This window comes from Salmo salar, chromosome ssa11 (assembly GCF_905237065.1).
Source record: "Salmo salar chromosome ssa11, Ssal_v3.1, whole genome shotgun sequence".
Taxonomy (NCBI): Eukaryota; Metazoa; Chordata; class Actinopteri; order Salmoniformes; family Salmonidae; genus Salmo; species Salmo salar.
The window spans coordinates 83,552,832-83,695,449 of NC_059452.1; the positions used below are offsets into that span (position 1 = coordinate 83,552,832).

General features: G+C 43.0%; 4 protein-coding genes across 13 annotated transcripts; 3 read left to right on the plus strand and 1 right to left on the minus strand.

Moving 5' to 3' along the window:
• The first annotated feature begins 2,659 nt into the window (after nucleotides 1-2,659).
• LOC106563257 (protein PRRC2B) lies at nucleotides 2,660-45,605 on the plus strand. Of its 7 annotated transcripts, none has more exons than XM_014128677.2 (30): nucleotides 2,660-2,850; nucleotides 12,302-12,478; nucleotides 17,263-17,440; nucleotides 25,838-25,940; nucleotides 26,050-26,113; nucleotides 26,308-26,451; nucleotides 26,682-27,001; nucleotides 27,100-27,236; nucleotides 27,407-27,576; nucleotides 27,711-27,798; nucleotides 27,931-28,090; nucleotides 29,570-29,915; nucleotides 30,131-30,276; nucleotides 30,672-30,876; nucleotides 31,256-33,608; nucleotides 33,798-33,961; nucleotides 34,151-34,263; nucleotides 34,722-34,926; nucleotides 35,044-35,399; nucleotides 35,591-35,677; nucleotides 35,873-36,056; nucleotides 36,189-36,286; nucleotides 36,457-36,822; nucleotides 36,952-37,119; nucleotides 37,316-37,354; nucleotides 37,493-37,572; nucleotides 37,877-37,940; nucleotides 38,210-38,341; nucleotides 38,684-38,914; nucleotides 43,906-45,605. In XM_014128677.2, the coding sequence occupies exons 2-29, from the start codon at nucleotides 12,364-12,366 to the stop codon at nucleotides 38,906-38,908; spliced, it is 6,810 nt and encodes a 2,269-aa protein (XP_013984152.2). In that variant the 5' UTR covers nucleotides 2,660-2,850; nucleotides 12,302-12,363; the 3' UTR covers nucleotides 38,909-38,914; nucleotides 43,906-45,605. The 7 variants fall into 7 exon arrangements, with proteins under 7 accessions (XP_013984152.2, XP_013984149.2, XP_013984153.2 ...); XM_014128674.2 differs by having other exon boundaries at nucleotides 38,684-38,890; XM_014128678.2 differs by having other exon boundaries at nucleotides 34,722-34,863; nucleotides 38,684-38,890.
• A 17,730-nt stretch (nucleotides 45,606-63,335) lies between these two features.
• LOC106563255 (endothelial differentiation-related factor 1 homolog) lies at nucleotides 63,336-67,153 on the plus strand. Its single transcript, XM_014128673.2, has 5 exons — nucleotides 63,336-63,640; nucleotides 64,090-64,141; nucleotides 64,283-64,443; nucleotides 66,305-66,398; nucleotides 66,554-67,153. The coding sequence occupies exons 1-5, from the start codon at nucleotides 63,563-63,565 to the stop codon at nucleotides 66,613-66,615; spliced, it is 447 nt and encodes a 148-aa protein (XP_013984148.1). The 5' UTR covers nucleotides 63,336-63,562; the 3' UTR covers nucleotides 66,616-67,153.
• A 2,738-nt stretch (nucleotides 67,154-69,891) lies between these two features.
• LOC106563254 (ATP-dependent RNA helicase DQX1) lies at nucleotides 69,892-104,144 on the minus strand. Of its 3 annotated transcripts, none has more exons than XM_014128670.2 (13): nucleotides 103,637-104,144; nucleotides 98,904-99,014; nucleotides 88,535-88,921; nucleotides 87,992-88,185; nucleotides 87,224-87,665; nucleotides 83,904-84,212; nucleotides 78,177-78,276; nucleotides 77,894-78,052; nucleotides 74,070-74,261; nucleotides 73,768-73,893; nucleotides 73,452-73,642; nucleotides 72,958-73,148; nucleotides 69,892-70,969 (listed from the first exon to the last, which is right to left on the minus strand). In XM_014128670.2, the coding sequence occupies exons 2-13, from the start codon at nucleotides 98,988-98,990 to the stop codon at nucleotides 70,753-70,755; spliced, it is 2,595 nt and encodes an 864-aa protein (XP_013984145.1). In that variant the 5' UTR covers nucleotides 98,991-99,014; nucleotides 103,637-104,144; the 3' UTR covers nucleotides 69,892-70,752. The 3 variants fall into 3 exon arrangements, with proteins under 3 accessions (XP_013984145.1, XP_013984146.1, XP_013984147.1); XM_014128671.2 differs by having other exon boundaries at nucleotides 98,955-99,014; nucleotides 103,637-104,143; XM_014128672.2 differs by lacking the exon at nucleotides 98,904-99,014 and having other exon boundaries at nucleotides 103,637-104,138.
• Nucleotides 104,145-107,799: 3,655 nt separating this feature from the next.
• neu1 (neuraminidase 1) lies at nucleotides 107,800-116,171 on the plus strand. Of its 2 annotated transcripts, XR_001319190.2 has the most exons (7): nucleotides 107,800-108,181; nucleotides 108,403-108,530; nucleotides 111,437-111,641; nucleotides 112,025-112,184; nucleotides 115,569-115,607; nucleotides 115,699-115,742; nucleotides 115,956-116,171. XR_001319190.2 is itself a non-coding variant. In NM_001123652.1 (4 exons), coding segments are annotated over exons 1-4 (480 nt in total). In that variant the 5' UTR covers nucleotides 108,161-108,180; the 3' UTR covers nucleotides 112,171-112,180. The 2 variants fall into 2 exon arrangements, 1 of the variants encoding a protein (NP_001117124.1); NM_001123652.1 differs by lacking the exons at nucleotides 115,569-115,607; nucleotides 115,699-115,742; nucleotides 115,956-116,171 and having other exon boundaries at nucleotides 108,161-108,181; nucleotides 112,025-112,180.
• The last annotated feature ends 26,447 nt before the right edge of the window (nucleotides 116,172-142,618 follow it).

Below are 142,618 nucleotides of genomic sequence, written 5' to 3' on the forward strand. Positions count from 1 at the left end.
ATGTGTAAGTAGTGTGTACCTTTATGTCTCAGTATAGGTATTCATCGATAGTTAGTTTCAGTATGCGGTCAAAATAAAGGCCATGTGAGACTGTGGTCATGATACATGCCATACACTGATAGTAGTATGCCCAAGGTTTCTTTCTACTCAACCAGACGCTTCTATGGATGAGTCATAAAGGTCAGTCTTCATAATGACATTGTAAACAACAGTCGCCGTCCTCATCGCACACCCTAACACAGACATACTCATGGACGCACTCAAAGACACACACACGCAGACGCATACACACACCACAAAAAAATATGCAGACACAGATGTGGGCACACAGATACACACAAACAAATAAACACACCTCTTCACTGGTTTGAGTGACCTAAAATCTCATCAACCTGTATTCCAAAAAATAACTGCATTCATTAGTTCCACACTCACAATCACAAGGCTTCAAAAGCTGTCCAAGTGAGATTAGTAGACAATGACTGGATTCTGCTCTAAATCATAATCTGAAAGAACAACATCACAAGACAAATAAGAGAATTCACACACACAAACACAGAGAGAGTGAGACAGACAGAGAGAGAGAGAGAGAGAGAGAGAGAGAGAGAGAGAGAGAGAGAGAGAGAGAGACAGAGACAGAGAGAGGGAGAAGAAGTGAACCCAGCCATGTTAGTAGATACCTTTAGCACATTCACCTATCCCAGCTGCCTTTGGGAAGTAGTGGAGATTCTTTAGCACCCTCAGGTTAATGGGATTACTCTGGTCATTGTCTACCTCACTCTTCTTACCCTCCAGTCACTCAATGCCTCCATTGTAAATACATGTATTCTGCTCACTGGAGATGGATTGTTGGCATCAGGTTTGGCATTATTTACCAATATAGTTATTAAAATTAATGTGATACAGTGCTGCTGGCTGCAGTTTGTCTTGTCCACCACTGAACTTGATATTGGAGCCACAGCAGTTAAGGGTAAGATTTCTGTCATTGGTCGAGTAGACTGAGCAAAGCGTTGGTACTGACTCATTGATCTTTATGAAAACAGTGTTTTTGCCCATGAATCAAGGCATCGTTTTTTAAAAGTAGAGGATAGACAGGTTTTCCACAAGAAACATGACATGTTTTAATGCAAGAAACTATCCTCCTTTTCAACACCAAATTATTAAAAAGAAATACAACCTAGAGAAGAACCTAAGGGAAAACCAATCACAAAAGTGATATTACTGTAGCCTACGTTGCTTGCAACCAAATTACAGTTCATACAGTTTACTGTAACTCAAATGAAATGTTCTAAAACGGACACCAGCAGAGCCATATATTTAGCAGTGTTGGAAAAAGTACCCAATTGTCATACTTAAGTAAAAGAAATATACCTTAAAAGTGAAAGTCACCCAGTAAAATACTACTTGGGTAAAAGTCTAAAAGTATTTGGTTTTAAATGTGCTTAAGTGTCAAAAGTAAATGTAATCGCTAAAATATACTTAAGTATCAAAAGTAAAAATAAAAGTATAAATCATTTCTTATATCAAGCAAACCAAACGGCAAGGTTTTCTTGATTTTTTTTTAAATGAACGGATTGCCAGGGGCACACTTCAACACTCACGACATAATTTACAAACGAAGCATTTGTGTTTCCTGAGTCTGCCAGATACGAGGCAGAGGATGACCGGGGATGTTCTCTTGATGAGTGCGTGAATTAGACAATTTTCCTTTCCTACTAAGCATTCAAAATGTAACTTGTACTTTTGAGAGTCAGGGAAAATGTAAGGAGTATAAAGTACATTATTTTGTTTAGGAATGCAGTGGAGTAAAAGTAGAAGTTGTCAAAAATATAAATAGTAAAGTAAAGCAGAGATACACCCCCAAAAACGACTTAAGTAGTACTTTCTAGTATTTTTACTTAAATACTTTACGCCACTGGTATTTAGAGAGTTGGACCAATGTGGTTACTGCATTATGATGCATTTACATGACACTCCAATATTGTATGGCAGCCATGATAGCTCCCTATTAATATTACATGGGGAATATTTAAACAATATTACTGTATGTACTGTAAGTGAATGTCTAGAATTCTCGAAGTCGGTCTAACGCTGTTAAATATATGGCTCTGGACACCAGGTGTCGCTGTTACATTCGGTACGTCATATCCGTATACAGCCACAACAGAGTCGAAGAGAGCAAAGACAAAGATATTTATAACTAACGCAAGATAGTTCATCTGTGTCGTTTATAGCGGGAGCAAATGAAGCATAGTGGGTTGAACAAGCAAGGAGGTGGCCAAAGTCATGCACAAGCTAGTTAGATCCTATTGGCGCGTTGTAGGATATATTTGCATATTTTGGTTAGGGAACACCTACTCTGTGAAGTGCGCGTGTGCACAAACTCAATTCGACCTTGCACTCCTTCTGAACAACTGATTTTTTAAAGTGTGAAGTCTATACCTAGTGCCCTCTATTCATAACACATTCTAGTTTTTAGAACAGAAAATCTATTGAGAGCAAATGTTTAATCGATGAGAAAATTAGCAGAATGTCGGTCCAGTTTCAACTAGTTCCGTCCTCTCCCACTACCCGCGATTGCACTTCCTCTCACTACCATATTTGGTGGTGAGAAAACGTTCTAACGGATGCTTCAGTTTTATAGCCCCTGTGGCGTGTCTGGGTTACCCCTTCTGTCTGTGGCAAGGAATTTCATTTTCAGGCCGGGTAGGTTGCCCACCAACAACATAAGTAAACGGGAAAATATAATAAGAATAGGCAGCACAATCGCCAGCCATCCTTTGAAGCAACGTAATCTTTCGGAAATAAATCGCCATTATTGAGTACAATAAATAATAACAAGTAAAATCGGTGAGTTATGAATGTGTTTTGAAGGTATGTGTGAACTGTTTTGCAGGGACTTCACCAACTGCCCAGTTTTATTGTTGCTTTGTTCTGTGCAGCAGCCATTTTTAATCGCCTTGTCCTATAGTCATCGCTGCCTTCCGTGGTCTTGAAATTTGGCAAACTGCTAAAATAGTGTTTCGTTTGTGCACTACTGTCACCTGAAAGTGAAGGGTTTCATGTGTTCTCTAAAACGCCAAATTGCTGCTTTTTCTGGGGATTTGTTTTTGGAATTCCAGACAGGAACTTAAGTTGCTTGGCCGTCTCAATCTTAGCTAGCTAACTTGACATCTAGCTAAACCAGTTTGGTGTTAATGTTATTATTTTAACTAAAATGTGAGTTATTATATCAATACTTAATCATGGTGGTTTTGATTAAGAACTAATGGCTATTTCAATTTGTTTTCCCACGAACTCGCAGACAAAATACGCAATCAATGTTTACATACTCAGTGATACTGGGCAGACTACCAAGCGCGTACTACTAGCTAGCTAATTCAGCAGAGATAGCTACTGTCAAATTTGACTTGTCCGTGGTTTAAAACCCTCTGAACTAATATTGCGTAGGTAACGAGTATCAACAATGTTTTGCAATAGCTAGTTAGAATACGCAGAAAATGGTTAGCTAGCAAACGAATAATGGTTAGCCAGCTAGCACAGCAAACAGGCCTTTGTGGTTAGGTAGTTGTGTTCCTACGTTTCATTCTTAAATTCTGTTGCGATTAACCCGTTTGTTTCAGATTTTTTTTTATTCCCTTTGAAAATATTTGTGACCGCTAACTATTCTTGCACAAACAACAGCTAGCTAGCAGCTTGGCTATAGAAATGTCCGTCTGTAGGGGTTCTCAGGGGTTCTCCAATTTTCTGGGATCGGGTCCCCTTTTGTGATAACAAATTCATCAAATACCCCCTCATAATCAAGTTGATAGAAAAATAGCATACAAGAAGGAACATTTTTAAGGCCAGCCACTTGAGTCTTGGCATCAGAGAATGTTGCTGTTTTCAAGCGAAGTTCCTGCAATTAAAAAAATACAATTGTTATTGTTGCCGTTTCTAAGTTAATATCCGGCAATACTACACATTTTGTCATGGGGCAGAGAGATTCTTTGTTGTTGCAGCTTTAAAGCTAATATCCTGCAATACTACACATTTTGCTACGAGGTAGAGCACTTTTAACTTAAATTACACTGCATTTATGTGAAGGGGGGGGAAGTATTGAGTTGAAAAACTGATAATTGGTGGAGTACTGTGGATACCAATATCCCTGTAATCCTACCAAGCCCATGTTGTCCAGGGTTAAGAAATTGGAGATTAAAATTAGGGTCGTTTCACCAATTCTGTGCCTTTTTCAGAAGTGTAACTTGCTCTAAAAAAAGTAACTGCATTTCTCTTAATTTTAACATTCTTTCATGAAGCGCTTGTTTAACTTAATAAATGTGTTCCTACCTAGAGGTTAATTCAAATAAAAAACACTATAGTAAGTGCCAAATAAAATAACAGGGTTAATTTCTTAAAACAGCCATAGATCCTCTTGTGACAGGGGGAATGGACGTTTTTGTGCAACAGGGAGTGACAATTGAATGGGAGCTACACAAAAAAGTGAAATTAAAACATTTCTAGTCTGTCTATGGGTAACAGGGTTGACTTATGCTCGACCTGCTATTTCTTTTTTTTTTTTTACAAAGTTCGGCTGACCCGACTAAAAATCTTCGTCCACCATGTCTGTTCTTTTGACCAATCTAGCACCCGTTGTCTCTCTCTCCTCCCTGCTGCAGAGATGACCACAGAACATCAGTGTTTATCGTCCTGACTATGTTGCTAAAGCTGCAACATAATTACAGACATTTCTGACTGAAAAGTCTTGCTACTGAAATCCCTAATTTGTTTCTGAAAAACTTCCCCTATTCCCTCAACACTTGCTCTCATCGCATGCACGTAACCAAAGACCTATTCGCACGGGACTAGAGAATGCTGGTTATGTAATTATTACTCAAATGTCCATTATTCCAGAAGACGTTTCGGACGGGATTAGGTTTTTCCAAACTGCCCGCTGTAATTCTTATTTTTGTTCAATAAATTGACAGTTATGACAGAAGCCTGGAGGTTTTTATTCTAGGTGTGAAGATGCAGTATTTCAACATGTCCAGGTGATATGGTCACTAACTCGAGCTTGGTTTCTAAACCATAGCAAACCAAGTTTCATATAGCGTCGCCATTATATTTTAATTGAAGTAGTGTGATCCGCAGTATGTCTTAAATGCCCCCCAGCCTTCAAATGTGAGCTAAACAGTGCAATTGTGCTTGAGATGCGTTTTAAGGCTATGATGATTAAAGCTATGGTTAAGAAAGTGAACTTATAATGCCAAAAGTTTAGGTCAGTTGTATGCTGCTTTGCGATCTATTAACAGCAAGGGTTGCATTAAATAGGCTCAATATTTTTACTGATTGTATTTGGCAATATTTAGTTCATACGCACAAAACATGTAAACAAAAGCATTCACTGAAAGTTAATAAGCTGCATGTAGGCCATTCATATAGCTTATGTACAGCATTTAGTTCAATTTATCAAATCAGTTACTCTTGCGCAAACCACAAGCAACACCTGTCAAATGTATAAATAATCTCTTAAAACAAAGGGATGTCGATTTAGCAAAGGACTCGTTTTATCAGAGGACCTTGGAGTTCACCAAAAAACAGGTTATTCTGTCTGGAATTGTAACTCTCCTGCCATGTAAATATTACAGATGTGGTGTTTTGTGCTTGTGCACAGAATTACATTACTCGACCTCCCCCAGTAAAACTAATCCTGTCCGAATAGGGCCTGACCTATAGCATTTCATAATCACATCGACAAACTCTGAACACCGTGACAGCAAAATGGATGCAGAGAATGTGACAAATAAACCCGAAACGTGGGACTGTTTACTGGCTGCTCAGGAGGTAAAGGGAAATTCAGATGAGTGGAATAAATGTGATTAGTTGTGGGAAATACTAGGGATCAAGAAAAGGAATGTAAGGTGCAAGCGCTGTGTGCATATTATGTCTGCCAAACAGGTGCTGAAAAGATTACAATAACATTTTTCTGACCGTTTGGAACAATGTAAAAAACACAATGAATTATGAGCGTACCAGAGAGTCTTGTAAAGCCTTTGTTACAGCAAGAACTAAAAACAGTCACTTTCATTCGGGAATACAATTTCTGTAATGGAATGGTTTATTTGTTTCAGCAAATTATTGAAGTCTCGCTTCACTTTTATTTAAAAACTAAAACGCTTGATTGCATTTCAAATAATGAGTGACTCGTATGCTGTGTGATGACATGAACGAATGAATGATTGATGCAGTAGCCTATATAAGTATTGAAATATAGGCCTGATTAAGTTACGGTATTAAGACTAAAAAGGTCTTACGCGCTCTTATGCCTACAGCTCAATGGTGGTTATACAAGGCTGCTATACTAAGCCTACTAATGATAATGACACTACTTGTGATCATAACAGTAAAACAACAATGAGATCAAGAAAAAGGAGCATTATTAAAAATAGTTTTCTGAAAATTTGGTAGTGTAAACAGCACACAAAAAATGTATAACACCAGAGAGGCAGTTCCAATGAAAAAAGTCTAAAGCCTTTATTACAGCAAAGCAAAGATGTTTTACTTGGTATGTTGCATCAGGCTTGGTGCTCACGGAATCAGTAGGCCATTAAACAAAACTCAAACAGGCAACAGAAACATGATCTGTTTTATTTCTGTAAATACAATGCCTTCAGAAAGTATTCAGACCCCTTGACTTTTTCAGATATATATATATTTTTTACGTTACAGCCTAATTCTAAAATGGATTAAATAAAAACAATTTGACAGGAATCTATGCACTACCCCATAATGACAAAATGAAAAACATAATAGTAAGTATAATAAGTATTCAGACCCTTTGCTATGAGACTCGAAATTGAGTTCCTGTGCATCCTGTTTCCATTGATCATCCTTGATGTTTCTACAACTTGATTGGAGTCCACTTGTGGTAAATTCAATTGATTGGACATTATTTCGAAAGGCACACGCCTGTCTATATAAGGTTACTTACGAGCCCCTAACCGACAGTGCAGTTTCAAAAAATACGGATAAGAATAAAAGTAACCAGTAATTAAAGAGCAGCAGTAAAAAATAACTATATATACAGGGGGATGCCGCTACAGAGTCAATGTGCGGGGGCACCCGTTAGTTGAGGTAGTATGTACATGTAGGTAGAGTTAAAGTGACTATGCATAGATGACAACAGAGAGTGGCAGTGGCAGTGGGGTGGGGGGGGCAGGCAGGCAATGCGAGTAGTCTGGGTAGCCATTTGACTAGATGTTCAGGAGTCCTATTTAGAGGTCGACCGATTATGATTTTTCAACGCCGATACCGATTATTGGGGGACCAAAAAAAGCCGATGCCGATTTGTACATTTTTTGTAATAATGACAATTACAATAATACTGAATGAACACTTATTTTAACTTAATATAATACATCAATAAAATCTATTTAGCCTCAAATAAATAATGAAACATGTTCAATTTGGTTTAAATAATGTAAAAACAAAGTGTTGGAGAAGAAAGTAAAAGTGCAATATGTGCCATGTAAGAAAGCTAACGTTTAAGTGCCTTGCTCAGAACATGGGAACATATGAAAGCTGGTGGTTCCTTTTAACATGAGTCTTCAATATTCCCAGGTAAGAAGTTTTAGGTTGTAGTTATTATAGGAATTATAGGACTATTTCTCTCTATACGATTTGTATTTCATATACCTTTGACTAGTGGATGTTCTTATAGGCACTTTAGTATTGCCAGTGTAACAGTGTAGCTTCCGTCCCTCTCCTCGCTCCTACCTGGGCTCGAACCAGGAACACATCGACAACAGCCACCCTCGAAGCAGCGTTACCCATGCAGAGCAAGGGGAACAACTACTCCAAGTCTCAGAGCGAGTGATGTTTGAAACGCTATTAGCGCGCACCCGCTAACTAGCTAGCCATTTCACATCGGTTACACCAGCCTAATCTTGGGAGTTGATAGGCTTGAAGTCATAAACAGCGCAATGCATTGCGAAGAGCTGCTGGCAAAATGTATGAAAGTGCTGTTTGAATGAATGCTTACAAGCCTGCTGGTGCCTACCACCGCTCAGTCAGACTGCTCTATCAAATCATAGATTTAATTATAATATAATAAACACACAGAAATACAAGCCTTAGGTCATTAATATGGTAGAATCCGGAAACTATCATCTCAAAAAAAACGTTTTTTCTTTCAGTGAAATATGGAACCGGTCCGTATTTTATCTAACGGGTGGCATCCCCTAAGTCTAAATATTCCTGTTACATTGCACAACCTTCAATGGTATGTCATAATTACGTAATATTCTGGCAAATTAGTTCGCAACGAGCCAGGCAATGAACGCAAGAGCAGTGACACAATTTCATGTTAGCAGGCAATAGTAACTAAATATGCAGGTTTAAAAATATATACTTGTGTATTGATTTTAAAGAAAGGCATTGATGTTTATGGTTAGGTACATTGGTGCAACGACAGTGCTTTTTTCGCAAATACGCTTGTTAAATCATCACCCGTTTGTCGAAGTAGGCTGTGATTCGATGAGAAATTAACAGGCACCGCATCGATTATATGCAAAGCAGGACACGTTAGATAAACTAGTAATATCATCAACCATGTGTAGTTAACTAGTGATTATGTTAAGATTGGTAGTTTTTTTTACAAGATAAGTTTAATGCTAGCTAGCAACTTACCTTGGCTTCTTGCTGCCCTCGCGTAACAGGTAGTCAGCCAGCCATGCAGGCTCCTCGTGGAGTGCAATGTAAGGCAGGTGGTTAGAGCGTTGGACTAGTAACCAGAAGGTTGCAAAAACAAATCCCCCCCCCTGAACAAGGCAGTTAACCACCGTTCCTAGGCCGGCATTGAAAATAAGAATGTGTTCTTAATCTGACTTGCCTAGTTAAATAAAGGTGTAAAAAAAAAAAAAAAAAAAAAAGGCAAATCGGTGGCCAAAAATACCGATTTGTTATGAAAACTTGAAATCGGCCCTAATTATTCAGCCATTCCGATTAATCGGTCGACCTCTAGTCCTATTGGTTGGGGGTAGAAGCTGTTTAGAAGTCTCTTGGACCTAGACTTAGCGCCCCAGTACCGCTTGCTGTGTGGTAGCAAAGAGAATGGTCTATGACTAGGGTGGCTGGAGTCTTTGACAGTTTTTAGGGCCTTCCTCTGAGAAGGTTGTCTTTCTGGAAGGTTCTCCCATCTCCACAGAGGAACTCCAGAGCTCTACCAGAGTGACCATCGGGTTCTTGGTCACCTCCCTGACCAAGGCCCTTCTCCCCCCGATTGCTCAGTTTGGCCGGGCAGCCAGCTCAAAGAAGAGTCTTGGTAGTTCCAAACTTCTTCTATTTAAGAATGATGGAGGCCACTAAGTTCTTGGGGACCTTCAATGCTGCATAAATGTTCAAATGTGCAACCAGAGGGAAAAGAACTCTGGACCACCTATACTCCACACACAGAGATGCATTCAAACCTCTCCCTTGCCCTCCACTTGGCAAATCTGACCATAATTCCATCCTCCTGATTCCTGCTTACAAGCAAAAATTAAAGCAGGAAGCACCAGTGACCAGATCAATAAAAATAAAAAAAATGGTCAGATGAAGCAGATGCTAAGCTACAGGACTGTTTTGCTAGCACAGACTGGAATGTGTTCCGGGATTCCTCCAATGGCATTGAGTACACCGCATCCGTCATTGGCTTCAACAATATGTGCATCGACATACCCCAACCAGAAGCTATGGATTATAGGTAGCATTTGCAATAAGCTAAAAGCTAGAGCTGGCGCTTTCAAGGAGCAGGGCTCTGACCCGGAAGCTTATAAGAAATCCCGCTATGCCCTCCGAAGAACCGTCAAACAGGCAAAACATCAATACAAGACTAAGATCGAGTTGTACTACACCGGCTCCAACACTTGTCGGATGTGGCAGGGCCTGCAAACCATTACAGACTACAAAGGGAAACACAGCCGAGAGCTGCCCAGTGACACGAGCCGACCAGACGAGCTAAACTACTTCTATGCTCGCTTTGAGGCAAATAACACAAAAAAATGCATTAGAGCACCAGCTGTACCAGAAAACCGTGGTCACGTTCTCCGCAGCCAATGTGAATAAGATCTTTAGAAAGGTCAACATTCAAAAGGACGCAGGGCCAGACAGATTACCAGGACGTGTACTGCAAGCATGCGCTGACCAACTAGCAAGTGTCTTCACTGACATTTTCAACCTTTCCCTGTCCGAGTCTGTAATACCAACATGTTTTAAGCACACCACCATCGTGCCTGACCACAAGGCACTACAGAGGGTAGTGTGAACGACCCAGTACATCACTGGGGCCAAGCTTCCTGCCATCCAGGACCTCTATACCAGGCAGTGTCAGTAAAAGGCACAAGAAAGCCCGCTTGGAGTTTGCCAAAAGGCACCTAAAGACTCTCAGACAATGAGAAACAATATTATCAGGTCTGATGAAACCAAGATTGAACTCTTTGGCCTGGATGCCAAGTGTCACGTCTGGAGGAAACCTGGCACCATCCCTATAGTGAAGCATGGTGGTGGCAGGCAGCATCATGCTGTGGTGATGTTTTTTAGCAGCAGGGACTATTCCGGATCGAGGAAAACATTAATAGACAAAGTTCAGAGATCCTTGATGAAAACCTGTTGCAAAGAGCTCGGGACCTCAGACTGGGGGGGGAAGGTTCACTTTCCAACAGGACAACGACCCTAAGCACACGGACAAGTCTCTGAATGTCCTTGAGTGGCCCAGCCAGAGCCCGGACTTGAATCCGATCAAACATCTCTGAAAATAGCTGTGCAAAATTGCTCCCCACCCACCTGACAGAACTTGGGAAGAATGGGAGAAACTCCCCAAATACAGGTGTAACAAGCTTGTAGTGTCATACCCAAGAAGACTGAGGCTTTAATCGCTCCCAAAGGTGCTTCAACAAAGTACTGAGTAAAGGGTCTGAATACTTATGTAAATGTAATGTTCCAGTTTTTTGTATTTTTTATAAATTAGCGAAAATGTTTAAACCTGTTTTTGCTTTGTCTTTATTGGGTAATCAATTTTGGAACAAGGCTTTAATCTAACAAAATGTGGAAAAAGTGAAGGTGGTCTGAATACTTTGATTTATAAAGCCAGGCACATTTTACAGTTAGGCTATTGATTATAGACCTAATTAGGTTGGTTTCCTCTCTCCTTGCTTTTCTTAGACAATAGGGCAAGGGCTGTTTTCATTCTGCTGCTGCCTCGGCGCATTAACTTTGTTTCTGAACAGCACACAGTGACCACAATCCAACACGGGAGAAACGCACTTGTTCTAAAAAATATTTGTTTATTAGTGTTGCTCCATTGTTCTTATGTAATATATTCATATACAATTTCAGTAGCATATGTCTTAGACTGATGGATTGTGCCTCCACAATGGATCAGTCAACTCAGACCAAAGCCAATCAGACGGTGTCTTGTGCACCATGATACTTTTTCCTATAGAATAATATATATATATTTTTAGCTAGTCCTCGGCTAAAGAAATCTTGGTCGACCAAACAATCGACCAGTCGACTAATGGGTCAGCCCTAATAGGAAGGAATGTGGTAGATCAGACACATTTCTCAAATGTTCAAAAAATATGTTAGCCATGTCCGCTCATGGCAAAAATATCACTGTAAATGCAGTGCACTTGTTGAGCACTGTATTGAGATGATGCGATGTCAGTGTTTTCCCTATATTAATTTAGCAGCTACAAAAAAATATGTATATGAACACCCTAGTAGCAATGATGAATCCTGAAATGGGTTTAATGTAATGTTAAGCCTACTAAGTTACTTTTATAAGAGGTAGTAGCATCAATGTCTGGTTCATCAGTCAGACCACTCAGCAGGCCTACCGGTATCTATTTTTGTAGATTTATGTTCTTTCACATCGGGTAACACCGTTTCCAGATCACAATTTACAATAGGCCTCATCACAGTTGGGGCCAGCGATACTCGTTAGTATTGTGTCAAGGAAACAACAAGGGGATTTAGCTTCTTTCTGGGGAAGAAAGCCAGAAGACTGCTGAACAACTAAACTGATCAAATTTCCACCCTACTATTTGCATTGAACCCCCCCCCTTTGTTTTTATACAGCTCCTACTCGCTGTTTATATATGCATAGATAATTTAAAAAATTACCTCGATTAACCTAAACATTGCATTTGGGAAATTGAATTAAGATTGGTATGTTGACTTTTTTTGTCACACTTTAGAATAGATTGAATAGTAATATTACGTTCTTTCCAATTCTAAGCTGGTGTGGCTTGTGCGCTAACAGTTTCCTCTTTTCTCTCTTCAGTAAAAGAAGGCACAGCAAGAGGCGCATAGAAACATTTCCATACTCGATGACATTACATCGCAATGTCCGATCGTTTGGGGCAAATAACCAAGTCCAAGGATGGGAAAAGCAAGTATTCCTCACTCAGCCTATTTGATAAGTACAAGGGAAAGTCTATAGAAACTCAGAAAACCGCAGGTAAGTCATTGTCCATTCTTCTTCAAGTACTACTGTGCAGACCTGGGTTTAAATACATGTGTATTTGTTACTTAAAGGCCCCCATCAGAGGGCAATGCCTCCTCTATTTCAACTTAATTTCTGTCCTATAGCGGAAATTCTCGTTTAAAACCTCTTAGTGATCCCTTCATGCGCCAATCCCGTTAGCGGGATAGATTTTGACAACATCCAGTGAAATTGCAGAGCGCCAAATTCAAACTACATAAATATCAATATTCAACATTCACGAAAATATAAGTGTAATACATCAAAATAAAGCTTAACTTCTTGTTAATCCAGCCGCTGTGTCAGATTTCATAAAGGCTTTACGACGAAAGCAGACCATGCGATTATCTGAGGACAGCGCCCCGCATACAAACACATGAAAATCATTATTCATCCAGGCAGGTGCGACACAATAGTCAGAAATAACGATATAATAAATGCCTTACCTTTGAAGATCTTCTTTTTGCAATCCCAAATGTCTGTGACACAATGAATGGTCGTTTTGTTCGATAAATTCCTTCTTTATATCCCCAAAATGTCAATTTATTTGGCGCGTTTGATTCAGAAATACACCGGTTCCAACTCGCCCAACCTGACTACAAAGTATCTAATAAGTTACTTGTAAACTTGGTCCAAACATTTCAAACAACGTTCCTAATCCAACCTCAGGTATCCTAAAATGTGAATAATCAATATAATTTAAGACGGGATAATCTGTTTCCAATACCGAAGAAAAATAACACAGGGCGCGCTCCTGTTCACACGCCCCAAAATAGTAGGGACCTTCAGAGTGACACGTGGAATGAATAGCACTACTTAATTTCTCAAAAGAAAAACATCGACCAATTTCTAAAGACTTGACATCTAGTGGAAGCCATAGGAACTGCAACCAGGTTCCTAATAATAAGGGTATCCCATAGAAAACCATTGGAAAATCCTATGATCTAAATTTTCTTTTCTCCCATGGATGGTTTGTCCTCGGGGTTTCGCCTGCCAAATCAGTTCTGTTATGCTCACAGGCATTATTTTAACAGTTTTAGAAACTTGAGTGTTTTCTATCCAAATCTACCAATTATATGCATATCCTAGCTTCTGGGCCTGAGTAACAGGCAGTTTACTTTGGGCACGCTTTTCATCCGGATGTCAAAATACTGTCCCGAAGTTTTAAGTTCCGCCTCCCAAGAAGGATGCAGGCTGCTAAAACATATATTCATGAATTGGGGGTGGGAACGTTGTGATTTCCACATGGTGTGGAGAAATAACAACAAATAGAGCACTGACTTATGTCAGTTTAGCTAGCTAGCATGCTAACCTTATCTAGCAAGCAAGTATATTTTGTTACTACACCCTATTCAAAGAATTAGCTGGCTAGGCTGTGGCTGATCCTGGAGCTGGATTTGTCATAAGCGTTTAGGGAAAACTTAGCCACAGATGGCTAGGGGAAACCAGTATCCTTGACTTTGCAATCTAAGTTTTGGCATCTTCCATAAGTTGTGGACGCGAAACCGCCATAGAAATAGAAAGAATAAGATGACGCTCCGGTAATATGGATAGCCGAACTGTTGAATGGATTGGACTACACACGTTTTCTACATTGTAATGGACACGGTGCAACCTTGGCTGCTGGCAGGCTTTCCGGCTGCGCTACAGCAGTGCCAAGTCAGCCCTGGCTCTTGCCATGGTTCTCACAGTTAGGGGGAAGTGAAATTATGGGCTACAATGGCTTTGCTCATGATGCATGCCGCAAATTATATGTAATAACACCCTGAGCACATCAGACGCGAAAAGAAACACCAATACAAATGTTACAACAGCTCAAAATAGAAACACATTTGTGGAATTTTCGTTATGAGATAGACACTTGTGTTTTCTAGCTGCACCATCCAGTGGACTGTGGTCAAATCCATTCATCTATGGGGAGTGGGGTTCCAAAATGCAATCATTGCACATGCAATTTTACAATGTTAAAATGGTTATTTTTTTTCCATACAGACTATCTTAAAAGTAAGTGAAGCTTGACTCATTATCCAATGCCTTATGATAATTTGATGGTTAAAAGTGGAGGTTCAGCAAGATTCACGGCTATGAGACAGATGATACTTTTACATACAAGAACTAAATACACTGCTCAAAAAAATAAAGGGAACACTTAAACAACACATCCTAGATCTGAATGAAAGAAATAATCTTATTAAATACTTTTTTCTTTACATAGTTGAATGTGCTTACAAAATCACACTAAAATAATCAATGGAAATCCAATTTATCAACCCATGGAGGTCTGGATTTGGAGTCACACTCAAAATTAAAGTGGGAAACCACACTACAGGCTGATCCAACTTTGATGTAATGTCCTTAAAACAAGTCAAAATGAGGCTCAGTAGTGTGTGTGGCCTCCACGTGCCTGTATGACCTCCCTACAACGCCTGGGCATGCTCCTGATGAGGTGGCGGATGGTCTCCTGAGGGATCTCCTCCCAGACCTGGACTAAAGCATCCGCCAACTCCTGGACAGTCTGGTGCAACGTGGCGTTGGTGGATGGAGCGAGACATGATGTCCCAGATGTGCTCAATTGGATTCAGGTCTGGTGAACGGGCGGGCCAGTCCATAGCATCAATGCCTTCCTCTTGCAGGAACTGCTGACACACTCCAGCCACATGAGGTCTAGCATTGTCTCGCATTAGGAGGAACCCAGGGCCAACCGCACCAGCATATGGTCTCACAAGGGGTCTGGGAATCTCATCTCGGTACCTAATTGCAGTCAGGCTACCTCTGGCGAGCACATGGAGGGCTGTGCGGCCCCCCCAAAGAAATGCCACCCCACACCATGACTGACCCACCGCCAAACCGGTCATGCTGGAGGATGTTGCAGGCAGCAGAACGTTCTCCACAGCGTCTCCAGACTCTGTCACGTCTGTCACATGTGCTCAGTGTGAACCTGCTTCCATCTGTGAAGAGCACAAGGCGCCAGTGGCGAATTTGCCAATCTTGGTGTTCTCTGGCAAATGCCAAACGTCCTGCACGGTGTTGGGCTGTAAGCACAACCCCCACCTGTGGACGTCGGGCCCTCATACCACCCTCATGGAGTTTGTTTCTGACCGTTTGAGCAGACACATGCACATTTGTGGCCTGCTGGAGGTCATTTTGCAGGGCTCTGGCAGTGCTTCTCCTGCTCCTCCTTGCACAAAGGCGGAGGTAGCGGTCCTGCTGCTGGGTTGTTGCCCTCCTACGGCCTCCTCCACGTCTCCTGATGTACTGGCCTGTCTCCTGGTAGCGCCTCCATGCTCTGGACACTACGCTGACAGACACAGCAAACCTTCTTGCCACAGCTCGCATTGATGTGCCATCCTGGATGAGCTGCACTACCTGAGCCACTTGTGTGGGTTGTAGACTCCGTCTCATGCTACCACTAGAGTGAAAGCACCGCCAGCATTCAAAAGTAATCAAAACATCAGCCAGGAAGCATAGGAACTGAGAAGTGGTCTGTGGTCTCCACCTGCAGAACCACTCCTTTATTGGGGGTGTCTTGTTTATTGCCTATAATTTCCACCTGTTGTCTACAACAGCATGTGAAATTTATTGTCAATCAGTGTTGCTTCCTAAGTGGACAGTTTGATTTCACAGAAGTGTGATTGACTTGGAGTTACATTGTGTTAAGTGTTCTCTTTATTTTTTTGAGCAGTATATTTAATTTGACATTAAAGACAGTAGGTCAACACTTCGATTAGTTTATGGTCATTATTTAGTTTCTTTGTATTAATGACATGCCCCTAAATGTAATGCAAATAGTTTTGTATTAGCCTTAACTGAGATTGGCAGTTCTCACACTTCGTTGACGCGATCCTGTATCAGGACTGACTGACCCTGCCAAATATCATCACTGATACTGTCTGCACCAGGTCATTGAACATAGGAAATGACTTGCATCACTTTGTATGTTATGTCTAGTTTTGTATATGTTCATAAAATGAAATGTATAGCTTTCTGCTATAAACAAAAAAAGTGGAGGTGCAAAAACATACATTTGCCCCCCCATTTCTTTAATTAGCTCCATGGCTCGGGTGGCCAAGTGGATGCTACTGCGATAAGCTGTTTGGCTCAGCCAAAGATTATCTATTATATTGCTCAGTTGTGACTCACAAAGACTAACTTTGCAGGTGTTTCTGATTTTAATAAACAATGCCATGCTGGTGGGTGGTAACGTTCAATTAAAACCCAGCCCTGAAAAGAAACGCAGACTGGAAAGTATTAACACGTGATATCATCGGTGAGAAACGCTGCATTGGCATGGAAAATATCTGAAGGTACCACTTCGGATTTTCCAGTTCAACCCCAAATATATCATACTTTGACTAAAATGATGACTTATTGACTTAAATTGTTGGGTAAGCTATGGGCGTAGTCTTTCACCGAGAGAGGGAAATGTGTGTTTGCGTACTTTCAAATGTCCCGAATCAACTACTAACATAGGAGTGTATTTCCAAATGCATTCCAATATTCAACTACTTGTCTTTTTTAAATAAAATATGTTTTAATACTTTGGAATGTATGTTCAAGTAATTAAGATATTTGAACCCAGGTCTGCTTCTGTGTTTAAACTCATGTGCAAGGATTTGATTTGGCTTGGCTCATGAAGGTTGACCAATAAAAAATTTGCAAAGAGCTTTATTCCCACCTCTATCCTTCCCTCTCTCTGTGTCCACTCTTACTCCCACTCTTCATCTTTCTCTCACCTCTTTCTCCTCCCCTCTTCCTCTCAGCAGTTCCGCGACATGGCTTACAGAGTCTTGGCAAAGTGGCCGCAGCCCGGCGCATGCCCCCACCTGCTCACCTGCCGAGCCTGAAGTCCGAGAACAAAGGAAACGACCCCAACGTGATTATCGTGCCCAAAGACGGAACAGGATGGGCAAACAAGCAGGAACAACCCGATCAAAAGAGGTGGGTGTGAGAGCCAGGGATGGACACTGGGAAAGGTGGTCTGAATAACAGATTAATGCAGTTACATCCAACTGTTTCTTGGAGATTGAACATCTGTAGACACAGCAATTTTGCTATTTCAATCAGCAACTGATGTACACTGAACAAAAATATAAACGCAACAATTTCTTACATTTTACTCAGTTACAGTTCATATAAGCAAACCAGTCAATTGAAATAAATTCAATAGGCCCAAATCTATAGATTTTACATTGCTGGGAATACAGATATGCATCTGTTGGTCACCGATACCTTTTTATAAAAAAGGTAGTGGCCTGGATCAGGAAACCAGTCAGTATCTGGTTTGACGACAGTTTGCCTCATGTAGCGTAGCACATCTCCTTCACATAGAGTTGATCAGGCTGATGACTGTGGCCCGTGGAATGTTGTCCGACTATTCAATGGCTGTACGAAGTTGCTGGATATTAGCGGGAAGTGGAACACGTTGTTGTACACCATTGATCCAGAGCATCCAATACATGCTCATTGGGTGACATGTCTGGTGAGTATGCAGGCCATGGAAGAACTAGGACATTTTCAGCTTCCAGGAATTGGCTGTCGAAGATGAGCATTTGCCCACTGAAGTCAGTTACGACGCCGAACTGCAATCAGGTTAAGACCCTAGTGTGGATGATGAGCACTCAGATGAGCTTCCCTGAGACTGTTTCTGACAGAAATTCTTTGGTTGTGAAAAACCAGAGTTTCATCAGCTGTCCGAGTGGCTGGTCTCAGATGATCCTGCAGGTGAAGAAGCCGGATGTGGAGGTCTTGGGTTGGCATGGATACACGTGGTGTGCGGTTGTGACACCGGTTGACGTACTGCCAAATTCTCTAAAATAACGGAGGCGGTTTATGGTAAAGAAATTAAAATCAATTATCTGGTAAAATCTCTGGTGGACATTGTCAGCATGCCAATTGCATGCTCCCTAAACTTGAGACGTGTGACAAATGCACATTTTTAGAGTGGCCTTTTATTATTCCCAGCACACAGTGCACTTATGTAATGATCATGCTGTTAAATCGGCTTCTTGATGTGCCACACCAGTCAGGTGGATGGATTATCTTGCCAAAGGAGAAATGCTCACTAAATTTGTGTACAAATTTTCAGCACAATGTTTTTGTGCGTATGGATAATTTCTGGGATGTCAGATTATGAAACATGGGACCAACACTATTCATGTTGTGTTTTTATATTTTTGTTCAGTATAGATTGAAGAAACCAAAACAATATGAAAGTGATGCATCTCTTTCAAGGTGGGAAATTACATTTTTGGTACACCAGCCACTGTTGCAGGTAGATGAAATAAAAATCTAACAGCCACTCAAATGTTCTCCCTTTATTACACCAAAAATCACGAACGTATGAGCACGCTTTGTTTCTAAAACAAATGTATTACTAGTAAGAAGTAATGTGGTGTATATTGCTCAATTTCAGTTTTTGTGACTAGTCTTTTTAACCAATGTATGCAAAATATTTTTTAGATACAATAGTAAAAAGTTCAAGTTCTGCCACTGAACATCAAGAATTAACAAATTGGCTTCCCTGTCACACAATGCTGAGTGATGAGGCTTATTTATTATCATTATTATTAGTTCAGGAGGGCTCAAATACTGCATTTTTTTGCAAGTACAAAAGTTGATATTTAGGAGCGCAATGAAATTAATTATTTTTTTTTTGGATGTGATTTGGAAAGGCACACACCTGTAAGGTCCTACAGAGCAAAAAACAAGCAATGAGGTTGAAGGAATTGTCCGTAGAGCACCAAGACAGGATTGTGTCGAGGCACATATCTGGGGAAAGGTACCAAAAAAATGTCTGCGGCATTGAAGGTCGATAAGAACACAGTGGCCTCCATCATTCTTAAATGGAGGAAGTTTGGAACCACCAAGACTCTTCCTAGAGCTGGCAGCCCGGCCAAACTGAGCAATCGGGGGAGAAGGTTTTTGGTCAGGGAGGTGACCAAGAACCCGATGGTCACTGTGGCAGAGCTCTGGAGTTCCTCTGTGGACATGGGAGAACCTTCCAGAAGGACACCTATCTCTGCAGCACTCCACCAATTAGGACTTTATGGTAAATTGGCCAGACGGAGGCCATTCCTCAGTAAAAGGCACATGACAGCCCCCTTGCCAAAAGACACCAAAAGGACTCTGACCATCAGAAACAAGATTATCTGATCTGATGAAACCAAGATTGAACTCTTTGGCCTGAATGCCAAGCGTCACGTCGGAAGGAAACCTGGCACCGTCCCTACAGTGAAGCATTGTGGTGGCAGCATCATGCTGTGGGGATGTTTTTTTTAGCAGCAGGGACTATTCCGGATCTAGGAAAAAATTTACGGAGCAAAGTACAGAGATCCTTGATGAAAACCTGCTGCAAACAGCTCGGGACCTCAGACTGGGGTGAAGGTTCACTTTCCAACAGGACAATGACCGTAAGCACACAGACAAGTCTCTGAATGTCCTTGAGTGGCTTAGCCAGAGCCCGGACTTGAATCCGATCAAACATCTCTGGAAAGACCTGAAAATAGCTGTGCGAAGTTGCTCCCCACCCACCTGACAGAACTTGGGAAGAATGAGAGAAACTCCCCAAATACAGGTGTGCAAAGCTTGTAGCGTCATACCAAAGAAGATTTGAGGCTGTAATCGCTGGCAAAGGTGCATCAACAAAGGACTGATTTAATGGGTCTGAATAGTTATGTAAATATGATACTAAAAATGTATTTCTTTCCATCAATTTGCAAAAATGTCTAAACCTGTTTTGTCATTATGGGGCATTGTGTGTAGATTGAGGGGGGAACAATTTAATCAATTTTAGAGTATGGCTGTAATGTAACAAAGTGGAAAGTGAAGGGGTCTGAATACTTTCTGAATGCGCTGTATGTCTATCTTTCGAATACGCAGGTCTACAAAAAAATCTATATTTTAAATTTTCAAAAAGTATTGGCTGGCAACGTTCAGTTAACAAAAAAAAAAAACCACCGTAATCTATTATAAGACACACAAAACGGCCTGTAACTAACAGGTTCTTACCGTCCTGTAGGTCCTCAGCTCGAGCAGGCATGCTAACAACGCTGCAGGAAATGTATTTAAATTAGGCTTTTCTAATTAGACTTGCTTCTTGAGCATCAAATATTTAGATGAAAAGCATCGGGTAAATCAATATAATAATGTTATATACAGTACCAGTCAACTTTGGACACACCTACTCATTCAAGGGTTTTTATAGATTTTTATTATTTTTCTACATTGTACAATGATGAAGACAAACTATGAAATAACACATGTAAGCAAAAAAGTGTTAAACAAATCTAAATATATTTGAGATTCTTCAAAGTGGCCCTTTGCCTTGATGACAGCTTTGCACACTCTTGGCATGATCTCAACCAGCTTCATGAGGTAGTCAACTGGAATGCATTTAAATTAACAGGTGTGCTTTGTTAAAAGTACATTTGTGGAATTTCTTTCCTTAATGTGTTTGAGACAATCCATTGTGTTGTGACAAGGTAGGGGTGGTATACAGAAGATGGCACTATTTGGTAAAAGACTAAGTCCATATTATGGCATGTATAGCTCAAATAAGCAAAGAGAAATGACAGTTCATTACTTTAAGACATGAAGGTCAGTCAATAAGGAACATTTCAATAAATAGTTTCTTTAAGTGCCGTCGCAAAAACCATTGAGCTATTATGAAACTGGCTCTCATGAGGACCGCCACAGGAAAGGAAGACCCAGAGTTACCTCTGCTGCAGAGGATACGTTCATTAGAGTTACCAGCCTCAGAAATAGCAGCCCAAATAAATGCTTCACAGAGTTCAAGTAACAGACACATCTCAACATCAACTGTTCAGAGGAGACTGCATGAATCAGGCTTTCGTGGAGGAATTGCTGCAAAGAAACCACTACTAAAGGACACCAATAAGAAGAAGAGACTTGCTTGGGCCAAGAAACATGAGCAATGGACATTAGACCGGTGGAAATCTGTCCTTTTGGTCTGGTGAGTCCAAATGAGTTTTTTTGTTGTTCCAACTGCCGTGTGAGTAAGTGAACGGATAATCTCTGCATGTGTGGTTCTCACCATGAAGCATGGAGGTGGGGTTGCTTCGCTGGTGACACTGTCTGATTTTATTTAGAATTCAAGGCACTCTTAACCAGCATAGCTACCACAGGATTCTGCAGCGATACGCCATCCCATCTGGTTTGCGCTTAGTGCGACTATCATTTGTTTTTCAACAGGACAATGACCCAACACACCTCCAGGCTGTGTAAGAGCTATTTGACCAAGGAGAGTGATAGAGTATTGCATCAGATGACCTGGCCTCCACAATCACCTGACCTCAACCCAATTGAGATGGTTTGGGATGAGTTGGATTGCAGTGTGAAGGAAAAGCAGCCAACAAGTGCTCAGCATATGTGCGAACTCCTTCCAGACTGTTGGAAAACCATTCCAGGTGAAGCTTGTTGAGAATGCCAAGAGTGCAGAGCTGTCAAGGCAAAGGGTGGCTACTTTGAATTATTTAAAATATATTTTGATATAACTTTTTTGCTTACTACATGATTCCATATGTGTTATTTCATGGTTTTGATGTCTTCACTATTCTACATTGTGTAAAATAAAGAGAAATCCTTGAATGAGTAGGTGTCCAAACTTTTGACTGGTACTGTATCTTAAATTACATTTTTACATTTTCATATATTTGGTGCTGTAATCTTGAAGCCCATTCAAAAGACCTGGGACATGACCCCGGAAGTATGACGTGGGAGGATGTCACTTGCACATCGTATTGCGTGAACACTGGTCAATCAGTGTTATTTATTAAATTAAGTTCCAGGGAGAAGAGGAAATCGGCAAACGGCGGCCAAAGGATTTAGGACACCATCACCATAATGTGAAGTGGCTGATCTTGTGTCATCGCCTTCATCCTCAGTAACCAGGTTTCCATCCAACCTTTTTATGCGAGTATATGTCGGATACAAAATGTCACGACAGGCCTAATGGAAACATCAAATTTAGCTTTCCCAAATGTCGACAAAAGAAAATTACAGTAGACAAGATGGGATCTTTTTGTCTGTAAAATGTATTATGCGATAAACGGAGGTGGAAATGACTTTCTGCACAAATGTATATAATAACCATATCGAAGTGAACTTGGAGTCATTTGATGATATGTTGTGGTCCTACCTCTACGACTCGGGAAAGCATGCGCTTTGTTAAGCTACAGAGGAAATAAGTTAGGGTTGTGAAAGTGCATGGTGATGAGCTTGATGCTCCTTTCTAATAAATATTAAGGGTCTAATGCCGTGTGCACAGGTTTATGCTGTACGGTACATTTGTAGTCTTCACAATCCATGCTCTGCATCACAACAAAAAGAATTGCGCTACAAATTAGGAACTACTTCTGTGGTTTACTACTGGTACCACATGGCAAGAAATACAACGCATGCGACACACTGCATGCAGTGCAACGCAAGCTAGTCCGGAAGGATGAGTCGCGACGGTGCGGATTGCCGCCCAATGAAATGGGCGGCAAAGTCTTCTGGTGACATGATCGGTGCTTGGCTGCCGTTAAAATAATTATCTTGCTTTTTTTGTCCTTAATTTTGGTAGCCGCACTGTATCTGCAAGCTGTTAGTTAGAGCTCAGTGGGCACATTCACTATAAAACACTTTTTTTGTGAGAAAACCATCAGTGCAGTTTTAAATTGTTTTCTATTGCATTTTAACTTGACTTTATTTCAGTACATTGGAATTTAACAGCAAATGTTTTGTGTACTATGTCATCCATCTCACCCACAGCTTTTTATCCACAAGTCAATTTGATGGAAATACAGTTGAAGTCGGAAGTTTACATACATACACCTTAGCCAAATACATTTAAACTCAGATTTTCACAATTCCTGACATTTAATCTGAGTAAAAATTCCTTGTCTTAGGTCCTTTAGGATCAGCACATTATTTTAAGAATGTGAAATGTCAGAATAATAGTTGCGAAAATTATTTAGTTCAGCTTTATTTCAACACATTCCCAGTGGGTCAGAAGTTTACATACACTCAATTAGTATTTGGTAGCATTGCCTTTAAATTGTTTAACTTGGGTCAAACATTTCAGGTAGCCTTCCACAAGCTTCCCACAATAAGTTCTGTGAATTTTGGCCCATTCCTCCTAACAGAGCTGGTGTAACTGAGTCAGGTTTGTTGGCCTCCTTGCTAGCACATGCTTTTTCAGTTCTGCCCACAAATTTTCTACAGGATTGAGGTCAGGGCTTTGTGATGGCCACTCCAATACCTTGACTTTCGTTGTCCTTCAGCCATTTTGCCACAACTTTGGAAGTATGCTTGGGGTCATTGTCCATTTGGAAGACCCATTTGCAACCAAGCTTTAACTTTCTGACTGATGTCTTGAGATGTTGCTTCAATATATCCACTTTTTTCTTCTTCATGATGCCATCTATTTTGAAGTGCACCAGCCCCTCCTGCAACAAAGCACCCCCACAACATTATGCTGCCACTCCCATGCTTCACGGTTGGGATGGTGTTCTTTGACTTGCAAGCCTCCCCCTTTTTCCTCCAAACATAACGATGGTCATTATGGCCAAACAGTTCTCTTTTTGTTTCATCAGACCTGGGGACATTTCTCCAAAACGTATGGTCTTTGTCCCCATGTGCAGTTGCAAACCGTAGTCTGGCTATTTTATGGCGGTTTTGGAGCAGTGGCTTCTTCCTTGCTGAGCAGTCTTTCAGGTTATGTCGACATAGGACTCGTTTTACTGTGGATATAGATACCTTTTGTACCTGTTTCCTCCAGCATCTTCACAAGGTCCTTTGCTGTTGTTCTGATTTGGACTTTTCGCACCAAGGTTCTGTATCCTAGAGATGAACGTACTTATTTCCTTCCTGAGCGGTATGACGGCTGCGTGGTCCCATGGTGTTTATACTTGCGTACTATTGTTTGTACAGATGAACGTGGTACCTTCAGGCGTTTTGAAAATTGCTCCCAAGCATGAACCAGACTTCTGGAGGTCTACAACTTTTTTCTGGCTGATTTATTTTGATTTTCCCATGATGTCAATTAGAGGCACTGAGTTTGAAGGTAGGCCTTAAAATATATCCACAGGTACACCTCTAATTGACTCAAATGATGGCTTTAGAAGCTTCTGATATGCTAATTGACATGACATCATTTTCTGGAATTTAAAGGCACAGTCAACTTAGTGTATGAACTTCTGACCCACTGGAATTGTGATACAGTGAAATAATCTGTCTGTAAACAATTGTTGGAAAAATGACTTGTCGTGCACAAAGTAGATGTCCTAACCGACTTGCCAAAACTATAGTTTGTTAACAAGAGATTTGTGTAGTGGTTGAAAAACTAGTTTTAATGACTCCAACCTAAGTGTATGTGAACTTCTGTCTTAAACTGTATGTCTCTGGTGGGAATATGTGCATATTGTTTTTATGCAGATTGTAGAACATTCGCATGAAACTGTTGCCAGTTGGATGGAAACCTAGCTACTGATCTGAAAAGTGTTGTGCATGAATTTCGGTCACCTATTCAGTTTTTCCAGGTCCGTGCAGATAAATTAGTGGAGATGAGGAAAAGAAGCCATAATAGACTGAGATGCACTCTTGGATTAATGTATTCCCATAATGCAACATCTTTCATGAATTCAATGGGTTTTGTATTCTGAGGGAACATGTAATCTCTTGCACAACCAATAGGTAACATTAGCTGGATGATACAAGAATAGGGGGATAGTGGCATTGATGAGCAAGGAAATGGGTTTTTGTTCACCTGGTACACAATTTGCTGGAGTTTTTCTGTACACTTTCCTGCAGTGTGTCTGTGCACTTTTGTATGGATGCGTTCGAACACTTAGTCCCAAGTGCAGTTGCAGGAAAGATAGTCTTGCGTCTTTGTGTCGCAGACTTGAGAGGCGTTTGTTTGCTACCTCAAGGTTCACTGACATGCAGGCTGTAGAGCTGCCTGTGTGGGAGTTGAGTGGTGGGACGTGACCACTCTATTGTTTAGCGTGTGTGGGTGGCTGCAGGAGTGAGAGCAGGATGACCAATGTACAATGAGTATATGGCGATGTTGCATGAACGCCAAACATGGCAATTATAAAACCAGCATTCAGGGTGCTACTTTTTTAGTTTCATTTACATAGCAGGTACGTCACAATTCTCGCACTAGTCATTCGATACCAGACAGCAGAAAAGTGAGTATTTTTGTAATGCTGCCTGGTATGCGAGAAGTGGGTGTACTATTTATTTGTCTTGGCACAAGATGTGTATGCATCTAGTCTGCCTCAGTGTTCTGTCCTGAGCTGATGGAGTGATGGTTCCCTCTATCTCCTCCCTCAGTTCCATTGCATCAACACAACAGCTGCCGGAGTTGCAGCCGCAGCTGGCTTTACAGAAATCTGTCTCCAATCTCCAGAAGACCACACCGGTAGCCAGTCAGGAGGTGGGTTTGGCCTCTCTCTAGTTTTTATCTTCTACAGCTTGCGGTTTCACATTGTATTGTTTTTTTTATTGGAATTGTTTTTCATGTTAAATAAAATTCCTTTCTACAGAGCACAAACACAAGTGGACCAAAGCAATGGGCCCATCTAAATGGAAAGGCCGTAGAACTAGATGGTGAGTTGGAATGGGAAACCCAACTGCTTAAAATCACTGTCTACGGTCAACTTTGATGGATTCGCTATCAGACCTCTGACATGGGCCAATTTACTGCATCTCTCCTCCACACCTCAATGATTCTCCAGCAGCCCTGTTTTATTTTTTACTTATCTGACTGACAGCTGTACCACTTGTTTCCATGGCAATGGCAGGTTTAAGGGCCTCAAACCGACTGCAGCCCTTCTCTCACGAGGAATTTCCAACGCTGAAGGCTGCTGGGGAACAGGACAAGGCTGGCAAGGAAAGAAGCACCTTCGATCCGTCGTATGGGCCCGGACCAAGCCTCCGCCCCCAGAGTGAGTCCAGTGAACAATGGCTGTGGCGGCACAAAAATTGACAGAAGTTCAAAATTGGCCCAAAAGTTATGAATAGTTTTAAGCCTCACAGCATAGTTGCTAATAATCTGACAAGTGCCATGGGAAAATATAGTGCACATACTTTAAAACTGAATATGCTGCAATTTCACCACTTAACTCTTATGCCACGGCCTTGTTTCCTCAAATCCATGTTCCTCTTGTCTCTCCAGATGTGACAAGTTGGAGGGAGGGTGGTGGGAGGAACCTCGTGCCCTCATCCCTGCCGGCTGGCCTGCCTTCAGAGACCGAGGGCAAGGCCAGCGGCGTGGCTGAGACTGGGAGCTCCCCCCCTCCTCTTCCCCCCTCTGCCTCCTCTATTCTCTCTGCCCCCATGGTCAGTCCCACCACTGCCACTATTGTCAGTGCCGCTCCAGCCCCGGAGCCCAAGGAGATCTCTCTGCGCCCCGCCCAGCCCCTCCGCAGGCCCGCCCCCCCTGCCCTGAGCCATCACCACCCTACCACCACCTACCATGACATGCTGCCTGCCTTTGTATGTTGTGCAGTACTACTCTCCATTTATTTTCACTTTATGACACCATAATGCAAGATTCTGTTCTGACTGTAGGCTTTTTGGCCATTGGTTTTCAGATGTGCCCCAAAGAGACTTGTGATGCTCCCGGCACCGCTGAACACACTGGCCCTGTCACTGTGGTCGCCCCAGTCCGCTTTGACAACAGGCCCACCTTCAGGCAGCCCTACCCCAATAACAACCAAGAGCCTGTGAAGTAAGTAGTCACCTGCATATGCCCCTGTCTGGAAGTGTGAGCAATGCTCAGTTAAAATGATCATGAACGATTTAAAAAAGATAATACAAATGCTGGGAATTATTTATTTTACTTAGCAAAAAAAATAAATGCAGACCCCTCACCTCCCCATGTTCCTATTCTCCTTGTAGTGGCGAGGTAGGGAGAGGAGAAAACCGCTTCATCCGCGGGCCCCTGCGCAACCCCTCCTCCCGACCCATCCGTCGACCTGGCGACAGACCCCCTCGTCCGGCAATCATCAACCCAGATGACCTGAAGGATCTGGATGAGCTGGACAACGACTGTGAAGATGGCTGGGCAGGTGGGGGGGGTTACTGTTATTATCGTCATCATACAAAGACTGAAACAACATACATCTCAGGCAATATTTCTGTACATGTGCCCCAACGGAACTAGTTTGACCTTAATTAAAATGTTGCTCCCTTGCTGTTCCAGGTATCCATGAAGAAGTCGATTACGGCGAGAAACTCAAGTTCAGTGACGATGAGGAGGAGCATGCCGCTGGTGAAAAGAACAAGATGTGGTGAGATTACCCCCACCCCCTTTGTGTTTGTGACTAAATTTAATATTGTCGGTGCAATTTATGTGATTTTAAGCACAGTGACCTTGTAGCAGTGACTGATGGTGAGCTTTTCTGTGCCCATCTCTGATCCAGGGCTGAATGGGAGAACCAACGTCGTGAGCGCCAGTTGTCCCTGAGCTCAGGAGAGGGGGCATACCCCCAGGAGGGCCCTGAGGAGGAGGCTTACCTGGCCTTCCAGGAGCAGATGGCCCACAGGAACACCAATGGCAGGTTCCCCCCTGGAGAAGCACAGGTAAGATCATACCGGGGTCCACTATGCCTCAGACTGCTACCTTGCCTGGTCCCCCTAGCCTCTTCAATACCACTGATCTCTGACTTTTTGAGTTGAAAGCAATATGGCAGGAACCCGTTCAATCATTTCACCTATCACTGCTCATAAAATAGAGGGGACCAGGGAAAGGAAGGCAATATAAAGTTTTGAGACAATGGACGAGAGAGATTGACTTTTTGTTATGTTACAGCCTTATTTTAAAATTGATTAAATACAAATTTTTCGTCATCAATACCATATAATGACAATTTTTGCAAATGTATTTAAAGTAAAAAACAGATACCATATTTACATAAGTATTCAGACCCTTTGCTATGAGACTTGAAATAGAGATCAGGTGCATACTGTTTCCATTGATCATCCTTGAGATGTTTATACATCTGTTAAATACCAGTCCACCTCTGGTAAATTAAATTGATTGGACATGATTTGGAAAGGCACACACCTGTCTATGTAAGGTCCCACAGTTGACAGTGCATGTCAGAGCAAAAACCAATTCGTGAGGTCGAAGGAATTCTCTGTAGAGCTCCGAGAAAGGATTGTCAAGGCACAGATTTGGGGAATTGTACCAAAACATTTCTGCAGCATTGAAGGTCCCCAAGAACACAGTGGCCTCCATCATTCTCAAATGGAAGAAGTTTGGAACCACCAAGATTCTTCCTAGAGCTGGCGTCTCGGCTAAACTGAGCAATCGGGGAGAAGGGCCTTTGTCAGAGAGGTGACCAAGAACCCGATGGTCACTCTGGTAGAGCTCCGGAGTTCCTCTGTGGAGATGAGGTGAACCTTCCAGAAGGACACCACTCCCTATAGCACTCCATCAATCAGGCCTTTATGGTAGAGTCCAGAGTGTAGCCACTCCTCAGTAAAAAGGCACATGACAGCCCGCTTGGAGTTTGCCAAAAGGTACCTAAATACTCTCAGACCATGAGAAACAAGATTCTGGTCTGATGAAGCCAAGATTGAACTCTTTGGCCTGAATGCCAAGCGTCACATCTGGAGGAAACCTGACACCATCCCTACTGTGAAGCATATAGGGGATGTTTTCAGCTGCAGGGACTGGGACACTAGTCATGATTGAGGGAAAGATGAATGGCGCAAAGTACAGAGGGATCCTTGATGAAAACCTGCTCCAGAGCGCCCCAAAGTACTGATTAAAGGGTCTGAATACTTTTGTAAATGCGATTTATAATAGTTGCAAAAAATTATAACCTGTTTTTTCTTTGTCAAAATGGGGTATTATGTGTAGATGAACAATTTAATCAATTTTAGAAGGCTTTAACGTAGCAAAATGTGCAAAGTCCGAGGTGTCTGAATATTTTCCAAATGCGCCATATATACTGTACACCTGTAGCTCAGAGAAGACTAGTCATGAGTCCATTGAGCACAGAACCCAAATCATGGAGAGTCCTTCCCATGGTAACACCTCTGTGCCGTCTACAGGCACAGCAGAAGAGCTCCGGGCCGGGCATGGCCCACCAGGGTGAGCCCCTGGAAGACCAGGAGGAGCGCCAGGTCCCAGCCCGGGCCAAGTTTGTTTCCCCTGAGCTCTCAGAGGCTGTGGAGAGAGCTCGCCGACGCAGGGAGGAGGAGGAGAGACGTGCCCGTGAGGAAAGACTGGCCGCATGCGCCGAGAAGCTCAAGAGGCTAGACGAGAAGTTTGGGAAGATGGAGAGGCAGTTGTCAAGATCTGAGGAGGAAGCAAAGGACGGGGAGAGCAAGGAGACAGCACTGTCCCCTGGAAGAGAGAGCAAAAACCACCCAGAGAGCTGGCAGTACGGCACGAAAGGTAACACCAAACTGCTATTACTGTTTGTTTAATAAACATTTATCCAGGTTGGTCAGTTGAGAAAATACTAATTTGCAATTGCAACAATGGCCTTCTCAGTCGTGTGTGTGTGTGTGTATACTTATTGTTGAAATGGAGCATTTTACTGAATGGTTTACAGAGGTAGTTATGTAAAAGTAGGATTATATCCCGCTCCCTCTCCTCTCCTGTCTCAGATGCTGAGTGTCCCTTGGAGCACTCCCCCAGACAGCAGGACTACAGGGACAAGGCCACCTCGGGCTTCGCCCCCTACCGCAGCGAGGACGATGCCGGGGCCGAATCCAACTCGCCTCTCCCGCCCCGCTTCCAAAAGCAGCAGCAGGTGAGCCGCCCAGCCGATGCAACAGCCCGTTCCCTCAAGCCCCTAATCCCCCTCCCTAATTCCTGCCTGGATTAGCGCCCAGCGGCACTAGAAAGGCCCGTCAGAGTTCACATGAGCAGCTGTTTTCCGTAGCGACCGTCACCACCTTCTTGACTGGAAAGAGGAGGGTATTATGAACGGTGTGCTTGTCTCATTTCCTATTTAGTTCAGTGGTGGATACGTAGCAATAGGATACACAACAAAACAGGAATAAAAGACCCACTCACTGCTTATAGTACAGTTCCAAGAGGTCTTTAACTGCAGCTAGTCACTTTTTATTTTATTTATGTGAGGTGAATAATTGTACCAGTGTTTATACTAAATGAGTTTCTGCTCTGTGTCCCTCCCACTCTCAGGAGCAAGTGTATAAGATGCAGCACTGGCAGCAGCAGTCTGGTCACCCCGCCCCCTCCGGCTCCAGCCACCCCCAGAGGGGCTACTACCCCCCACACGTGCTGGGCTTTGACCCCCGCTGGATGATGATGCCCCCCTTCATGGACCCCCGCATGGCCCAGGGCCGTTCCCCTGTGGACTACTACCCTAACGCTGTCCACTCTTCAGGTTAGACCTGAGAATATAGTCTTGTTGTACTAAAGCAGGGTTTCCCAACCCTCTCCTTAGCCCCCCCCCCAGACGTTTCACATGTTTTTTTAAACTGTCACACCTGATTAAATTAGTCAACTAATCGTCAAACCTTTGACTAATTGAATCAAGTGTGCCAGTTTAGGATTAAAACAAAAATGTGAAAAGTTTGGCGCGTCTTGCGGAGAGGGTTGGGAAACCCTGTACTGAAGGGAATGGTAAGGGGATCCCTTTTAAAAGGATCTACTATCTTTTTAGTGTGACATCATTATCGAACTTTATAGACTGATTATAGATTCCTAAACAATCCTGTATCCGTATCATCTCTTACTATTAAAAAAAAACATTTTTTGTGTAGGAATGATGAAACCGCTGATGCAGCCAGACCACCTGAACAGCCCAGGGTCCACCTCTGATGAGGGCTGCCATCCCAGCATGCATCAAGAGAGGAGGGCCCCCTCCACTGAGCCCTACCCCGTGTGGAACCAAGATGGCTACCCCCCTCGCAGTTTCACCCCACCCTACCAGAGACAGCACGAGAGTTCAGACAGGAGCCAGCCAGACGACCGGATTGACAGGACCTGCTCCCAGCAGGACTTGTATGAAGAGAGGAGAAACGAGTGCCTAGACAACCCCTCTCACGACCTCTCCCATCCGGCCTACCACCAGAGCAGAGGCCCCGACAGGGACCACCACTCGCACAACCAAAGCCTGCTCTCCACAGCCCTAAGCCGGCCCCAGCAGCAGAATGCAGACGGCGACTACGCCAAACAGGAGCCCAAAGATGGGCACCTGAAGGACAGCACTGACCACCGCGACGAAGTCTTCGACACCTCCAAGGAAAAGGGCTTTGACTCAGACTTCTGGAGGCGAGATGGAGGCCAGAAGAAGGAAGGTGGTGTTGGTGTTCAGAACCAGTGGTTTTCTCCTGGCTCCACCACCTCCGCCAGCAGTGTAAGCCAGCCATCTGAGAGCAGCGGTAGGACCCTGACCCGCAGGACCGGCCCCATTAAGAAGCCTGTGCTCAAGGCCCTCAAAATGGAAGACAAGGAGAACGAGAAGCCCAAAGTGGAGCCCGGGGAGAAGGTAGTCCCTTACCGCCTGGAGAAAGAGGTGCTCACCAACGTATATGACCTGAAGAAAGACAACCAGCCCCTAGTAAGTAACAGACGCTCGGCCTCACCTGCTATTGAGAAGCAGCTAGAAGGGAAGCAACACCAACCACCAGCCCCTGCTAAAGTAGAGCAGCCATCCAGTCCCCATATTGAGGATTCGCCCAAGGAGAGCAGCTTGGAAAGCGGAAAGAGCCAGCCCTCTAGAGACGACCAGGAGAGCAGGGAGCCTGCCGCACCACGACGCAACAACTGGATCTTCGTTGATGAGGAGCAGGCCTTTGCCGGAGCCAGGGGGACGGGTAGAGGTCGAAGCCGTGGCGGCTTCAGGGAGTTCAGCTCCAGAGGAGACCGCGGTAGCCTGGGAGGCCGAGGCGGAGAGAACCCCAGAGGAAGCTACAACAATAACAGCAGGGAAGCCGTTGGAGCCCAGAGACCAGGCAGAGGCAGAGGACTGCCCAGGGACTTTGTCAAGGTGGAAGACCTGCAGAGGGGGAAGCCGAGGAGGCGCAACGTCAGCGAGACTCTGAGCGAGACCTCTGAGTACGAGGAGCTGCCCAAGCGGCGGCGCCAGAAGGGCACTGAAAACGGAGAGGGTGGCAGCTACCCAGAGCAGGGAGAGACCAGGAAGGCTGACCGAGACTCGTGGAGGTCGAACAAGGTGTACACTGAAGACCAGGCGGCTAGCGACGCCCGAGACGACAAAGCCAAGGCCAGCAGCAGGGGGTTCAGCGGCCGCTCTCTGCCTCCCAGACTCGACACTGGCAGGGGTTACAACACCGGCCGGGGGTTCAACAACAGCTTCAGAGACACCACCTGGAGGGGCCGGGGGACACAGTTCGGCAGCGGCGGTGGGCCCATGCAGGAGAACGGCTATGGCCCGGGCACCGAAACCTTCTCCAGAAGACCACCACCTGCAGAGCGCGAGCCGCTCAAATACACCCCCAAATTTACCGGCTCTACCGGTTCCTTCATGGAGAATGGCACAGAGGACCGTGGCTTGGAGGGAGAGTACTACATAGACAACGACAACCCTGGACAACAGCAGTTGAGAAGACGGCGGCCGCCACGCCAGGACAAGCCCCCGCGCTTCCGCCGACTACGTCAAGAGAGGGAGCCCGGCAGCGGCCAGTGGACCAGTGACGAGTATATCAACGGATCGGACGGATTCGCCAACCCCTGGCCGGGTCGCTCCAAGGAGGGAGGTAGAGAAGACGGCTGGCCCAGTGGCCACTACTCCGGAGGAGGAGGGAGGTCCGGTGGTCAGCATGGCCAGGCTGAGGACTGGGAGACTGGCTCGGAGAACAGCGACTTCAACGACTGGAGGGAGAAGCGAGGTGGAGGGCAGCAGCAGCAAGCCCACAGTGGAGATGTGCACTCAGACTCTGGCCACGGGGAGCTTGGCTCTGTGGAGAAGAGGGAGCTGGCCAAGAGAAGCTTCTCCAGCCAGCGCCCCCTGGTGGACCGGCAGAACAGGAAGGGAGAGCCGGCCCTACTGGAAGGGAACAAGATGACACGTTCCTCAGAGAACCCCAACACACTGCCCTCCTGCAACAGGAAAGACGGCTGGCAGAACGGAGGGGCCTCCAACCATAGGAGGTGAATACTGTGCTAACTTTGGCTTACGCTAACTTGGTGCGAGAATGTTCAACAAAACTGTGGATATATATTTTTTTTTTTCTTGACTTGTTTCTTAACATCCTCATGGCATCATGATACTGTAGCTTTTGAAAGCAACAACCTTTAATGGGAACACCTGACTCATGGATTGTCTCTCCCTTTCTGCAGGAATAAAGAGGATTCAGGCCTAGTCTACTGTGTCGAGCAGTCTGAGGAGGGCCACCAGCCCAACGAACCCTCAGGGAAGAAGCTGGACAAGGAGCTGAAGACTCGGTCTGTGAAGGGAGACCTGGCCGAACCATTGTCTCAGTACGACCTCAACAGCTACCACAGTGAGTGTCAGGCTCCAATCTCATAGTAAAGCATGGCTCAAATGTAACCAGGGTTCTCAAACTTGTGGCCCATGGACCAGATGCGGCCCACAGACTGATTTAATGTGCTCCATGGTTGTCTTTTTGTAAATTGTATTTTCATATTTCCTATTACAGTGTGTTGTAATGGCATAAGTGTTTGTCTTCCAGTTGAGGGGGATGCTGGGGGTTCCAGTCCAGATGGGTTCCAGGACCTGTCTAAGAAACAGCAGCGTCGTCATCCACAGGAAGACGACAGGAGGAGGAAGGAACATGGAGCTCCGGTAAGTTGACAGAACATTCAAATACTTCTGAAATAATGGGCACAAAGGCTTTGGGTGTCTCGAGAATAGACCCTGTATTGAGTAAAATCTAAATTTCAAATGGATTATTGCAAGCAGCAATACTTTAAATGTTTGTTCAGAAATATCTTAATTGTATATGTTAACTATAGTTGTACATGACTTATTTTATCATTATTTAGCTAGGCAAGTCAGTTAAGAACAAATTCTTATTTTCTATGACCGCCTTGGAACAAATTCTTATTTTCTATGACCGCCTTGGAACAGTGCCTTGTTCGGGGGCAGAACGACAGATTTTTACCTTGTCAGCTCAGGGATTCGATCTTGCAACCTTTCGGTTACTAGTCCAACGCTCTAACCACTAGGCTACCTGCCGCCACTTGAGTAGCTATGTTGTACTTCATCTATGAAAAAATGTCTTCCTCTACCTCACACTGCAGGTGCTGGTGAAGAACAGACCGATCACCTCCAAGATGCCCCCACGGTTTGCCAAGAAGCAGGGTGGCATGACCATGGATCAGCAAGAGGAGGGCCTATCTGCCAACAACCTGGGCACTGAGATCTGGGAGACTAACAGCTCCGGTAGGAGTAGGAGCAACACCCCAGTGCTCACAACTCATCTTCCACCCCATCTGATAACTGAGAGTAACTCACTCTGTTGCCCATACTCTGCTTTTCTTTCCAGATGACCATTGTGTTGTCAACTGTGTTAAAGAGAATCTTTGACTCCAGTGGTTCTTACATTATTTTCATACCCTTTAGCTCTGTCAGTCCAGTCATCTGGAGGAGACTCGTGGACCAAGCAGGTGTCTTATACAGGCAGTGAGCCCAACTCTGAGGACTCTGACGCGGGGCCTGAGCAGAGCAAGGAGCAGCACAAGCCCGGCCCCATCGGCAACGAGCGCTCACTCAAGCACCGCAAGGGCTCGGAGGGTCTGGAGGGCGGGCCCATTACGCCCGTCAACGGCGTGAACCTCCACTCGGAGACGGTGCTGCCTGTGCCGCCCATAGAGTTTGGCGTTAGTGCCAAGGACTCTGACTTCAGCCTGCCGCCCAGGTCCACCCCAGTTTCTGTGTCCAACCCTGTCACCAAGCTACAGGTCACCCTTGCCAGCAACGTGAGTACAAATACACTGAGTACTACCAGATTTCCATTACCTCATGATTATAGGGTGGGGTATTGAAAGGAATCCTTGAAATTGCTTCACCTTGAAGTGGCTTGATTAAATAAATATAAATTGCATGAAAAATGGACAAAAGATGTAATTGACTTGTTGTGTTAACTTCTGTCTGTGTGTGGATGACCCAGGCCATCCCCATGCTGCGTAGAGACCACCTGCAGCCTGGCATCAACCTCAACCCCATCTCTTTCCCCAGCGCTGACCTCACACTCAAGGTACACCACCCCCACCACACTACCTTTCACTTTCCACAAATCAGACCTCTCTTAACATTAGTCGTATTAGAGATTTAATTCTCAATAACCTACCTGGCTAAATGTCAGATCAGATAAACGTTAGTAAACTCCAAAATGTTTTTTTTTGGTGTACTTTCACTAAACAGTTGCCTCCCTACGTCCCCTCTTTCTCAGATGGAGTCAGCCCGTAAGGCGTGGGAGAACTCCCAGTCTCTCCCCGAGCAGGGCTCTCCTGGTGGGGTTGCCGCTGGTGCCCAGCCCCCCTGCACGGTAGGCTCCTCCAGTGGGGTCAGCTACAGCTCCTTTGGAGGGGTGCCCATGCCCGTGGCCTCTGTGGCGCCTTCCATGTCCATGCAGGGTAAAGGGACATTCAGACACATTAACAGACATTATTGGTATATTTAGCCAAGGACTATGCATTGTATGAAATCTACATATGTGTTATTATTACAACTTTTGAAATGACATAATTGTATTTCTCTCTCTGTAGGTAACCATATCCCCCCGCTGTATCTGGACGGCCATGTTTTTCCCAGCCAGCCTCGTCTGGTGCCCCCAACCATGACCCAGCAGCAGAGCTACCAACAGGTACTTCACTCACAAGTATAGGGTCTTACAGGATTTTATTCCATTTTTCTTTTTAATAAAAAACGCATTTATTGGGGGTTTTCTTTTTGGCAATAATCAACAAAACTACACTCTGTGCAGCAGAACACCAACTAATATTATAATTCACTCCTTCCTATGTGTGCATGCAGGCAGCTGCCCAGCAGATCCCCATCTCCTTGCACACCTCTCTGCAGGCCCAGGCACAGCTTGGTCTCCGGGGGGGCCTGCCTGTCTCACAGTCCCAGGAGATGTTCAACTCCATTCCCTCCTTCAGGTCCCAGGTATACATGCACCCCAATCTGTCCCAGCCCAGCCCCATGGTGCTGTCAGGTGGTGGCCCCCTCAAGGGGCCCTACTCGGCCTTCCCGGGCATGCAGCCGTCGGATATGGTCAAGCCCCAGTCTGGCTCCCACTACCAGCCAATGAATGGCAGCCAGGCCATGGTCTACGACGGCCAGATGAACCAGGGCCCTGGCATGGGCTCCTCCCAGCTCATGGACTCCCAGCTCATCCAGGTAAGGGGAGCCACTCTGTGGCACACTTGTGTTAGTTTGAAGGAAAACAGTTTGGCTTTTAATGGAAACATACTCTCATAATTCAATGTTTCAAAGTCCGATGCATTGATCATCCCTCTCTCTCTCCAGGTGACCATGCCCTTGCCGGGCTCCCAGCTGCGTTATGGCTCTGCCCAGCAGCACCTCATCCTGCCCCAGTCCATCCAGCTCCAGCAGGGCCAGAACCTCTCCGTGGGAGCTGCCCGCAGAATGCTCCCCCCTGGCTCCCAGCCCCCAGTCATGACCGGCAGCAGAGAGGTGAGAGCCAGAGACCCACCAAGTGTCCCTTCCAACAATGATACAGCCCAACTACCTTGATTGGTCAATTTTAGGTTGGATTTGGAAACATTTCATGTATAAACAGAAAAAATGCACATTGAATTAAGTGAAACCCATCCCTTTGAAATAAAGGGGAAAGTTCACCTAAATCACAATTACTTGAATGTTTTCGCAGAATTTCCCAATCTCTACTGGTCCGTATACTACTTACAAGGTAAGGAAAAACGAATGAGTGAATTTGTCATTTGGGTGAACTATGACTAATGCCACAACATTTCATAGATTGCATTGAGATGTCCTTACATGTACATTTAACGGGGATGTTTGTTTGGTTTGTTTGTTTATCCTCTAGACCTCCCAGATGGAAATGAAAGGTTTCCAGTTCTCTGACAAGCCCAATCACTCCCAGGGCATGCCCGGAGGATACAACAGGTGAGCTGGAACAGCTAAATGTCAACCGGAAGCTGTTAGACCGCAACACGTCTACTCTTAGTTTGTATCCTTATAAACACGTGTTCATGTTATTGTAACATGGCAAAGGATTCTACATGGTTCGCTACCAGTAACATTTTTAGACTTAGAAACTGACAGCATATCTGCCTATGCTTTTTGTTTTCTTCTAGTTAGTAATTTAAGAAACATTTTAGTGATCCTATAATAACATTCAAGTGATTTTTTTAAATAGATGTTATTGAAAGCTAATGGTAAATCTATCTCTGTCCCTCTCTCCCCTCAGACCAGGGTCTGCCAGCCCCAGTGGGAAGCCGTCTGGCCCCGTGCCTGGACATTACACCCAGCAGGTATGACCCAACACATAGTCATACACACATTAGGTACATACACACACCTTGGTCGCACTAGTTATTGCTCACACTCTACAATCAATCAAGGTCCTCTAGAGCACTTCACACACACTTTCATATGAACAAACACAATTTTACAGGCACTGCACACTGCTCTGACACTAGCAGGCACGACACACACACACAAACGGTCATGACTCAAACAATCCCAGCTGCCTATACACACACACTCATATAGCCTCCCCCTCCCATTTCATTGGAAACAGAAGACGACCTCCATGCAGGCTGTTCAGCAACGAGGCTGGGCCTGCAGTGGCCCTGGCCTGACCTGTAGTTGCTGCTACAGAGACCCGGCCACCGGCTGGTTTGAGGCCCCGCTGTGCCCCCTCCACGGCAAGGTTATAGAAACCTCACACTCAATCATTCTGCTTGTTCAAATCACTGATGTTGTTGCACCATTTTAAATGACTGATCAGTGTTGTCATGCAGCTACCTTGAACTGCTCACACACAATGGTAAAACAGCCACTCAAGACCTTGGTGTACTTTTGAGTCATGAGCATAAAGCAATATTATTAAATATAATTTTGGTATTCTTTCTGTGGAAAATATTTGCAGCCTTGCACAAGTCTCCACTATCCCCAAGGTTTGCCTAAAGAAAGATAACCATGCAGATATACTGAGCCATGTTGCCATGCTAACAGTGTGTGTATTTCCCTGCCTGCCGCCTCCACCCTCTAGGTCCCGCCTCAGGGCAGCATGGTTATGCACATGCGTCCCCCCACCACCGGCCCCTTCCCCACCCCCATCCAGAGACCTGTCATGCAGGTCAACAAGACCGTCATCATCCGCTCCCCCCCTTATCCCAACCCCGGGCGCGAGCCCCCCCACTCCACCCCCCCCTTGGCCCCCGAGCCCTCCGTCAAGGGGCCGGAGGATGGCATGAAGGTGAGCCACCCACTGTAAATACAGGTAATTTGATTTGAATCCATTTCGTTTTTTTGTTTTTCTCCAATCCAATGTGCAAATGTATGTAATAAGAGCCATATGTCGCCATATGTTTCTGTGGATTATCACCTAAACATAATTTGATTGGTTAAAAGGGTGTCATGTGACTTAAATCGCCACTGGCAGCACCTCAACTCTCCTCCATGTTCGTTGCCAAGTGACTAGTAGTTTTCCAAGTTGGCCTGAACTCTCTTTATAGATGGCTTTGAATGAACTCCTCTGGATGTACTGCTATGAACTATTGTAGTTATTTATTTATTTATTTTTTCACCTTTATTTAACCAGGTAGGCAAGTTGAGAACAAGTTCTCATTTACAATTGCGACCTGGCCAAGATAATTATTAACCTCTCTGGGGTATGTGGGAAGTGACCATCCCACCTACGAGACACACTATTCAACAGCCAGTGAAATAGCAGGGCGCCAAATTCAAAACAACAAAAATCTCATAATTCAAATTTCTCAAACATAGAACTATTATGTCCCATTTTAAAGATACACTTCTCGTTAATCCAACCACATTGTCCGATTTCAAAAAGGCTTTACGGCGAAAGCCGTAACAAGAAAAAACACACAGCCATTTTCCAAGCAAGGAGAGGCGTCACATAAACCAGAAATACAGCTAAAATTAATCATAACCTTTGATCTTCATCAGATGGCACTCATAGGACTTCATGTTACACAATACATGTATGTTTTGCTCGATAAAGTTCATATTTATATAAAAAAAAAAACATTTTACATTGGCGTGTAATGTTCAGAAATATTTTGCCTCCCAAAACTTCCGGTGAATGAGCACATCAATTTACAGAAATACTCATCATAAACGTTGATAAAATATTAAACTGTAATTCAAAGAATTATAGATACACTTCTTAATGCAACCGCTGTGTCAGATTTCAAAAAAACTTTACAGCGAAAGCACACTTTGCAATAATCTGAGTACAGCGTTCAGACACGAAACCAAACCCGCCATTTTGTGGAGTCAATAAAACTCAAATAATATTATAAATATTCACTTACCTTTGATGATCTTCATCAGAATGCACTCCCAGGAATCCCAGGTCCACAATAAATGTTTGTTTTGTTCGATAAAGTCCATCATTTATGTCCAAATACCTCCTTTTTGTTCATGTGTTCAGTCCACTACTCCAAATGCAGGAAGCGCGCGAAAATGTACGGACGAAAAGTCAAAAAGTTCTATTTACGTTCGTAGAAATATGTCAAACGATGTATAGCATCAATCTTCAGTAATATAAATTAACATAAATCTTCAGTAATATTCCAACCGGACAATTCCAATGTCTTCAGAAAAGAAAAGGAACACAGCTCACACTCACGTGAGCGTGTGCCTCTGAGCTCATGTCATTTCCTCACTCATCTGACTCCAGGCCCTCTTGTTCGCTCCATATTCACAGTAGAAGCATGAAACAACGTTCTAAAGACTGTTGACATCTAGTGGAAGCCTTAGGAAGTGCAAAATTAACCCTAAGTCACTGTATACTGTATCCAGGCCCACTTGAAAAAACTACAAACCTCAGATTTCCACACTTCCTGGTTGGATTTTTCTCTGATTTTTGCCTGCCATATTAGTTCTGTTATACTCACAGACATCATTCAAACAGTTTTAGAAACTTCAGAGTGGTTTCTATCCAAATCTACTAATAATATGCATATCCTACCTTCTGAGCCTGAGTAGCAGGCAGTTTAATTTGGGCACGCCTTTCATCCGGAACGTCAAAATACTGCCCCCTACCCTAGAGAAGTTAATGACAGTATTGAGTCATTACCAGTAATGTGGTGCCTGAAGTGTGATTTCTCTCATCACAAGATTAATTTGTCATTGAGCTTACCTAGGGAACTGCTTTTGACTGAATGGTGCTCATAGACATAGAAAGCATAATCATGTAGGCACATGCTTGCTGGAACATAATAGCATTTACTGGCATATGCGTTGTTTGTTTATCTGGATTTATAGTCGTCAGAAGACATCAAAATATATATGTTTCAGTGCGTAATACTTGTTGCTAACAATACATTGGACTGATGCTTGATAAGTGTTTTTTTTTTTTTTTTTTATGTTGTCCAATTTTTGCTATTAGACTGTTTTTGAAACAATGTTTTAACTCTATTTCCCTTGATATTGCCTAAAAATCATATAAATTAAAAGGAAAACTTATGGGTGATTCACGATATATATCTATATTTTGTTTTTCTTTCTCCCCCTAAGCTTTGTTGTACAACTAAAGGTCAATACACTTCATTTCAAATAGTCTAATGATTTCAGGGCTTGTAAAAAAGTATACCTAGGCTAAATATAAACAGTCCACAACCATAAGACCCACTAATAATTACATTATTTTATAAAAATATACTGCTCAAAAAAATAAAGGGAACACTTAAACAACACATCCTAGATCTGAATGAAAGAAATAATCTTATTAAATACTTTTTTCTTTACATAGTTGAATGTGCTGACAACAAAATCTCACACAAATAATCAATGGAAATCCAATTAATCAACCCATGGAGGTCTGGATTTGGAGTCACACTCAAAATTAAAGTGGAAAACCACACTACAGGCTGATCCAACTTTGATGTAATGTCCTTAAAACAAGTCAAAATGAGGGTCAGTAGTGTGTGTGTGGCCTCCACGTGCCTGTATGACCTCCCTACAACGCCTGGGCATGCTCCTGATGAGGTGGCGGATGGTCTCCTGGAGGGATCTCCTCCCAGACCTGGACTAAAGCATCCACCAACTCCTGGACAGTCTGTGGTGCAACGTGGCGTTGGTGGATGGAGCGAGACATGATGTCCCAGATGTGCTCAATTGGATTCAGGTCTGGGGAACGGGCGGGCCAGTCCATAGCATCAATGCCTTCCTCTTGCAGGAACTGCTGACACACTCCAGCCACATGATGTCTAGCATTGTCTTGCATTAGGAGGAACCCAGGGCCAACTGCACCAGCATATGGTCTCACAAGGGGTCTGAGGATCTCATCTCGCTACCTAATGGCAGTCAGGCTACCTCTGGCGAGCACATGGAGGACTGTGCGGCCCCCCAAAGAAATGCCACCCCACACCATGACTGACCCACCGCCAAACCGGTCATGCTGGAGGATGTTGCAGGCAGCAGAACGTTCTCCACGGCATCTCCAGACTCTGTCACGTCTGTCACGTGCTCAGTGTGAACCTGCTTTCATCTGTGAAGAGCACAGTTACCAGTGGCGAATTTGCCAATCTTGGTGTTCTCTGGCAAATGCCAAACGTCCTGCACGGTGTTGGGCTGTAAGCACAACCCCCACATGTGGACGTCGGGCCCTCATACCACCCTCATGGAGTCTGTTTCTGACCGTTTGAGCAGACACATGCACATTTGTGGCCTGCTGGAGGTCATTTTGCAGGGCTCTGGCAGTGCTTCTCCTGCTCCTCCTTGCACAAAGGCGGAGGTAGCGGTCCTGCTGCTGGGTTGTTGCCCTCCCACGGCCTCCTCCACGTCTCCTGATGTACTGGCCTGTCTCCTGGTAGTGCCTCCATGCTCTGGACACTACGCTGACAGACACAGCAAACCTTCTTGCCACAGCTCGCATTGATGTGCCATCCTGGATGAGCTGCACTGCCTGAGCCACTTGTGTGGGTTGTAGACTCCGTCTCATGCTACCACTAGAGTGAAAGCACCGCCAGCATTCAAAGTGACCAAAACATCAGCCAGGAAGCATAGGAACTGAGAAGTGGTCTGTGGTCACCACCTGCAGAACCACTCCTTTATTGGGGGTGTCTTGCTAATTGCCTATAATTTCCACCTGTTGTCTATTCCATTTGCACAACAGCATGTGAAATTTATTGTCAATCAGTGTTGCTTCCTAAGTGGACAGTTTGATTTCACAGAAGTGTGATTGACTTGGAGTTACATTGTGTTGTTTAAGTGTTCTCTTTATTTTTTTGAGCAGTGTAGTTTAACTTGCCCTTTTGCAATAATCACATCTGGCTGTCATGTCAGTCTATGAAAATGCCATTTTTGTTAGAAATTAACAGAACTGTGCACATCCACTAATAATGACCAGCTTCTTGTATCAGGTGATTGCATTATAGAAAATCAACACAATCTCTCAACCCACGTGTTCGTGAGAGGTCAGCTAATCTTTATATTTGAAGTCTAGCGAACTTGTATTTATTTGCTAGGTATCAAGGTAGAATAGTTGAACTGTTATGAACACAGCCTTCTGTCCGTTTCCACCTGTTTGAACAGCATGCTAGCCTGTCCACTTTGTTTAGATGTTGAAATCAAGTGGTTTACCTGGATAAGATGCTTATTTCTCAGAATGAGAACGAGTTGACAATTCCTTGTATAAATGCCTCTTTATGCAGATTGAAAATGTATAAAACACAGACTAGACTGCTAGCACAACACTCTGGCTAAAATGCTGCTAGCGGTACGTAGTATCTTAATGCCGTGCATGACAAACTGAGCATTTAATTTTCCAGAATTATTGTTAATTGATACTCCCATTTTAGTAGGGTCTGCTCTGCGCTCAATTTTGAGAATTCAGACAAAAAAATTACGTTTTCCAGTCAAATGTCTGTTTCGGTGTCCATATGACTGATTCTGTTGGACCAAACCTCAAATGCAAATAGAGTTTAAACTGTCAGAGGGAGAAGTGGTCTTTCATCCTTGTTGTGAGTGGCAGGGGGTGGGACTGTGTGTGTGTGTGTGTGTGAGAGAGAGAGAGAGAACTGGGAAAGGTACATAGGAGTGAAGGAGACCACATCAAAAAGACATGAGAACAAACTCATCAAAACTAAATAATTACAAAATTAATACTTGTGGTACTGGTCTTTGAACATTCATTTGAATTAATTTGATATTGCCCAGCCCTACTTGTAACAGTGTTTTGTTGCCCATTTGAAAAGCATATGAAATGTTAACCTTGCAATTCTTGTGTGTGTTCGAGTAAAGCCCTGCGGGATAGGCGCCAGCTGGTGGATGAGGGGAAGGCACTGTCGGGGGGCCTGATGACCAGCAACCTCCAGGAGCCCCTTCCTGGCTGGCAGGGCAAACCAGCACCATGCACCTTAGCCATCAAAGTGGAAGAGGGCAAGGCATAGCAACGGACCTTAAACCTCCTTTTAACCTTCACAAAGCCTGCTTCTGGAAGATGCAAACCCCTGCCTCGGCCCACCTCTCAGCCTTCTCTCACGAAACCCCAGGTCGGGCGCCAGACTGAAGGGCAGGCATAACTGTATCAACTCCCAGAACCTGACACCAACTTTCAGAACCGGCCATTATTATTATTATTATTAAACACCACATATAGAGATATATAAATATATATAAATATATACATAGACAATAGTTTGGGACACACTTCTAAGCAGACTTTTCAAGGTCCTCTTTATTTATTAATGTTAATGTCCTTTTTGAGAGAAGAATAATGGTAACAAAAAAGAGAATAGAAATTCACGTTTTCTGTGTTGCTCGCCATCAGAGTCCGAAAAAGGAAATGGCCAGCTCCTGCAGGTAGTTCACTGTCCTAATTCACCCCTTTTTTGCCAAACTGTACTTACCCTTTTGATCTGTAGCCTTGTAGATGAGGCAGACACTTGACATGTCACCACAAGAAAGCAAATCTATAAGTGTTTAAAAAAATGAATTGCAGAGTGGCACCTTTTTGTCCCCCCCCCAAACTTATTGTCATTTTTCGCTGATAACTGGAGTTTTAATATTTTTTTTAGTCGTCATCGCCTATTTGCTCTATTCAAGGACTCCTTTTATTCAATAAAAATCCTTCAAACCCAGATTTGAGGACATTGTGTGTAGACGTGGAAAGGCGTGTCCTGGGGTGTGTCACCCTCCCAGGGTACTTCACACAGCTCGTGAACTGTGAAAAAACTGCTTAGATTGTTAGAAAATGTTTCCGTTATTTTTAAAAGGCAGTTTTTTTGCTTTTATGTCACTCTCTCGCCTTTATGTATTTCCTATTTTAGAGAAATCATGATGCCTCATTTGAAGCTTCCCTGGCTTTGATGCAGTGTGTGCATGTGATGTGCTGAACATGGGTTAACCACAGGGCCTGATCCAGAAATCCGTCACAACATTTCAAAAGGCTCTGAAGTCAGTGGACATGTGCCGCTGCAGAGTGTGTGGTTTTGATCAACCAAGCTGGCAAAAAATGTGGAGTTATTCTTTAGTGTTGACTTACTGTACGGTCCCAATAGCTGATTCAAATTCTTTCTATCGCTATCCTTTTGGTTGTAATGAGTTGAAATCTGAATCACATTGGATACATGTCAAGTGATTTTATATCCCTCTCCTGGAGTGTTTTTGCTTTTTCTCCTAGAGCTATTATAAACACTTCTCTGTATTGTTTTTTTAAACAACTCGATGGAAAGATGGAGGTTAGTGAAGAAATTAGTAGGCATACCTCCCTAGTGAACGTTCAGCACCATGTAAGGTCTCTGGGTAATAAACGCAGCCTAACTAGAACTCTCAATCAGGGTCCAAATATCTTTCTATGTTACAATTTGATGATAACGGAGGGGGGATTAGATGCTTGATGAATTAATGTACTATCTTCGTGTAACATTTTTTTTGTGAACGTTGCAGTTGCTTTGGGCTCTCAGAAGGAATATTAAAGCATTCATTTTTTGTTTGAAAAATGTGATCTGTTTGCATTTTTTTGTCATTTACTATTCCAGTGTCATAACAGTTTAGAGATGTTACTGCTTATTATAATGCTCCATGACACTACAAAATGTTCACTCATCTTTGTCACTGATGTCTGTACATTATGCATACCTGTTCATTATATTCTGAGTTGTGGTCAGTCAGGGAGGGTGGGAGTCAAACATGTTTGATTTATATATTGTATCACTAATAAAATGATAAATGTTTAAAAGGTCACTTATGTTCTCACAGGGTGGACTGCTTTAACTTGTGGATTGGCTTATTGGACGTTGTGATGGCTTTCCTGCTTTTTGCAGTGACAGGACCCTGTCAGTTTTTGGACAGGGAAAAGGTGGACACTGAAACCTCTTATACACACCTGAGAAACGGCATTTGGTTTCCGCGCTCGACTTCTATCACTGTACCTACACCAAGATATCGCCATGACGCTTATTTTGTTTGTACTTTTAAGAGTCATATTTGATTTTTCAGGGGACCAGTGCACTCTGGAACTGATCCAGCAGTCTATCCTTCCTGATATTTGATCATATTCGCCCTTTCCTTGTTAATTAAGAGCTTGAGAGAGAAATAAAGCAGTTGTGCTTTTTCAAAACCGTTGTCTTTTTGAATGTGTTTTGTGTTCAAGGCTGTCAGTTGGATAAAGGTATTAGAATATTTTGTACTACTAAAATGTATTGAACCTGTGCGGCTGCAATAATACTTGGTACAAGGCCTATCGTATCAAATAACCGACGTGGTGGTGGTTTTCACCTGCGGAAAAATAAGCCAAGCGAATGTCATGACGTCATAAGTGTCGAATTCCACGAATTTTTGTCAGACAAAGGGGGCTTTCTACACTGAAGAGAATTGTTCAGCACTTGCACACTAAACAGGACATATCGGCGGAATAAATCAAGTAGAAGGTAAATATTTGAACTCAAACTTTGTACGTCAAGTTGTAGATACATGAGGGTCTAGAAAGTTGTCAACTGATGTCTTGTCGGTAAGTTACGTTGGAAAACTTTTGTCGTGCAACGCACCTCTCAAAGTAAGCTACCTCAGTCACTTTACGTTTCTTGTACAAAGTGTACTGATGGACTGCAATATAAATTGGGTAAATGTATTTACATTTTATGGGGAATATAGTTGAATGTCAGGAATGTGTCTATGTTCTAAAACACTCGCGAATTTCGAACACTTGAACGTGGCAGTCGGCCCTTTTCGTCCAGGGAGAATGTACCCCAAAAGGCCGGCTGATGGCGATATTGAGTCATTTAATTTGACAGTCCAAAGAGCATGCATGCAGCCGGCTATACACACTTTTCCCGGTGGACGAGTTCGTACATAAAACATTCAAGCTGCAAAGGCGTCGATTTCCTCCTTAACTAGATGTAACGGCGAGAAGGCGTGGAAAATATGCATACTTTCTTTATGAAATACCATTTTCCACCACCACGCTAGAGTGGCTAATGCTAATTCCTAATGTTAACGCCCAGCGTTCAACCAGGGCAACGATATGGATATAATGATTAGATACTTACTTGTATTGTCTCCGTCCTAACAATGGATTTGAAATGGTGGGCTGTCCAGCTCCTGTCCCGTCTTTGGATTTGTAGATACATCTCATTATTTGAATACTTTTTAAAATATTGATGAGGGGTGTTGTGTTAATCGTCTGTATTCAATGGAGAGTTAGATGCTATGCTAGCCTAATACATAGACTGTCTCGAATTTCAACGGGGACAACTGAGATATAAAGTGTTTTTTCTCAGTCACGTGCATCACACATATCGCTCATAAAAACCTACGCATTACAAAACGTGTATTAAATAAGCCTCACAAATCAAAATAGCAGTTCATGTTCATCTTGACACTGTCTCATTGCCCCCATACAAAAACCTTGTCAATTGCTTTATAGGCTGACCACACGACGCAAGCGTTGCAAAATAAATTTAGACATCTATGTTATTCAATTATTGCACCCATACAACGAGCGTCTGCGTTGCCAAGGGCTAAAATAGAACTCCGTTTTATTTCTGACGCTGATCGCGCTGCAAGTCCTGCCTCTCCCATCTCCTCATTGGTTTATAGAAGTTGATTGAAAGACAAATTATTATTATTATTATTATTATTTTTTTTTTACCTTCATTTAACCAGGTAGGCAAGTTGAGAACAAGTCCTCATTTACAACTGCGACCTGGCCAAGATAAAGCAAAGCAGTGTGACACAGACAACAACACAGAGTTTTGCCGGTTGTCGTGGTAATACTATGAAAGTGTAGATGCCAATCACCATGTAAGTTCAAAGATGAAAAAGTCGGGAAGGAGGAGAGATGACTAGAAACGATTCGGTTGGCCGTTTTATGTGTGGATTAATTGTCGGAGTAGAGGACCTTGTGCATTTCAGGTAAAATAACAACTCAATGTTTATATCCCAGGACAAATTAGCTAACAACAGCAAGCTCGCTAAATAGGACAAATTAGCTAGAAAGTGCAAGCTAACTAGCTAAATTGCCATACATGTTTAATTATTTTCGACCTGTTCCCAAATTAATGTCATTGGTTCAGAGTTTGTTTTGATATTTTAACCTGCGTGTCGTGATCGCGTTTGGTGTAGGGGGACAAAATAAATGTATGCACGATGGCGCACGCGCACAGCCGGTTTGGGTTCCGTGTAATAGTTAAGGATCTGTTTAGCATAGGCAGCTCGCTTCGCCTCCCTCTCTCTGGCCAGGGCTCCATGCATTCCCTTTGTATGGTCAAATGAAACGACTCAATATCGGCATCTGCTGGCCGTGGGCTAGGGAGAATGATTTGGCTAGGGAGAATCAAGTCGACTGTCTTCACAAGGAACCAAACGGGGGGACTAACTTGAACTTCCAATAATAAATGCTCATTTTCAATTTTTGCTATGTTGGAGTATGATTACACACCGGGCAAGCATTCCTGTGCCATAAAGGTCCAGACATCTTGGCAGATATAGTGCCCTACTCTTGAGAAGCCTCTTCTCTTGAGAAGCCGGAGCAGGGCTAGCACCAACTACCTTGTTGTCACAGGACAAATACTATAAAGGTTCAGTGGCCTCATTTATAACCGCAGCATACATTTCACACTAAATATCTGCGTATGCCATTTCTGAAAAGACTGCGCACGTACAAAAATATTGATATTTATATACTTGGCACACGCCATACACACGTTTCCCGTTATAAATCAGACCCGTCCTGAAACTGTGCATGTGTGAACAAGCAATAAAACTCAGCCTGAAAAACACCCATCATTCAACTTTTATTGTGATATGTGTATGTGACCAATAAAATGTGGTTTAATAACACCCTTATTTGCTTTATACTTTGGAAGTATTGGAATAAGGACGTTTCTAAAGGAAATAGCAATGGCAAACTTGATCAAATGTCTCTGGAGTTGTTGGCAGAAAGTTTTAATCTTTAACAGTGACATTGGCAGTATCTGACCGTTTCTGAAAGAAATCGTTTGAATTAAATAATTTGTGGATCGTTTGAATTAAATAATTTGAATTAAATGTTTTTATGTTGGCCACTGGGCACAGACGTCAATTCAACGTCTATTTCACATTGCTTCAATGTAATTTAATTGAAGTGACGTGTAAACAACATTGATTTATTATCTAAATGTTGAAAGTGAGTGGACAACGAAGAGAAACAAAATGGTGCAGTTTGAGGCCATGTGGTGGAGAGTGATGCGGGCGCTGGAGATGGGGTTGTGAGCATGTGGGTCTGGGAAGGTGTAATGTCGTTGATGTTTGTGTGTATGTGTGTGTTTTGTATTTTTTGAAGAAGAACAAATATATACCTCCAAAAAAAATTGAGATGGGATGTTGTAGGCCTGTTGGCTACTTCGACAGTATGAAACCATCAGTCAGAAAATGCGAGAAACTTATTCTGCAGTTTGTGGGAAGCTAAGCACATTCTCACATCAAGTTACATTTTTATAAATGCTAACTTTTGCGTGGCCTGGCGCACCCACATTTTGTGTAATATTTTGTACATACAGTGCCTTCAGAAAGTATTCACACCCCTTGACCTTTTTCACATTTTGTTGTGTTACAGCCTGAATTTAAAATGTCACTGGCCTACACACAATACACCGTAATGTCAAAGTGGTATTCTGTTTTCAATTGTTTTTACAAATTAACTAAAAATGAAAAGCTAAAATGTCTTGAGTCAATAGGTATTCAACTCCTTTGTTATGGCGAGGCTAAGTAGAAATTTGCTTAACAAGTCACATAATATGTTGAATGGACTCACACTGTGTGCAATAATAGTGTTTAACATAATCTTTTTATGACTACCTCATTCGCTGTACCCCACACATACAATTATCTGTAAGGTCCCACAGTCGAGCAATGAATTTCAAACACAGATTCAACCACAAAGACCAGAGAGGTTTTCCAATGCCTCGCAAAGAAGGTCACCTATTGGTAGATGGGTAAAAATGTAAAAAAAAGCATACATTGAATATCCCTTTGAGCATAGTGAAGTTATTAGTTACACTTTGGATGGTGTATCAATACACCCAGTCATTACAAAGATACAGGCATCCTTCCTAACTCAGTGTATCAATACACCCAGTCACTACAAAGATACAGGCGTCCTTCCTAACTCAGTTGCCGGAGAGGAAGGAAACCGCTCAGGGATTTCACCATGAGGCCAATGGTGACTTTAAACAGTTACAGAGTTTAATGGCTCCTCTTTACAACAGGGCACTAAAGTAATGCTGCAAAAAAATGTGGTAAAGCAATTCACTTTTTGTTTGGGCAAATCCAACACATTACTGAGTGCCACTTTCCATATTTTCAAGCATAATGGTGGCTGCATCATGTTATAGGTATGCTTGTAATCATTAAGCAGTAGGGAGTTTTTCAGGATAAAAAAGAAACAGAATGGAGCTAAGCACAGGCAAAATCCGAGGAAAACCTAGTTCAGTCTGATTTCCACCAGACACTGGGAGATGAATTCCCCTTTCAGCACAAATCCAAATCTACACTGTAGTTACTTACCAATACTTTTTACATTTTTTTATTTAACCAGGCAAGTCAGTTAAGAACAAATTCTTATTTACAATGACGGCCTACACTGGCCAAACCCAGACGATGCTGGGTCAATTGTGCGCCGCCCTATGGTACTCCCAATCACGGCTGGTTGTGATACAGCCTGGAATCAAACCAGGGTGTCTGTAATGACACCTCTAGCACTGAGATGCAGTGCCTTAGACCGCTGTACCACTCAGGAGTCCATTTTGAGCATAGTGAATGTTCCTGAGTGGCCAGGCCGAGTTACAATTTTGACTTAAATCAGCTTGAAAATCTAAGGCATGACCTGAAAAGGGTTGTCCAGCAATGATCAACAACCAATTTGACAGAGCTTGAAGAATGGGCAAATGTTTCACAATCTAGGTGTGGAAAGCTCTTAGAGACTTATTACCCAGAAAGACTCACCGCTGTCATTGCTGCCAAATGTGCTTTTACAAAGTATTGACTCAAGGGTGTGAATACTTATGTAAATGAGAGCTTTATGTATTTAATTGTCAATAAATGTATATATATATATATATATATATATTAATCCATTTTGAATTCAGGCTGTAACACAACAAAATGTGAATAAGTCAAGGGGTATGAATCTTTCTGAAGGCACTGTACGTGTATGCACGGTTTATAAATGAGGCCCCAGACCACTTGGCAGAGGCAGTAGTACATTTGTAGGGTCCAGGGAGTCAACACTCATTATGATGGAATTTGATACGTGTCTTCATTATATTTTGTTGTGCTTTGTCTCAGGATGTCAGGTAGAGCAGTCAGGCCAGACGAGGGTCTGATGATGATGCAGGAGCTTGAAGACCGTCTGAAGGAGCAGATTGATAAACTAGAGCACGTCCGCCTCTCTGCTACTGAGCTCAAAGACAACCTTTCTGGGGTTTGTTTGCACTGTTTATTCTCTCACTCAACTACTATAGCCTATAGGCCTATTTCCCCCTTTTTCTGATCTGAATACTGATCCACTACATACAGTGCATTCAGGAAGTATTCAGACCCCTTGAATTTTTCCACATTTTGTTACGTTACAGCCTTAATCTAAAATGGATTAAATAATTTTCAACCTACACAAAATACCCCATAATGATAAAGCGAAAACAGGTTTTAGAAATTTCTGTAAATGTATTCAAAATAAAAAACATACCTTATTTACGTAAGTATTCAGACCCTTTGCTATGAGACTCAAAACTGAGCTCAGGTGCACCCTGTTTCCATTGATCATCCTTGAGATGTTTCTAGAACTTGATTGAAGTCCACCTGTGGTAAATTAAATTGATTGGACATGATTTGGAAAGGCACACACCAGTCTATATAAGGTGTCACGGTTGACAGTGCATGTCAGAGCAAAAACCAAGCCATGAGGTCGAAGGAATTGTCCGTAGAGCTCCGAGGCAGGATTGTGTCGAGGCATATATCTGGAGAAGTGTACAAAAACATTTCTGCAGCATTGAAGGTCCCCAAGAACACAATGGCCTCCATTCTTAAATGAAAGAAGTCAGGGAGGTTACCAAGAACCAGATGGTCAGACTTCCAGAGTTCCTCTGTGGAGATGGGATAACCTTCCTTGCAGCACTCCACCAATCAGACCTTTATGGTAATGGCCAGAGGGAAAAGTACAGATCTCTCTGTACTTTGCTCCGTTTATCTTTCCCTCAATCCTGACTAGTCTCCCAGTCCATGCCGTTGAAAAACATTCCCACAGCATGATACTGCCACCACCATGCTTCAGCATAGGGATGGTGCCAGGTTTCCTCCAGACGTGATGCTTTGCATTCAGGCCAAGAGTTCAATGTTGGTATCATCAGACAATAAAATCTTGTTTCTCATGGTCTGATTGGTGGAGTGCTGCAAGGAAGGTTATCCCATCTCCACAGAGGAACTCTGGAAGTCTGACCATCTGGTTCTTGGTAACCTCCCTGACTTCTTTCATTTAAGAATGGAGGCCATTGTGTTCTTGGGGACCTTCAATGCTGCAGAAATGTTTTTGTACACTTCTCCAGATATATGCCTCGACACAATCCTGCCTCGGAGCTCTACGGACAGGCCAGACGAAAACTTGGAAGTTTGCCAAAAGACACCGAAAGACTCTCAGACCATGAGAAACAAGATTTTATTGTCTGATGATACCAACATTGAACTCTTGGCCTGAATGCAAAGCATCACGTCTGGAGGAAACCTGGCACCATCCCTATGCTGAAGCATTGTGGTGGCAGTATCATGCTGTGGGAATGTTTTTCAACGGCATGGACTGGGAGACTAGTCAGGATTGAGGGAAAGATAAACGGAGCAAAGTACAGAGAGATCTTTGATGAAAACCTGGACCTCAGACTGGGGCAAAGGTTCACCTTCCAACTGGACAGCAACCGTAAGCACACAGCCAAGACAACGCAGGAGTGGCTTCGCGACAAGACTCTGAATGTCCTTGAGTGGCCCAGCCAGAGCCCGGACTTGAACCCGATCAAACATCTCTGAAGAGACCTGAAAATAGCTGTGCAGCGACGCTCCCCATCCAACCAGACAGTTTGAGAGGATGTGCAGAGAAGAATGGGAGAAACTCCCCAAATACAGGTGTGCCAAGCTTGTAGCGTCATACCCAAGAAGACTCAAGGCTGTAATCGCTGCCAAAAGTGCTTCAACAAAGTACTGTGTAAAGGATCTGAATACTAATGTAAATGTGATATTTCACTTTTTTATTTGTAATAAACTTGCAAAAAATTCTAAACCTGTTTTTGCTTTGTCGTTATGGGGTATTGTGTGTAGATTGACGAGAAAAAGACAACAATTTAATCAATTTGAGAATAAGGCTGTAATGTAACAAAATGTGGAAAAAGTCAAATGGTCTGAATACTTTCTGAATGCACCGTACCTGTCCATGGAAGCCCCATTGAGCTCAGAGTGGGATTTATACTGAACTATGACTGTATCTGTTTCTACACCATTGCAGATCAATGGTGATCTGAACCAATCTATTGCTGACCATCTGGACTGGCTGGGTCAGCTGTCAGAGCGAGTGGAGACCCTTCAGATGAACACATCCGTCTTCGTTCAGGTGAGAGACAGGAGACATGGTAAAGGGACAGTTTAACTGACAACTGCTTCTGTCTGTGTTAAGAAGAGGTGCATGGTTTTCTATAATAGCATGGCTTTTCTGTGCAGATGAACCCGAAGCCTCGTACCTGGGGAGGGAAGCAGGGCTCCAGGCACGCTCCACGCTGGGGCCGGCTCCACAGTCTGGCTGATGATGCCCAGTCTGAGTATGGCTGGTCCCCTATCCGCACACGACGCAACAGCGACGCTGCCTCCGAGATGTCCTGCGCCTGGTGACCTGGTAGCTCAGATGGATCAGTTGGTTGAACTTGGATCAGGGTGCTGGCAATACCAGGGTTGTGTGTTTGAATTGCGTGGGACACATACTACACTGACTGTGTTAACTGCAAGTTGCTTTGGATAAATTAGTCTGCTAAATGACCATACTAAAAGACATGATTACAACAAACTAACTAAGCTGCAGACAAACATACATTTTATATTATTTCACTGCCACAATATTAGTCACTATCCACTCACACTGCTGTAATTGTATCGAATAGTTGAACATTTCACTGCAGTGTGTTATTTCAGAAATTGACTTGTATTATGCAATATAGTTATTGTTTGTATTTTGTGTACTTCTGTGGTGCTTTTCTGTCTCTTGTAAAATGTTTGTTGATATTACTCAATGTTGCTATTATTCAAAGTTAATTGATTTTGTTTTGGTCTTCTCATTGTTGTGATCTTTTGCAGCTGCCAGCTATAACCAATGATGAAGCCACAGCGCCTCCATCTTGGCACTCTCCCTACCATTGTACATTTATTTTTAGTGGAAGCTATAGAAATGCATTTATTAATGTCTACATTCGTTTTTGCCACATGTATTCTATTACAGACACATTAATGCATACTTTAAAATTAGGTTATGTGAGCTAATCATTAAAACAAATATTTTAACGTTTTCCCAATAGCTAATAGTATCATTTTTTTAGATTACTAATGATACTGTCCCTACTACAACAAAAAAATACTTACACTGAACCAAAATATAAATGCAACAATTTCCATTTTTTTACTGAGTTAAAGTTCATATAAGGAAATCAGTCAATATAAATAAATTCTTTAGGCCCTAATCTATGGATTTAACGACTGGGAATACAAATATGCATCTGTTGGTCGCAGATACCTTAAAAAAACAAAAAGAAACGGGCGTAGATCAGAGAACCAGTTTGTATCTGGTGTGACCACCATTTGCGTCATGCAACGTGACACATCTCCTTTGCATAGAGTTGATCAGGCTGTTGATTGTGGCCTGTGGAATGTTGTCCCACTCTTCAATGGCTGTGCGAAGTTGCTGGATTCCAAACATGCGCAATGGGTGACATGTCTGGGTAGTATGCAGGCCATGGAAGAACTAGGACATTTCCAGCTTCCAGTGATGTAAAGTACCTAAGTAAAAATACTTTAAAGTACTACTTAAGTAGTTTTTTTGGTGTATCTGTACATTACTATTTATTTATTTTTAACTTTTACTACATTCCTAAAGAAAATAATGTACTTTTTCTCCATATATTTTCCCTGACACCCAAAAGTACTCGTTACATTTTTACAGGAAAATGGTCTGATTCACACACTTATCAAGAGAACATCCCTGGTCATCCCTACTGCCGCTGAGCAGGCGGACTCACTAAACACAAATGTTTGTAAATTATGTCTTGAGTGTTGAAGTGTGCCCCTGGCTATCCGCTAATTAATAAAAAATAAATACAATTATTCCGTCTGATTTGCTTAATATAAGGAATTTGAAATGGATTATACTTTTACTTTTGATACTTAAGTACATTTTAGCAATTCCATTTACTTTTGATAATTAGGTATTTTTAAAACCAAATACTTTTAGATTTTTACTCAAGTAGTATTTTACTGGGTGACTTTCACTTTTACTTGAGTCATTTTCTATTAAGGCATCTTTACTTTTACTCAAGTAAGACAATTGAGTACCTTTTCCACCACTGCCAGCTTCCAGGAATAGTGTACAGATCCTTCCGACAACGGCTGTACATGATCATGCTGAAACGAGCTGATGGCGACAGATGAATGGCATGACAATGGGCCTCAGGATCTCGTCACGGTATATCTGTGCATTGAAATTACCATTGATGAAATGCAATTGTGTTCGTTGTCCGTAGCTTATGCTTGCCCATACCATAACCCCACCACCACCATGGGGCACTCTGTTCACAATGTTGACATTGGCACACTGTCTTCCATCACCTCAGTGGCTACTGCTGGTGAACACCTCTGTCCCGAAGCAAGCACAAGTTAGCCTCGAGCTAGCCTCGAGCTAGGCCCATCTCCCGGCTAGCCGAAGAGGTCTACCAACTAATTCTTGGGCTACAATACCTCTTTTGCCAACTGGCCTGGACCCTTTATTGCCGACACGGAGCCCCTGTGATCTATCACGACTGGTCTGCGGACATAATCGCCCGAGGAGGTTTCAACAAGCTTTTCCGTTGCAACGTTGCTGAAGACCCATCTGCTATCCCCGGCCCGCTAGCTTTCTGAATCGTTGTGTCTCCAGCTCACCTAGCGTAGTAGCGACTACCGAACGGCTCCCTGACTCACTTAATTGCTGCTCATTGGACCCTATGATCACTCAGCTACACATGCCTCTCACTAATGTCAATATGCCTTGTCTACTGCTGTTTAGGTTAGTTATTGTTTTATTTCACGTTTGAGCCCCCAGCCCCGCCCAACTTGCCTTAGATAGCTCTTTTGTCCCACCCCCCACACATGCAGAGACCTCACCTGGCCTAATTAACTGGTGCCTCCAGAGACACAACCGCTCTCATCGTCACTCAATGCCTAGGTTTACCTCCACTGTACTCACATCCTACCATACCCTTGTCTGTACATTATGCCCTGAATCTATTCTACCACGCCCAGAAATCTGCTCCTTTTATTCTCTGTTCCCAACACACTAGACGACCAGATCTTACAGCCTTTAGCCGCACCCTTATCCTACACCTCCTCTGGTGATGTAGAGGTTAACCCAGCGCCTGTAGCCCCCAGCACCACACCTATTCCCCAGGCGCTCTCATTTGTTGACTTCTGTAACCGTAAAAGCCTTGGTTTCATGCATGTTAACAGCAGAAGCCTCCTCCCTAAGTTTGTTTTATTCACTGCTTTAGCACACTCCACCAACTCTGATGTCCTAGCCGTGTCTGAATCCTGGTTTAGGAAGGCCATCAAAAATGCAGAAATTTCCATCCCCAACTACAACATTTTCCTACAAGATAGAACTGCCAAAGGGGCCGAAGTTGCAATCCACTGCAGAGATAGCCTGCAGAGTTCTGTCATACTATCCAGGTCCGTGCCCAAGCAGTTCGAGCTTCTACTTCTAAAAATCCCCCTTTCCAGAAACAAGTCTCTCACTGTTTCCGCTTGGTATAGATCCCCCAGCTGTGTCCTAGACACCATATGTGAATTGATTGCCCCCCATCTATCTTCAGAGTTCATACTGTTAGGTGACTTAAACTGGGATATGCTTAACACCCCGGCCGTCCTACAATCTAAGCTAGATGCCCTCAATCTCACACAAATTATCAAGGAACCTACCAGGTACAACCCTAAATCCGTAACCATGGGCACCCTCATAGATATCATCCTGACAAACTTGCCCTCTAAATACACCTCTGCTGTCTTCAACCAGGATCTCAGCGATCACTGCCTCATTGCCTGCGTCCGTAATGGGTCCGTGGTCAAACGACTACCCTTCATCACTGTCAAATGCTCCCTAAAACACTTCAGCGAGCAGGCCTTTCTAATCGACTTGGCTCGGGTATCCGAGAAGGATATTGACCACATCCCGTCAGTAGAGGATGCCTGGTTGCTCTTAAAAGTGCTTTCCTCACCATCTTAAATAAGCATGCCCCATTCAAAAAAAAATTGAACTAAGAACAGATATAGCCCTTGGTTCACCCGAGACTTGACTGCCCTTGACCAGCACAAAAACATCCTATGGCGTACTGCATTATCATCGAATAGCCCCTGCAATATGCAACTTTTCAGGGAAGTCAGGAACCAATATACACAGTCAGTTAGGAAAGCTAAGGCTAGCTTTTTCAAACAGAAATGTGCATCCTGTAGCACTAATTCCCCAAAGTTTTGGGACACTGTAAAGTCCATGGAGAATAAGAGCACCTCCTCCCAGCTGCCCATTGTACTGAGGCTAGGAAACACTGTCACCACCGATAAATCTACGATAATCAATCATTTCAATAAGCATTTTTCTACGGCTGGCCATGCTTTTCACCTGGCTACCCCTACCCCGGGCCAACAGCTCTGCACCCCCCGCAGAAACTTGCCCAAGTCCCCCCCGCTTCTCCTTCACCCAAATCCAGACAGCTGATGTTCTGAAAGAACTGCAAAATCTGGATCCCTACAAATCAGCTGGGCTAGACAATCTGGACTACAAATCAGCTGCGCTAGACAATCACGCATTCTTATCGGCAGACTCAATAGCCTTGGTTTCTCAAATAACTGCCTCGCCTGGTTCACCAACTACTTCTCAGATAGAGTTCAGTGTGTCAAATTGGAGGGCCTGTTGTCCGGACCTCTGGCAATCTCTATGGGGGTGCCACAGGGTTCAATTCTCGGGCTGGTGACTCTCTGATCCACCTCTACGCAGACGATTATGTATACATCTGGCCCTTCTTTGGACACTGTGTTAACAAACCTCCAAACAAGCTTCAATGCCATACAACACTCCTTCCGTGGCCTCCAACTGCTTTTAAATGCTAGTAAAACCACATGCATGCTCTTCAACCGATTGCTGCCCACAACCGCCCGCCTGACTAGCATCACTACTCTGGACGGTTCTGACTTAGAATATGTGGACAACTACAAATACCTAGGTGTCTGCTTAGACTGTAAATTCTCCTTCCAGACTCACCTTAAGCATCTCCAATCCAAAATTAAATCTAGAATCGGCTTCCTATTTTGCAACAAAGCCTCCTTCACTCATGCTGCCAAACTTGCCCTCGTAAAACTGACTATCCTACCGATCCTTGACTTCGGCAATGTCATTTACAAAATAGCCTCCAACACTCTACTCAGCAAATTGGATGCAGTCTATCACAGTGCCATCCATTTTGTCATCAAAGCCCCATATACTACCCACCACTGCGACCTGTATGCTCTCGTTGGCTGGTCCTCGCTACATATTCGTCGCCAAATCCACTGGCTCCAGGTCATCTTTGCTAGGTAAAGCTCCGCCTTATCTCAGCTCACTGGTCACCATAGCAGCAGCCACCCGTAGCACGCGCTCCAGCAGGTATATTTCACTGGTCATCCCCAAAGCCAACACTTCTTTGGCCGCCTTTCCTTCCAGTTCTCTGCTGCCAATGACTGGAACGAATTGCAAAAATCACTGAAACTGGAGACTTATATCTCCCTCTCTAACTTTAAGCATCAGCTGTCAGAGCAGTTTACCGATCACTGTACCAGTACACAGCCCATCTGTAAATAGCACACCCAACTACCTCGTCCCCATATTGTTATTTATTTTATAATTTTTTACTCTTTTGCTCCCCAGTATCTCTCTTGCACATCATCATCTGCACATCTATCATTCCAGTGTTAATGCTAAATTGTAATTATTTCACCTCTATGGCCTATTTATTGCCATACCTCCCTAATATTACTACATTTGCACACACTACAGTCGTGGCCAAAAGTTTTGAGAATGACACAAATATTAATTTTCACAAAGTCTGCTGCCTCAGTTTGTATGATAGCAATTTGCATATACTCCAGAATGTTATGAAGAGTGATCTCTCGTTAACACAGGTGTGAGTGTTGACGAGGACAAGGCTGGAGATCACGCTGTCATGCTGATTGAGTTCGAATAACAGACTGGAAGCTTCAAAAGGAGGGTGGTGCTTGGAATCATTGTTCTTCCTCTGTCAACCACGGTTACCTGCAAGGAAACATGTGCCGTCATCATTGCTTTGCACAAAAAGGGCTTCACAGGCAAGGATATTGCTGCCAGTAAGATTGCACCTAAATCAACCATTTATCGGATCATCAAGAACTTCAAGGAGAGCGGTTCAATTGTTGTGAAGAAGGCTTCAGGGCGCCCAAGAAAGTCCAGCAAGCGCCAGGACCATCTCCTAAAGTTGATTCAGCTGTGGGATCGGGGCACCACCAGTACAGAGCTTGCTCAGGAATGGCAGCAGGCAGGTGTGAGTGCATCTGCACGCACAGTGAGGCGAAGACTTTTGGAGGATGGCCTGATGTCAAGAAGGGCAGCAAAGAAGCCACTTCTCTCCAGGAAAAACATCAGGGACAGACTGATATTCTGCAAAAGGTACAGGGATTGGACTGCTGAGGACTGGGGTAAAGTCCGCCAGGGCGGATTGCAGAGGTCTTGAAAAAGAAGGGTCAACACTGCAAATATTGACTCTGCATCAACTTCATGTAATTATCAATAAAAGCCTTTGACACTTATGAAATGCTTGTAATTATACTTCAGTATTCCATAGTAACATCTGACAAAAATATCTAAAGACACTGAAGCAGCAAACTTTGTGGAAATTAATATTTGTGTAATTCTCCAAACTTGGCCACGACTGTACATAGATTTTTCTATTGTGTTATTGATTGTACATATGTTTATGCCAGGTGTAACTCTGTGTTGTTGTTTTCGTCGCACTGCTTTGCTTAATCTAGGCCAGGTCGCAGTTGTAAATGAGAACTTGTTCTCAACTGGCCTACCTGGTTAAATAAAGGTGAAATAAAAATGTAAAAAAATCTGCCTGGTACAGTTGAAAGCAGGATTTATCCGTGAAGAGGACACTTCTCCAGCGTGCCAGTGGCCATGGAACGTGAGCATTTTCCAACTGAAGCTGGTTACGACACCAAATTGCAGTCAGGTCAAGACCTTGGTGAGGAGAAATTCTTCGGTTGTGCAAACCCACAGTTTAATCAGCTGTCTGGGTGGCTGGTCTCAGACAATCCTGCAGGTGAAGAAGCCAAATGTGGAGGTCCTGGGCTGGCGTGGTTTCATGTAGTCTGCGGTTCTAAGACTGGTTGGAGATACAGCCAAATTCTCTAAAACAATGTTAGGAGGCGGCTTATGGTAGAGAAATTAACATTCAATAATCTGGAAACAGCTATGGTGGACATTCCTGCTGTCACCATGCCAATTGCATGCTCCCTCAGAACTTGAGATATCTGTGGCATTGTGACAAAACTGCACATTTTAGAGTGGCCTTTTATTGTCCCCAGCACAAGGTGCACCTGTGTAATGATCATGCTGTTTAATCAACTTCTTGATATGCCACACCTGTCAGGTGGATGGGTTACCTTGACAAATGAGAAATGCTCACTAACAGGGATATAAACTAATTTGTGCACAACATTTGAGAGAAATAAGCTTTTTGTGCATATGGAACATTTCTGGGATCTTTCATTTCAGCTCATGAAACTTGAGACCAACACTTTACATGCTGCGTTTATATTTTTGTTCAGTGTAAATACATGTAATTTTGTCCTTGAAACATTTAATTGAAATACTGTAGAATTCCATTCATTCCTATGGAACCCTAGACTGGTAATACAGCTCATACTGGGGAGTGGCTATATGGGCGACCGGTGGCTTCAAAATCTCTCTCAAGGGCCAATACATAGCATCAGCAATACATCATTGGCTAAACTTACCTAAAAAGTGTACACCTTGTTATGTAGTTATCTCAGTGTATAATAAAGAAAATACCCTCAACACAATCTGCATATGCATGTTGAACCATTTTTAAACCTGTTCCACAACAATAATAGGCAAATTCCATCAAATATTACATTAAATCAGGAGTTAAAGGCTACAGAGAGAAATAACTAAGTTCATTCCAGTGTGTATTTGTAACATTGTTGATTACCTGTTTTATAGTCACTGTTGAAATGGAGCCAGAGCAATCAAAGCCAAGCTCCTGCACCTTGGGTCAAAGGGGGAGCCGAGCTCCAGCATCTTATGGGTCCAAAGAGGAAAGGATGATAAACTCTTAGGGTTATTATAGCCAAGGTTTGAGCCAAGGTGTGGACATGAAGCTAGGGTTATGGCTAGGGTAAGGGTTAAGTCAGCGTGTGGACATGAAGTTAGGATTATAATGTATTACCAGTCTAGGGTTGGGTTTGGTGCTACAGCTATAAGTACAATATTTCCAGTCTAGAGTTAAATTTAGGGTTATGGTTGGCTCTACAGCTGTACATGTATTACCAGCCTATGGTTAGAGTTATGGTTTGGTTGTTTCTATAGCTATAATTAAGTACAATGTATTACTAGGGTTATGGTTTTGGTTTGTGCTACAGCTCTAAGTACAATGCATTACCAGTCTATGGTTAGGGTTGAGGCAAGGGTTAGGGTTGAACTGGGGTGTGGACATGAAGTTAGGGTTAGGATGGACATTAGCCTGACTGATGCGACCCATGTGGTACACAGCAGCCTTGGAGGAGGACTTCGAGTTTGTATCAGCCAGACTAGCTGGACACGGGACAAGAGGAAAGTGTGGAGAGATGGCAGATGACAGGGCATGGCTCAACCCTAATCCTAACTCTACACCTTAAAATAGAGGCTCCTCCACTCCACCTCTGAATTCCCAATCCAGTGGAGACTGCTGAGGGGAGGATTACTCATAATAATGGCTGGAAAGGAGTCAGTGGAATGGTATCAAACAAGTGATTTCCATGTGGTTGATACCATTCAATTGACTCCATTACAATCATTATTATGAGCCATCCTCCCCTCAGCAGCCTCCACCCATGTTTATATTGCTACAGTACATTGTATGGATACTTAATATCAACCACTATTACATTATGAATACGGGATACTTTGTAACATCAACCAATTAATACTGGTTAACACAATAACCACAGCCAATAAGTCAAATTTGGCTATATCGTAAAAAATGAATGAAAGCAAAAATGTGCTTTATGATCATAATTTAAGGTTAGGTATAAAGTAAACACTTTGGTTAAGGTTAGGGTTATTACTTTGTTGTTACAGTAATTACTGACGTTCATGTAACATCAACCTATGAAGACTGGAAAACTAACATTTTACCCTGAACTACCTGAAGAAACTAAGAAAAGACATTAACATTAACTGTATTTTTTGTGTATAGCATCCAGAAACAGTTTTGCATTTATTTTGGCATTGTCTATTTGTAAAGAAATTATGGCAAGATATTTAGTTTTATAATTGTTAATATTCTTGATGACTTTTGTTTGTTATGTGAGAATGTGCTGCTCGGTTTCCTTAACTATAATAAGTATAAAGAAAAACAATTTTTACCTCATAAATCTAATTGTGCTAATGGAAAATATCAATAAATGTAAATTCACTAATAAAAAAACCATCTTCCATGTTTTCTATAAGGAATTCGAGCAGTACATTAAGACCATTCTACATTATTCTAATAAGAAAGCTGTTAAAACAATCAATACGTGCGTATATTTTAAGGTCTTTGTATAATCTGTAATTTGTTGTAACCCCTAGAATATTGTATCATTGACATTTCCTTTGTTCTCAAGCACCTTCTTTTTAACAGCAGAGGTCACTGTAGCTCTAGGTTCACATATCTATGAGCTTGTTTTGAATAGAGCTTTGGGTTTTGAAAGACGCGTGGATGTTTGTTATTAGTTCGTCGTTTGTTGTTGTTGTCAAAGCACGCGTAGGAAAGAAGTAGCCTTACGTCGCCAGATATCGTTTTGATACCCAGGCATTTAACGTTAGCTTTATTTTTGTATAATTATTGTCGTTACGGCTATCGAATAATTCCTGGAAACAATGGCAGAAAGCGACTGGGACACCGTGACGGTTTTGAGGAAGAAGGGTCCGACTGCTGCGCAGGCCAAATCTAAGCAGGTAGCTAGCTGCTAGCTAGAGCAGCTAGCATCAGCCACTTAGCATGTGAACCTGAGAAACAACTCGATATATTGTAAATAAATATGCGATTTAATTAATCAAACCACTGAGCCCATGTAGGCTGCACACTTTCACTGGCAGGGAAGCTTGCTAATAAATACCGGGGATTTGATTGTGACCTCGCCTCTCCCTGGCGTTTCCTGCTCGGTGAAACGGTCGACGGACAGAAATAGCAACTATGTGGGTTGGCGTCTAATCATTTGACTGACGTCGATGAATTGGACTTTTATCAAACATTTTCTGCGTTTTTCGTAGCCTGTGTTTTGATTCTGTGTTGGATAAGCCCCCCTGGCCTGGCCTACTCGTCAGCAATACTAGCTAACTAAATATATCCCAGTGTTATGGAACGATGTAGAGTACATTTGAATAATGTGCAATGTTTTGTCTAGGCTATCACAGCTGCACAGAGACGTGGAGAAGACCTCGAGACTACTAAGAAATGTAAGCCTTGTTCTATATAGCAATACATGCAAGGTGCAATCCACCGACTCCCCTACTGGGAAGTCTGGGACATGAAGGATTGATTTCTGAATAAAATTATGTTATGGCTTGTTTATGCTTACCATGCCAATGTCTCCACAGGGTCTGCAGGGCAGAACAAGCAGCACCTGATGACCAAGAACACGGCCAAGCTGGACCGTGAGACAGAGGAGCTGCAGCACCAGCGGGTCTCCCTGGAGGTGGGCAAGGTCATCCAGCAGGGCCGCCAGAACAAGGGCCTCACCCAGAAAGACCTAGCCACTGTGAGTAATGCTACTGCAAACCCATATGACTCATTAAGATATTGGTGCATTTCTGTGGCTTCCTCGTCTCCTCTGCACTCATCTAAACACAGTGTAGGTGAAAATTATGTCCAATTCTTTCACATCAGTACATATGAGCATGGGAGGACACTTTGAAGATGCCTCCAATGTATGTATACCTTAAAAGAGATGGCCTCAGTGATGATTGACATTTCAACAGTTTGACAGTACAGTGCATTCGGAAAGTATTCAGACCCTTTCCCTTTTTCCACATTTTGTTACTTTACAGCCTTATTCTAAAATTGATGAAATTATTTTTTACCCCCTCAATCTACACACAACACCCCATAATGACAATGTGAAAACAGGTTTCTAGAAATTGTAGCAAATTTATTTAAAGTAAAAGACGGATACCTTATTTACTTAAGTATTCAGACCCTTTGCTATGAGACTCGAAATTGAGCTTAGGTGCATCCTGTTTCCATTGATTGTCCTTGAGATGTTTCTTAAGTCCACCTGTGGTAAATTCATTTAAATTGACATGATTTGGAAAGGCACACACCAGTCTATATAAGGTACCACAGTTGACAGTGCATGTCAGAGCAAAAACCAAGCCTAGAGGTCGAAGGAATTGTCTGTAGAGTTCCGAGACAGGATTGTGTCAAGGCACGGATCTGGGGAAGGGTACCAAAACATTTCTGTAGCATTGAAGGTCCCCAATAACACAGTGGCCTCCATTTATTCAATTAAAGCAGTTTGGAACCACCAAGATTCTTCCTAGAGCTGGCCGCCCGGCCAAACTGAGCAGTCGGGGGGAGAAGTGCCTTTGACAGGGAGGTGACCAAGAACCCGATGGTCATTCTTACAGAGTTCCTCTGTGGAGATGGGAGAACCTTCCAGAAGGACAACCATCTCTGCAGCACTCCGCTAATCAGGCCTTTATGGTGAGTGGCCAGACGGAAGCCACTCCTCAGTAAAAGGCACATGACAACCGGCATGGAGTTTGCAAAAAAACACCTAAAGGACTCTTAGACCATGAGAACAACATTCTCCGGTCTGATTGAACTCTTTGGCTGGAATGCCAAGCGTCACGTCTGGAGGAAACCTAGCACAATCCCTACAGTGACGCATGGTGGTGGCAGCATCATGCTGTGGGGATGTTTTTCAGCGGCATGGACTGAGAGTTTCGTCAGGAACCAAGGGAAAGATAAACAGAGCAAAGTACAGAGAGATCCTTGATGAAAACCTGCTCCAGAGCACTCAGGACCTCCGACTGGGGCGAAGGTTCACCTTCCAACAGGACAACGACCCTAAGCACACAGCTAAGACAACGCAGGAGTGGCTTCGGTACAAGTCTCTGAATGTCCTTGTGGCCCAGCCAGAGCCCAGACTTGAACCCTATCGAACATCTCTGGAGAGACCTGAAAATAGCTGTGCAGCGACACTCCCCATCCAACCTGATAGAGCTTGAGGATCTGCAGAGAAGAATGTGAGAAACTCCCCAAACACAGGTGTGCCAAGCTTGTAGCGTCATACCCAAGAAGACTCAAGGCTGTGATCACTGCCAAAGGTGCTTCAACAAAGTACTCAGTAAAGGGTCTGAATACTTATGTAAATGGAATATTTCCGTTTTTATTTTTAATATATTTGCAAAAATTCTAGACCTGTTTTTGCTTTCATTGTTGGGTGTTGTGTGTAGATTGAGGGGAAAAAACTTAATCTGTTTTAGAATAAGGCTGTAACAAAATGTGGAAAAAGTCAAGGGGGTCTGAATACTTTCTGAATGCACTGTAGGTCTAAATAAAATAAAGTTTTTAGGTCACCGATTTTTACTGACATCTCTTTTGGCTTTCACTTTCAGAAAATCAATGAGAAGCCTCAGGTCATTGCTGACTATGAGTGTGGGAAAGCAATTCCCAACAATCAGGTCATGGGAAAGATTGAGAGAGCAATCGGTGAGTGGAATCTGGGAAAGACTTACACTGACATTTCTCCTAATCAACCCCTATGTTTAATCAGGTCTCGGAGTAGTATGCCACCTTATTCATCTGTACTTTGGCTTTTACCATTGGTACTTTTTTTGTCTGACTTCGCAACTTTTTGTTCACAGGTTTGAAACTGCGCGGGAAAGATATTGGACTGCCCCTGGAGGCAAAACCCAAGAAGAAATGAGGACAAAGCCTCGAAATCAGCCCTTCCATGTACCACCTTCATCCTCATGTCCCCCACTTTCATCCCCACGTCCCCTACCATCATCCCCACCTCCCTACTCCGCTATGACCCTGTCTCCCTCACCCCTCCAACCCCCCCCTCCCCTCCTCCTCTACCTGGGCTGATCTCCACCAGTCCTGCTACAGGACCTGGTGATCCACCATGTTACAAGCTGCATATACTGACAAGTCATCACAAAATACTTCTTATAAACAATGATTGAATGCATTGCAAAACTTGCAAACCAAAAGTGCTGTGAAATGTAATTTTTATTTAGTTCGTTACTGCTTTGGCATTAACTTATTTTGGGATGTTTGAAACAGACTAGGTGAATTTTACCATGGCCATGTGCATCGATTTTACTTTTTCTCGGAGCATGTTCTTTATCCATTTCGTGTTTGCGGCCTTTTCAGACACCTTGTATATTATTAGGTCATTACAATATGAACATGTCCTGCTGTAGCTTGGTTTTGATTTTAAAATAAAGTTTGGCAGTCTACTTGTCATCTGATGGTTATTTAGAATGTTGTTTTCTCCAGTTTTACATTAGAGAAGGCCTTGAAATAAGATATTTTGGTGTCCTATATTGTTACTGTCAGTAATAAAACCAGTCTGACACTGGCCCTGTACTCACTCAGGTTCTACAATTGATGTACAACCCATTTGATACAACCAATATTTTTGATGAGTTTGTCTGCGCAAAAGCACTATGCCAAGTAAAGGGGAGTGAAACTATTTGTATGGGTGAGTTATGAGTAGGGCCATGAGTTGTATGGGTTAGAGTCAAAATGTAGCTCGCATAGAGGTTGAACTGCATTAGAACTGTCACAAGTGGCTCCCCACTATACCTAAAGTGGACATTGCCATTGGCTGCACGGAGTCGCATTAACAGAAATCCCATGCAGCCTTGTTTACAGGTTTGAACACTGGAACGTGATGTAATCTACAACTTGTTTAGGATGATTCATGATTTTTCTATTTGAGTAATTATTTCTATATAGCCTACACTTTCTCGTTCTGAACATTAACGCGGGAGTGGCTTCATGACAATGATCGCAAGAGCAGCTGCTCACCGATTTGATGGTTTTAACTCAGTTCCACCTAGACACTGCCAAAACATCCACTATGCTGGTGTCTGCTATGGCCGGTTAACGCTAAATCTGATTGAGGGCTCTATTCAATCTGTAAAACTGAAGCGTTACAGATTCGGTGTAAGGTCATTTCCAATTAAGCCGACATAAGCAGTTTAACGTGAACCCTGTGTGCTAAAGCGGGAACATTGCCTTTAAATTTCAATCGTGCTGTAAAGCTGAACTTTTTCAATTCGGATTAAATAGAGCCCTTAAAGCAGCAATAAGCAGAAGAAACAATAAAGCAACCTCAACTGTTGGGTACCACAGTTGAATTAAGCTCATGAGGCATTTATAAGTTATATTCTTTAAGAATCAATGGGTACATATTAATTTATAAGTCCAAAAATGGATGTAGCAACTGCAGATTGCCCCTTTAATCTAGACCTTAATTAGTTTAATTTAACATTGTTAGATTTCCTGTTGTGCCTAAAGCAAGGACAATATCGATATTGTATCTTGCTCTGTGACCTGGTAACTGAGCCTACCTTAAGGCTAAATAATATTGATCAGGCATCATTTGGCTTAGGTGGCTTATAATGCCAGTCCTTGATTTGTTTTCAGCCAAAACGGCAGCCCCTGCCAGTGCCACTCTATAATGCAGAGGGATGGGGACCTAGACAGTAGGCCCCTAAAACTCAACTCTGGAACATTTTTTCATTGTTCACCTGTAATCAGGGACTGATTTAGATCTGGGACACCAGGTGGGTGCAATTAATTATCAGGTAGAACAGAAAACCAGCAGGCTCTGGACCTCGTAGGGTAAGAGTCAGTGGAGGCTGGTGGGAGGAGTGCTCAATACTTGTTCAATACTGCCCCTTGAGGGTGCTGCTCCAAGATATGAGTTTACATTTTTTCTTAAGGTATAGCCTACAATTGGTTTTGGCCTAGGGCTCAATTAAATCAGATCAGGTTTAGCCAACATCCACATAGCGGTTGTTTTGGAGTGGCTCCCCACATTATACCTGGTGGGTGCAATTAATTATCAGGTAGAACAGAAAACCAGCAGACTCTGGACCTCGTATGGTAAGAGTCAGTGGAGGCTGATGGGAGGAGTTATAGGAGGACGGGCTCATTGTAATGTCTGGAATGGAAGGTGATGGTTTCCACGTTTGATAGCATTCCATTTATTCCATTCCAGCCATTACAATGAGCCCATCCTCCAATAACTCCTACCACCATTCTCCACTGGTAAGAGTTGAATACCCCCTCGCCCCAACCTGGGCTTGAACCATTCAACCTCAAAGTATCGTTACCTATCGCTCCACAAAAGCTGTGGTCCTTGCAGAGCAAGGGAATCAACTACTTCAAGGTCTCAGAGCAAGTGACGTCACCGATTGAAATGCTACTAGCGTGCACCGCTAACTAGCTAGCCATTTCACACCGGTTACACCGACGTAGGCTATAGATAGCAAAGGAATGGCGTTTTTTTTGTAGGCACTAACTCTGCCATGGTTCGTTGGACAAAGCCTATGGGAAAATGAATGGATATCTTAGACATTTTGTTCTTTAAGATAATCTTCATCAACTGTCACATTTTGTGAATTTTGGAGTATTTGTGTAATCGAAAAAAAGCACATCAAGGCTACATAATTCATAAAGGTCATCTTAACTAACAATGTATACTGTGGTGCACAATTGGCCCAGCGTAATTAAAAAAAAACTATAATTGTAACTCATAGAACAAAACGTATAAGATCTCCTAAGCCTCTGTTAACCTCAGACCTTATTTTCTGAGTTTATCCAAAACCTCTATTATTTCTACATTAATTTCCCCATAGGAATGGCTGAATAAACCAGTGGTAACTAATTTCATTTTTTTAGGGCTACAAACTGGCAAGCTCTTTTGCCATGAGGCATTTATAAGCCATTGAACAGCGGTATATCAACTATGCCATCGTATGGGAGGCCATTGAACAGCAGTAAATATTGCACATTGTACTAACCAAAATGTCTACTTTTATTATGCTATCCTAATGAACTTATTACCCAAATTCCCCATGCTACATGAGTGAGAAACCTGGATGCGATGTTTCACCGACCACAGATTGTCCCTCCATAATTGAAGGGCTGAATGTATAACATGAAGTAGTTAACCATTTCAAGCTGAAATTCAACAAATAAACCTTTAATTGTGTTGTTCAAAATATATTTAAAGTATTTATTAGATAGAGGGAGGCTGACCCGATACCCTTGATTTACACACAAAATATTATATTATTTCAACACATTGGAAACCCACTAGCATACAAAGAACAACAGTAACAAAAACTGGATTCTAAAGCTCCGTACAATGGTAGATCGCCCTGTTTAAACCTAACTGAGCCCTGCAAATCACATGTCCAGTCCACATCAAGTCAGCTTCTATGATTGGGCACTTCTACAGAGAGATCATAGGTCAACCAATAGTTCCACTGAAGAGATGGGTGCTGGTGCCACAACAGTCAAAAACACAAATTCCCTGGAAGTGACAGCATCAATGCCATACCTCACCAGTCATCATTGAAAGAATGCATGTCCACTTATTGACAGCTGACTGTCTCTTCAGTGAAGTATCAGGGACTCTTGTAGAATAGTCAACATTCATGGCAATATATAATTCCCAATATATATTACTTTGCATACCAGTATACAGTTTGTTTTATAGGAACTCTGTAGGTTCAGTCTGAAATTGCCACTAACTCACACATTTTCATGTACCAAAAATGCATTTAATCTCATTTAAAGATTTCACTAACCCCTGTAGGTGAGCCCTTATTCACTCAGATGGAAACAACTGCCTCCATACAACGTTGTATGGCTGGATAGTGTACTATACGTACTCTCCCTCATCAACTGTCCATGCGTACAGTATAGATCTATAGTGTGTTCCTGGAAGTACTTGAGACTATCCTGCATAGTGCATCCATGTCCTCTCTCTCAGGTTCTCCTCCCTTGGTTCTGCTTTCGGTTGCCCACACCATTCCTGTCACTGTATGACACACAGCTCAGTACTGTCTTGATTACGTGGATCTCCGGTCCTGTCTAAGTGTTCCTCAATGTGGCGTGTGTCATAGACCCCTTCTGGGCCCCTCTCCTGTACCTCCTCTGGGGGCAGCAGACTCTGTCTCAGCTCCATGAGAAGGTCCCGTCCCTCGCTGGACGGCAAGTTGCCTAGGTAGTACAGAGGGGCCAGCTCCACCAACCTGCACAGGAAACATTAATAGGCCAAGGTTACCAAAGTAGGTTATCAAAGTAATGCACTTAAATGCCTAGTTTACCTCAATGTAATGACATGTGCACATCTCAGAAGATTGCTATATCATATTGACCTGGTTCCAGAGAAGTTTAATGCTTCTCGTTGTGCGATCTGATCACTAAAGACAACCTGGTATGCACCACTATCTTCTGACAGATAGTACAGTTTACTGTTTATCAGAGGACTAGTATTCCAAAAGGAAGTAAAGACACCACTATGAGGATGGCCCAAAGAAGTTCAGGGTTAGTGTACATTACACACTATCTACAATTGAAGTCGGAAGTTTACATACACCTTAGCCAAATACATTTAAACTCAGTTTTTCACAATTCCTGATATTTAATCCTAGTAAAAATTCCCTGTCTTAGGTCAGTCAGGATCACCACTTTATTTTAAGAATGTGAAATGTCAGATTAATAGTAGAGAGAATGATTTATTTCAGCTTTTATTTCTTTCATCACATTACCAGTGGGTCAGAAATTTACATACACTCAATTAGTATTTGGTAGCATTGCCTTTAAATTGTTTAACTTGGGTCAAACGTTTCGGGTAGCTTTCCACAAGCTTCCCACAATAAGTTCTGTGAATTTTGGCCCATTCCTCCTGACAGAGCTGGTGTAACTAAGTCAGGTTTCTAGGCCTCCTGGCTCGCAGACGTTTTTTCAGTACTGCCCACAAATTTTCTATAGATTGAGGTCAGGGCTTTGTGATGGCCACTCCAATACCTTGACTTTGTTGTCCTTAAGCCATTTTGCCACAACTTTGGAAGTATGCTTGGGGTCATTGTCCATTTGGAAGACCCATTTGCGACCTAGCTTTAACTTCCTGACTGATGTCTTGAGTTGTTGCTTCAATATATCCACATAATTTGCCTTCCTCATGATTTAATCTATTTTGTGAAGTGCACCAGTCCCTCCTGCAGCAAAGCACCCCCACAACATGATGCTGCCACCCCCGTGCTTCACGGTTGGGATGGTGTATTTCGGATTGCAAGCCTCCCCCTTTTTCCTCCAAACATAACGATGGTCATTATGGCCAAACAGTTCTATCAGACCAGAGGACATTTCTCCAAAAAGTACAATCTTTGTCCCCATGTGCAGTTGAAAACTGTAGTCTGGCTTTTTTATGGTGGTTTTAGAGCAGTGGCTTCTTCCTTGCTGAGCGGCCTTTCAGGTTATGTCAATATAGGACTTGTTTTACTGTGGATATACATACTTTTGTACCTGTTTCCTCCAGCATCTTCACAAGGTCCTTTGCTGTTGTTCTGGGATTGATTTGCACTTTTCGCACCAAAGTACGTTCATCTCAAGGAGACAGAACGCGTCTCCTTCCTGAGTGGTATGACGGCTGCATGGTCCCATGATGTTTATACTTGCGTACTATTGTTTGTACAGATGAACGTGGTACCTTCAGGCGTTTGGAAATTGATCCCAAGGATGAACCAGACTTGTGGAGGTCTACAATTTTTTTTGAGGTCTTGGCTGATTTCTTTTGATTTTCCCATGATGTCAAGCAAAGAGGCACTGAGTTTGAAGGTAGGCCTTGAAACACATCCACAGGTACACCTCCAATTGACTCAAATTATGTCAATTAGCCCATCAGAAGCTTCTAAAGCCATGACATAATTTTCTGGAATTTTCCAAGCTGTTTAAAGGCACAGTCAACTTAGTGTATGTAAACTTCTGACCCAGTGGAATTGTGATACAGTGAATTATAAGTGAAATTATCTGTCTGTAAACAATTGTTGGAAAAATGACTTGTAGATGTCCTAACCGACTTGCCAAAACAAACTATAGTTTGTTAACAAGAAATTTGTGGAGTGGTTGAAAAACGAGTTTTAATGACTCCAACCTAAGAGTATGTAAACTTCTGACTTCAACTGTACATGGCTTTGCTCAACAACAAAAGTTCACAAAACATTTTGGGGTTACTCACATGTGGGGGTGCACCTCGGAGGCGGTGCAGATGCAGTTGTCGTGGGAGATGGTGAATTCGTGGTAGAGCACCCAGGAGGGGGGGTTGAGGCGCGGCCGGCGACACAGGTAGGAGGAGAAGGGGTGGAGGTGAGCCACGTGACGGTGAGTCAACAGGAGGTAGTTACCTGAGCCGTCCACATCATGAGCCACCTGAAAAAGACAGGAGAAGGGAAGGGAGAAGATGAAATCAAATGAGATTGAGAGAAACAAATACAGAAAGATCAGGAGAGAACGGGGGGGGCAAAAGACAGAGAGAGAGAGAGACACCAGAATGGAAAGAGAGGAGAATGTGAATATTTTGACAGATAGTAAGAGAAAGACAAAGAGAGGTGGAAGAAATAGGGGGGAGGATAGAGAGAAAGGTTAAGGTCTATATATTTCCCAGGCAAATGTTAAACACAAACAAACTAAATTACATCTTAAATGGAGAAGTGGACTGATGAGTCCTTTTACCTTGAGGAAGAACCCTGAAATGAGCGCACGCTTGATATTAGTGCAGTTGTCTTGGCAACCAAAGGAAGGAGGCGAGACGGGCAACTCTATTCGGTGCATCACCTCCAGCAGCTCCGCCCTGATCACCACAGCCAATCGTAATGCGGCGGGGTTAAGGAAGTTGGTAGTACACCAAGCATCATCCTCATTGTCTAAAATATGAATCAGAGAAACACACATATTAATATTCAAGGAGTAGAGATTGTGTGAAATACATGTCTGTTCCATGCCTATGTGTGTAGATCTATGAGTGTGTGTGTGTAGTATATGGTCTCACGCTGTATGTAGGCGTTGTAGATGTTGATGAGGGTGAGGTGGTCTCCCTCGTTGTGCAACAGGAGGCGTCTGTGAGTGGCTGCTGCCTCCTCTCTCTGGGGTGTGGGGGTCACAAAGCAGGGGGAAGCTGGGGACACACACACAGGTGGAGAATTTAAATTAATGACTGTTCAAAAACATAAGTCTAAGTTATAGAAACAAAACAAAGCAATATTCTGTAATGCATGTAAAAAGGGTTAGTAAAGGCTCATTTTACAGCCAGTAATAAGCAACATGGTCAGTTTATGTGTGTGCCGTGTGTACCTGTGAGCATGGCAGCGATGGTGAGCAGCTCGTTGACACAGTCGAACTCGCAGGCAGCGATGAGGGCCTTGGCCAGCGGGGGCTCCAGGGGCAGCTCTGACATAATGATGCCCACCTCAGATAGGTTCCCATCATCATCCAGCGCTGCCAGGTAGTCCAGGTCCTCTAGAGCCTGCATCAGAGCCTCTGGAGCTGGGGGAGGGAGAGAGGAGAGAATAAAAGAGAGAGTGAATAAAACAGAGAGGGATGGATTGAAGAAAGTGACGGATATGGAAAGATCTTATTTTTTGCCTGATATCACAAAATAGAAGGCACCTAGTAAAAACATGAATGCTACATGAATCCCATGAATGCAAGGCAGACCTGGGTTCAAATATATTTAAAAAAAATCTCAATTACTTTTACCTACATTCAAAGTAAGTATTCAGATATATTTTATTTGAAAAGACAAGTAGTTTAATATTTTAATGTATACTGCTCAAAAAAATAAAGGGAACACTAAAATAACACATCCTAGATCTGAATGAATGAAATAATCTTATTAAATACTTTTTTCTTTACATAGTTGAATGTGCTGACAACAAAATCACACAAAAATAATCAATGGAAATCCAATTTATCCACCCATGGAGGTCTGGATTTGGAGTCACACTGAAAATTAAAGTGGAAAACCACACTACAGGCTGATCCAACTTTGATGTAATGTCCTTTAAACAAGTCAAAATGAGGCTCAGTAGTGTGTGTGGCCTCCACGTGCCTGTATGACCTCCCTACAACGCCTGGGCATGCTCCTGATGAGGTGGCGGATGGTCTCCTGAGGGATCTCCTCCCAGACCTGGACTAAAGCATCCGCCAACTCCTGGACAGTCTGTGGTGCAACGTGGCGTTGGTGGATGGAGCGAGACATGATGTCCCAGATGTGCTCAATTGGATTCAGGTCTGGGGAACGGGCGGGCCAGTCCATAGCATCAATGCCTTCCTCTTGCAGGAACTGCTGACACACTCCAGCCACATGAGGTTTAGCATTGTCTTGCATTAGGAGGAACCCAGGGCCAACCGCACCAGCATATGGTCTCACAAGGGGTCTGAGGATCTCATCTCGGTACCTAATGGCAGTCAGGCTACCTCTGGCGAGCACATGGGAGGGCTGTGCGGCCCCCCAAAGAAATGCCACCCCACACCATGACTGACCCACCGCCAAACCGGTCATGCTGGAGGATGTTGCAGGCAGCAGAACGTTCTCCACAGCGTCTCCAGACTCTGTCACGTCTGTCACGTGCTCAGTGTGAACCTGCTTCCATCTGTGAAGAGCACAAGGCGCCAGTGGCGAATTTGCCAATCTTGGTGTTCTCTGGCAAATGCCAAACGTCCTGCACGGTGTTGGGCTGTAAGCACAACCCCCACCTGTGGACGTCGGGCCCTCATACCACCCTCATGGAGTCTGTTTCTGACCGTTTGAGCAGACACATGCACATTTGTAGCCTGCTGGAGGTCATTTTGCAGGGCTCTGGCAGTGCTCCTCCTGCTCCTCCTTGCACAAAGGCGGAGGTAGCGGTCCTGCTGCTGGGTTGTTGCCCTCCTACGGCCTCCTCCACGTCTCCTGATGTACTGGCCTGTCTCCTGGTAGCGCCTCCATGCTCTGGACACTACGCTGACAGACACAGCAAACCTTCTTGCCACAGCTCGCATTGATGTGCCATCCTGGATGAGCTGCACTACCTGAGCCACTTGTGTGGGTTGTAGACTCCGTCTCATGCTACCACTAGAGTGAAAGCACCGCCAGCATTCAAAAGTGACCAAAACATCAGCCAGGAAGCATAGGAACTGAAAAGTGGTCTGTGGTCCCCACCTGGAGAACCACTCCTTTATTGGGGGTGTCGTGCTAATTGCCTATAATTTCCACCTGTTGTCTATTCCATTTGCACAACAGCATGTGAAATGTATTGTCAATCACTGTTGCTTCCTAAGTGGACAGTTTGATTTCACAGAAGTGTGATTGACTTGGAGTTACATTGTGTTGTTTAACCTGTTAGGGCTAGGGGGCAGTATTTACACGGCCGGATAAAAAACGTACCCGATTTAATCTGGTTATTACTACTGCCCAGAAACTAGAATATGCATATAATTATTGGCTTTAGATAGAAAACACCCTAAAGTTTCTAAAACTGTTTGAATGGTGTCTGTGAGTATAGCAGAACTCATATGGCAGGCAAAAACCTGAGAAGATTCCTTACAGGAAGTTGCCTGTCTGACAAGTTCTTGTTCTTCTTGACTCTCTTTATTGAAAACTGAGGATCTTTGCTGTAACGTGACACTTCCTACGGCTCCCATAGGCTCTCAGAACCCGGGAAAAAGCTGAATGATGTAATTCCAGCCCCTGGCTGAAAAACATTAGCGCCTTTGGTAAGTGGTCTATCAGAGGACAATGAGACTGAGGCGCATGCACGAGGCGACCCCATGTTTTTATTTTCTCTCTCTTTGTACTAAAACACAGATTCCCGGTCGGAATATTATCGCTTTTTTACGAGAAAAATTGCATAAAAATTGATTTTAAACAGCGGTTGACATGCATCGAAGTACGGTAATGGAATATTTAGAATTTTTTTGTCACGAAACGCGTCGGGCGCGTCACCCTTCTTTACCCTTTCGGATAGTGTCTTGAACGCACGAACAAAACGCCGCTATTTGGATATAACTATGGATTATTTTGAACCAAACCAACATTTGTTATTGAAGTAGAAGTCCTGGGAGTGCATTCTGACGAAGAACAGCAAAGGTAATAACATTTTTCTTATAGTAAATCTGACTTTGGTGAGGGCTAAACTTGGTGGGTGTCTAAATAGCTAGCCCTGTGATGCCGGGCTATCTACTTAGAATATTGCAAAATGTGCTTTCACCGAAAAGCTATTTTAAAATCGGACATAGCGAGTGCATAGAGGAGTTCTGTATCTATAATTCTTAAAATAATTGTTATGTTTTTTGTGAACGTTTATCGTGAGTAATTTAGTAAATTCACCGGAAGTTTGCGGGGGTATGCTAGTTCTGAACGTCACATGCTAATGTAAAAAGCTGGTTTTTGATATAAATATGAACTTAATTGAACAAAACATGCATGTATTGTATAACATAATGTCCTAAGATTGTCATCTGATGAAGATCATCAAAGGTTAGTGCTGCATTTAGCTGTGGTTTGGGTTTATGTGACATTATATGCTAGCTTGAAAAATGGGTGTCTGATTATTTCTGGCTGGGTACTCTGCTGACATAATCTAATGTTTTGCTTTCGTTGTAAAGCCTTTTTGAAATCGGACAGTGTGGTTAGATTAACGAGAGTCTTGTCTTTAAAATGGTGTAAAATAGTCATATGTTTGAGAAATTGAAGTAATAGCATTTCTAAGGTATTTGAATAACGCGCCACGGGATTCCACTGGCTGTTACGTAGGTGGGACGAAATCGTCCCACTGGCCCTAGAGAAGTTATGTGTTCCCTTTATTTTTTTGAGCAGTGTATTTGCAAATACACTTGGAAAGTATATGTAAATGCATTTAAGCCAGGTATTAGAAAATAGTATTTGAAATAAGCATTTGAAAATACAATGTGGTAGACTATTTGGCTTTTACAAATAACCATTCAAATACAGAAATAAAAGTACTTGTTTTTGTGCAGTGTAATTGAAAATAGTCAAATACAAAGAAAAAAGTATTTTAAATACCATATACTCAAATACAGATGTATTTGAACCCAGGTCTGGTGCAAGGTGCACTTTATTCATTCAAAGAAAACAACAGGGCTGAACTAGCTAGATGACGCACGGCCCTCCTTACCAGGCCTGTCCAGGAACTTGCACTGGCCCATGTCAGCGATGTCCAGCCTCTTGAGCAGCAGCACCAGGTGGCTGAGGTTCTCCTCCACCACCCCCGGGCTGCGGGTCTCCGCCATGCCCTCCTCATACAGAGCCTGGGGGTACAGACGTAAACACAGACCTGGAGGGACAGGAGAGAGGGTTCAGAAGAATACACAGAGACAGGATAGTTGTCCTGTAACAGCTTTGTATGTCCCTTCTGTCCATGATGATTTCTTCAACAGATTTGATTGACCTTAACCTACCTGGTAGGTCACCGTTTACCCTCTGCGTCCGCATGTCTGCCTGCTGCCTGCTGATTGGACGCAGGACCTGGGAGTCCGCTCTAATTTGAGGGTTGTAAACCTATGAGACGGAGGCAGGAAAAGTGGGAGGTTACGCATGGCAATGGTACTGGGTGCACCTCAATAGTCTATTGAGGTTAAGCAGCATTGTGGTTACAGTGAAGGAAAAAAGTATTTGATCCCCTGCTGATTTTGTACGTTTGCCCACTGACAAAGAAATGATCAGTCTACAATTTTAATGGTAGGTTTATTTGAACAGTGAGAGACAGAATAACAACAACAAAAAATCCAGAAAAACGCATGTAAAAAATGTTATATAATACTTAGCATTTTAATGAGGGAAATAACTATTTGACGCCCTCTCAATCAGAAAGATTTCTGGCTCCCAGGTGTCTTTTATACAGGTAACGAGCTGAGATTAGAAGCACACTCTTAAAGGGAGTGCTCCTATCTCAGCTTGTTACCTGTATAAAAGACACCTGTCCACAGAAGCAATCAATCAATTAGATTCCAAACTCTCCACCATGGCCAAGACCAAAGAGCTCTCCAAGGATGTCAGGGACAAGATTGTAGACCTACACAAGGCCGGAATGGGCTACAAGACCATCGCCAAGCAGCTTGGTGAGAAGGTGACAACAGTTGGTGCGATTATTCGCAAATGGAAGAAACACAAAAGAACTGTCAATGTCCCTTGGCCTGGGGCTCCATGCAAGATCTCACCTCATGGAGTTGCAATGATCATGAGAACGGTGAGGAATCAGCCCAGAACTACACAGGAGGATCTTGTCAATGATCTCAAGGCAGCTGGGACCATAGTCACCAAGAAAGCAATTGGTAACACACTACGCTGTGAAGGACTGAAATTCTGCAGCGCCCGCAACGTACCCCTGCTCAAGAAAGCACATATACGTGCCCGTCTGAGGTTTGCCAATGAACATCTGAATGATTCAGGGGACAACTGGGTGAATGTGTTGTGGTCAGATGAGACCAAAATGGAGCTCTTTGGCATCAACTCAACTCGCCGTGTTTGGAGGAGGAGGAATGCTGTCTATGACCCCATGAACACTATCCCCACCGTCAAACATGGAGGTGGAAACATTATGCTTTGGGGGTGTTTTTCTGCTAAGGGGACAGGACAACTTCACCGCATCAAAGGGACAATGGACGGGGCCATGTACAGTGAGGGAAAAAAGTATTTGATCCCCTGCTGATTTTGGACGTTTGCCCGCTGACAAAGAAATGATCAGTTTATAATTTTAATGGTAGGTTTATTTGAACAGTGAGAGACAGAATAACAACAAAAAAATCCAGAAAAACGCTTGTCAAAAATGTTATAAAATGATTTGCATTTTAATGAGGGAAATAAGTATTTCACCCCTCTGCAAAACATGACTTGGTACTTGGTGGAAAAACCCTTGTTGGCAATCACAGAGGTCAGACGTATCTTGTAGTTGGCCACCAGGTTTGCACACATCTCAGGAGGAATTCTGTCCCACTCCTCTTTGCAGATCTTCTCAGAGTCATTAAGGTTTCGAGGCTGACGTTTGGCAACTCGAACCTTCAGCTCCCTCCACAGATTTTCTATGGGATTAACGTCTGGAGACTGGCTAGGCCACTCCAGGACCTTAATGTGCTTCTTCTTGAGCCACTCCTTTGTTGCCTTGGCCGTGTGTTTTGGGTCATTGTCATGCTGGAATACCCATTCACGACCAATTTTCAATGCCCTGGTTGAGGGAAGGAGGTTCTCACCCAAGATTTGACGGTACATGGCCCCGTCCATCGTCCCTTTGATGCGGTGAAGTTGTCCTGTCACCTTAGCAGAAAAACACCCCCAAAGCAGAATGTTTCCACCTCCATGTTTGACGGTGGGGATAGTGTTCTTGGGGTCATAGGCAGCATTCCTCCTCCTCCAAACACGGCGAGTCAAATCTTGGGTGAGAACCTCCTTCCCTCATTTTTTACATGTGTTTTTCTGGATTTTTTTGTTGTTATTCTGTCTCTCACTGTTCAAATAAACCTACCATTAAAATTATAGACTGATCATTTCTTTGTCAGTGGGCAAACATACAAAATCAGCAGGAGATCAAATACATTTTACCCCTCACTGTATTGTGGCCACACAGAGATGCATTCAAACCTCTCCCTCGCCCTCCACATGGTAAATCTGACCATAATTCCATCCTTCTGATTCCTGCATACAAGCAAAAATTAAAGCAGGAAGCACCAGTGACAAGGTCAATAAAAAAGTGGTCAGATGAAGAAGATGCTAAGCTACAAGACTGTTTTGCTAGCACAGACTGGAATATGTTCCGGGATTCCTCCAATGGCATTGAGGAGTACACCACATCTGTCACTAGCTTCATCAATAAGTGCATCGATGACGTCGTCCCCACAGTGACCGTACGTACATACCCCAACCAGAAGACATGGATTAAAGACAGCATCCGCACTGAGCTAAAGGCTAGAGCTGCCGCTTTCAAGGAGCGGGACTCTAACCCAGAAGCTTCTAAGAAATCCCGCTACGCCCTCTGACGAACCATCAAACAGGCAAAGCGTCAATACAGGACTAAGATCGAGTCGTACTCCACCGGCTCTGACGCTAGTCGGATGTGGCAGGGCCTGCAAACCATTACAGACTACAAATGGAAGCACAGCCGAGAGCTGCCCAGTGACACGAGCCTAGCGGATGAGCTAAACTACTTCTATGCTCGCTTCGAGGCAAATAACACTGAAACATACATGAGAGCACCAGCTGTACCGGAAGACTGTGTGACCACGCTCTCCGCAGCCGATGTGAATAAGATCTTTAGACAGGTCAACATTCACAAGGCCGCAGGGCCAGACAGATTACCAGGACGTGTACTGCGAGCATGCACATACCAACTAGCAAGTGTCTTCACTGATATTTTCAACCTCTCCCTGTCCGAATCTGTAATACCAACATGTTTTAAGCAGACCACCATAGTGCCTGTGCCCAAGAACACTAAAGTAACCTGCCTAAATGACTACCGACCCATAGCACTCGCGTCTGTAGCCATGAAGTGCTTTGAAAGGATGGTCATGGCTCCCATCAACACCATCATCCCAGAAACCCACTCCAATTTGCATACCGCCCCAACAGATCCACAGATAATGTAGTCTCTTTTGCACTCCACACTGCCCTTTCCCATCTGGACAAAAGGAACACCTATGTGAAAATGCATTTCATTGACTACAGCTCAGTGTTCAACACCATAGTGCCCTCAAAGCTCATCAATAAGCTAAGGACCCTGGGACTAAACACCTTCCTCTGCAACTGGATCCTGGACTTCCTGACGGGCCGCCCCCAGGTGGTAAGGGTAGGTAACAACACATCCGCCAACCTGATCCTCAACACAGGGGCCTGGTATGGCAACTGCTCGGCCTCTGACCGCAAGGCACTACAGAGGGTAGTGCGAATGGCCCAGTACATCACTGGGGCCAAGCTTCCTGCCATCCAGGACCTCAATACTAGGTGGTGTCAGAGGGAGGCCCTAAAAATTGTCAAAGACTCCAGCCACCCTAGTCATAGACTGTACTCTCTGCTACCACATGGCAAGCGATACCGGAGCGCCAAGTCTCGGTCCAAGAGGCTTCTAAACAGCTTCTACCCCCAAGCCATAAGACTCGTGAACATGGCTACCCAGACTACTCGCATTGCGCCCCCCCCCCCCCCACACCACTGCCACTCTCTGTTGTCATCTATGCATACAGTTGAAGTCGGAAGTTTACATACACTTAGGTTGGAGTCATAAAAAAACTTGTTTTTCAACCACTCCACAAATTTCTTGTTAACAAACTATAGCTTTGGCAAGTTGGTTAGGACATCTACTTTGTGCATGACACAAGTAATTTTTCCAACAATTGTTTACAGACAGATTATTTCACTTATAATTCACTGTATCACAATTCCACTGGGTCAGACGTTTACATACACTAAGTTGACTGTGCCTTTAAACAGCTTGGACAAATCCAGAAAATGTTGTCATGGCTTTAGAAGCTTCTGATAGGCTAATTGACATCATTTGAGTCAATTGGAGGTGTACCTGTGGATGTATTTCAAGGCCTACCTTCAAACTCAGTGCCTCTTTGCTTGACATTATGGGAAAATCAAAAGAAATCAGCCAAGACCTCAGAAAAACAATTGTAGACCTCCACAAGTCTGGTTCATCCTTGGGATCAATTTCCAAACGCCTGAAGGTACCACGTTCATCTGTACAAACAATAGTACGCAAGTATAAACACCATGGGACAATGCAGCCGTCATACCGCTCAGGAAGGAGACGTGTTCTGTCTCCTTGAGATGAACGTATTTTGGTGCGAAAAGTGCAAATCAATCCCAGAACAACAGCAAAGGACCTTGTGAAGATGCTGGAGGAAACAGGTACAAAATTATCTATATCCACAGTAAAACGAGTCCTATATCGACATAACCTGAAAGGCTGCTCAGCAAGGAAGAAGCCACTGCTCTAAAACCGCCATAAAAAAAGCCAGACTACGGTTTGCAACTGCTCATGGGGACAAAGGTCATACTTTTTGGAGAAATGTCCTCTGGTCTGATGAAACAAAAATAGAACTGTTTGGCCATAATAACCATCGTTATGTTTGGCGGAAAAAGGGGAAGGCTTGCAAGCCGAAGAACACCATCCCAACCGTGAAGCACGGAGGTGGCAGCATCATGCTGTGGGGGTGCTTTGCTGCAGGAGGGACTGGTGCACTTCACAAAATAGATGGCATCATGAGGGAGGACAATTATGTGGATATATGGAAGCAACATCTCAAGACATCAGTCAGGAAGTTAAAGCTTGGTCGCAAATGGGTCTTCCAAATGGACAGTGACCCCAAGCATACTTCCAAAGTTGTGGCAAAATGGCTTAAGGACAACAAAGTCAAGGTATTGGAGTGGCCATCACAAAGCCCTGACCTCAATCCTATTGAAAATTTGTGGGAAGAACTGAGAAGCGTGTGTGAGCAAGGAGGCCTAAAAACCTGACTCAGTTACACCAGCTCTGTCAGGAGGAATGGGCCAAAATGTACAGAACTTATTGTGGGAAGCTTGTGGAAGGCTACCCAAAACGTTTGACTCAAGTTAAACAATTTAAAGGCAATGCTACCAAATACTAATTGAGTGTATGTAAACTTCTGACCCACTGGGAATGTGATGAAAGAAATAAAAGCTGAAATAAATCATTCTCTCTATTATTATTCTGACATTTCACATTCTTAAAATAAAGTGGTGATCCTAACTGACCTAAGACAGGGAATTTTTACTAAGATTAAATGTCAGGAATTGTGAAAAACTGAGTTCAAATGTATTTGGCTAAGGTGTATGTAAACTTCCCACTTCAACTGTAGTCACTTTAATTAACTCTACCTACATGTACATACTAACTCAACTAACCGGTGCCGCCGCAAATTGACTCTGTACCAACTCTGTATATATATATTTTTTTTTACTGCTGCTCTTTAATTTCTTGTTACTTTTATCTCTTATTCTTATCCGCACTGCACTGTCGGTTAGGGGCTCGTAGTAAGCATTTCACTCTAAGGTCTACACCTGTTGTATTCGGCACATGTGACTAATAAAATTAGATTTGAGATGTGCCCGCTGTGTAGGATAGTGCAACACATACTCCTCCTCCCTCCCATCTCTAATAAATGAGTACTCACTGTCTTGAGTTGCATGCCTGTGTCTATGACATAGCGGACTCCAGATAGAGAGAAGGAGGCCTCCCCCAGGGTGTCTGTGAGGATGACCCTGCGCCTCACTCCCATCCCCGCCCCTATCCCTGGCCCTTCCAGTCCTTCAGACCCATTGGACCCCTCCGTGTCCCCAGAAGGCCCCTCTGGCTCGGCTTCATAGACGCGCTGGGTGGCCCCTCCGAGGCCTGCGTGGAGGTGCAGAACTCTGAGGGTCCCCAGCTGAGGGCTCAGGGCCACAGACTCCTTCTCCAGCAGAGAGCTACACTCGTCAATCTCCTGAGAGAGAGGGAGGAGAGAGAAGAAAGGTTTAAGAATACATACTGTTCTATCCTGGGCACTTTGTCAATCTCTTGAGAAATGTTAAGTCCTGGCATTCTAAAAGTCGTCCAGCCATAAAAAAAGTGAATGAGTGGACAAGTACAGAGAGTAATTTAAATGAAATGAGAACATGCTATTTCTGCTACCTACATGCAGTGAAATGTAGTGTGTAAGGTACACATTGTCCCAAATGCATCCACTCTTTCCTCTCTCCACTTTGTCCCTCCAAGGCTATCATTTTTTCCCTCCATATGGCAGCTGAGTGGGAGTGGCTATGCTAACCAGTTAAAGGGATTGCACATAGGGCACAGAGGGCATTTAAAGGGGAAGAGTGGAACCAACTTCTCATCTTTGCCCTTACCCCACCCACTGCCTCCTTGCCCTGGTAAAGTATCCATACTTTGTAATGGCTTCTTCTACTTAAGCTAGCTAGACCAATGGGTTTTCATTGTTTTAAAAAGTAAAAAAAATATCTATTGGAGCGTATTGGGACCTCTGTCCCTGTGCCCATTCTCATGTTTCTCCCCCTCCCTCTTTGTTTCCCTCTCCCTAAACAGTGCTTATCTGTGTCCTTGTTTACTTTGTTTACAGTGAGTCTTAACCAGATCTGTTCTCCTGACTAGCTAGCTCTGTGTTTTGCCGCCTTGGCATCAACTACTGTACTGAAGTCCTGGTCTGCCTCAGGATTTGAAATCATATCCAGGAATTAGGCGAGGCACTAGGGTGTGGTGATGTTGACATAGTGGCAGTGTGTGTGTGAGAGAAGTGGATGTGAATATGATGGGGCTCTGTGCTCTCTCTCTGGGCACGGCATGTACAGTTGAAGTCGGAAGTTTACATACACCTTAGCCAAATACATTTAAACTCCGTTTTTCACAATTCCTGACATTTAATCTTACTAAAAATCCCCTGTCTTAGGTCAGTTAGGATCACCACTTTATTTTAAGAATGTGAAATGTCAGAATAATAGTAGAGAGAATGATTTACTTCAGCTTTTATTTCTTTCATCACATTCCCAGTGGTCAATTAGAGTCAATTAGTATTTGGTAGCATTGCCTTTAAATTGTTTATCTTGGGTCAAACGTTTTGGGTAGCCTTCCACAAGCTTCCCACAATAAGTTCGGTGCATTTTGGCCTATTCCTCCTGACAGAGCTGGTGTAACTGAGTCAGGTTTGTAGGCCTCCTTGCTCGCACACGCTTCTCAGTTCTGCCCACAAATATTCTATAGGATTGAGGTCAGGGCTTTGTGATGGCCACTCCAATACCTTGACTTTGTTGTCCTTAAGCCATTTTGCCACAACTTTGGAAGTATGCTTGGGGTCATTGTCCATTTGGAAGACCCACTTGCGACCAAGCTTTGACTGATGTCTTGAGATGTTGCTTCAATACAGCCACATCATTTTCCTTTCTTATGATGCCATCTATTTTGTGAAGTGCACCAGTCCCTCCTGCAGCAAAGCACCCCCACAACAAGATGCTGCCACCCCTGTTCTTCACGGTTGGGATGGTGTTCTTCAGCTTGCAAGCCTCCCCCTTTTTCCTCCAAACATAACGATGATCATTATGGCCAAACAGTTCTATCAGACCAGAGGACATTTCTCCAAAAAGTACAATCTTTGTCCTCATGTGCAGTTGAAAACTGTAGTCTGGCTTTTTTATGGCAGTTTTGGAGCAGTGGCTTCTTCCTTGCTGAGCAGCCTTTCAGGTTATGTCAATATAGGACTTGTTTTACTGTGGATATAGATACTTTTGTACCTGTTTCCTCCAGCATCTTCACAAGGTACTTTGCTGTTGTTCTGGGATTGATTTGCACTTTTCGCACCAAAGTACGTTCATCTCAAGGAGACAGAACGCGTCTCCTTCCTGAGCGGTATGACGGCTGCATGGTCCCATGGTGTTTATACTTGCATACTATTGTTTGTACAGATGAACGTGGTACCTTCAGGCGTTTGGAAATTGATCCCAAGGATGAACCAGACTTATGGAGGTCTACAATAGTTTTTCTGAGGTCTTGGCTGATTTCTTTTGATTTTCCCATGATGTCAAGCAAAGAGGCACTGAGTTTGAAGGTAGGCCTTGAAACACATCCACAGGTACACCTCCAATTGACTCAAATGATGTCAATTAGCCTATCAGAAGCTTCTAAAACCATGACATCATTTTCTGGAATTTTCCAAGCTGTTTAGAGGCACAGTCAACTTAGTGTATGTAAACTTCTGACCCAGTGGAATTGTGATACAGTGAATTATAAGTGAAATTATCTGTCTGGAAACAATTGTTGGAAAAATGACTTGTGTCATGCACAAAGTTGATGTCCTAACCGACTTGCCAAAACGATAGTTTGTTAACAAGAAATTTGTGGAGTGGTTGAAAAACAAGTTTTAATGACTCCAACCTAAGTGTATGTAAACTTCCAACTTCAACTGTATGTGTGTTCTGGATGCGTTAAACAGGACACCTGACCCAGCCTGATGCCATTCACCAGTCTAAGATTACAGTGTCCCTGTTTCTGTCCCCAGGGTGAGAGGCAACAACAGACAAGGAAGATGGTATGTTACAAAACACAGCATTAAGAAACAACACAGTTCAATAGGGATTTACATGTAGAAGGAAGTCTAGCTGAAACTGACAAGAAGAGGTGGGATAGAAACGACTTACATTTAACTCATAATATATATTTATATACTGTGTGGCCCATGCGGTAAAATAATACCACAAGTCTGCTGTTGCATGCACCGACTAATCCTAACTAACTCGACCCAACGTAACCCACTGAGCCTTCTGAACCATTTCTCCGTACCAGCAGTAGGACTACTGGGCATCTACTGTCTAATGATATGATAAGGCTGAAAACTGCCCCAGTAGTTGATGAGACTCGCTATATATATTTATTATAGTGTGTGTGTGTGTGTGTGTGTGTGTGTGTGTGTGTGTGTGTGTGTGTGTGTGTGTGTGTGTGTGCATCTACCTGGGCACTGGAGAGAAAGACCATAACGTCCCCTTCCTCTCCCCTGCGGTGGAGATCCAACACCATGTAACATGCCGCTGCCGCAGACTCCCTCCCTCCAGGATCCCTGTACACCGTTTCCACGACAACCGGTGGCCTCCTCCTTGTCTCTGTGTCGGGTGTATCTCTGGCGGGCCGGTCTTCATCCGCGACAGGCTCATCCAGCGTTAGAACCGGAACTCCCTCACCCAGGAAGGTGGCGAGGCTGGAGGCAAGGGAGGGGTCGGTGAGGAGGACCACGCGGAGGTCGTCGGGGCGCTGGCAGCACACGTCCAGCAGCAAGCCCAGAAGGACGTCGGAGGGCACAGTGCGCTCCTGGACCTCATCCACCACCAGCACCCCATACTGACGCAGCAGGGGGTCCGACATCATCTCCCCCAGGAGCAGAGAGTCACTGACGAACCTGAGAGAGGGAGGGGGGAGAGAGAGGGTGAGGGGGGAAGAGGGTGAGGGGAGAGAAACGAGCCCATACCTTAATCCAATTGTCTTGCACTGTTATAAACCTCAGGGGAGAAAAAGAGAGAGGAGGAAACAAGGACTACAGTATTCTTTCCCAGGTCGGGGGGAGCTTAAAGGAGGTTGGATATATGAGTTACAAAAGATGAGTATGAAACGTGCTATCAGATTGGGTGATGTGTGTGTACCCAAGCTTGCATCTATGTGGTATGTGTGTGTACATACACATACGCCAATGTTCATGCACACCTGGGTGTCTACATCTCTCCTCACCTAAGTAGTGTATCAGGGGTACAGCCATTGTCGTGGGGTACCCAGTAGCCCACCTCCAGGCCCAGACTCAGGTCCATCTCATCAGCCACCCTGAGGGCCAGACTCCCTGCAGCCACAGCATAGGGCTGGGAACAGCACACCAAGCCCTGAGAGAACTCATGGGACAGGGCATACTCCACACACCACTGGGGCACCTGGGAGAGAGAGGATGAGGGAGAGAGAAAGAGGGAGACTAAGTGAGAGACTAAGTGAGAGACTGATATGCACACAAAGTCAGTGTGTATAGCGTGATAGCCTGTGTGCTTAGTTGCTTGAGTTAGTACAGCAGTCTGTCTTTAAGTCCATCTTCAGTGTCTGAATATTGTGTACGTTTGGAGGGTCCCTAGCCATATATGTGTACAAGTGTGAATGTGTGTATCCTATGCCTACCTGTATGTTTGGCATGTTTCCCCACCTTTGCTTTCTCTGGGCTCTTCATCACCAGTGCTAATGTGTGTGCCTATACCTGTGTGCATGTTTGTATGTTCTTTGCATGCCTCTTACCTGTGTGCTCTTGCCTGTGCCACTGGGGGCGCTGACCACCACCATGCTGTGTGTCTCCAGGTGCTCTAGCAGGCGGTACTTGAGGCTCCACAAGGGAAGCGTCTTCCTCTCCTCCAGCAGAGAGTAGTAGCGTGACGAGAAGGGCAAGCCATCATACGGGTTCACCTCCAGGTCCCCCAGGCCCCCCTCCTCCCCCTCTCCATCCCCCACCTCATCCTCTAGGTCCCCGGACAGTAGAGAGGACATGGAGAGAGAGTCTAGGGCGGAGGGGGGGCAGAGGGTGGGGGGGGACGTTGTCAAGGGGGTGGCTATGGAGGGTGATGACATCATCGCAGGGTGGGTTGGGGAGAGGGGATGGGGGATGGTAACAGAGTGACTGGAGATTACCTGGGAAGAGGATCAGAGAAGAGATGCTGTTGTGTTGAAAGTTGTATAGCAAGTTTTAGATTTCACCCAACTTAGTTGACCCCTGTCACTGAAGGAAATGTAATATTCAGTATCAGTCAAACGTTTGGACACACCTACTCATTCCAGGGTTTTATTTTTTTTAACTATTTTCTACATTGTAGAAATAACACGTGGGATCATGTAGTAACCAAGAAAAGTGTAAAACAAATCAAAATATATTTTCTATTTGAGATTCTTCAAAGTAGCCACCCTTTGCCTTGATGACAGCTTTGCACACTCTTGGCATTCCCTCAACCAGCTTCATGAGGTAGTCACCTGGAATACATTTAAATTAATAGGTGCCTTGTTAAAAGTTATTTGTGGAATTTCTTTCCTTCTTAATGTGTTTCAGGCAATCAGTTGTGTTGTGACAAGGTAGGGGGGTATACAGAAGATAGCCATATTTGGTAAAAGACCAAGTCCATATTATGGCGAGAACTGCTGAAATAAGCAAAGAGAAACGACAGTCCATCATTACTTTAAGACATGAAGGTCACTCTCATGAGGACTGACACAGGAAAGGAAGACCCAGAGTTACCTCTGCTGCAGAGGATACGTTTATTAGAGTTAACTACACCTCAGATTGCAGCCCAAAGAAATGCTTCACAGAGTTCAACAGACACATCTCAACATCAACTGTTCAGAGGAGACTGCGTGAATCAGGCCTTCATGGTGGAATTGCTGCAAAGAAACCACTAAAGGACACCAATAAGAATAACAGACTTGCTTGGGCCAAGAAACACGAGCAATGGACATTAGACCGGTGGAAATCTGTCTTTTGGTCTGATGAGTCCAAATTTTAGATTTTTGGTTCCAACCGCCGTGTCTTTGTGAGACGCAGAGTAGGTGAACGGATGATCTTTTCATGTGTGGTTCCCACCGTGAAGCATGGAGGAGGAGGTGTGATAGTGTGGGGTTGCATTGCTGATGACACTGTCTGTGATTTATTTAGAATTCAAGGCACACTTAACCAGCATGGCTACCACAGCATTCTGCAGCGATACGCCATCCCATCTGGTTTGCGCTTAGTGGGACTATCATTTGTTTTTCAACAAGACAATGACCCAACACACCTCCAGGCCGTGTAAGGGCTATTTGACCAAGAAGGAGAGTGAATGAGATGTATAAACTGAAGGAAGAAGTCTAAGTGTTATTGTTTATTAGTTTACTCCAATTGGGGGAATGGTGGTAGGGTTTGCGGGGAATAATAGGTATATTCTAAAACAAAAGTATGTATATCTATATAGGTATGTATATATAAATATGTGTATGTATGCATATGTATGCATATGTATGGGTATGTACGTGTATGTATATGGATATATTTACCAAAAAAAAGATATGGGGGATTGGAAATGATGCAGACAATTACATTGATGGAAGCAACAATCTTCCCGCAATATTAAGCTGATCCACCCCTATAGAAAAAAAAGAAAAAGGAAAGTGATGGAGCTCTGCATCAGATGACCTGGCCTCTACAATTACCCGACCTCAACCCAACCGCAGAGTGAAGGAAAAGCAGCCAACAAGCGCTTAGCATATGGGGGAACTCATTCAAGATGGTTGGAAAAGCATTCCAGCTGAAGCTGGTTGAGAGAATGCCAAGAGTGTGCAAAGCTGTCATCAAGGCAAAGGGTGGCTACTTTGAAGAATCTCAAATATATTTTGATTTGTTTAACACTTTTTTGGTTACTGCATGATTCCATATGTGTTATTTCATAGTTTTGATGTAAAGAAAAACACTTGAATGAGTAGGTTTTCCCAAACTCTTGACTGGTATTGTATATCATATGTTATTTCAAAAATATGATGTATGATTCTGAGAGAGAAAGTTTGATGTAGTGTAAGAAGCCTCAAACCTTTCACAGGGGTAAGGGCAATGTCAACCTTGACTAAATACGTATATAGTAACAGTTGTGCTATACAGAGTGCATCATTTCTAGTGTAGTCACTGAAGGCCTAGGAAGTCAGACAGCTTCAGTCAGAAAGCACAGAGTAGCTGTAGCTCTGTACAGCAGCTGTGGGCCTGTGCTATCCCATTCACTCCTGGAATGTCTGCATTTGCCCAGAAGGCATTATGCAATACACACAAGACCATTATCACACACACACACACACACACACACACACACTTACTGACACATGTAATCACTTATGGTTAACACCCACTCTAGACTGAGGCTGTCTTCGTACATTCACAAGAAATCTCTGATAAAAATGGTATAAGAGTAACTTCACTAAAATGATGGATAAAATAATTGATATGACTTTAAGATGGATGGGATGGGTACAATATGAATATACTGCATGAAATAAGTAGGCTACGGTTCTTACATAAGGTAATAATAGCTTGGGTAGATTTTGTAATGGGTACACCTCAATTGATATGTCAACAAATAGAAGTGGCAAGAGATTTGGCCTAGCTACACTATATACACAAAAGTATATGGACACCCCTTTAAATTAGTGGATTTGGCCATTTCAGCCACACCCGTTACTGACACACACACAGCCATGCAATCTCCATAGACAAACAGTGGCAGTAAAATGGACTTACTGAAGAGCTCAGTGACTTTCAATGTGGCACCATCATAACCTTTCAAACAAGTCAGTTTGTCAAATTTCTGCTCTGCTAGAGCTGCCCCAGTCAACTATAACAGGCTGACTGCACCGCTCGCTTCGCGTGTACGAGCGTTGCAAAATAAATTTAGAAATCTATGTTATTCAATTATTGCACCCACACTGCTCGCGCACACCAACGTCTGCGTTGTCAAGAGCTAAAATAGAATTCAGTTCTATTTCTGACGCAGATCGCGCTGCAAGTCCTGCCTCTCCCATCTCCTCATTGTTTTATAGAAGCAGGTACCCACGTGCCATCTCCTCATTGGTTATACCCAGTGGATGACTGAAAGACGAACGAAGTCAGTGGCGGTAATGCACCTAATTTATGAAAGTTGCCAATCGTAATATAAAGTCAAGAGAAGAAAAAGCCTGGAAGGAGGAGAGATGACTAGAAACGATTCAGTTGACCGTTTTATGTGTGGATTAATTGGCAGAGTAGAGGACCTTCTGCATTTCAGGTAAAATAACAACTCAATGTTTATATCCCAGGACAAATAGGCTAGCAACAGCAAGCTAGCTAAAAAGGACAAATTAGCTAGCAAGTGCAAGCTTGCTAAATTGCCATAAATGTTTCATGCTTTTCGACCTGTCCCCAAATTAATACAATTGGTTCAGAGTTTGTTTTGATATTTTAACCTGCATGTCGTGATCGTGTTTGGTGTGGGGGGACAAAATACATTTATGCACGATGGCGCACACGCACAGCCGGGTTCCGGGTAACCGGGTTCCGTGTAAGTGCTGTTATTGTGAAGTGGAAATGTCTAGAAGCAGTGTTGTGTTCGAGACCATCTAAAGCGAGACCAATTTAAGACCAAAACCGGAGTAAATCGAGTCCAAGTCAAGACCAAGCCCGGAGGGGGGAGCGAGACCGAGTCAAGACCGAGACCGGGAGGGAGACGAGGGGTCCGAGACCAAGTCAAGACCGAGATCAGAAAAATGCGAGTCCAATTCAAGACCATGATTGTAATTTTGTCAAATCACCACCATAATAAGAGTTTAAAATGTCCAGTATTTCTGTGTTCATATTTCAGAACAACATATGGTTTCTTTAGACATTCAGAATGGTGGAAAAAATGCATGCTGAAAGGCAAATAGAGCCATTTTACACATTTAAAATATATATATATATATATTTCACCTTTATTTAACCAGGTAAGCCAGTTGAGAACAAGTTCCCATTTACAACTGAGACCTGGCCAAGATAAAGCAAAGCAGTGTGACAAAAACAACAACACAAAGTTACAAATAGACAAACGTACACTCAATAAAACAAAAGAAAGGAAAAATAGAAAACAATTATATGTACAGTGTGTGAAAATATAAAAGAGTAGGGAGGTAGGCAATAAATAGGCCCAGGAGGCAAAAATAATTACAATTTAGCATTAATACTGGAGTGATAGATGTGCAGATGATGAATGTGCAAGTAGAGATACTGGGGTGCAAAAGAGCAAGAGGGTAAGTAATAATATGGGGATGAGGTAGTCGGGTGTGCTATTTAGATTGGCTGTGTACAGGTACAATGATAGGTAAGCTGCTCTGACAGCTGATGCTTAAAGTTAGGAAGGGAGATAGAAGACTCCAGCTTCAGAGATTTTTGCAATTCGTTCCAGTCATTGGCAGCAGAGAACTGGAAGGAAAGGTGGCCAAAGGAAGTGTTGGCTTTGGGGATGACCAGTGCAATATACCTGCTGGAGCGTGTGCTATGGGTGGGTGTTGCTATGGTGACCAGAGAGCTGAGATTACGCGGGGCTTTACTTAGCAAAGACTTATAGACGACCTGGAGCCAGTGGGTTTGGTGACGGATATGTAGTGAGGGCCAGCCAACGAGAGCATACAGGCCGCAGCGGTGGGTAGTATATGGGGCTTTGGTGATAAAATGGATGGCACTGTGATAGACTACATCCAGTTTGCTGAGTAGAGTGTTGGGGGCTTGAGTGAAGCATGAGTGAAGGACCCTTTGTTGCGAAATAGGAAGCCGAATCTAGATTTAATTTTGGATTGGAGATGCTTAATGTGAGTCTGGAAGGAGAGTTTACAATGTAACCAGACACCTAGGTATTTGTAGTTGTCCACATATTCTAGGTCAGAAGCGTCCAGAGTAGGGATGATAGTTGGGCGGGAGGGTGCGGGCAGCAATCGGTTGAAGAGCATGTACTTAGTTTTACTAGCATTTAAAAGCAGTTGGAGGCCATGGAAGGAGTGTTGTATGGCGTTGAAGCTCGTTTGGAGGTTTGTTAGCACAGTGTACAAAGAAGGGACAGATGTATACAGAATGGTGTTGTCTGCGTAGAGGTGGATCAGAGAATCACCAGCAGCAAGAGCGACATCATTGATATATACAGAGAAAAGAGTCGGCCCGAGAATTGAACCCCGTGGCACCCCCATAGAGACTGCCAGAGGTCCGGACTACAGGCCCTCCAATGTGACACACTGAATTCCATTTGAGAAGTAGTTGGTGAACCAGGCGAGGCAGTCATTTGAGAAGCCAAGGCTATTGAGTCTGCCGATAAGAATACGGTGATTGACAGAGTCGAAAGCTTTGGCCAGGTCGATGAAGACGGCTGCACAGTACTGTCTTTTATCGATGGTGGTTATGATATTGTTTAGGACCTTGAGCATGGCTGAGGCGCACCCATGACCAGCTCGGAAACCATATTGCATAGTGGAGAAGGTACGGTGGGATTCGAAATGGTCGGTGATCTGTTTATTAACTTGTCTTTCGAAGATTTTGGTGTTGGTGCAGGGGTGCTGAGATGTTGGCCAGGGTAGGGGTAGCCAGGTGGAAATCATTGCCAGCTGTGGAAAAATGCTTATTGAAATGATTGATTATTGTAGATTTATCAGTGGTGACAGTGTTTCCTATCCTCAGTCCAGTGGGCAGCTGGGAGGAGGTGCTCTTATTCTCCATGGACCTTACAGTGTCCCAAAACCTTTGGGAATTAGTGTTACAGAAAGCTAGCCTTTGCTTTCCTAACTGACTGAGTATATTGGTTCCTGACTTCCCTGAAAAGTTGCATATCGCGGGGGCTATTCGATGCTAATGCAGAACGCCACAGGATGTTTTTGTGCTGGGCAAGGGCAGTCAAGTCTGGGGTGAACCAAGGGCTATATCTGTTCTTAGTTCTACATTTTTTGAATGGGGCATGCTTATTTAAGATGGTGAGGAAAGCACTTTTAAAGAGCAACCAGGCATCCTCTACTGACGGGATGTGGTCAATATCCTTCTAGGATACCCGGGCCAGGTCAATAAGAAAGGCCTGCTCGCTGAAGTGTTTTAGGGAGCGTTTGACAGTGATGAAGGGTGGTCGTTTGACCACGGACCCATTACGGACGCAGGCAATGAGGCAGTGATCGCTGAGATCCTGGTTGAAGACAGCAGAGGTGTATTTAGAGGGCAAGTTTGTCAGGATGATATCTATGAGGGTGCCCATGGTTACGGATTTAGGCTTGTACCTGGTAGGTTCCTTGATAATTTGTGTGAGATTGAGGGCGTCTAGATTAGATTGTAGGACAGCCGGGGTGTTAAGCATATCCCAGTTTAAGTCACCTAACAGTACGAACTCTGAAGATAGATGGGGGGCAATCAATTCACATATGGTGTCCAGGACACAGCTGGGGGATGAGGGGGGTGTATAACAAGCAGAAACGGTGAGAGACTTGTTTCTGGAAAGGTGGATTTTTAGAAGTAGAAGCTCAAACTGCTTGGGCACGGACCTGGATAGTATGACCGAACTCTGCAGGCTGTCTCTGCAGTGGATTGCAACTCCGCCCCCTTTGGAAGTTCTATCTTGCCAGAAAACGTTGTAGTTGGGGATGGAAATTTCTGCATTTTTGGTGGCCTTCCTAAACCAGGATTCAGACACGGCTAGGACATCAGGGTTGGTGGAGTGTGCTAAAGCAGTGAATAAAACAAACTTAGGGAGGAGGCTTTGATGTTAACATGCATGAAACCAAGGCTTTTACGGTTACAGAAGTCAAGAAATGAGAGCGCCTGGGGAATGGGAGTGATGCTGGGGGCTGCAGGGCCTGGGTTAAGCTCCACATCACCAGATGAACAAAGGAGGAGTAGGATAAGAGTACAGCTAAAGGCTAAAAGAACTGGTTGTCTAGTGCGTTCAGAACAGAGAGTAAAAGGAGCAGGTTTCTGGGCGCGGAAGAATAGAATATAGGCATAATGTACAGACAAGGGTATGGTAGGATGTGAGTACAGTGGAGGTAAGCCTAGGCATTGAGTGACGATGAGTGAGGTTTTGTCTCTAGAGGCACCATTTAAGCCAGGTGCGGTCACCGCATGTGTGGGGGGTGGAACATAAGGGCTAGCTAAGGCATATTGAGCAGGGCTGGAGGCTCTACAGTGAAATAAGACAAAAAGTACTAACCAAAACAGCAATAGACAAGGCATATTGACATTAGGGAAAGGCATGTGTAGCCGAGTGATCATAGGGTCCAGTGACTAGCTAGGCGAGCTGGAGGCACGGCGATTCAGACAGCTAGCAGGCTGGGGCTAGCAGCAGGCTAGCAGATGGGCCTCAGGGGGACATCGCAATGGGAGAGTCTGTTGAAACCCCCTTGGACGGTTACGTCGGCAGACCAGTCGTGATGGATCGGCGGGGCTCCATGTTGTTAGCAAAGGGTCCAGGCCAATTGGCAGAAGAGGTATTGAAGCCCAGGAATTATCTGATGAAATTCTTCGGCTAGCTGGGTGAAGGGCCTAGCTCGAGGCTAGCTCCAGGCTAACTGGCGCTTGCATCGGGATAGAAACTCCCTCGGACGGTTACGTCGGTATACCAGTCATGATGGATCGGCGGGGCTCCGTGTCGGCAGCAAAGGGTCCAGGCCAATTGGCAAAAGAGGTAATTGAAGCCTAGGGATTGCTTGATGGAATCTCTTCAGCTAGCCGGGAGATGGGCCTAGTTCGAGGCTAGCTCCAGGCTAACTGCTGCTTGCTTCGGGACAGAGACGTTAGACAGGAGTAGCCACTCAGATAGCAGCTAGCTAGCTGTGATGATCCGGAGGAAAGGTTCAGAGCTTGCGGTAGGAATCCGAAGATGTGGTAGAGAAAATCAGTCCAATACGCTCTGGGTAGATATCGCGCTGTGCAGGCTGGCAGGAGTTGCCCGGGCTGAGGCTGGCAGTCCGCGTTAACGGTGATGGCCGCTAGCAGTGGCTAACTGACTAGCTAGTTAGCTCGCTAGCTTCTGAAGGGGGTTCTGGTTAAAAAAAATAACAGATCCATACCACATTGGGTGAGGCGGGTTACAGGAGAGTATGTTCAGTCCGTAGATGGAAAATGAGATTAAAAAAAGAATACAAATATATACAAAATATATATCAAGAAAAACAATATATACAAGGGATGGGACAAGACAATCAAAACAGACATCACCACTGCTACACCATCTTGGAAAGAAGACGGCAGGAGGATTAGTTAGTCATAAATGATGACTAACCCAAACACAGTAGGGAACAATGAGGCCTTTATAAAATAGACAAACGTATAAAATTTATAAAATAACAAATATGAATAATTATTTCCAATGATGTTCTGATTAAATCTCTTCAGTTTTTGTTAGAAAGGAAATGGTTAACACCGAAGATAAAAAAATATCCAATCAGGATTTTTCTTTGGTGGTCTCTGGGGAGATAAATCTACCTAGCTAAGTCAGTCATTGGCTAGGCCATCAGACGCTTGATAGAAGGCATCTGCCATTCAACTGTACTATGGCAACATTTTGGAGTGATAGTGGAATCAACCAATCACATTGACTTGTAATGAGTGGAACCGTTTTTAAAAAAATGTATGGAAACTTCTGCCTTCATGAAGGCCAACAGGCCACTGTACAATAGCAAGAAGTATTTTGCAATGGGAAGTACTAGTTTCAATTGGGTAATGCTTAGCCTAATGGTTGTGTTTTTGAATTCTTATTATTGGGACCTTCTAGATTATTTTGTCCGAGTGAATGAACTGCTTATCCTTTATTAAAGTGACCAGTGATTCCATGACCATGTACAGTGCCTTAGGGATGCGATTTTTTTTATTTTTTTAATGTTTGCTAATTTATAACAAATACAAAACATAAATACGTTATTTACATAAGTATTCAGACCCTTCGCTATGAGACTCAAAATTGAGCTATGGTGCATCCTGTTTCCATTGATCATCCTTAAGATGTTTCTACAACTTAATTGGAGTCCACCTGTGGTAAATTCAATTGATTGGACATGATTTAGAAAGGCACACACCTGTCTATATAAGGTCCTACAGTTGACAGTGTATGTCAGAGCAAAACCAAGTCATGAGGTCAAAGGATTTGTCCTTTAAAGCTCCGAGATAGGATAGTGTCGAGGCACAGATCTGGAGAAGGGTACCAAAAAATGTCTGCAGCATTGACGGTCCCCAAGAACACAATGGCCTCATTCATTCTTAAATGGAAGAAGTTTGGAATCACAAAGACTCTTCCTAAAGCTGGCCGCCCAGCCAAACTGAGCAATCGGGGGAGAAGAACCCGATGGACACTGGGATAGAGCTCTAGAGTTCCTCTATCGAGATGGGAGAACTTTCCAGAAGGACAATCATCTCTGCAGCACTCCACCAATCAGGCCTTTATGTTAGAGTGGCCAGATGGAAGCCACTCCTCAGTAAAAGGCACATGACAGCCGGCTTGGAGTTTGCCAAAAGGCACCTAAAGGACTCTTAGACCATGAGAAACAAGATTATCTGGTCTGATGAAAACAAGATTGAACTTTTTTGCCGGAATGCCAAGCATCACATCTGGAGGAATCTTGGCACCAGTCAAGATCGAGGGAAAGAAGAATGGAGCAAAGTACAGAGAGATCCTTGATGAAAACCTGCTCCAGAGTGCTCAGGACCTCACACTGGGGAGAAGGTTCACCTTCCAACAGGACAACGACCCTAAGCACACAAAGACAATTCAGGAATGGCTTCGGGACAAATCTCTGAATGTCCTTGAGTGGCCCAGCCAGAGCCCGAACTTGAACCCGATCGAACATCTCTGGGAAGACCTGAAAATAGCTGTGCAGCAACACTCCCCATCTGACCTGACAGAGCTTGAGAGGATCTGCAGAGAAGATTGAGAGAAACTCTCCAAATACAGGTGTGCCAAGCTTGTAGCGTCATACCCAAGAAGACTCTAGGCTGTAATTGCTGCCAAAGGTGCTTCAACAAAGTACTGAGTAAAGAGTTTCAGTTTTTTTATTCGTAATAAACTTGCAAAAAATATATAAAAACCTCTTTTTGATTTGTCATTATGGAGAATTGCTTTGATGCACCTGTACTAACCTCGCCTTCTGGATGATAGCAGGGAGAACAGGCCGTGACTTGGATGGTTACCTTTGCTTTCTTGGGTACAGGAACATTGGTGGACATCTTGAAGCATGTGGGGACAGCAGACTGGGATAGGGAGAGATTGAATATGTCCGTAAACTAGAGGTCGACCGATTAATCGGAATGGACGATTAATTAGGGCCGATTTCAAGTTTTCATAACAATCGGAAATCGGTATTTTTGGACGCCGATTTTTTTTTTTTTACACCTTTATTTAACTAGGCAAGTCAGTTAAGAACACATTCTTATTTTCAATGACGGCCTAGGAACGGTGGGTTAACTGCCTTGTTCAGGGGCAGAACGACAGATTTTTACCTTGTCAGCTCAGGGATTCAATCTTGCAACCTTACGGTTAACTAGTCCAACGCTCTAACCACCTGCTTTACATTGCACTCCACGAGGAGCCTGCCTGTTACGCGAATGCAGTAAGAAGCCAAGGTAAGTTGCTAGCTAGCATTAAACTTATCTTATAAAAAACAACCAATCAATCATAATCACTAGTTAACTACACATGGTTGATGATATTACTAGTTTATCTAGCCTGTCCTGCATTGCATATAATCGCTTAGGTACACGTTGCTCCAACGTGTACCTAACCATAAACATCAATGCCTTTCATAAAATCAATACACAAGTATATATTTTTAAACCTGCATATTTAGTTAATATTGCCTGCTAACATGAATTTATTTTAACTAGGGAAAATGTGTCACTTCTCTTGCAACAGAGTCAGGGTATATGCAGCAGTTTGGGCCGCCTGGCTCGTTGCGAACTGTGAAGACTATTTCTTCCTAACAAAGACAGCCGACTTCGCCAAACGGGGGATGATTTAACAAAAGCGCATTTGCGAAAAAAGCACAATCGTTGCACGACTGTACCTAACCATACACATCAATGCCTTTCTTAAAATCAATACACAGAAGTATATATTTTTAAACCTGCATATTTAGCTAAAAGAAATCCAGGTTAGCAGGCAATATTAACCAGATGAAATTGTGTTACTTCTCTTGCATTCATTGCGCGCAGAGTCAGGGTATATGCAACAGTTTGGGCCGCCTGGCTCGTTGCGAACTAATTTGCCAGAATTTTACGTAATTATGACATAACATTGAAGGTTGTGCAATGTAACAGGAATATGTAGACTTAGGGTTGCCACCCGTTAGATAAAATACAGAACGGTTCTGTATTTCACTGAAAGAATAAACGTTTTGTTTTCGAGATGATAGTTTCCGGATTCAACCATATTAATGACCTAAGGTTCGTATTTCTGTGTGTTTATTATATTATAATTAAGTCTATGATTTTATAGAGCAGTCAGACTGAGAGGTGGTTTAGCACCAGCAGGCTAGTAAGCATTCATTCAAACAGCACTTTCGTGCGTTTTGCCAGCAGCTCTTCGCTATGCTTCAAGCATTGTGCTGTTTATGACTTCAAGCCTATCAACTCCCAAGATTAGGCTGGTGTAATCGATGTGAAATGGCTGGCTAGTTAGCGGGGTACACGCTAATAGCGTTTCAAATGTCACTCGCTCTGAGACTTGGAGTAGTTGTTCCCCTTGCTCTGCATGGGTAACGCTGCTTCAAGGGTGGCTGTTGTCGATGTGTTCCTGGTTCGAGCCCAGGTAGGAGTGAGGAGAGGGACAGAAGCTATACTGTTACACTGGCAATTCTAAAGTGCCTATAAGAACATCCACAAGTCAAAGGTATATGAAATACAAATCGTATAGAGAGAAATAGTCCTATAATAACTACTACCTAAAACATCTTACCTGGGAATATTGAAGACTCATGTTAAAAGGAACCACCAGCTTTCATATGTTCTCATGTTCTGAGCAAGGAACTTAAACGTTAGCTTTCTTACATGGCACATATTGCACTTTTACTTTCTTCTCCAACACTTTGTTTTTGCATTATTTAAACCAAATTGAACATGTTTCATTATTTATTTGAGGCTAAATAGATTTTATTGATGTATTATATGAAGTTAAAATAAGTGTTCATTCAGTATTGTTGTAATTGTCATTATTACAAATGTAAAAAAATTAATCGTCCGATTAATCGGCAGCGGCTTTTGTGGTCCTCCAATAATCGGTATCGGCGTTGAAAAATCATAATCGGTCAACCTCTACCGTAAATACTCAAACCAGCTGGTCTGCGCATGCTCTGAGGACACCGCTAGGGATGCTGTCTGGGCCGGCAGCCTTGCGAGGGTTAACACGCTTAAACGTCTTACTCACGTTGGCCAATAAGAACGTGAGCCAACAGTCCTCGAGAATGGGCCGCGTCGGTGGCACTGTGTTATCCTCAAAGCGGGTGAAGAAGGTGTTTAGCTTGTCGGGGAGCAAGACGTCAGTGTCCACGACGTGGCTGGTTTTCCCAACGTGGCTGCTAATCCGTGATTGTCTGGAGTCTCGTGTCTAAGCCATTGAATTGCGAATCCACTTTGTCACTGTACTGACGTTTTGCCTTTTTGATTGCCTTACGGAGAGCATAACTACACTGTTTGTATTCAACCATATTCCCAGTCATCTTACCATGGTTAAATGCGGTGGTTCGCGCTTTCAGTTTTGTGCGAATGCTGCCATCTATCCACAGTTTTTGGTTTGTGTAGGTTTTAATAGTCACAGTGGGAACAACTACCGTATACACTTCCTGATGAACTCATTCACCGTGTCAGTGTAAACGTCAATGTTAATCGCAGAAGCAAGCCGGAACATATCCCAGTCCTCGTGATCAAAACAATCTTGATGCATGGATTCCGATTGGTCAGACCAGCATTGAATAGACCTTAGCAAGGGTACTTCCTGTTTGAGTTTCTGCCTACAGGAAGGAAACAGCAGAATGGAGTCGTGATCTTATTTGCCAAAGGGAGGGTGGGGGAGGGTCTTGTAGCCTTCACGGAAGGGAGAGTAACAGAGGTCGAGAGTTTTTGAAGTGCGAGTACTACAGGCAATGTGTTGATAGAACTTTGGTAGTATTTCCCTCAAATTTGCTTTGTCACCAGCTAGAATAAATGCAGCCTCGGGATATGTGGTTTCCAGATTGCACAAAGTCCAGAGTAGTTCCTTGAGGGCCGTTGTGGTATCGGCTTGAGGGGGAATATACATGGCTGTGACTATAACTGAAGAGAATTGTATTGGGAGGTAATACGGTCTGCATTTGATTATGAAGTATTCCAGGTCGGGTGAACAAAAGGAATTGAGTTCCTGTATGTATCACAATCACACCATGAGAAGTTAATCATGAAACATACACCTCAACCTTTCTTCTTCCCGGAGTTTTATATAATAATAATACTGCTAAGTTGGTTAGGAGCTAGAAGCAGAGCTGCCATGTCTGTTGGCGCCAGCTTCACCATCTTACAGTCCGACGGACTAATCTGGGTTTGGTGGATGCCAGGAGAATGCTACCTGCCCCAATGCATAGTGCCAACTGTAAAGTTTGGTGGAGGAGGAATAATGGTCTGGGGCTGTTATTCATGGGGCGGGCTAGGCCCCTTAGTTCCAATGAAGAAAAATCTTAGCGCTACAGCATACAATGACATTCTAGACGATTCTGTGCTTCCAACTTTGTGGCAACAGTTTGGGGAAGGCCCTTTCCTGTTTCAGCATGACAATGCCCCCGTGCACAAAGCGAGGTCCATACAGAAATGGTTTGTCGAGATCGGCGTGGAAGAACTTGACTGGCCTGCACAGAGCCCTGACCTCAACCCCAACAAACACCTTTTGGATGAATTGGAATGCCGAATGCAAGCCAGGCCTAATCGCCTAACATCAGTACCCAACCTCACTAATGCTCTGGTGGCTGAATGGAAGCAAGTCCCCGCAGCAATGTTCCAACATCTAGTGCAAAGCCTTCCCATAAGAGTGAAGGCTGGTATAGCAGCGAAGGGGGGGATCAACTCCATATCAATGCCCATGATTTTGGAATGAGATGTTGGATGAGCAGGTGTCCGCATACACTACATGACCAAAGGTATGGTTACCTGCAACTCGCCTGTTTGGCACTTGCCTATGTTTAAGAGCACACTGACATAGGCCTGCATACAAAAACAAAGCATACACAGGGATTATATTGGCTATGGGGAAAACATTAGAGCTCATCTCATAAGGGGAGTCCATCCATGGGGAAAGATAAGGGGGGGGGGTGTTCAACATCATGTGGGAATCACGTTGGAGGGGTCTAATGTCAGCTTGGAGTTTACAGTAGACAATAAGAAAGAGCACTGGATGCATGACATCACGTGTTGTAACCATGTTATAACGTTAGCAAACAATGACTAGTCCTATTTTTTTTTTTTTTTTACATCTATTATTTACTATCATGCAAACAAAATCATTGTAATATTGGCATGTATTCGATTTGGCATTATGTTCAAATGCATCACAATTGTATGGCCATGATATTCTATAAGACTGATCTTTATACTGTTTTTGGTAATGAGAAACTACGGATGACGACACCTGTACCAGTCAACCCACAATAACTACAATAACTCTCCCTGCCTTCGTTCTCTTCTTTCCTTATATGCCTCCTTTCCTGCCCACCTCAAGTCCAGTAGGCCTATATCGACCTGCTAGGAACTACGTGTCAGCTGACAGTCACACACGCACGATCGGCGGGAAATATAATGAAGACCACTGGGAGAGACGAAATCAACCACGTAGACAAATGTCATTGGCATCTTACCTCCGACACATTTCTCTGGAGTCTCCTAAAATCCCCACCAAGGCGCGGGATATCCAGCAAAACAATATAACCCGCTGCGCTGTCAGTGAAACGTTCTACTGCTCACTGTTGCACACACATTTCTTGGAAGAGACAATATGCGGATACAATGTTTCATTTTTTTGCAACTATTCACAGATATTCTCTTCGGTACTTCCCGGCCTCTGGTTTCTCCGTAACCGTTGACATTAATTAATAAAATAGAGCTCGTCGTCCGCAGTTGATCTATCGAATCGCTTGCCTGGCTAAGCAAACTCCTTGCTCCGGTCAAACGCTTCGCCACGCCCACAGACGTTAGTTTCTGAAGTATGTTGTGAACATACAGCCACAAGAGTTTCTAAACCCAGAGGCGCTACATCGCAAGACTTCCGGGAACGCTTGAGAAACAGACCAAACAGGCCATTTGCGGTTTGAGAAGTGAAAGGGTATTCCTTAGTTGTGAATTTTCTCGAAATCTAATGTCACAACCTAAATTCGAGTCAATGTCTTAAGTATTTGTGCTTGTTATTACTTCAACCTCGTGAGAGTGACAAGGAATGCCATTGAGATGACGGTTTGCACATGCGTAGTTTGGCGCGAGACTACCGTTAGACCCGATTACGTGTTTCTACGCAGGAGCTTAGCTAGCCAACGTCGCCATGACATCGCATACAAGTGTGATCGGGGATTTCTATTGGAGAAGCAGTTTTAGTCTATCTTCATACTGTACTGTCTTCGATCGAGCAGTGTAAGAATTCAATGGCAGTTTCTTTTGCGTTGGATATAACAGTTGTTGACAACTGTAGCATTGTAGCTAAATGTAACCCTAACCTCAGTCTCCTCACCTGACACGCTAATTCACCTAGCCTAGCGGTTAAGAGTGTTGGGTCAGTAACTGGTTCGAATCCCAAGCCGAAGGTGGAAAATTCTGCTGTTCTGCCCTTGAGCAAGGCCGTTAACCTAGACGTCGATTAAGGCTCTGATCCAGAGGATTTGGGTTAAATGCGGAAGACACATTTCGGTGGAATGCATTCAGTTGTGCATATGACTATGTATCCCCTTCTCTAATTCATCTAACCTGCAAACATCGGTTATCCTAACCTCCTATGTAAAGAAACCATCAGTCGCATAACACCAGGACTGACCAATGCCAGGTATCAATGGGCGTTTCCTGATATTAGGGATTAATTACATCATACTGGCCATGTTTTGCCAACTCACTGCTCACAGGTGGATTCAACGGAGGAGGAGCTGGCTCTTTGTCAGCGGTTAGAAGTATTTTGTCAAGCCAAATCTCAAATTTACCCTTAAAGATGCAATATGTAACTTTTTGGGCGAAATAATAATGTATTTATTAAATTAACACATTCATACATTTTTTAAATGTTACAATCTAATAGTGTATAAAATATCTTAAAGATGCACTATGCAGAGATTGACTAAATAAATAAGTGTAGTGTAGAGAATCATTGTGTCATCTAAACCACTGTAAAATATATTTTCCATAACCAAAAATATTGTATTTTTTATAAATTCATTATTATTTTTAGTCCATGGCATATTGTGGAGAATTAGGGGGCAACCCCGGCCATGACTCGAACCCTGGTCCAGCTACTGTCAAGCCAACATCTTTATGCCAAGAGGATCAAACCTCTTGAGGATGTCACTAGTTGATGTCGTTACAATATTTTTAGCACAATTTCGAGATATCAGCTATAATTATCAGATGCATTAAAATATGGCCACTAAAGGCCTTTCAAAATGTGCCTCTCCACATAAATATAATTTTTTCTCAATGTCATTTTTTTTTGCATTATCATGTAGGGCTTTGACGTCAATTGATGTTTTTCCATTATATGGACTGAGTAATAATTGGTGTAGGCCTAATTAGAAAAATTAAGTTGGGGTGGAAATAGGCCTAACAATGTCCAGATAATGACTTGAGTTAAATTCATAAGATCTCTCCAGGTTAAAACATAATGACAAATACATGATTAACACATGGTGAGGTCAAGGTCAACCGTGCTCTTGTTATTAATAAGGACAATGAGAACCTTTTAATCATCCCTTGAGCCATTTCTCTATTTATCTGAAGTTCTCTCTTCCTCTTATTACATTAGTTGTTACATAGCCAATACAGGCTGAGTAAAGTCATACATACTAACACACACACACACACAATAATAGATTGCAACATAATTGTTTTTAAATGAATGTGTTAATTTAATAAATAAAGGATTCTTCATAGTCCGTGGCATATTGTGGAGAATTAGGGGGCAACCCATGCCTGTGTTTCTAGCTCCAACAGTTCAGTAGTATCTAACAATTCACAACAATACACACAAATCTAAAAGTAAAAGAATGGAATTAAGAAATATATCAACATTAGGACAAACAATGTCGGAGTGACCAATTAGGGGGCCATGACTCGAACCCTGGTCCAGCAGAGGGAGCACGCTCCTATCCACATCAACAGGACCACAATGGAGAAGGTGAAAAGCTTCATGTTCCGCTGCGTACACATCACTGACAATCTGAAATGGTCCACCCACACAGAAAGTGTGGTGAAGAAGGCGCAACAGCGTCTCTTCAACCTCAGGAGGCTGAAGAAATTCAGCTTGGCCCCTAAGACCCTCACAAACTTTTACAGATGCAAAATTGAGAGCATCCTGTTTGGCTGTATCACCGCCTGGTACGGCAACTGCACTGCCCGCAACCACAGGACTCTCCAGAGGGTGGTGCGGTCTACCAAACGCATCACCAGGGGCACACTGCCTGCCCTCCAGGACACCAACAGCACCCGATGTCACAGGAAGGCCAAAAAGATCATCAAGGACATCAATCACCCGAGCCATGGCCTGTTCACAACGCTACCATCCAGAAGGTGAGGTCAGTGCAGGTACATCAAAGCTGGGACGAGAGACTGAAAAACAGCTTCTATCTCAAGGCCATCAGACTGTTAAATAGCCATCACTAGCCTACTACCACCCGGTTACTCAACCCTGCACCTTAGAGGCTGCTGCCCTATATTCATACTACATACATACTATATACATAGACATGGAATCACTGGCCACTTTAATAATGGAACACTGGTCACTTTAATAATGTTTACATACTGCTTTACTCATTTCATATGTATACACTGTATTCTATTCTATGTCACTCCGACATTGTTTGTCCTAATGTTTATATATTTCTTAATTCCATTCTTTTACTTTTAGATTTGTGTGTATTGTTGTGAATTGTTAGATACTACTGAACTGTTGGAGCTAGAAACACAGGCATTTCGCTACACCCGCAATAACATCTGCTAAATTTGTGTATGCGACCAATAGAATTTGATTTGATTTGACAAACAAATCAACTCTGAAGTCATAGCTCCCTCCTATTTTACCCTTTTCATCCCCCCTTCCCTCCTACCCTTGTTGTTCATCCCATAACATTTATAAACACAACGTACTGTAGAATCAGTGTTGTAGTACTCGAGACCGGTCTCAAGACCATATTATGAGTGTCTCGGTCTTGTCTCGGTGTCAGATACATTTGTACTTGTCTTGACTCGGTCTCGGATTCATAATTTCTTCCGGAGACCAGCCGAGACCAGCGGAGTAAAAAACTCATAATTATCAGCTTCCGTTTATTAAGTGCATAAATCCGCTTCAAAGGTCAAATATATACACTCCATTCTTGATACCTTAATTCCTGAACAGTCTTTATATCTATTATAGAAGTTTGCGCTGTGGCGAACCTATTGGACCTAGGCCTTTAGTGTGTGACAACTTCGTCAGGACAGCAACAGTAATACTGACAGCAACAGTAATAGGAGAGTGCACTTTTTGTAAAACACAAAAAGTCCATAAACAATTATTATTGTTATTTTTTTATTAATCCTTAGAGGCGTAGAGGGCCCTCATTGTTCCCCACTGTGTTTGGGTTAGTAATCATTTGTATGGTGGCTCTTTTTTCCCTCATCATGCATTTATTCTGAATGTCTAAAGAATCCACATGTTGTCCTGAAATATGAACACAGAAATCCTGAACATTTTGAATTATTATGGTGGTGATTTGACAAAATTCCAATCATGGTCTTGAATTGGACTCACATTTTTTCTGGTCTCAGTCTTGACTCGGTCTCGCCCCCCCCTTCTTGACTCGGACTCGATTTGCTCCGGTCTCAAACACAACACTGTGTAGAACTATGGAAACTCATATCAGTGTAAAGTAAGACTAACCAGACCCCCCATATCTCTTATGCATGGTCACGCCTGATATGCCCTTTTCTTGTCCATCTCAATGTCCATTCCCTTTACTAATCAGGTTACACAATTAGTACCTGTGGAATAACGTCTTGATTGGACTTAATTGGTGGTTTTGAGGCCATGTCACAGCCTAAGAGACAGAGCAAGAGGTATAAAAGGGTACATTTTCATGGCAAGGAACATGAACAAAGACAATCAACCTTTATCAAGATCAATCATCGACAAATTCGCAGATCATCCTCACCAAAGCCTCAACCTCAACACAGTAAGTATGTCTTCTGTATCTCATACAGTGTTTGTATTTTCTCTGACAATCTTAAAACGACTTTATCTTAAAAAAACGAAGAAACATGTTTCTGTAACAGACTTTGCAAGAATTATTGCAGCAATAGACTGTCTATGATTGATCTTATTATCTTATCTCTATCCTGAGACAAGTAGCATCAACTTAGACAAACTTTAAATCAATTTTTCCTTCTTTCTCAGTGGCTATGTTTGGCACCCCAGTGTCTGCCCTCTGTCTGCTGTTCCTGCTATCTGTATGCACTGCCTGCTACATCTCCAACTGCCCCATAGGAGGCAAGAGATCAGCACTAGCTTTCCCATCCAGAAAGGTACCAAGTAATTCTTAGCAGTTCCTCTTTGTTATTGTCTATTGTTACTGTGTGTCTGTTATAGAGTTAGATTCGTGGCTGCATATAGGCTTGCATCTTAGCTTTGAAGGGTTGAGATTGCACGTTCAAATCAAAGGTTATTATATGTCAATACTGTATATCCCCCTCCTTTCCCCCGTTTTCTTTAGACTCAAAAAACACTCTTATACATATGAACAACAACTTACAGACACACAAATAATGACTCTCATCTGCCCAGATCTGCACGCTCACTAGTGCCTGCATTATTGTTTGCCACTTGGCCTTAAATTGTACCAATTTGTTTTTTCTTGGTTGCCTAGGCTATTGCAACATTTAAATAATAAAACAATCATTCTTTTCCATCGTGTCAATGATGGCGGATTGATTGACTTTCAAGTTTTTAGTATACGTTTTTTCAAATTGAGTGATGAGAAGAGAATCGTCCAGCCCATTGGGTATCTCACTACACCCCATATACCATGTCTTGAAATATGCAGACAGACAGATTAAAAGTATGTTTACATTGTAATACTTCTGACAGACAACTTTCTAGCTCCGTCCACAACTTCCAGACTTTATAGCATTCCCAGAAAGCATGGATTATTGAGTCATTATTAGTTTTGCACTTGAGACATGACTCTGCCGTTGTGCTGTAGAATTGAGAATTTTGTCTCTTTTATAATACATTCTATACATACGTTTATATTGGATTAAGCATACATTTTTGTCTTGGTTTTCTAAGAGATTGTCAGTTGGATATGCTCTCTGCAAGGTTTTGTATATCTTCCTGATAATATGAACATCCTTGCTGGACTCAAATACGATTCCCCCAAGGTTGCGCTGATGTCCAAAATATTTAAAATCAACATTTTGTGATATGTAACTTTTAAGTTGCATGTATTTGAAACTATCTACATTGGTCAGTCCAAAATTACTTTTTAATTCTGTCATGGAAATAAATGTATTTCCTGTTACCAAGTCATTCACGGTTTCTATGCCTTTAGTTTTCCATGTGGACCAAATTAGCGGTGAATTCTGAAAAGCTATCCAAGGATTGTTCCATAAGGTTGTGTTTTTAGGGAGTGATATTGGTTCTTGTAGAATACTTTTCATTTTCTTCCATATTGTTAGTGTTCTTCACTATGAAGTTCTTAATGTTCTAAGTTTTATCCTTTGAAAATAGACCCATAAAAATATTCTGCGGATGAGCATGCACATCTTCCATACATATCCATTGTTCCTCTTTAGTGCATTTAACTTAATGTCGCAAGTAAAAGCCTTGGGTAGTGAGTTTATATAATTTCAAGTCTGAAAGGTTAAAACCACCCTCAGACTTAGGAAGATGTAAAACTGTTTATTCTATTAATTTTATTTTCCCATATGAAGTCTGTTATGACCGAGTATACTTTTATAAAGAATGTCTTCAGTGGGGTAATTGGTATTACCGAAAAATAAATACAAAAACTTTGTCAGCCATTCCATTCTAAGAGGTTTATTCTACCTGTGAGATTTATGGGAAAATTATTCAATTTAATTAGATCTGCTTTCATATTGTTGCTTTCATAATGGAATAAAGTTCAAATCAAATTCTATTTGTCACATGCGCCAAATACAACAGGTGTAGACCTTACCGTGAAATGCTTACAAGCCCTTAACCAACAATGCAGTTCAAGAAATAGAGTTAAGAAAATATTTACCAAATAAACTAAAGTAAAACATTTAAAAAGTAACACAATAAGTTATATTTATATATTTGTTGTTTGTTGTTGCTTATTAAGCAAACAAAGTATTTAATATTTTCTGTGGTCCACTTAAAGCATTCCTGTAGATCGTGAGTTGTTATTTTTCTTGGCATTATTTAATTTTTTTCCACATTCATTTTATAACCTGACATTTGAGTATTCTGAAAAATATTTTTTAGCAAAGGGGGCATTAGTTTATATTCATGTTTACCAATACTAATACCTGTTACGTTAACTGGGTCCTGTCTAATTCTTTCTGCATGCGGTTCAATTGCCAGTGCAACCATGAGAGGGGAGAGGGGGCATCCCTGTCTTGTGCCTCTTTCTAAAGCAATTTCATCAGATAATGCATTATTTGTGTATATTTTGGATTTAAGACATTTATACAATATTTGTATTAAATGTAAAAGTTTTGAATAGAAAAGGCCATTCAAGACGGTCGAAAGCCTCTTTGGCATCAACAGCCATTATTGATAAATCTATATCTTTCTTTTTTTTGCGTACTGTATTAAACTGAAACATGTTCTTGTATTTGTTTGAGTTTTTTTATAAACCCTGTTTGATTATCAAGTCTGTAAGACTTTTGCCATCCTATTGCTTATAAGCTTTGGTATCATTTTATTGTCACAATTTATTAACCTTATGGGTTTATAATCAACAGGGGACACTACAGAGACTTTCCTGGTTTTAATATAACTGAAATAACTGTTTGATATTGAACTAGGAAGTACTGAATTGAGTGACATGTGTTGTCATTTGTGTAAATAGTGGGGCTACGTTACCCCAAAATGTTTAATAGAATACTATGGGAAAGCCATCTATTCTTGGTTCTTTTTAGTCTGCTGATAGTTGCTTCTTAGTTGTTGCGTCTAGGAAAGCTATAAGATCCATCCAACTGTTCTTTCATTTTGATATATTTACATTTTCATAGAAGCTTTTAAAATTGTATTTCATTTAATTGTTTCTAATTAATGATTTTGTATCTTTATCTTTAACAATTATAACAGGTTTAGAATGTATTTGTTTATCAATACTGTATATTGTATTGTACTGTTATGAAAAAACAAAATGTTCTATAAATATATAACTTGTATCTATAATAACAATATAAGTATAACTTTCTGTTTCCTATTATCTTTCCAGTGCATGTCATGTGGCCCCGGGGACAGGGGCCGCTGCTTTGGCCCAAATATCTGCTGTGGGGAGGGGATGGGCTGCTACGTGGGCTCTCCAGAGGCAGCTGGCTGCGTGGATGAGAACTACCTGCCCTCCCCCTGTGAGGCCGGAGGAAGAGTGTGTGGCACTGAGGAGGGACGTTGTGCTGCACCGGGGATCTGCTGTGACGTGGGTAAGACAAAGACTATACTCCTATTTTCATGTATAGCAAATGTTTCTGTTTACACTGAATGATTCTGCAACGGAGCAAAACGCTTTGTATGCAGTAGGGTTTGTTTTTCTATGGATTGCTGGTTGTGGCAATTTAAATAGACTATTTAATTGTTAATATCATGTGCCAAGCTCTTGTGGTATTAAATACTTTGTCATTGTCAGCAACCAAACGATTTGCTCCACGATCACTTAAGAGTTTAGGAATAAATGTGGTGTTGTGTAGCCATTAGCCAATGGTAATAATGTTCTCTTTACATGTATTACTTGTTGTGAGTTCATACAGATTCAGTTTTATATTACAGTTGTGTGACAGATTGTCTATTTTGATCTTTTCTCTTTTAGAGGGTTGTAGTATTGACCAATCCTGTACTGAGGAGGACGAAGCCGAATACATAAGCCAATCAGTGAGCCGTAGCCATGGCCACGATCTGCTGATGAAGCTTCTGAACATGATTAGCCACACCCCTCCCCACAGAGTCCACCAATAAAACAGCCTCTTCAGGTATTCAGGAGCAGTCCTGAGTTGAAAGACAGTGTAAAAAAATCGGTCACATCTCAATGTCAGAGGCATACCTATGTAGATACATTTTGTACAGAAGACAGACATAGATGTAAAGGATTAGTTTTGCTTGTAACTGTTTGTGTAATCGCTTGTGCTTCAAGAGTCAAATAAAGCTTACTGTACAAAAACAACTGTCAGGATAGTCAAGAGCTAGGTTTCCATCCAATTTGTGACCAATTTTTATGTCAATATTCTAAAATCTGCATAAAACAATTTGCATATTTTTCCACCAGAGATTTTTTTCCATCAAGCAAACGTTTTGTGGATTAAAGGCTGTGCGTGATGACATAGTGCATACAAAAATAACCTTTGACAATAAATTCCTATGTGCCGAATTAAAAATACAAGTTAAATGGGTTTCCATCGCATTTTCAACTACTGATGGTTATGTTACAAAAACTGTTGCGTAATATTGCAAAAGTGCCCACTCTGGTCTTGGCACATTAGCTCTAGCCAATAGCTCACAGATACAGTGTGGGTAGGCTACCTACAATATGAGATTATCATGGATGAGGGCGATATCATTTGAATTTGTCAAACAGCAGCCAAGCATCGATCATCATGTCACCAGAATAAGACCCTCAATATTTATTGGAAAGGTTCATCAAGCTCATCACATTGCACATTCACCACCCTGTGAAGTTCATCATCATTTATTTAATCTGTAGCCTAATAAACTGCATGGTTTTCCTTGTTGTAGTGGGAGGACCACTCAACATAAACTCAGCCAAAAAAGAAACGTCCTCTCACTGTCAACTGCGTTTATTTTCATCAAACTTAACATGTGTAAATATTTGTATGAACATAACAAGATTCAACAACTGAGACAAACTGAACAAGTTTCACAGACATGTGACTAACAGAAATGGAATAATGTGTCCCGGAACAAAGAGGGGGTCAAAATCAAAAGTAACAGTCAGTATCTGGTGTGGCCACCAGCTGCATTAAGTACTGCAGTGCATCTCCTCCTCATGGACTGCACCAGATTTGCCAGTTCTTCCTGTGAAATGTTACCCCACTCTTCCACCAAGGCACCTGCAAGTTCCCAGACATTTCTGTGGGGAATGACCCTAGCCCTCACCCTCCGATCCAACAGGTCCCAGACGTGCTCAATGGGATTGAGATCCAGGCTCTTTGCTGGCCGTGGCAGAACACTGACATTCCGGTCTTGCAGGAAATCACACACAGAACAAGCAGTATGGCTGGTGACATTGTCATTCTGGAGGGTCATGTCAAGATAAGCCTGCAGGAAGGGTACCACATGAGGGAGGAGGATGTCTTCCCTGTAACGCACAGCGTTGAGATTGCCTGCAATGACAGCAAGCTCAGTCCGATGATGCTGTGACACATCGCCCCAGACCATGACGGACCCTCCACCTTCAAATCGATCCCGCTCCAGAGTACAGGCCTCGGTGTAACGCTCATTCCTTCAACGATAAACGCGAATCCAACCATCACCCCTGGTGAGACAAAACCGCGACTCGTCAGTGAAGAGCACTTTTTGCCAGTCCTGTCTGGTCCAGCGACGGTGGGTTTGTGCCCATAGGCGACGTTGTTGCCGGTTATGTCTGGTGAGGACCTGCCTTACAACAGGCCTACAAGCCCTCAGTCCAGCCTCTCTCAGCCTATTGCGGGCAGTCTGAGCACTGAGGGAGAGATTGTGCATTCCTCGTGTAACTCGGGCAGTTGTTGTTGCCATCCTGTACCTGTTCCGCAGGTGTGATGTTCGGATGTACCGATCCCGTGCAGGTGTTGTTACACGTGGTCTGCCACTGCGAGGACGATCAGCTGTCCGTCCTGTCTCCCTGTATCTCTGTCTTAGGCATCTCACAGTACGGACATTGCAATTTATTGCCCTGGCCACATCTGCAGTCCTCATGTCTCCTTGCAGCATGCCTAAGGCACGTTTTGGTGTTTTTCAGAGTCAGTAGAAAGGCCTCTTTAGTGTCCTAAGTTTTCATAACTGTGACCTTAATTGCCTATCATCTGTAAGCTGTTAGTGTCTTAACGACCGTCAATGAACAAGCATGGGAAACAGTGTTTAAACCCTTTACAATGAAGATCTGTGAAGTTATTTGGATTATTGCGAGTTTATAATCGTGTGACTCCAAGTTTACTTCGATTTGATGGTTATTATATCAATATTTGCACAAAAAAGCCGTATTCACTGCCATTTCTCCCATAATTCATTTTACTGACACAAAAAGATCCCACCATGTCGAACGAACAAACGTGTGAAATTGTACTGGCATTTCATGTTTCAATCAGCCGGTCGTGACTTTTTTTATGTGTCAAGTAAATAATCTGTATAAAATGTTTGGATGGAAACGTGGTTACTGTTGCAAGTCTTTCCAATACCAAAACACACACACTAAAACTTTCCACGAGATGCTGCTGAAATATCTAAGCATTATGGATGAGTTTGTGCTTATTTTGTGTTACCTTACGATGCCTGACCAGATCAGAGTAAATCAACCTGGGGGGGGGGGGGGGGTCAATGCAAATAGTTCGGATGGCCATTTGATGAATTGTTCAGCAGTCTCATATGGCTTGGGGGTAGAAGCTGTTAAGGAGCCTTTTGGTCCTAGACTTGGCACTCCAGTACCGCTTGCGGTAGCAGTGAGAACAGTCTATGACTTGGGTAACTGGAGTCTTTGACAATTGCCTCCACACCTTTTATAGTCAACATTAATAGTCAGGCAATAAACTGCAGAGGTTTGATTGCAAAAGGATTTCACATTTCATTGACAACTACACAATTTGATCTAAATTCAGATAAAACATATACAATAAACAATCATACTGTAACATACAGTGAGTGTACAAAACATTATGAACACCTGCTCTTTCCATGACAGACTGACCAGGTAAATCCAGGTGAACGTTATGATCCCTTATTGATGTAACTATGTAACTAGCTATGATCCCTTATTGATGTTAAATCCACTTCAGTCAGTGTAGATGAAGGGGAGGAGACAGGTTAAAGAAGGATTTTTAAGCTTTGAGACCATAGAGACATGGTTTGTGTATGTGTGCCATTCAGAGGATGAATGGGCAAAACAAAATATTTAAGTGCCTTCGAACGGGGTATGGTAGTAGGTGCCAGGAGCATGACACAAACCACACTCTAACAATTAGGGGTTCAACAAGGATTATTCTAAGATCCTCGAAGTTTGATAAGACAGCAGGTGCAGGCATTTAACTGAAAAATGTAGAGATCTCCTCAATTTAAGGTAAGGTTTGTCCCTTGCATGAACTAAATTGATATTGTTTTATGATGATACCATCTATCTGTTCATATTTGTGCCAATCTTTCTAAAACAGAAAATGGACACAATTCAATGGATATCAACCAACAAAGAGGTAAGAATATGTAGACTATAAGAATATGTTAAAGGCTAGCTGTATTGGGTGCAGATGACTGAACTGCTCAATGTTGTGTCTGTATCTGCAGGTACACAGACGAGGAGGCATACAAAGATATGGCAATTGGTATTGGTATGTTTTACAGATCACATTTACCATCCTCCTTCCTTACCTCTTCAATGAATATCCCATAGGCCTTTACATTATGGATAAGATATGTTTATGAAAACCATCATCAAAACAGTTTTCTTTTCATTCACATTCACCTCAAAAACCAAGTTATGAATTCTGTCCTGTGCACGTTTTGTTAATCATCTGTATAATTAATATTTTTTGGTTTCACAGATTTCACCCTCCCTACACCTCTGACGAATAAAACAGAAAACCTGTTAGATCACCAAGCGCTGCAAAATCATTCTAGCTATGGATACAGAGAACATCAACACATTAACATCAACACGCCAGAGGATATACCAATTGGACTTGGGGCTCTGCTTGGAGTTTACCTCATATTTAAAAAAATGTATTCTGCTTTGCCACTAAAATCATAATAAACACAGAGAACTAAAATGTTGTGTTGTTGTTGTTATTGTTATGCATAATAATAATAATTAGGGGAGAGGAGGTAGTTCAAAAAATAAACCCCAAAAGGTTCTTCAAAAGGTTCTGACGATCCATTAAAATGGGTTCTTTGAAGAACCCTTTTAAATGGTTCTTCGATTAACTTAAAAGGGTTCCCCCACATTTTCAATTTGAAGAACCCTTCTCCTTCACCCAGATCCAGATAGCTGATGTTCCGAAAGAGCTGCAAAATCTGGACCCATACAAATCAGCCGGGCTAGACAATCTGGACCCTCTTTTTCTAAAAGTTTCAACCCCTATTACTAGCCTGTTCAACCTCTCTTTCATATTGTCTGAGATTCCCAAAGGGGGTGACACTCTAGACCCAAACTGCTACAGACCTATATCTATCCTACCCTGTCTTTCTAAGGTCTTCGAAAGCCAAGTTAACAAACAGATTACCGACCATTTCGAATCCCACCGTACCTTCTCCGCTCTGCAATCTGGTTTCAGAGCTGGTCATGGGTGCACCTCAGCCATGCTCAAGGTACTAAACGATATCATAACCGCCATCGATAAAAGACAGTACTGTGCAGCCGTCTTCATCGACCTGGCCAAGGCTATCAACTCTGTCAATCACCATATTCTTATCGGCAGACTCACAGCCTTGGTTTTTCAAATGACTGCCTCGCCTGGTTCACCAACTACTTCTCTGATAGAGTTCATTGTGTCAAATCAGAGGGCCTGTTGTCCGGACCTCTGGCAGTCTCTATGGGGGTACCACAGGGTTCAATTCTCGGGCCGACTCTCTTCTCTGTATATATCAACGATGTCGCTCTTGCTGCGGGTGATTCCTCAATCCACCTCTACGCAGATGACACCATTCTGTATACATCTGTCCTTTCTTTGGACACTGTGCTAACAAACCTCCAAACGAGCTTCAATGCCATACAACTCTCCTTCCGTGGCCTCCAACTGCTCTTAAACGCAAGTAAAACTAAATTCATGCTCTTCAACCGATCGCTGCCCGCACCCTCCCGCCCGACTAGCATCCCTACTCTGGACGGTTCTGACTTAGAATATGTGGACAACTACAAATACCTAGGTGTCTGGCTAGACTGTAAACTCTCCTTCCAGACTCATATTAAGCATCTCCAATCCAAAATGAAATCTGGAATCGGCTTCCTATTTCGCAACAAAGCCTCCTTCACTCATGCTGTCAAACATGCCCTCGTAAAACTGACTATCCTACCGATCCTCGACTTCGGTGATGTCATTTACAAAATAGCCTCCAACACTCTACTCAGCAAATTGGATGCAGTTTATCACAGTGCCATCCGTTTTGTCACCAAAGCCCCATATACCACCCACCACTGCGACCTGTATGCTCTCGTCGGCTGGGCCTCGGTACATATTCGTCGCCAGACCCACTGGCTCCAGGTCATCTATAAGTCTTTGCTAGGTAAAGCTCCACCTTATCTCAGCTCACTGGTCACCATAACAACACCCACCCGTAGCACACGCTCCAGCAGGTATATCTCACTGGTCATCCCCAAAGCCAACACCTACTTTGGCCACCTTTCCTTCCAGTTTTCTGCTGCCAATGACTGGAACAAATTGCAAAAATCGCTGAAGTTGCAGACTTCTATCTCCCTCACTAACTTTAAGCATCAGCTATGTGAGCAGCTTACCGATCGCTGCAGCTGTACACAGCCCATCTGTAAATAGCCCATCCTGACTCTACAGTACTTTTGCTTATCCCACTTGTAACTCTGTGTTGTTGTTTTTTTGTTTCAGTGCTTTGCTTTATCTTGGCCAGGTCGCAGTTGTAAATGAGAACTTGTTCTCAACTGGCCTACCTGGTTAGATAAAGGTGAAATAAAATAAAATAAATAAGACATTTTTGTTTGGAGGTCAATGAGAACGTTTTGAATTTGGTTAACAAAAAAATTGAATTTCTACACTATGCTTATTTGATCGAATAGAAGTTTCGTACTAGTTAGTTTGTTACGAATGCACTGATATACGTTTACGCAAGTGGCATTTCGGCAATGTACGCAAAAATTACTTTTTTGGAGTTGTGCCTGTTGTCATAGAGATATATAGAGGACTCATTATGGATATAACACGTTTAAGCATGGCCATTGAGGGCTTCCACTATTTTAAAGTATTCAACTTGGCGGAGATGCCTTTGAGTTGGGCAAAATCAGCCAAAAAAAATAAGAAAATGTACTACTTTAAAATGGAGATGCTGTTACAGACACTATAATGGCACAGATACAAAGATGAGTCCTCTATCTCTATGGCCAGTTGTTCACACACATATCTGCCCTCTTATTGTCTAGAATGGTCCCACCTGATCTTGCCTCCTCCCGACTGCCTTCCATCATCTTTAAAGACATGCATTTCCATTGTTAGAACTGTCACTCGAATATATTGTCAATATAAAAGACAATCTTTGAGGTGCCTAACATTTCCAAATATCTGCTTGAGAGCGTCACCTACTGGTTAATGCAAAAACTGCATAGAAAGTTGAGGGACAAGTTGACACAACGACATTAGGCAAAAGGTAATCTAGGCATATTTTAAAATATAAACTATAAAATCATAACATGAAGGAAAAGTGGTTTCAAAAATGTATCATGCTTGACACTGACCTTGATAAAATGTTGCTCCCTGTAGGCTATGTGCCATGAATAAATTGTAGCCTACTAAGCTATTGCATGTGCAATAATTATATTTTTCCTTAGCTACACTTTGAAACTGCGGAGGTATGTGAATGCTTCCATACAGCCGTAACACAGTAGGTAGTGTAGCATAGCACAGAGAATTTACGACCAACCTTTACTTGGCGATACTTTCTCAATTCCCGACTTGGAAGTCAACACATCTTCTAAACTTCCATGTCTTGTTTCTCTCCATGAATTAATCCAAAAATGTGTACGCCACCATGTTGTTTACTTCAAATCTTCTCATTGACCAAGACAGGTGAGTGTCATGCGGCACTTTGGGGTGTACAGCCACCTGTCTCAATCAATGAGAGAAAATTTGAAATAGACAAGTTGGCGGCGTACATGTTGTTGGATTACTAAATGGATAAAACATTTATTTAATTTAAAGATGCAGAAATGCACTATGCAGAAATCACTCCGGCATTTCCTGGTTGCTAAAATTCGAATAGTTCGCCAAATTTCATTTTGTGAGTAAATAAACAAGTATAGTGCAGAGAATCATTGTACCATCTAAACCGCTGTAAAATATATTTTCCATAACCAAAAATATAGTATTTTCAGCTGATGTCCAAATTTAAAGTAAAAGACGCAAAAAGTAAACTTAACAGGAAGCATAAAAATAGCGCACATAGAACCGATCTACCGATTCTTAGACTTGCCTTCAATGACAGATCTATAACTGATATTTCTATGTGAATTTGCTGGGGGTCGCCCAAAAAGTTACATATTGAAGCATTAAAGGGTAGGTAGCATAAACGTAACCACATGTAACATTAAGGATTTGTATTAGTATATGCATCACGGTGGAAAAATCTGCCATGCTGTCCTAGAGCAAGGCAGTTAACAACCAATAATAACTGCTCCCTGAGTGCCGATGACATGGATGAAGGCAGCCACCCCCACCTCTCTGATTCAGACGGGTTGGGTTAAATGGACACCCACCTGTCTCAATCAATGAGAGAAGATTTGAAATAGACAAGAAGGCGGCGTACACATTATATGATTAATAAATGGATTACATTTTTTAAATTTAATTTATAGGGTAGGTAGCATAAATGTAACCACATGTAACATATGTATCTTAATTAGTGTACGCATCAATGGGGAAAAATCAGCCATACTGCACTTGAGCGTGGATGTCATGGACGTCGATTAAGGCCGCCCTCCTTTATTTTGGTACTGTCCAAATGTAGCTTGTTTTTGGTCACAGGTCCAGGAATGGCTGAAGAATTGCAACATTTACCTAGAACTAACGCTGCGGATAGCAATACTGGGTGATTTCAAAAGTCATAGTCAATCGATCAATAATATAATAATTATTTTAGCAAAAAAATGTATCTTTCATTTACAATCTGTAGAAGCTATGAGAATCGAAAAGTTCAGTACTTTTGTGAAGCATCACAGCACAGTTGAAAAATATACTGCTCAAAAAAATAAAGGGAACACTTAAACAACACAATGTAACTCCAAGTCAATCACACTTCTGTGAAATCAAACTGTCCACTTAGGAAGCAACACTGATTGACAATAAATGTCACATGCTGTTGTGCAAATGGAATAGACAACAGGTGGAAATTATAGGCAATAAGCAAGACACCCCCAATAAAGGAGTGGTTCTGCAGGTGGTGACCATAGACCACTTCTCAGTTCCTATGCTTCCTGGCTGATGTTTTGGTCACTTTTGAATGCTGGCGGTGCTTTCACTCTAGTGGTAGCATGAGACGGAGTCTTCAACCCATACAAGTGGCTCAGGTAGTGCAGCTCATCCAGGATGGCACATCAATGCGAGCTGTGGCAAGAAGGTTTGCTGTGTCTGTCAGCGTAGTGTCCAGAGCATGGAGGCGCTACCAGGAGACAGGCCAGTACATCAGGAGACGTGGAGGAGGCCGTAGGAGGGCAACAACCCAGCAGCAGGACCGCTACCTCCGCCTTTGTGCAAGGAGGAGCAGGAGGAGCACTGCCAGAGCCCTGCAAAATGACCTCCAGCAGGCTACAAATGTGCATGTGTCTGCTCAAACGGTCAGAAACAGACTCCATGAGGGTGGTATGAGGGCCCGACGTCCACAGGTGGGGGTTGTGCTTACAGCCCAACACCGTGCAGAACGTTTGGCATTTGCCAGAGAACACCAAGATTGGCAAATTTGCCACTGGCGCCCTGTGCTCTTCACAGATGAAAGCAGGTTCACACTGAGCACGTGACAGACGTGACAGAGTCTGGAGACGCCGTGGAGAACGTTCTGCTGCCTGCAACATCCTCCAGCATGACTGGTTTGGCGGTGGGTCAGTTATGGTGTGGGGTGGCATTTCCTTGGGGGGCCGCACAGCCCTCCATGTGCTCGCCAGAGGTAGCCTGACTGCCATTAGGTACCGAGATGAGATCCTCAGACCCCTTGTGAGACCATATGCTGGTGCGGTTGGCCCTGGGTTCCTCCTAATGCAAGACAATGCTAGACCTCATGTGGCTGGAGTGTGTCAGCAGTTCCTGCAAGAGGTAGGCATTGATGCTATGGACTGGCCCGCCCGTTCCCCAGACCTGAATCCAATTGAGCACATCTGGGACATCATGTCTCGCTCCATCCACCAACGCTACATTGCACCACAGACTGTCCAGGAGTTGGTGTATGCTTTAGTCCAGGTCTGGGAGGAGATCCCCCAGGAGACCATCCGCCACCTCATCAGGAGCATGCCCAGGCGTTGTAGGGAGGTCATACAGGCACGTGGAGGCCACACACACTACTGAGCCTCATTTTGACTTGTTTTAAGGACATTACATCAAAGTTAGATCAGCCTGTAGTGTAGTTTTCCACTTTAATTTTGAGTGTGACTCCAAATCCAGACCTCCATGGGTTGATAAATTGGATTTCCATTGATTATTTTTGTGTGATTTTGTTGTCAGCACATTCAACTATGTAAAGAAAAAAGTATTTAATAAGATTATTTCTTTCATTCAGATCTAGGATGTGTTGTTTAAGTGTTCCCTTTATTTTTTTGAGAAATCCAAAATGGATGGTGTTAAGAGATAGATGGGAGGGGTTGAATGGAACTGAAGGGTGGGACTAATAACAACAAGATAACCAATGTAAAACATACGGGGTCTGTAAAATGTATATAGGTTCAGAAATGTGAAATAGCACAGTTACAAATAGAAATCAAACTGGTTGGACATCAGAAATAGAGGAAGGACTAAAAACAAACAAAATATTACTATTGATAAAATAGATTGTGTCTGTAAAATGTGTATAATATGTATAAACTGAAGGTACAGTGGGGGAAAAAAGTATTTGATCCCCTGCTGATTTTGTACGTTTGCCCACTGACAAAGAAAGGATCAGTCTATAATTTTAATGGTAGGTTAATTTGAACAGTCAGAGACAGAATAACAACAAAAATATCCAGAAAAACACATGTAAAGAATGTTATAAATTGATTTGCATTTTAATGAGGGAAATAAGTATTTGACCCTCTCTCAATCAGAAAGATTTCTGGCTCCCAGGTGTCTTTTATACAGGTAACGAGCTGAGATTAGGAGCACACTCTTATAGGGAGTGCTCCTAACCGCAGCTTGTTACCTGTAAAAAAGACACCTGTGCACAGAAGCAATCAATCAATCAGATTCCAAACTCTCCACCATGGCCAAGACCAAAGAGCTCTCCAAGGATGTCAGGGATAAGATTGTAGACCTACACAAGGCTGGAATGGGCTACAAGACCATCGCCAAGCAGCTTGGTGAGAAGGTGACAACATTTGGTGCGATTATTCGCAAATGGAAGAAACACAAAAGAACTGTCAATGTCCCTCGGCCTGGGGCTCCATGCAAGATCTCACCTCGTGGAGTTGCAATGATCATGAGAACGGTGAGGAATCAGCCCAGAACTACACGTGAGGATCTTGTCAATGATCTCAAGGCAGCTGGGACCATAGTCACCAAGAAAACAATTGGTAACACACTACGCCGTGAAGGATTGAAATCCTGCAGCGCCCGCAAGGTCCCTCTGCTCAAGAAAGCACATATACATGCCCGTCTGAAGTTTGCCAATGAACATCTGAATGATTCAGAGGACAACTGGGTGAAAGTGTTCTGGTCAGATGAGACCAAAATGGAGCTCTTTGGCATCAACTCAACTCGCCGTGTTTGGAGGAGGAGGAATGCTGCCTATGACCCCAAGAACACCATCTCCACCGTCAAACATGGAGGTGGAAACATTATGCTTTGGGGGTGTTTTTCTGCTAAGGGGACAGGACAACGACACCGCATCAAAAGGAAAGATGGACGGGGCCATGTACCGTCAAATCTTGGGTGAGAACCTCATTCCCTCAGCCAGGGCATTGAAAATGGGTCGTGGATGGGTATTCCAGCATGACAATGACCCAAAACACACAGCCAAGGCAACAAAGGAGTGGCTCAAGAAGAAGCACATTAAGGTCCTGGAGTGGCCTAGCCAGTCTCCAGACCTTAATCCCATAGAAAATCTGTGGAGGGAGCTGAAGGTTCGAGTTGCCAAACGTCAGCCTCGAAACCTTAATGACTTGGAGAAGATCTGCAAAGAGGAGTGGGACAAAATCCCTCCTGAGATGTGTGCAAACCTGGTGGCCAACTACAAGAAATGTCTGACCTCTGTGATTGCCAACAAGGGTTTTTCCACCAAGTACTAAGTCATGTTTTGCAGAGGGGTCAAATACTTATTTCCCTCATTAAAATGCAAATAATTTTATAACATTTTTGACATGCGTTTTTCTGGATTTTTTTGTTGTTATTCTGTCTCTCACTGTTCAAATAAACCTACTATTAAAATTATAGACTGATCATTTCTTTGTAAGTGGGCAAACGTACAAAATCAGCAGGGGATCAAATACTTTTTTCCCCCACTGTAGAAGCCTAAGTGTTATTGTTTATTAGTTTACTCCAATTGGGGGAGGGGTGGTAGGGTTTGCGGGGAATAATAAAGGTATATTCCAAAAAAAGGTGTGTATATGTATGTATGTCTGTATTTTTTTTTTTACCAAAACAATATATGGGGGATTGGAAATGATGCAGAGAATTACAGCAAAAAAATTAATAAAAAAAAAAAATGTATGAAAATGTATGAAATTGTATGAAATGTATGCATTCCCTACTGTAAGTCGCTCTGGATAAGAGCGTCTGCTAAATGACTAAAATGTAAATGTAAATGTACATTGATGGAAGCAACAATCTATCCGCAATATTAAAGCTGATCCACCCGCTGGGAAAAAAGGAAATAAAAGGCCGCCCTACATCACACCTCCTCGTGATTGGTGGATTGTAGCTCACGACAGCCAACACTCTGTCTGCATGGCTAGTGGCTAATGTTAGCCACCTCAAGCTAGCTAATGCCACATTCCAAACAACTTGGAACTCTGAGACTTCCTACTTAAGTGCGTTCAAGATAACTGGAAACCCTGGGAAAAACCGAGCTCCGACAGGGAAAAATCGTTTTGAAAGGTCATCCAACTCAAAATTCCAAGTCGGGAACTCGGGTATCTTTCTAGAACTCTGACTTTCCGACCTGAAGATCACCGATTTCGTGTCTTGAATGCATTGAAGTCGGAATTCAGAGATTTCCCAGTTCCGAGTTCCCAGTTGTTTTGAACACGGCACCAGTTGTCTTGAAAGTACCGTAAGGCAGGGTAAATTCTCCATATGGGGTTGAGAAATGGTGCATTGTGGGTAGTTTAGAAGATATCCGGAAATAAGTGAATAAATAAATGCATATGTTTTGGGGTTACACCTGCATTGCTTGCTGTTTGGGGTTTTAGGCTGGGTTTCTGTACAGCACTTTGAGATATCAGCTGATGTAAGAAGGGCTATATAAATAAATTTGATTTGAAGGTAACCAGATCATTACTAAGTCTTTTACATTTACATTTTAGTCATTTAGCAGACGCTCTTACCACACTGTACTTTGAGTAAAAACTCATGCTTTCTAGCCTTTAACAACAAAGCATTTTCTAATTTCAAATGAATCCCCTGCAACTAGAAATTGACGTTTAGAAAAGGTGTTGTCTTCCAAGTCGGGAATTGGGGAAGTAGCGCCAAGTAAAGGTTGGTCCAAAATTCTCAGTGTTATGCTTTACCTATTGTGTAACAGCTTCATTAAGGCATTCACATATCACTGCCATTTCAAAGTGTTGCTACTTTTTCCTTCAAGTAAAATCATTCAAATATGAAATCGATTACAGAGTTTAAAGACACATCAAATATAAGATTATATTAGGCAACTGAGAAGCAATTTATTTTTTGTTGTTGTTGCTGAAAGAGGCAATTTGCTGAAGACCCTGAAAAGGGCACTATGATGGCGAAACGTTGGTGGGAGCTTTTCTGGGAGCTTATTTCTAGTGTGCGGCTGTTTAATTTTATAGCCTTCAGTATTATGTTATGTTTGATACTGGAGCTCTGAGGCATGCTTCTAAATTGCTAAACAGCCAATTTTGAAGCAGTGCGCCGATAACTGAGCTGTAATAAGAACTAGAGACAGCCTCCAAAATGGGCAACCGTTGTTTTCAACATAATTTACTCACGGTCACATACACTGATCCGTGGCTGCCACCATTTTACTAGTTCCGGATTTACTGGGACTACTTCGCCTGCGCTGTTCAAATTTCAAGTTTCAATGTCACATGTAACAGGTGGAGTGAAATGCCTTTCTTGCAAACTCAAAACCCAACAATGGAATAATCAATAACAATGTGTTACAACCTGGCTCAAGATTGTTTGTTACAATGAGAAACCACACACTGAGTAAAGGAATAACAAAATCGATTTATTCCATAAATAAAGTAAACACAACAATAATCAGATGAGGCATGAAGGTCAGTAAATTAGGTGTCAACTGCCAAAACAAACAAAGGCATGCATAGAGAGAGGAATCTCTTGCTGAATGGGGAAACAGTGGCTTTATGCCACAGCTGAGCTTTCACAGGTGTGCCCCATCAGCACTGATGACCCTCCCAGCTCCGCCCACCTCTCCTGCTCTGCCCACCAATCTCCTGCAGGGAGTAAGCGCAGCAAAACCCAGCAGACAGCAGGGATGGGCCGTCACAAATGTATTACCAGAAAAAAGCACGAGAAATAAGAATAGGAAATATGAAATACACAATAAAGTAAGTAAGCATACTATATACAGGAAATATTTAAAAAGTCAGATCCAATACCATATTTACTTGTGCAGGGATACTGGAGTGATGGAGGTAGATATGTATGGGGTAAAGGAACTAGGCAACAGGATATAAGATAGAGTAGTAGCAGTTTGCATGTGAGTGGGTGTGCGGGTTTGTAGAGTCAATGTAAATGTATGTGCATATTGTGTGATTGAGAAAATGATGGAGTGAGTGTTTGTGTGTGTAGGGCCCTGTGATTGTGCATAGAGACAGTGCAATATTGAAATAAAAGGTCAATAAAGATACAAGGTCAACTCAGTCCGTGGAGCTATTTTGTTATCTATTTATCAGTTGTAGTGTTTGGGGATAGAAGCTGTTCAAGAGCTTGTTAGTGTCAGACTTGATGCACCGGTACCTCTTGCCGTGCGGCAGCAGAGAAAATCGTCTATGGCTTGTGTGGTTGGGGTCTTTAATGATTTTCCGGGCCTTCTTTTTACACCGCCTGATATAGAGGGCCTGGATGGCAGGGAGTTTGGCCCCAGTGATGTACTGGGCCCTCCGCACAACCCTCTGTAGCGCCATGAGATTGAGGGCGGTGCTATTGCCATACCAAGAAGTGATGCAGCCACTCAATATGCTCTCAATGGTATAGCTGTAGAACCTTTTCAGGATTTGAGGGCCCATGACAAACTTTTTCAACCTCCTGAGGGAGAGCGCTCGCCCCCCGTTTCCAGTAGTCCACGATCAGCTCCTTGGTCTTGCTGACGTCGAGGGAGAGATTGTTGCTCCGGCACCACTACCAGGTCACTGACCTCCTCCCTGTAGGCTGACTCATCATTGCTGGTAATTAGGCCTACCACTGTCGTGTCGTCAGCAAACTTGATAATGGTGTTGGAGTCATGCGTGGCCAGTTGTGGGTGAACAGGGAGTACAGGGGGGGACTAAGCACACAACCCTGTGTTAAGGGTCAGCGTGGTGGTGGTGATGTTGCCTACCCTCACCATTTAGGGCTGGCCCGTCAGGAGGTCCAGGATCCAGTTGCAGAGGGAGGTGTTCAGACCCAGAGTCCTAAGCTTGGTGACGAGCTTGGAGGGGACAATGGTGTTAAACGCTGAGCTGTAGTCAATGAACAGTATTCCTCTTATCTAGGTGGGTGAGGGCAGAGTGGACAGCAATTGAGATTGCGTCGTCTATGGATCTGTTGGGGCGGTATGCAAATTTAACTGGGTCTAGGGTCGCTGGAATGGTGGAGCGAATGTGTGGCACACAACTTCCTCTGTCCTACAACCCATACTCCCCACCTCTTCTTTAACTGACCGGTGCAGAGGATAAAATTGCCTCCCCCTTACTACTTCCGCCCCACACCCTTTGTCAAAGATCGAGCCCTTTTGCCCGGATCAAGGACTTGACTTCCCTGCGGCCCAGCGGGACCTGAATATCTACCCCTCTCTCCTCACAGCACTCTAAGCCACCACATCGGCCTTCTCATTACCTTCCACACCCACATGGGCGGGAATCCAGCAAAAACTTGTCACCACTCCCATCTTTTCCAATCCCATTAACAGCACCATCATATCCACAAACAAGTCTCCCCTATCCTACCTGTCCGTCTTCACACTACTCAACACTGCAGCCGAATCAAAGCAGATCACCACTAAGGGGTTTCACCTCCTTCACCCATCTCAAACCTATGATCATGCCATTAACTCGGCCGAATACACGGACACAGTCAGTTAACCTCTTACATACTCTAACATTGACATCTGGAATATACTCCCCAGCCCCCATCCTACCACTGACTGGATCCTTTGAACCATCCTTTGAACCACCAAAACGAATAAAATGGATTATCTATATACAGTTAAAGTCAGAAGTTTACATACACCTTAGCGAAATAGGTTTAAACTCAGTTTTTCACAATTCCTGACATTTAATCCTAGTAACAATTCACTGTTTTAGGTCAGTTAGGATCACCACTTAATTTTAAGAATATGAAATGTCAGAATAATAGTAGAGAGAATTATTTATTTCAGCTTTTATTTCTTTCATTACATTCCCAGTGGGTCAGAAGTTTACATACACTCAATTAGTATTTGGTAGCATTGCCTTTAAATTGTTTATCTTGGGTCAAACGTTCTCGCGTTGCCTTCTACAAGCTTCCCACAATAAGTTGGGTGAATTTTGGCCCATTCCTCCTGACAGAGCTGGTGTAACTGAGTCGGGTTTTTAGGCTTTGCTCGCACACGCTTTTTCAGTTCTGCCCACAAATTTTCTATAGGATTGAGGTCAGGGCTTTGTGATGGCCAATCCAATACCTTGACTTTGTTGTCCTTAAGCCATTTTGCCACAACTTTGGAAGTATGCTTGGGGTCATTGTCAATTTGGAAGACCCATTTGCGACCAAGCTTTAACTTCCTGACTGATGTCTTGAGATGTTGCTTCAATATATCCACCTAATTTTTCTTCCTCATGATGCCATCTATTTTGTGAAGTGCACCAGTCCCTCCTGCAGCAAAGCACCCCCACAACATGATGCTGCCACCCCCGTGCTTCATGGTTGGGATGGTGTTCTTCAGCTTGCAAGCCTCCCCCTTTTTCCTCCAAACATAACTAAGGTCATTATGGCCAAACAGTTCTATTTTTGTTTCATCAGACCAGAGGACATTTCTCCAAAAAGTACGATCTTTGTCCCCATGTGCAGTTGCAAACCGTAGTCTGGCTTTTTATGGCAGTTTTGGAGCAGTTGCTTCTTTCTTGCTGAGCGATAAAGGACTAGATTTACTGTGGATATAGATACTTTTGTACCTGTTTCCTCTAGCATCTTCACAAGGTCCTTTGCTGTTGTTCTGGGATTGATTTGCACTTTTCACACCAAAGTACGTTCATCTCTAGGAGACGGAACACGCCTCCTTCCTGAGCAGTATGACGGCTGCGTGGTCCCATGGTGTTTATACTTGCGTACTATTGTTTGTACAGATGAACATGGTACCTTCAGACATTTGGAAATTGCTCCCAAGGATGAACCAGACTTGTAGAGGTCTACAATTTTTTTGGAGGTCTTGGCTGATTTCTTTTGATTTTCCCATGACGTCAAGCAAAGAGGCACTGAGTTTGAAGTTAGGCCTTGAAATACATCCACAGGTACACCTCCAATTGACTCAAATTATGTCGATTAGCCTATCAGAAGCTTCTAAAGCCATGACATCCTTTTCTGGAATTTTCCAAGCTGTTTAAAGGCATAGTCAACTTAGTGTATGTAAACTTCTGACCCAGTGGAATTGTGATACAGTGAATTATAAGTGAAATAATCTGTAAACAATTGTTGGAAAAATTACTTGTGTCATGCACAAAGTAGATGTCCTAACCAACTTACCAAAACTATAGTTTGTTGACAAGAAATTTGTGGAGTGGTTGAAAAACGAGTTTTAATGACTCCAACCTAAGCGTATGTAAATGTCCGACTTCCACTGTATCGCTCCACACACCATCTCACGTCCTCATTTTGTGCATTCTGCCAGTGTTGCCAGGGACATGGATCTGTGTGGCTGCAGAATGGTTGGGGAGGGGACATTTTCTTTCCCACCACCAGTGGGAGGGGAGATCTGCAGGCACCAGTGACCACAACCACTCTCAGCATGAAAGGTCATTTTGTGTATGCTGTTGTATGCAAGTAACTTATTAAGAACTATATCATCTGTGCTCTAGCTATCTCTACATGTGCAACTCAGGAGATCTAGCAGTTAGTTGTATGATATTTTGTATTCAACACAACGCAATCACAACAATACATACCACTTGTTACAAAATGAAAAGTTGGTGAAAAAAGTTATGCAGCTATGATTTGCCTGTTAATAATTTTAGCTGTGTCCCAATTAATCAGTAAAGTTGCCTTGTATAACAAAATGTACACAAATTGTAAATGATACAGTATTTAATAAAAGCTTTATGTACAAGTAGTATAATATACCAACTCCAGGATTCTATAAAACACTCACATTGTATTTACATTGACATGAGTTATGTCAAAAATATTAGGAGTGATGTCAGATATACTGTACTGTTTGCTGTGACATTATAGGGGTCCACCTGTCTTTTCAACATGAGTACAGCATGAGGTACTTTCTTTCTGTCCTCCTACTCAAAAACAATCAACAAGTGCTGCATCAGAGTAAAAATGACAAGATAAAGATCCCCTTAGAGAAGTGGAAGGTTATGCATCCTGATGTAAATTATATGCAAATATGCTCTTATATGTATCATTTTGTACACTGAGTGTAAAAAACATTAAGAACACCTTCCTAATATTGAGTTGCACCCCTTTTTGCCCTCAGAACAGCATAAATTCTTTGGGACATGGACTCTACAAGGTGTTAAAAGCGTTCCACAGGGATGCTGGCCCATGTTGACTCTAATGCTACCCACAGTTGTGTTAAGTTGGCTGGATGTCCTTTGGGTGATGGACCATTCTTGATACACATGGGAAACTGTTGAGCATGAAAAACCCAACAGTTCTTGACTCACTCAAACCGGTGCGCCTGGCACCTACGACCATACCCCTTTCAAAAGGCACTTCAATCTTTTGACTTGCTCATTCACCCTCTGAATGGCACACATATACAATCCATGTGTCTCAACTGTCTCAAGTCTCCTCCCCTTCTTCTACAATGCCTTCCGAAAGTATTCACACTCCAACTTTTTCCACAATTTGTTGTGTTACAGCCTGAATTTAAAATGGGTTAAATTGAGATTTTGGGTCACTGGCCTACACACAATACCCTATAATGTCAAAGTGGAATTATGTTTTTATACATTTTTACAGATGTGCTTAATGAGTCACATAATAAATTGCTAATCTAATGCCTCGCAAAGAAGAGCACCTATTGGTAGATGGGTAAAAAAAAAAAAAAAAGAAGCAGACATTGAATATCCCTTTAAACACAGTGAAGTTATTAATAACACTTTGGATGGTGTATCAAGGATGCAGTAACTACATTGTAGTTACTGCACAAAACTAACAAATGAGAGTGAAAAGGAAGCCTGTATATAACAAAAATATCAAATTGCATCCTGTTTGCAGAGGCACCGAAGTAAAACTGGAAAAAAATGTGGCGAAGAAATTAACTTTACGTACTGAATACAAAGCAAAAATCCAACAACACATCACTGAGTACCACTCAATATTTTCAAGCATGGATGTGGCTGCATCATGTTATGGGTATGGGAGTTATTTAGAATACAAATAAACGGAATAGAGTGTAGGTGTATAAAAATGTTGAATAATAATAATAAAGTACATTTATCAATCTGACTCCATTATTATGTGAATAAATGCAACATGCCCTGTACGTCACTGTAGGATCTAGCAAGATAGCGAATTATTGTATCACTGACTTAGTACTATAATGAACATGTGTCTATCTTGCACTGTTAAGCAGCTAATCCTGGCGACAAATGTTCTAGCATTCATTTGAGGCAAACAGATCACAGATGTCAAGGTGGTACCCAAGCATGTGTATAGTGTAATTAATAACTATCAATAGACCTACTAAATTATAAGCGTATAGTCAAAGATTTACTCTAAAATGAGGAATGCATTTACTCAATTCAACTAATAATCTATTAGTCAGGAAATAATTGACACAAACAATTACAGTGTACATGAAATACTTGATATTTTAAACTACTGAGTAAATTACTATTATCACCATTAGGCTAAGACTTAACGTGGTTACACGTGTCTTCAGTTCAGAATAATCTCTAAGAGAAAAAAAATGATGTCTGTTCCACACAGGAGCTTGGTAGCAACTTCTCAAAGTATGAGCAAATTCACTGCCCTTTTAACCAAATTCAAGCGGGAACGCACCCCCAACCTGAATTAACATTTCTTAGCACTTTGTTAGTAAAAACAAAAAGACAGGAACAACACACCCATATTCTAATCAACTCAATTTTAATGTTATGACCAGACAACAGGAATGTGCCTGATAACCAGTCAACTCAACATACAATTTCAATCCAGTCACTTTTTAAAAATACACCATCAAGAAAACATACAATGCAATAATACATATCAAAATGCATAGCTCTTTATGAAATCTTGAAACAATCCAAACATGACAATTTAATTCACACAGCAACATACATTTTGTCAATTCAAGTTTATCAGTCGTCGCACCTCTCCTGGCGTCAGACCTCAGGACTTCCTTGGGAACGTCTCTTCCCCGAGATTTCCACTGTGAAGGTGACACTCCTGTGAGATGCAAATATAAAGCCATCCATCCGGACAATGTCAAATTGAATCAACACGCCAGGCTGGCGTCAGCAAGCGGCATCATCGTTCACGCTCTATTTTTCGTCTACGAGAGCTAAGCACAGGCAAAATGCTAGAGGAAAACCTGGTTCAGTCTGCTTTCCAACAGAGACTGGAATACAAATTCACTTTCAGCAGGACAATAACCTAAAACACAAGGCCAAATATACACTGGAGTTGCTTACCAAGACACTCGCTTTGTGAGTCATTTTATTTTGGAATTGAACAAGTCAGCAAAACAAACACGGTGGAATGTTGACAAACACTGAAGGTCCAGAGAGACGTCCTGGATCCATTCCTTAGATACTTTAGTCCCAGAGGTCTTAACCTAGAGAAGGACTAAAGCATGCTTTTGTGAAGGACCCCATCGGTTTGTTGGTCCAGTGACAACCCCCCCCATTCGTACTTCTTGTTTACACATGGAGGGAGCTTACTAGCTCACTAACTGTTGTCCAAACCACTTGTTAGATCTCTTTGCCTAAGCTTTTTATGTTTTTTGCTGTTATCCCTAGTGTTGCTTAGCCCTGTTAACTTTCCAATACTCAACATATTCAACATGCATTATATAGTAATATATGTATATATCAATTACACCTACGGTAGTTGAAAAAAAGCTTTCCCAGTTTTCCAATATATTTTTTTACTGGTTCCACTTCTGTATTTCATTACTAGGTGGAGACAATGGCCATAGCACCCCACACCCTGAGTACCAGCCTGTAGGAAGACTGGGCTCTGGGCTGGAGCCCACAGGAAGACGTCTCAGGGCAGGCTGCGCTGACTTCAGACAATGAGCATGGCAGAATGGGCCCCAGCAGTCAAGTCTATGAGGGGATTGTGTTGCTGGAGCCAAGAGATTCACAATACCACAGGAACCCGAGGAGACTTAATCAGCATAAATTGGATTGGCTCGCTGTGGTTCCCTAACACTTGTAGGTTGATGGGAGTGGTATTGTGAGTGACCCGGGCCTATAGAGCGCCCGACCAGCGCTCTAACGTCCACGGGAATGGAGAGGCGCTGAGTGGGGATGCCCAGCTCAGACACCAGGGTAGCATCCCCAAAAAAACTATGTCAAACAATTGAAATATAACAGTCTTCTCTGATGTATAAAGTGTAATATTGGGATGCACTCAAAATTGAATGCATTTCAACTCTATAACTGGCATGTTAGAGGTGTCTTATTTCTTTAAGCCCATAACCATGTGTGTGAGGTGTGTACTTTTGTTTCAAAGTATATGTGTTTAAGACTACCAAGAAACACTGTGTGACCCTGACTTAGGCCACTGCAGTAAAATGTTTTGAAATAACTTTCAGAAAGCAGTATGCAAGATTGATAATAGCATTAACAATAGTTTCTCCTATACTTCCAAAGCCATATGGTTATGCCTCTAATCATGCTGCTTATAAAACATCTTAGATGCACACAAGCACCATTGTCAATTCAAATGTAAAGGAGTCTTTGTATTTAACCAAGACACTATACCATTGAGGATCTGCTGCATGGTTTGTCGTATTGGATCCTCTGCTGAGCTGAAGTGTGGGAACATCGCCTAGTGATGCAGCCTGCAGCTCCACTCTAGTTAGCCAGGTAGCTCTCTGGTAGAGGCAAGGAAACAGCAGCGGCCAGCCTTGAACACAATTGAAATTGGATAAATGGTATGCGATTAACGTTAGCTGGAGGTGGAACACACAAGAGGACCTCAGGTATCTGGCATGTGAAAACAAACAGTAAATGACATTCACGCCAATGAAGAAAAAAAATGCAGGCAAACTGGGATAGAGCGTGGGTTTGTCGGTATTGGATTTGGATCCTCACTACTCAGCTGAGGTGTGGGAACGTTGCTTGGTGACGTCAGTAGCCTACAGTAGTAGTTTTCAGGAACAAGGGCTGTCCAAGCATAAACATGATCATTAACCCAAGTATCATGGACCTCTGACGCCACACTTTCCTCACTTACATCGACTATCAGTTATATCATTGTATGCCTACGTTACATCTGACACTAACTGGTGTCATCATGCAGATCCAGCATCACAGTAATATTGCTGTGACCAGCATCCTCAACAACGTTACTTACACAGTAAGTGTGATCATGTACAGCAGACGCTTTCGCATGATCAACGTTCACACTTACCTCTGTACCAACCGTATTCCTTTGTCTTTCAATGGGGCATTGTGACCCTATTGAAGATGATCAGGGAAGGAGAAAATGGTGGGCACAGCAGTCAGGATGAGGCGGACCTTTCCCTTGTCATCATGCTGAAAACACTCATGTTCAAAGTGATGGGCACAGAGTCGAGAGTGTTGGCTTTGTTTGCAATTCACCCACCTGAAATCTGCTACCCACTGCTGCAGCCTGAGCTTGTCATAAAATGGGAACCTGTGGAAAAAGAATGTATTTAATAGTCGGCTAGGTTTTAGCCAAGTGTAAACAGCAAACGACAGTGTAAACAGTCCTTACTTGACACTAAAAGGTTTTATTCTACACCCATTTGAATAGAAGAAAATATAATAATTTGTTTGTATAGATCTTCTCAGGGGACCTCGACCAAGTTTGGGAAGCACGTACCGAGACCACCTTTTCATCCTAATCTTCTAAAATAAGTTTGCTCAAGCAATGTAGACACATTAATCAATGTAATTACGCTCTGCCTTATTTTTACTTAACAATTATGAGCTAGATAGCAGGATAGTAATGGTGTTTACCTAGCCATCTATAATTGTGTTTGAAAGCTATTTAATGCGAATTTGACACACACTAGCTTGCTATCCTCAATCAACGACATTCAATGTGGGCTGGCTAACCAAGATACTAGCTATAGAAAATCACTAGCTAGACAAACTGCACAGATCAATTCTAAAACATTTTATTTTTTTTAGGATAAAGTATCTAGCTAACGTTAGTTATAGTGAGGCTGAGTCACACTAAGCTTGTTAGCGAGCTGGCGATCTCACTAATAGCAAGATATCCAGCTAAAATGGATATACACACACACACACACACACACACACAAAATACATATATATACACACACACACACACACACACACACAAACAAACATATACACACACACACACATATATACACACACATACATATATATACACACACACACACATATATATATATACACATATACACACACACACTACCAGTCAAAAGTTTGGACACCTACTCATTGAAGGGTTTTTATTTTTACTATTTTCTACATTGTAGAATAATAGTGAAGACATCAAAACTATGAACTAACACATATGGAATCATGTCGTAACCAAAACAAGTGTTAAATTGAAATATATTTTATATTCTTCAAAGTAGCCACACTGTCTTGATGACAGCTTTGCACACTCTTGGCATCATCTCAACCAGTTTCATGATAAATGCTTTTAAAACAGTCTTGGAGGAGTTCCCACATATGCTGAGCACTTGTTGGCTGCTTTTCCGTCACTCTCCAGTCCAACTCATCCCAAACCACCGCACTTGGGTTGAGGTCGGGTGATTGAGGAGGCCAAATTATCTGATGCACTACCATCACTCTCCTTCTTTGTCAAATAGCCTGGAGGTGTGTTGGGTCATTGTCCTGTTGAAAAACAAATGATAGTCCCACTAAGAACAAATGAGATGGGATGGCATATTGCTGTTGCAGCCATGCTGGTTAAGTGTGTCTTGAATTCTAAATAAAATCAGACAGTGTCGCATGCAAAGCACCACCACACCACCTCCTCCATGCTTCATGGTGGGAACTACACATGCAGAGATCATCTGGTTAGAAGAGGATAGCATAGAGACAAACAAAGAACATGAGGGAAAAAAAGGGAGAAAGGAATGTAATCTACAAAGTCTGATTTTCTGCGTCTCACAAAGACAGTTGGAACCAAAAATCTCACATTTGGACTCATCAGACCAAAGGAAAGATTTCCACTGCTTGTGCTTCTTGGCCCAAGCAAGTTTCTTCTTATTATTGGTGTCCTTTAGTAGTGGTTTCTTTGCAGTAATTCGACCATGAAGACCTGATTCACACAGTCTCCTCTGAACAGTTGATGTTGAGAAGTGTCTATTACTTGAACTAAAGCATTTATTTGGGCTGCAATCTGACATGCAGTTAACTCTAAAGGACTTATCCTCTTCAGCAATGACCTGCCACTGGCATTAAACAACGCATGTGTCCATGTATGCTGATGATTCAAGCATAAATGCATCAGCAACCACAGCTAATGAAGTCACTGAAACCCTTAAAGATTTGCAGTCTGTTTTAGATTAGGTGTCCAGTAGTAAACTGGTCATGAACATCTCTACAACTAAGAGCATTTTATTTGGTACCAAATCATTCCTTAAGTTGTAGACCTCAGCTGAATCTGACAGTGAATTGTGTGGCTGTTAAAAAAGTTGAGACTAAATTACTTGGTGTTACCTTAAATTTTAAAACTGTCATGGTCAAAACATATAGATTCAATGGTTGTAAAGATTGGTAGAGGTCTGTCCGTAATAAAGAGATGCTCTGCTTTTTTGACACCACACTCCAAAAAGCAAGTCCCGCAGGCTCTAGTTTTGTATTATCTTAATTATTGTCCAGTCCTGTGGTCGAGTGCTGCAAGGAAAGACCTAGTTAAGCTGCAGCTGGCCCAGAACAGAGTGGCACGTCATTGTAATCAGAGGGGTAATATAAATACTACGCATGCCAGTCTCTCTTGGCTAAGCGTTAAGGAGAGACTGACTGCATCACTGCTTTTTATAAGAAACATTGTTTTTTTCTGACCATTTCAACAGAACATCAACAATCAATTGGCAAAACTGAATATATACAGTACTTTCAGAAAGTATTCAGACCATGACTTAATTTTGTTACGTTACAGCCTTATTCTAAAATGGATGAAAAAAATAGATAAATCCTTACACACAAACAGGTTTTTCAAATGTTTTGCAAATGTATTAAAAATAAACAGAAATACCTACATAAGTATTAAGACACTTTGCTTTGAGACTTGAAATTGACCTCAGGTTTCCATTGATCATCCATGAGATGTTTCTACAACTTGATTGGAGTCCACCTGTGGTAAATTCAATTGATTGGACATGATTTGAAAAGGCACACGCCTGTCTATATAAGGTCCCACAGTTGACAGTGCATATCAGAGAAAAAAGCAGGCCATGAGGTAGAAGGAATTGTCCGTAGAGCTACGAGACAGGATTGTGTCGAGGCACAGATATGGGTACCAAAACATTTCTGCACCATTGAAGGTCCCCAAGAACATTTAAGAACCTCCATCATTCTTAAATGGAAGAAGTTTGGAACCGCCAAGACTCTTCCTAGAGCTTGACGCCCAGCCAAACTGAGCAATCGGGGGAGATGGGCCTTGGTTAGGGAGGTAACCAAGAACCAGATGGTAACTCAGACAGAGCTCCAGAGTTCCTCTGTAGAGATGGTTGTTCTTCTGGAAGATTCTTCCATCTCTGCAGCACTCCACCAATCAGGCCTTTATGGTAGTGGCCAGACAGAAAGACACGCCTCAGTAAAAGGCACATAACCACTCACTTGGAGTTTACCAAAAAGGCACCTAAAGGACTCTCAGACCATGAAAAACAAAGATTCTCTGGTCTGATGAAACCAAGATTGAATTCTTTGGCCTGAATGCCAAGCGTCACGTCTGGAGGAATCCTAGCACCATCCCTACGGTGAAGCATGGGTGTGTCAGCATCATGCTGTGGGAATGTTTTTCAGCGGCAGGGGCTGGGAGACTAGTCAGGATCGAGGGAAATATGAACGGAGCAAAGTACAGAGAGATCCTTGATGAAAACCTGCTCCAGAGCACTCAGGACCTCACACTGGGGAGAAGGTTCACCTTCTAACAGGAAAACGACCCGAAGCACACAGCCAAGACAATACAGGAGTGGCTTTGGGACAAATCTCTGAATGTCCTTGAGTGGCCCAGCCAGAGCCCGGACTTGAACCCGATCCAACATCTCTGGAGACCTGAAAATAGCTGTGCAGCGACGCTCCCCATCCAACCTGACAGAGCCTGAGAGGATCTGCAGAGAAGAATGGGAGGAACTCCCCAAATACAGGTGTGCCAAGCTTGTAGCATCATACCCAAAAAGACTCAAAGCTGTAATCGCTGCCAAAGGTGCTTTAACAAAAGTACTGTGTAAAGGGTCTGAATACTTATGTAAATGTCACATTTCCGTAAAAAAAGAAAGTGTTATACATACACACACACACTTCTAAAAAAACATGTTTTTGGTTTGTCATTAGGGGGTATTGTGTGTAGATTGATGAATTGTTAATCCATTTTAGAATAAGGCTGTAATGTAAACAAAATGTGGAAAAAGTCAAGGGGTCTGAATACTTTTTGAATGCACTGTATATTGTGTGGGTATTTGTATTAGGGTGGTCATAGTTGGTCAGCTAACTTTAGTGTAATATTAGTAAACAAATGTTTTAGTATTACATTGTCTAAAGCTGTTCACTGAACACATCCCAAATATCATCTATACAGCTAAAAACTGGCATGTCAACAAATGTTGCCATTAAAAGTGCGCTTTTGCTAAGTTACTTTGGACAAAATCAAAAACAATTTTTTATTCATCTTACTACAGCTCAATTTGAGCTAATTCTGAAAGTGATTTATTTAGAGCAAATTCTGCTATACCTTAATAGTTCGATGGCCCTAGGCCACTTAAAGCGCCATACTTTATGGTACTGGATGTCCATGACCCACACATGCAGCTGTAAGATTACCTTATCTGACTGATAGCTAATCTTTGCAATTTAGCTCAATGGTTATTTGCAACCAATAGCACCCAACACAGAGAAATACGAGCCTTAGGTCATTAATATGGTCGAATCCGGAAACTATCATCTCGAAAACAAAACGTTTTTTCTTTCAGTGAAATATGGAACCGGTCCGTATTTTATCTAACGGGTGGCATCCCCAAGTCTAAATATTTCTGTCACATTGCACAACCTTCAATGGTATGTCATAATTATGTAAAATTCTGGCAAATTAGTTCGCAACGAGCCACGCGGCCCAAACTGTTGCATATACCCTGACTGCGTGCAATGAACGCAAGAGCAGTGACACAATTTCATGTTAGCAGGCAATATTAACTAAATATGCAGGTTTAAAAATATATACTTGTGTATTGATTTTAAAGAAAGGCATTGATGTTTATGGTTAGGTACATTGGTGCAACGACAGTGCTTTTTTCGCAAATGCGCTTGTTAAATCATCACCCATTTGTCGAAGTAGGCTGTGAGTCGATGAGAAATTAACAGGCACCGCATCGATTATATGCAACGCAGGACACGTTAGATAAACTAGTAATATCATCAACCATGTGTAGTTAACTAGTGATTATGTTAAGATTGATAGTTTTTTATAAGATAAGTTTAATGCTAGCTAGCAACTTACCTTGGCTTCTTGCTGCCCTTGCGTAACAGGTAGTCAGCCTGCCATGCAGGCTCCTCGTGGAGTGCAATGTAAGGCAGGTGGTTAGAGCGTTGGACTAGTAACCATAAGGTTGCAAAAACGAATCCCCGAATCCCCCCTGAACAAGGCAGTTAACCCCCGTTCCTAGGCTGTCATTGAAAATAAGAATGTGTTCTTAATCTGACTTGCCTAGTTAAATAAAGGTGTGTTAAATAAATAATAATCGGCCAAAAATATTGATTACCGATTGTTATGAAACTTGAAAATCGGCCCTAATTAAATCGGCCATTCCGATTAATCGGTCGACCTCTAATAAAAACAATTTCTACTAGGGATGCACAATATATCGGTGAACATATCGGAATTGGACGATATTAGCTAAAAATGCCAACATCGGCATCGGCCCGATGTCTAGTTTAATCCTCTCCTCCCTTTCTGCATCCTTTGACTCTCTATGTCCCCCATCTTCCCGGCCGGCTCGGTCCTCCCCTCCTGCTCCGTGGCTTGACAACTCATTGCGAGCTCACAGAACAGGGCTCCGGGCAGCCAAGCGGAAATGGAGGAAAACTAGCCTCGCTGCGGACCTGGCATCTTTTCACTCCCTCCTCTCCACATTTTCTTCCTCTGTTTCTGCTGCTAAAGCCACTTTCTACTACTCTAAATTCTAAGCATCTGCCTCTAACCCTAGGAAGCTCTTTGCCACCTTCTCCTCCATCCTGAATCCTCCTCCCCCTCCACCCCTTTCTGCGGATGACTTCGTCAACCATTTTGAAAAGAAGGTTGACGACATCCGATCCTCATTTGTTAAGCCAAACGACACCGCTGGTCCTGCTCACATTGCCCTACGCTATGCTTTGACCTCTTTCTCCCCTCTCTCCAGATGAAATCTTGCAACTTGTGACGGCCGGCCGCCCAACAACCTGCCCGCTTGACCCTATCCCCTCCTCTCTTCTCCAAACCATTTCCGGAGACCTTCTCCCTTACCTCACCTCGCTCATCAACTCATCCTTGACCGCTGGCTACGTCCCTTCCGTCTTCAAGCGAGAGTTGCACCCCTTCTCAAAACCTACACTCGATCCCTCCGATGTCAACAACTACAGACCAGTATCCCTTCTTTCTTTTCTCTCAAACTTGAGCGTGCCGTCCTTGGCCAGCTCTCTTGCCATCTCTCAGAATGACCTTCTTGATCCAAATCAGTCAGGTTTCAAGACTGGTCATTCAACTGAGACTGCTCCTCTGTGTCATGGAGGCCCTCCGCACTGCTAAAGCTAACGCTCTCTCCTCGGCTCTCATCCTTCTAGACCCATCTGCTGCCTTTGATACTGTGAACCATCAGATCCTCCTCTCCACCCTCTCCGAGTTGGGCATCTCCGGCGCGGCTCACTCTTGGATTGCGTCCTAACTGACAGGTCGCTCCTACCAGGTGGCGTGGCGAGAATCCGTCTCCGCACCACGTGCTCTCACCACTGGTGTCCCCCGGGGCTCAGTTCTAGGCCCTCTCCTATTCTCGCTATACATCAAGTCACTTGGCTCTGTCATATCCTCACATGGTCTTTCCTATCATTGCTACGCAGACGACACAATTAATCTTCTCCTTTCCCCCTTCTGATAACCAGGTGGCAAATCGCATCTCTGCATGTCTGGCAGACATATCAGTGTGGATGACGGATCACCACCTCAAGCTGAACCTCGGCAAGACGGAGCTGCTCTTCCTCCCGGCGAAGGACTGCTCGTTCCATGATCTCACCATCACGGTTGACAACTCCATTGTGTCCTCCTCCCAGAGTGCTAAGAGCCTTGGCGTGACCCTGGACAACACCCTGTCGTTCTCCGCTAACATCAAGGCAGTGACCCGATCCTGTAGGTTCATGCTCTACAACATTCACAGAGTACGACCCTGCCTTACACAGGAGCCGGGGCAGGTCCTAATCCAGGCATCTCCCGTCTGGATTACTGCAACTCGTTGTTGGCGGGGCTCCCTGCCTGTGCCATTAAACCCCTACAACTCATCCAGAACGCCACAGCCCGTCTGGTGTTCAACCTTCCCAAGTTCCCTCACGTCACCCCGCTCCTCCGCACACTCCACTGGCTTCCAGTTGAAGCTCGCATCTGCTACAAGACCATGGTGCTTGCCTACGGAGCTGTGAGGGGAACGGCACCTCCGTACCTTCAGGCTCTGATCAGTCCCTACACCCAAACAAGGGCACTGCGTTCATCCACCTCTGGCCTGCTGGCCCCCCTACCTCTGCGGAAGCACAGTTCCCGCTCAGCCCAGTCAAAACTGTTCGCTGCTCTGGCACCCCAATGGTGGAACAAGCTCCCTCACGACGCCAGGACAGAGGAGTCAATCACCACCTTCCGGAGACACCTGAAACCCCACCTCTTTAAGGAATACCTGGGATAGGATAAAGTAATCCTTCTAACCCACCCCCTCCAAAAAAAAGATATAGATGTACTATTGTAAAGTGGTTGTTCCACTGGATATCATAAGGTGAATGCACCAATTTGTAAGTCGCTCTGGATAAGAGCATCTGCTAAATGATGTAAATGTAATGCCGATGTGCAAAACCGATGTCAAAGCTGACATGCATACCTATATAACGTAGGTACATGACGTAATGACGGCAAGTTAAAGTTTGCGCTACACGTACAACACAGCATTCCTAATCTAGCCCACAATGTCTGCTGTGAGGATCGAACAGTCAACAAGTCGAGCAGTCATTTGAAAGAGTAAGAACATTTCAGCGAGACAACTCAAAGGCGAAATCCATTAATGCAAAGGTAACGGCATTCAATGGCCTTGACAATCAACGTTTCACCGACTGGTCCAGCACTCCGGTAGACGTTGCCCTACCGGAGTT

Excerpts from the sequence above, each read along its gene's own strand:
- LOC106563254 (XM_014128670.2), bottom strand. The coding sequence starts at position 98,990 with ATGTCCACCAATGTTCCTGTACCCAAGAAAGCAAAGGTAACCATCCAA. Across the intron at positions 88,922-98,903 it reads GCTATCATCCAGAAGGCGAG|GTAATCTCCAGTCACTCTGT; the intron begins GTTAGTACAGGT and ends TCCTCTTCCCAG. Across the intron at positions 78,277-83,903 it reads CAGGCATGCAACTCAAGACA|GTTTACAACCCTCAAATTAG; the intron begins GTGAGTACTCAT and ends TCCGTCTCATAG.
- LOC106563255 (XM_014128673.2), top strand. The coding sequence starts at position 63,563 with ATGGCAGAAAGCGACTGGGACACCGTGACGGTTTTGAGGAAGAAGGGT. Across the intron at positions 63,641-64,089 it reads CGCAGGCCAAATCTAAGCAG|GCTATCACAGCTGCACAGAG; the intron begins GTAGCTAGCTGC and ends TGTTTTGTCTAG. Across the intron at positions 64,444-66,304 it reads CCCAGAAAGACCTAGCCACT|AAAATCAATGAGAAGCCTCA; the intron begins GTGAGTAATGCT and ends TTTCACTTTCAG.
- neu1 (NM_001123652.1), top strand. Across the intron at positions 108,531-111,436 it reads TAGCTTTCCCATCCAGAAAG|TGCATGTCATGTGGCCCCGG; the intron begins GTACCAAGTAAT and ends TTATCTTTCCAG. Across the intron at positions 111,642-112,024 it reads GGGGATCTGCTGTGACGTGG|AGGGTTGTAGTATTGACCAA; the intron begins GTAAGACAAAGA and ends TTTCTCTTTTAG.
- LOC106563257 (XM_014128674.2), top strand. The coding sequence starts at position 12,364 with ATGTCCGATCGTTTGGGGCAAATAACCAAGTCCAAGGATGGGAAAAGC. Across the intron at positions 26,114-26,307 it reads AAAGGCCGTAGAACTAGATG|GTTTAAGGGCCTCAAACCGA; the intron begins GTGAGTTGGAAT and ends TGGCAATGGCAG. Across the intron at positions 28,091-29,569 it reads TCCCCCCTGGAGAAGCACAG|GCACAGCAGAAGAGCTCCGG; the intron begins GTAAGATCATAC and ends TGCCGTCTACAG.